At 42.7% G+C, this 144,179-nt stretch overlaps 1 protein-coding gene and 1 long non-coding RNA gene across 10 annotated transcripts; both read right to left on the bottom strand.

Annotated features, from left to right (window-relative positions):
• Positions 1–98,732: 98,732 nt before the first annotated feature.
• On the bottom strand, positions 98,733–103,242 carry LOC123614638 (uncharacterized). Its single transcript, XR_006722084.2, has 3 exons — positions 102,479–103,242; positions 100,089–100,139; positions 98,733–98,926 (listed from the first exon to the last, which is right to left on the bottom strand). It is a non-coding gene; the product is annotated as an uncharacterized LOC123614638 (long non-coding RNA).
• Positions 103,243–104,931: 1,689 nt separating this feature from the next.
• On the bottom strand, positions 104,932–138,899 carry KCNS3 (potassium voltage-gated channel modifier subfamily S member 3). 9 transcript variants are annotated; one of them, XM_074341699.1, is made up of 6 exons: positions 138,007–138,204; positions 134,204–134,773; positions 125,483–125,536; positions 123,501–123,614; positions 116,883–117,075; positions 104,932–106,936 (listed from the first exon to the last, which is right to left on the bottom strand). In XM_074341699.1, exon 6 carries the CDS (start codon positions 106,875–106,877, stop codon positions 105,402–105,404), a length of 1,476 nt encoding a protein of 491 aa, XP_074197800.1. In that variant the 5' UTR covers positions 106,878–106,936; positions 116,883–117,075; positions 123,501–123,614; positions 125,483–125,536; positions 134,204–134,773; positions 138,007–138,204; the 3' UTR covers positions 104,932–105,401. The 9 variants fall into 9 exon arrangements, with proteins under 9 accessions (XP_074197800.1, XP_010945659.1, XP_074197801.1 ...); XM_010947357.3 differs by lacking the exons at positions 134,204–134,773; positions 138,007–138,204 and adding an exon at positions 138,772–138,865; XM_074341700.1 differs by lacking the exon at positions 125,483–125,536.
• Positions 138,900–144,179: the final 5,280 nt, after the last annotated feature.

Below are 144,179 nucleotides of genomic sequence, written 5' to 3'. Positions count from 1 at the left end.
ATAACAGCAGCGCGGGCCAGAATTTGCATCCACATTTAGCTGGTGCCTTCCACAAGACCCACATTCTCAAAGTGTGGGCTGAGCACCATCTGCGCTAAGGTCACCTGGGAAGCTGGTAAACAATGAAAACTGCCAAAAGGATTGAAAGCAGAGTCTCAAAGAGGTATTTATACACCTGAGTTCATAACATTATTTGCAATAGCCAAAAAGTAGAAGTTACCCAGGTGTTCATGAACAAATGAATGGATAAACAAAATGTGACACACACACACACAGACACATGGTGGAATATTACTCAGCCTTGAATAGGAAGGCAATCCTGACATATGCTACAGCATGGGTTGGCCTTTAGGACACTATATTAGGTGAAAGAAGCCAGTCACAAAGAGACAAATATGTATGATTCCACTTGTAGGACACACCTAGAGTGGTCTCATAAAGACAGAAAGTAGAATGGTGGTCACCAGAAACTAGGGGGAGGGGAAAATGGGGATTAAGTGTTTAGTGGTGTTGACTTGAAAACATAGACTATTAGATATTTCTCCAGCAAAGATGGGTTTATTTAGGAGGAAAGAATTGCAATTGGGGGTCTGCAACCATTAAGAGCCATGTGTGAGTCCCTGAATAGTAAGGGAACATGAACCCTTTTTATAGAGGGGAAAAGGAAGTTGAGAGGGCTATAGTGAACAAAGAATCCATGGATTTTTATTGGTAGAGGAAAGAAGAAGAGGAAAGAAGAGGAGTCTTTCTTCTTCCTGTTGGGCTCTACTATGGTCACAGGGCTTGAGAGCTCTTCCTTCTGGTCTTCCAGCTCTATTTAATTGAGGTTTCTGTTTATTAATTTTTCACAATAGGTACAGTACTAAATTTTAGTTATGCAAGGTGAAAAGAGTTCTGAAGATGGATGGTAGTAATGATGGCATGACAATGTGAATGTACTTAACGCCACTGACCTGTATACTTTAAATGGTTAAGATGACCAATTTTATGTGATACGTATTTCACTACAGTTTTTAAAAATAATAATAATTTTAGACCAAAAAAAAAAAAGATGCATATACCTCAACTCACTCTGGGCTCCCCAAATCAGAGTTCCTGACGGTAGACGCAGGAACTGTTTTAAGAAGTTCTGCATGTGATTCTGATGCACACTTAAATGTGAGGACTTCTGTTCTGCAAGATGGCTCACACATCTGGTAAACAGGGAGACGCGTGACAGTGCATGGGATGGGCCACTCATGGGAAACTTTCACACAAATACACACACACACACACTATATATATATATATATATATAAGGGACCATTGTTTTCATGCTAACTGGAATCACATGATCCACTTTTCTTTCATCTGGACCAGGAAAACCTTTCAGCTCTCACACTCAGCAGTTCCCTGATATCTCCAGCATTTTCTGGCCACACACGCTGGCTGGTTCTCTCCTCATTCTGGAACAGGATCATTGCCTGAGGGTAATGTGGTCCAGTCTGCCTCTTTCTACTAATTAAAATCCCTTTGCCAAACAAGCATTAAGGAGAGAGAAGTCCATGACTTCTAAGAGCAGGGAAGCCCTGAAGTAATCTCCTCCAAGACGTCACCCACACAGCATGTCTCTGCTTCTCTTCACCCAGCCCGGCCCCTGGAATCTGCCAGCCCCACCTTCTCTGACACCTTTGTAATTCTGGATGCAGGATGGAGAATGGATTTGGGAGTGTAAGTAAGAGTAGATGTTAGGTGACCGGTAAAGACAGTGTACAGAGTCCCAGATGAGATTGTGGTGACTTGACTGAGGGTGTGGCTGAGGGAGAGAAAAAGAGGTAAGTGGATTTGAGATGTACTTAGAAGATAAAATAGTCAGAGTTATGTCGAAATTTAAAGAATGCATCGTCTGGCCATTTTTAGCAGAATTGAGGAAACCCATGGGGCTGGGATTCTAGAGCTCCTTCATTTAATGGGTTTAATTCCACAATGAAGAAGTAGCTATGGACTAGCCTGGAAGTCCGAGTTCTCGTTCCTGTTTCTCCACTGCTCTTCTGGGTGATGCCAACAAGTCAAGCTTCTTCTCTGTCCTAATGTCTTATCATCTCCAGCTATATATACACTGTACCATTTGGGCTTCCAGCCCATCTCAAAGGGAGGCCTTCAAACTTGGAGTTGCTATAGTGAAGTACGTCAGACAGAGAAAGACAAATACTATATGGTATAACTTCTATGTGAAATCTTAAAAATAATACAAATGAATCTATATATAAAATAGAAACACAGACTCACAGACATGGAAAACAAACTTACAGTTACCAAAGGGGATAGGAAGGGAGAAAGGGAGGGATGAATTAGGAATATGGGATTAACAGATGCAAACTACTATACATAAAATAGATAAGCAACAAGGATTTACTGTATAGCACAGGGAAATATATTCAATATCTTGTAATAACCTGTTTTGGAAAATAATCTGACAAAAAAACTGAGCTACTTTGCTGTACACCTAAAACTAATACAATATTGTAAATCAACTATATTTCAAAAAATAAAACAAAAATAAATTAAAAGGTTTGACTTGCAAGTATTTTGAGTTTGGAGAGAAATATCCTCAAGTCACCGTGCTTTGATATCTCCATTTTTATCACGTCTTTTATTCCCGGGCCATAAAGACCTCTAGTCTCATTTTACAGTTGGAAGAATTAAACGAGGTGAAACATGGAACACCAAAACAGTTCTGTAATAGCCCCAAGGATGTTTATAATAAAGGAGGGTTTCAAGTTAAAGCATGCAATAAATTTTATTGTTTCACATAATGACATAAAAGTGCTTTGGCACAAAATAAAACACAATGGTGTTCCCAAGCTTTGGGGGATTCGGCATTTCCTTCCCATCTTGCGTAATTGCAGTAATCCAGGCTCCCATCAATCACCATGGAAGATAGTGTCTCGGCCGTCATAATGTCTGACTGTGAATTCAGCACATCCGAGAGCCAGAGTCCCACCATTGTTTCAGGGAAGCTCTCACACAAAGAACAAAGCCTGCATCATTGTTACTAATAGGGATTCCTCTCTCTGGGAGGACGGAACATTTTGCTTCCTTCTGTGTCATGATAATGACAGCCACAATTATTGTTCTTAGAAATGGAAGGCCTAGAATAGGGACCAAAAAAAAAGGACAATGGAAAGCTAATACATCATTAACATGCCTTTAGGGAAGCTCCTTTGGCAAATACAAATGCATTATCCAGAAGTTTGAAGATAAGAATCAATTTAATTAATGTTAAATGGCTTTGCACATTGACAAAGCCAGGACTAAAGAAAATGGAAACCTGGCTCAGCAGAGGAAACAACCATTAAGGAGTGAAGACAGATCTCTGGAATGCTTAATTCTCTCCCCTTGTCAGTGAGCTTAGGGCTGGTTTCCAGTTCCACCATCCTTTAACAATTAAGTGTAAGCATAATGAGTGTGAAAAGCAGAGTTGGTTTTGAAAGACCTGAACTCAAATCTTGACTCTTCACTTCATTAATGGGCAAACTGAGCAGGCTTCTTGACATTTCTAAAGTCTCACTCTTTAATTTATGGACGATTTCCATAGTGGCCATTAAGGTATGATATTAGATTCTAAACATTTCTCTGAAATTTTTTCATGTATCACAGATATACCTGTGGTGCATCCTGGCTTATTTCATTATCTGCTCAGTCATCTGGTCCCATAGGACCTATCTGATTCGCATAGTGCCTGGGAGCGTGTGGTGCATGATTAGTGGATCCAACACAAAGGTAGCTTTCCAAGTTCGGCACCCAGTCATGGAGCTTGAAGGAAGTACAAGGCTCCACCTCTGGTCTCTGGGAGTTTTCAGTCACATTCTAGGGATGAGACATACACACCCATGGAAAGTTAAATGCCATACGGGGCCATCGTGCTTCATGCTCTGTGAATGGGACATATACTGGTGTTGGAAGAGATGAGAGGAAGAGATGAAGGAAGAGGAATCTTCCTAGAGAGGAGGGCTAGTCTTGAAACATGAGTAAAAGTCATGCTAGAGTTTTGAGAGATGTGTTTAATATTTCCAGCCCGGGAGCCCAGTGGATGGGAGGAGACCAATTATCCTAAATGAGTTCCATCACCATGGCATTGCTAAAACCATCCCAAGTCTCCTCCATTACCAATGAGAGACAGTGACACCTGAGCTGCTGGCTTGGTCTATTCTTAAGAAGGAGCTGTGGTCCTGGGCCCCGGCATGCCAACACCCCGAAATCACAGCCAAAGAACTGGTTGGAACTAGGTTGGCACCCCTCCTATATATTGATATCTGAGTCCTGGGACACCCTCAACAGCAAACCTAGGACTTCCAGGGCCAAGAAGTCAATTCAAGCCAACACAAGGAGCAGTTCTTAAGCACTTGTGTCTAGCAATAATTAACATGGTGGATAAAAAGATTAAGATGTGGCCTTTGCTCTTAAGGACTCATAGACCAGCAGTAGGAGTTGGACAAGTATACCTGGTACTACTCTATGAAGCCACACAAGTGAAGTGACAGCAGGGCTGTTGAAGTTTAATGAAGAAGGTAAGCAGATAAATAAGAGAGATCAGGAGAGGTTTCTTGCAGAAGCGGATATGGCATCCCTGTTACTGTTCCCTCATCTATGACTAGAGGTAACATTTGTACCTGTATCACAACATCATTGTAAGAATCGGATACATCACCCCGTGTTAAAAACTAAGGAGAGCTCCTGGCACATAGTAACTGCTCACTGACTGGTAGCCACGTGTTGTTATTAACCAAGAACAGCCATGGAGAATCGGTAGCATCTTTAGATAAAAATGAGATGTGCGAGAGTACAGTCTAGTATCAAAGCAAAGATAATGCCTGTTCTCATCCAGCTGCCTATCTAGTGACCAGGGAGAAAGGAATCAGATGGGAAGGCATCTGCAAGAGACAGGAAGGTCAAGGGTGTGCCCAGGAAGTGATAAGCATTCTGCTGGAAGTGAAACAGAAGCTTCACATAGAACAGTAGGAGACAAGGCATAGAAGCAGTTTGGGGAAGGCCTTGAATGCCGACCTGGAGAGTTTGCACAAATTTTTGGCCCCAGCTCATGCTTCCATTACAAATGAGAACCCAGCCATCTACATCGTCTTATTCTGGCAAGCCCTGCAGATGGACCCAGTTCTGAGTGTGGCATCACCACTCAGCTATTAGAATCATCACAGTCTTTAGAACATCAAAATTGCAAGTTTTCAGCAAAGCTCGGCAAAGTTATTGATTAGTGCTTCCTTTGTGCCTGTGTCTCCTGGGCTGGACAAACATTAGCTGCATTTATCTGAGCCCTCCTCTCAGCCTCACTCAGTAAGATAAGGATCAGGCTGACTGTGCAATTCAAATACCAGGAAAATGGTTGAAAATATATACTTTAGCCATAAGTAAAGAGATGCACCACACTTAGGGCCAAGTGCAAAACTCCTTTTCAGGTAAACCTTCCTTTGCTGGAGGAAAATAATAGACACAAGCTAAAGCAGCATCACCGAGCACTCAAGAGGTAATGAGCCATCAGGGCACAAAAGGGGAGGTCCAGTGTCTGTGCTCTCAATGGAAGACCTGGGGGTAGAGGGTTCCCAGAAAGCCAGGAAGGGAGCCAAGGATGGCTTCACAGAGATGGAATATGGATAGGTGCAGAAAGACCAGGGAGACAAGAAATCTTAACAATTTATTCCATCTATTTTTTTATTAATGAATATTGGGCACCTGCTATGAGCCAGGCATGGTGCTAGTTGTTATAACAATGAGCATGGTCAAGTCCCAGTCTTCATGGAGCTTACATGTAAGTATGAGAACAGGAAATAAATGAAAAGGAAAACAAATATATAATGTAATGTCACAGAAAAAGTACTATGAAGGAAAATCAAGTGAGGTTACGGGAGGGGAAGCATGCTGTTGATGGAGTGGTCCGGATGAGTATATTAATTTGCTGGGTGTGCCAGAACAAGGCATCAGAGGCTGGGAGCCTTAAACAACAGAAGCTCATTTTCTCACAGTTCTGCAGGCTAGAAGCCGAAGATCAAGGTGCTGCAGGGTTGGTTTCTTCTAAGTCCTCTCTCACTGACGTGTAGAGGGGCCCCTTTGTCACTGTGTTCTCACGTGGTCTTTTCTCTGTGTACTCCGATCCCTTGTGTCTGTCCAAATGTCTCCTTAAAAGGGCATCAGTCTGACCAAACTAAAACTTGCTCTAATAGCCTCATTTTAACTTATTTACCTGTTTAAAGGCCCTATCGCCAAAGCAGTCATATTCGGAGGTATTGGGGGTTAAGGCTTCAACATGTGAATTTCGGGGAACAAAATTTATCTCGTAACAGTGGGTCTTTTTAATGAAGGACATTTAAACAGAGACCTAGATGCCATGATGACTTAAGCCATGAGTATCCAGGGCAAGAGAGAATAGTAATGCAAAGCATGCTCACTGTTCTGGAGAAGCAGTAAATGAGGTGGGCATGGCTGGAGGAAGTGAGCAGAGAAAATAGTGGGAGATGACAGTGGAGAGGTAGCCAGGGACCAGCCAGATCACACAGGGGCTATAAGCCATGTTAAATAGGGATTTTGAGATTTGGAAAAGAAAGATTTGGAGGGTATTGAACAGGTCAGTGACATATTCTTCTTCATATCTTGAAATAACTGTTCTGGGCTCTATTTAATAGAATAATTCTATCTATTTTCTATTCTATCTATCTAATAGAATAGTAGCTCTAATAATAGAATAATTATCTGGGAAATTGACTGTAAGGAGCATGAGTAAAAGCAGGGAGACCAGTTAGGAAGCTATTATGATCATCTTGGAAGAAGAGGCTGGTGCCCTGGACCAGGGATTACAGGTAAGGATTTTTATCGTATCCATCTCCTGGTCCCCATGAAAAGGGTACAGTCCTCTGGGAGACAAGATAGAGTTGGAGGAGAGTTTACCATCTTTCCCTTTAAGGAGAGAAGTCCAATTCAGGGGCTGGCTGTAGACTCATCACGGGGTTAAAATGCATACCTTTTGCAAAGGACTTGGGTTCTGGAATCTTAAAGAAAACCACCCTCCATCAATTCTCCTAAGTTCCATCAACCCCATACAGTTAACGGTGAGTCAGACAAAAAGCATGAGCCAGCCTTCCTGCTGATTTATGGCAGTCGCTGATTTATGGAGATTAAAAAGCATAGCTGAATAAAAATTTCCACAGTCAACTCTCAATCAGCCACACTATTGGAGCAGAAAGGTTGTGGGTAATCCAAATACTTCATATTTGTTGCTATTGCATTAAATAGTCTTCCCCATCCATTCACCGTGTTATCGCTCCTGCCCTATTTTGTTTATCCAGTATATTAAAATTGTCGTTCAAGGCATAGGGAACCACAAACATCTCTTTCCAGTAAAGAATTCAAGCATTCAGAGCCTTTAGACACAATAATCAATGTAACTTATGGTTAAGTAGAACTTTCAAATTTTCAATATTTGTAACAACTATTTTTCCCATTTACTGCTCAGAACTTTTAGACAGACCCCTAATGTCCTGTCCTTTTATTTCTATGAATGGAATTCTTATCTAGAATAAAATTCTTTACCTTCTGGGGAAATGTGTGTCTCTTTGGTGAGTGCCACGTTTCTGGTCTGTGTGGAGTTAATATTTAAAACAATACCCATTTGTGGTTTTGTTCTCTTTCCTACTCTTGAGGCTCTGAAACCTTAATTCGTCTCATAGCTAGTTGAGCAAGCTTCTGGTTTTCGGGCTCTCCCTCTGATGGGATGTCCCAAGGTCTTAACTGGGAATAGGGTGGGGAAGGCAACTGGGAAGTAGCACGGTGCGCCCAGTCTCCAGCCTCCAAACTGCCTTCCCCGGTAATAAAGGTGATATTCACATCTCCACCCACCTGGCTCCTGTCACTTACTGACCCTGGACTAAGATCTTGAAATCTGGGATTGCCTGTCAGACAAAGCCAAGAAAGATAACTAAAATTTAATCAAAAATAATGTTAATATCCAGGAAAAAAAAATGTGTCCTTAAAAACTAAAAAAAATTAAAATTAAAGTTAAAACAATTAAATTGGGTCGTGAATGAAGATCTTTTGAATTAGACTAGAAGATGTTTAAATGTCTTAAGAGCCAAAGATGCAAAAATCTCCCCTGAGTAGGGATGAAGGTTTACTTGAGTGGCCAGAAGAATTAAGTCAAGAATACTTAATTAAAAAAAGAAAAAATGAGGGCTGTGTGACAGACTCCTTTAAATTTTGGAGGCTATGGTACAGATATAAATAAAGCCCAGGACTGGATATTGTCACTAATAAAAATCTGGGCAGTTTTGGGGCATTTGTTGTTCAGCCTTGACTACTGTTATCTCTCGAATTCGCTTAGGATGATATAATTATTTTATTAGTCGATAAGCATCTTTTAACCAAGATGACTTAGCATTAAGTATGCAAATGTATTTAAAAATGACATTTTTAACATTTTTATATTTAGGAAAGATTCTGTTACTTTAAAAAAAATTGGCTTATTTTCTTGCAGATGAGGCCTGCAATTTCAATTTAAAATGCACAATTGAATAATTAACTTAGACCTTTTAAAACTGAAATTTTTCCAAAGTTTATATTCACAGCATTGGAATATTTGAGAGAATTCAAATTCACCATAATTATAAGCTTAATTTATTAGATTTATAAGCTATTAATTACCTGGGAAGAGTTTAGTTGTAAGTCAGACAACTGGTGTACTTCCTGAAACCAGATATATTAAATCCATAAATACAACTTGAAATATAAAGGGAAATGAAGTTGTTATGACTCAAACTGGTTATTAAATATACTAACTATATAAATAGTATAATATTTGTAAATGAACTTAGAAGGTTAAAGAAAAACTGGGCTTTTGAATTTTTAACTATAAAAAATTAAGCACTGGTATCTGAAACAGGGTTACTGTTAAATATTCCATTTTGCACAGAGAAGTCAGCCTTGAGGACACAAAACTCACACTAACACATGCTATGAGAGGAAGAGAAGGAAGTGGATTTCTGACCTTCCCAGCCATTACCAGTAGGGCAGCATGATAAGGTGGTCAGAGCGTAAGGTCTGGGGTCGGATCCCATCTGTTGTGTGACCCTGTACAAATTCTTAAGTCTCTCTGAGTCTGAATCTTCATCTTTAAAATGAAGCCAAATAACAATACCTGTCTTACTGGATTGTTCTGAAGACAGTGAGACAATGGATATAGAAAAGAGCTTGCTAACTGTAAAATTATAAAATCACACACACACATACACACACCCCTAGCAGTTATTCCATAGGGAATTCTTATAAATTAAGATACTAGAGGAAGAACTGACCAAAATAACACTGCTGAGTGATGACATAATCGATGCTATTGATTTCATTTTATTTCATTTCATTTATACTGTGTATTATTTCAGATAGCCACCACTACATTTCAGTTTTCCTGCGAGACAAAGAGTACTCTGAATTTCAACCAGTGAAGGACCAGCGATCATGCTGTTTCAGTGGTTGTGGGCCCTTTTTTCTCAAAGTTTGTTCCACGGACTACTTGCATCTTAGACACCTGCTGTGCTCAGTGAAAATCCAGATTCCTGGATCCCACCTCAGACTCCTGGAGTCAGAATCTCAGATGGTGGAGTCCAGCGTCTTCATTCTAACAAGATGTCTGGGTAATTCTTAAGCATATTTTTGTTTGGGAACTGCTGCTTCATGTAATTAGGATAGATCATTAAAAATTAATTTATGACCCCACAAAAATATACATATCATGCATCCAGGATTGAATTGAAGAGGCTGAATCCATAGTGGCTTCCTCCTCACCCACAGTGAAGTTGCAGGCATTCTATAAGATCCACTGCAGCTACCCCTCAGCCTTCAGGGAACCCCTGCGGTTCAGCCTCCTGCCCTGCTGTCCAGACACGTCGGTTTTGTTCTCCATCCTCAGTCTGTATATCTATTGTTTATCTGCTTCGCTTCTCTGATCCTTATATTTATGATCAGGTGAACTTGAAAATGGCTCTGTTCCCAGCTGCTCCCTCTGCTGCCCTCTCCAGAGTGATTTTCATCCTTCCCTTGGCCTCACCATCTGCAGCCCAAGAGAAGACCTTCTATCAGACCTCTACATCTAGCCCAAGTCCCCAGAAGGACAGTAGCTCCCCACTTCCGCTGGAAGGGCATCTGCATAGAACGGTGTTTGTTGTAGCTCTGTCCTCTGAGAAGGGTTCTGATCCTCTAGCATGGCAGAGCCAGGCTCTGAAGCCCTGGTAGTTGAAGTCTGGTCTGCGGATCTGCAGCAATTGCATCACCAGGGCTTGTTAGAATGCAGAAACAGCAGGCTCCTCTCCAGATGTACAAAATCAGAGTCAGCATCCTAACAAGATCCCCAGATGATCCATGTACACATTAAAGCTTAAGAAACACTGCTTTGAAACACTTTTTCTTGGCATGTTAATAATGCATCTGAAGAGTCCATGCTGAGTCTTCCAGACACAGTCAAGATCTCAGATGAAATATTTCAGATATTAACATGCATTATAATTACATGGAGCTCTTGTCAAAAATATAGATTCCTGGAACCTCACCTTGGAGATCCTGACACAGTAGGTTTGGGATCTGAACTTTTACAACGACCACCAGGCACATCAATAATCCTCACGGCGAAGCAACACCGAACTAGGCAGCAAGGAACAAGGAATGATGTCCCAGGTCAGAGCTCCCTTCCCTGGTTCACAAAGGAACCCAGCCTGAAGACTCTAAATTTGTACCACATGCTAATGATAAGATGGCCAATCCAAGTCTTTGTCTAAGGGTCAAAGAATCTTCCATCAAGCATGTGAGTTATTTATGCAATTTCAAAATGAAGTTTTATTGTTTTAAACCCAGTAATTCTTTAAAGAATGGTTATATTTGTACCAGTGTACATGTTTCTGTATTTGATGTTATGTGTATTTGTCCAGAACTGTATTTATGTGATTGGTGTTTCTAAGTCTACAAATGCTAAGAAGCTGATAAGTATTCCATTTTCTCCTTTTGTTTACCTGCCTACTGTGTATGCACCAGCATATTAAGCTTTGTCTTGGGAAACAGACTCGTCTCTTTAGTAATACACTGATGGAGTGGGGGTTAAATTACTACTTCTAAAAAAATTATAGGACATAAAAAAATGCATGGTTCTCAATTGGGTCAAAAGAATTCCTCCTATAAATGTAAGATAAATTCAACCAAATATTGGGATTTTGTAAAGATGAATAATGAATATTCATTTGTCCTTATTAAATTTGGGGGGAAGAACAAGATAAACAACACGATGTGTTTACTTCTGGAGCAACTAAGTGTGACCATGCTCAGCTCTGCTTATTAATAGGCCAAGAAACAGCTGAAGTAGCTTAAGTCTTATTATAAAGGATGTATTTAAAGACTGCCTTTGCGAAAAATAATTACATTGAACAAAAAAAACATATGGACAGTACTTTTGAGTGGATGACAGGTAAATTATTTGTAACAGCTTTATTGAGATAAAATTCATATATCATAATATCATTTATTTTAAGGGTACAATTCAATAATCTTTAGATAAATTACTCAGTAGTGCAACCATCATCAAAATCCAATTTTAGAACATGCCCATCACTACAATAAAATCCCTTGTGCCCACTTAGAGTTCATACCTGTTCTCACTCTCAGACCTTGCTAGTACTAATCTAAACCAAATTAATTTAAAAATATCTTTGTTGGGAAAATATTGCTGTTTTCTCTTATGTTCCACTGGAACAGTCATCATGGAGGGAAATGTTAGAAGAAAAGCTAGAGGAGACCATTCTACCTACAAAAACACTCAGGATGGTTACGACCAGAATGCACTTGAGTATATGGAGAATTACAAGTATTTGGTAATCTATAAGTTTAATGGTTATATTTAAATCTAAAACAGAATCCCTAGGCTGGGAGCCAATCTCGGTAGAAATCACAATGCCTGAAAAGACAATTACTAATAATTTAAACCCAGATGGAGCACGGTCTTTGATAAGTTTACCTGGAAGGGCAACCCGGGCTCTGGTTTATAACCTGTTTCCAGGGGTTCTGAAAAACACTGAGAAGAATACAAAGTTTTTTTGAAACAAGAAAAGTATATTTTTGTTATGACTTTCTAAGTCTTCATCCATGGCTATGTCACTGGTTTACTTAGATACCTCTTTTCTTCAACATTCAGGAAGAGTGTATTGTGCATGTGGGACACGTGTATCTTTGGGGATCGGAGAGTAGACTGTGGTAGGCAGAATAATGATCCCCTGCCAAATGTGACCACGCCCTAACCCGTGAATATGTTATCTTACAAGGCATAAGGGAATTTGCAAATGGATTGCAAATCTTGAGGATGAGATTACCCTAGATCATCCAGGTGGGGTTAACCTAACCACATGAGTCCTTAAAAGCTGAGAATCTTTCCTGGCTGGAGCCAAAGAGAGGTAAGATTATAGACAAAGGGTCAGGGAGACTCAATGTGTGGATTCAGCCCATTGTTACTGGCTCTGAAGATTGAGGAAAGATCTCATGAGCCGTGGGGTATGGATGGCCTCTGAAAGCTAGAAAAGGCAAGAAAGCAGACCCTCTCACAGAGCCTCCAGAAAGGAACACAGTGCCATCAATATCTTGATTTTAGCTCGAGACCTGTCTCAGACTTATGAGCTACTAAATGATAAGATGATAAATTTGTGTTGTTTAAGCCATTAAGTTTGCGGTAATTTGTTATGGAAGCCACAGAAAACTAATACATCATATCAAGCAACTTAAAAACCCCTCTCCAAAACCTATTTCATTACCTATGAGATGGGGATAATGGTTCTGATAGAATTGCTGTAAGAATTTGGCATAAACTGCGAGGTGCTAAGCACTCTGCCTGATGCCTAATGACTGCTTAGAAATAGGCTCAAAACTGGATGCAGCAAAGAGCTTTAAAAAGGAAGCAGAGGAAGTACCTCTCCCCACAAGCCAGAAGGCTGGCACTTCAGTCCCGAGCCTGGGGCCAGCGAGATGTTTATGAGCTTAGGCAACTCTCTCCCTCTCTTTGGACTGCAATTTTTCCAAAGGAGGAATTTGAATTAGAAGATTAATTTCTAAGGGCACCTCCTGCTCTGACATGGATGAATAATGTAAATGAAAAGCCACAAAACTTTAGCATCCAAGTATGAAGAAATGAGAAATTATTATAACAAAGATTTAGTTTGAGGTTCAGAATTTTGAAAGCCCCTCTTAGGGCAAGGCTTGGGGTGGGTGGTTGCTTCCACAGCTGTTTGCCTTGGTCTAGAAGAAAAGAATGATTGAAGCTCTGCTGTATCTCCCTCTAGAAGGCTCCAGACCCCACAGCCCCCATGTGTACGTTCCGCTGAAATTAAGATCCCAGACAAAGCCCTGGTAAGGCGTTCACAAAAGCGTCCCTGGAGTTTCTTAAACATTCATCCGGGACACTTATAGCATAATAAAGAGATAAATGTCTTTTTCTAGTACTGTTTGGAAAGAGCTGTCAAATGTCAAAATACCTCTAACTACTTTCTGTGCAGAGCTCTAAGTGTAACAAGGAAAGAGTTACTGGGGAAAGCAGGGAGTAAATGAGAAGGAGTTTGGGGTTTTGAGCTGAAGGAAAAGTCGTGTCCATGGTGGGTTCCTGGAATGTTAACACTCAGTTTATCAAAGGACACAGGACTTTTTTCTTGCTGGATTGCATCACTCCGAAGCACAAAGCAATGATTAGGTTGTAGTGGAAATGACAGCTTCCTTCTAGGAGACCAGGCTGTGTTGGGACTTGATGGTGTTCCCAGGACAATGGGACATCTGAGTTAACTTTGGAAAATGTCCCAGGCTCTGGGTTGGGGTCCTCCTGCAGGGGGGAGGTGTCAGCAGAGTCTGGCCTTGGAGCCCCCTCTGTGAGGCCTGAACTGATCCTGGAAGCATCTCTGAGGCCTGACCTGTGACGAACAGGCTGTGGTTCCACAGAGCACGGGGAACTGCGCTTTTCCTTCTGTTGCTTTGCTGAATTCTCTCTTCTCTGCCTCCAGGGAGCCCTGGGCTGGGATAGTCTCAGCAGGGCTACTCTCAGGCTGCAAGGAAATGAAATTGTTTGATTAAGGGATTTTCTCTTTCCCTGGTTTGGAAATGCCTAACTTTTAGCTTTTTGCTTCTTGTCTTGGAAAAAACAAAACAAAAAAAATGTTTGGGGTTTTAAGAAAAAAAATCACATGGAAGCTGGGAGGAGAGAGGTGTTCTTATTCTTATGCACAATTCTTGGGTATATGAATCCATAAAATTATTTGATGGACAAGCTGACAAAATCAGTTCCATAAATTGTATACATTCCTTGGCCTGGCAATCCCATTTTTAGGAAATAATCGTAATTAGCATATTAAGTTATATGTAAAAAAGTATTCTTTGCAACTGGTTTATTCTAAAAAAAAGTGGCAATAATCTAAATGTCCATTGTCAGGGGACTGGTTAAATATATTTTAGCACTACTACATCAGTAAATAAAATATTAGTCAGGTCTTAAAAATATAAAATATCTATTATATACATTGCTAACAATATTAATATTTATATAAATGCTATATAGAGAGAGATTTGGAAAGATGCCTAGTTTATAATTTTAATTAAAAAGGCATATTAGGCAATAGGAGGTGTTATAATAAGCCTTTCTGTAAGGAATACTTTTATTTCTTCATTAATTAAAAAGAAAGCTACAAGGTAGCCTCCAAAATGTTGACAGAATTAGCAAAAAGTAATAATTACCTTGCAATTTCAATTAGCAAGAAATTATCGTAATAATAAATCAGTCAATCACATTATATCCTTCAGTTCTGGAAGCAGGTCCTGGTTTTAGGGCTGGAAAAGATTTGAAAGCAGTGGGTGGGAGAATGACAGAAGTAAAATTGTCCCCTGAGCAAGGTCTGGAGAACGGAGAAGTCCAGTAGTTCCCAAAGGAGAGGATGTAAGATGTAAAATGATGCGTTATAGCAACCTGCCTGGGGATGCAAAGGAAGGAGGCGGACAAGCTACCTACCACATTTACCTGCCCAGGGGATGTGAGATGCGGCAAGTCTTGAAAGCTCTCGGAGGCAAGGAATACCAGAAACCCATACTTTGCAAGTTGGATTGTTTTTATTCTTTTTTATATCTTCCAGGGGCCTTCCTTTTATTTCAATGTTTGTAATTTTGATGGATTAAAAATGGCCATAAATTCTTTGCCACTTCTCCCATCAAGGTGGGGATGGCGGGACAGGAGTCTAAGTCCCCTCCCAATTGGTACTGAGGTTGGCTATGACTTGCTTTGGCCAATGGATTATGAACAGACATGAGTCAAGAAGAAGCTAGATAGGTGCTTATCTCCTGGGGTTTGCTCTTGCGAAGTCTGCTTTGAGATAGCCATACTGTACGGAAAATGGTCTAGAAAGGCCATGCAGAGGAGGACTGAGGTGCCCAGCCGGCACCAACTCCCAGACATATGTGCTAGGTCATCTTGGACTATCTAGCCACTCCATTCATCGTCTAGAATCACAGGAGTAAACTCAGGAGAGACCAGCAGAAGAACCACAAAATCCTGAACAATAATAAATACTTTTTATTTTAGTCCTAAGTTTGAGGTATTTGGTTACACAGCCATAAATAATTGATCCAATAACCATTAATCCACTAAACCATTAAGAAAAAGCCATTAATAACAATAGTTATTAATGTTCTTTCTGTAAACTCCAGCAGTCTCAGCTGTGCTCTGGAGTAACAACACTGGTCATAAAAGCAGAGAGTAAAATGGTGAAACCTAGTGGGACTGAGGCCAGAACATTTGGTCATTAGCCACCACCTCCCAAACATGGAAAAAGAATCCTCTTCCAGAGCAACTTCCTGCTCAAATCTTGAGAGAATCTTTAAAGGGAATCATTACTTACAGGACCATTTTGCCTTGTAAGGAGTCGTATGACAAGCCTTTTTGATTTTTGAGAAGAAAAGAATAACCATTAATAGCAATAATAGCAAGAAAATTGGATAACATTCCTTGATCACTTGCGATGTAGCGGGACTGGAATAAATACTATTGTCACCCTCATTGTGCAAGTAGAAAAACAGAGAGGTTGAGCAACTTGCCCATGCTCACACAGCCAGAAATTTGCAGAGCCAAGATGCCAACTCAGATTTGTCTGATGAGCTAGCCCTTACTCGTAGCTGTTATTGAATGCTTTCTCTCAAATTTTATCCTAATTTCCTTTTATTTTCCTGGACAATCCACTCAGATGGGAAAAGAACCACTTCAGTTTCTGAGCCTCAGTTGTCTCACATGTGGAATTGGAGTGCTGATGGTGCCCATCCCATAGGGTTTTGATGAGGATTAAATGAGACAGTGAGTAAAGCCCTTAGACCCAGTGCCGGGCCTCCAGTGAGCAGCGGTAGCTGGTTGTAGTGAGAGGAAAGGCAGCGGAGATGGCAGTAGTGAAAGCTGCAGCAGCATTAGTTTCAAAAGTAATGAGAACTCGCTGGTCTAGTGACGTCAGTCCCTGAGGGAAGAGCCACGCGTCCATCCTTGACTTCGACTTAACTTTGTCATTTGGTCTCCACTGCAGTGTCCCTCATCTGTGATAGACACTTTGCTGGGCAATTCACCTGGACCCACAACTTCAGCTTCCAGGAATGAGGGGACAGACAGGCACGAAGAATTCCTCCCCATGACAATTAACAGAACTCTGGCTCTTGGCTGACCTGGGCCCTTGGCAGCAGCTGCAGGACCTAAAACTCAGTCATCCTGGTTGGCCGAGAAAGACAAGGAACCACGTGCAGAGTCAGTGGGCAGAAACTGGATTTGACTCTCACCAACTCACTTCCTGCCCCTTTTCCATTTCTATTATTCACATGAACAGCCAAATTAGAAGATAATAGGGGTTTGTTTCGGAGAGTACAGTGAGTGCATTGTCGCCGATCTTTCGTACACAGGAACACTCCTTCACAGGAGACTGAAGCCTGGCGTTTGCTAAGAGGCATATAAGGCTGCTATATGCCTGCTCTGGAGATAAAACCCATGCATTTCAAATGCCATCAGGTTTGCTTGTCATCAGATGATTCAGCTGTCATCACCAGGAAAGTTTTCAGTTGTCTAACACCTTTCCTTCCCTCAAATGTAGAAGGACTTTGGGAAACTGAAAGAATCTTTCTTTGTCCCAAAAAATACCACACTCCGTTTACTAGCCACCTACTGTTCTTCATTCTGGAAATGTAATGAGGGCCACTGTCAAGCTATTGGTGCCCAAATGTCTAATGGAGCCACCCTGACTTTGAAGATCTAAATAAAATCGGCTTTCACTCCTAGCCCTCATCCTGAGGAGGTTCAGGCTCTCTCCAAACACTGATGAATTCCCAGGACTAACATCCTCATGCTACCTCTTCATCCTTGTCCTTCTGAGCCTTCCTCCCACTGACTTCTTGTGTATCTCCTGCTCTCCTCCACTCCAGCTGCTCTCTTCTCTGGCCCACCGACTCAAAATGTAACATCAGCCCTTTTCCCTGATTCCTCCAAAATGGGACACATGAGATAGTTGTGTGTAGTAAAATTCTCTTAAACAGCTGGAAGAGAGTAAGAGGTGATACACTTAAGACAGAAAAATTAAACCTTCTTGTTCCCCCAAAATATTTCTGCCAAACCTCCTTTAGGGAATTTTTCCCTGATCATATTTATGTCTAATGCCTCCCTATCTCTTGCAAATTACAGTCATCTTTCTGGGGGGTCCACACCCAACTCAAAATTCTCTTCAGTTTTTTATGCAATAAAAGTCAAGTTTTCTCTTGGTCTCATCCCTCATCTACCTCTGTAACCCAGAGGGTTCAAATCAGGCCCACCTATTCAAGAGTGTTTTGAAACAAAAACATCTCTCCTATAGGGAACTCTAATGCAGGAAGTTCGGGTCCATACTTTCTCAGGGAAGCTGCTTTATGGATTGGAGGAGGCACTGAACTAGACAGGAGACCTAAGTTTGAATCCCGGCTCTGCTGTTTCCTAGTTTTTTGACTTTGAGAAAAGTAACTTCCTCCCTCTGAGCTTTTCTCTTCCTCTGAAAGATATGTCTCATGAATCCCTTCCAGGGCTCATACTAGGGCAAGTAAAAGATTGCATATGGAAATATTATTAGGATTGAGAAATGATTGCTATATGCCAGGCAGTTTGGGTAACACAGAGCTAATATTGGAAAACCTGACCCCTGCTCTTAGGAGCTCACACTTTAATTGAAGAGGACAAGAGATGAAGGCCATCTGTGAAGGACCAGGAGGCAAGAGGAGGGTGAAATCCTTACAGGCTGCGGGGGGAAGGGCACACTTCCTGGGAAGTTGGGCTGGGCTCAAGCTGAGCTTTGAAGGGTGTGATGAGGGAAACAGAACAGCAAGACCGTGTCAGGCAAGGAGGAAGATAGGAAGGTAAGGCCAAATTTCCATATGTCAGAAGATAAACTCAAGGTCTACGTAGAGTTCCTTAAAACAGACGTTCAATGTCTTTTTTGAGAATCTGAGGAAACCTCTGGATCCTGTACACAGAACATTTTGCACACAATTTCAGGAGGCTCTCCAACTCTCAGACTCCAGGAAAAATCTTTTATTTTTAGAGTTTTATTCTCCTATTTCCAGTCTTGAATCTCATTTTTTCCTCTTTGGAGTCAAAACGTTTCTATCTTAGCATGGGTCTATATTGATTTTTCCTGGAGTCTTTCTATGCATATGAGTCATTGGTTTTAGTTAGCACAAGAAATGAGATCCCTGTTTCTTGCCCATGTTCAAAAACAATTAAGAGGAAGAAAAAGGAGCCGTGTAGATGAGGATCAAAATGTCATCTTAATTTGTGTTAAAAATTATTTTGGGTGGTATGCCTTATAAATGTGCCAACAATAAACTTCCTGTCCCCAGGTTAGATCTTGGACCAGTACACCAGTGAGAAATATTGAGACTACAGAGCAAACATGCTTAATCGGGACCACAACCATGCATTGCTCAAGGGAAAGAGCAGGAGAGTGGAAGTTTGGTTAGAACTTTCAATACACAGATCAAGGAACATGTGCCAATCACTGTCTCTCCTTAACCACAGAATTTACTCAACTTCATTAAAGAGGAATAAGGCCTGGAGCAAGAGACCAGGGGCACTTGATGGAAATTCCTCCTCATTAGATAGGGGAGTGGGGAATAAATACACTCTAAAAAGGAACCATTTTTCTTCTATCAATTATTCAGTCATTCAAGAGATATGCTCTGACTTTCCAATACGTTCCTAACTACCATTCTAGGCTCCAGGGATAAAACGGTGAAGATGAGTCATGGTGTCTGCCCTCCTGGAGCTTTCTCTCTGAAGAATGAGACAGACATTAATCAATTAATTCTACCAATAATACATATTACTCAGTGTAATATGAGAGCAATAGTTGAAGGGTATGCGATGCTGCCAGAGTGTCTAACGGGTGGCCTAGCAGAGTTAAGTCAGCAAGGGTTTTCCCAAGTGACACTTAGCAGACAAGGATGTTCTAGGTCTTTGACTCCTCTTCTTCCTTACACCATGACTTGGAGTGGATTTGCGACCTAGTACATGCTTTAGCACGTCTCCAAGACACAACCATTGAGATTGGCTCCAACCCAAAGTAAATGACCATCTTAAATCTCAAAGACCATATCTGTCATGTCCACCCCTAAAGTGACCCGCATTTGTCAGATGGTGTGGGTGGCTTTCCTCAGCTCACCTCCCAGAGATGGTTTCCCAGCAACTGTGTAACACAGGAGTGGTGGGATTCTAGAGAGAACTGAGTTTTTCTTGTCCTGAATGCAACATCTTGGATCATGAACAAAGTCAGAAGGTAAACATATAGAAGTAAAAATGAGTTAATGATACTTGAAAATACAGTTTTAATCAATAAAACACTCACAAATGAGTATAATAAAGAGTTGCTGGCTAATGGGCTATCAGTAATTCTAAAGACCCATGTAACACCAAAAATTGGTTGAAAATGAGTTTATGCCAGTACATTAAGGAAATATAGAATTGTGACTCAATAAATGACATGGATAGGAAACAGAGAGTATGCATGGAAGTGGCAGTTTGGTTCTGAAATCAGAGCAGAGGTTAATTCTGAAAAAGGTGCTTCCAAGGACACAGAAAAGAGATCCAGCACAAAGCTTCTCCACACCTCCTCTGAATGCCAGCATCAAAGGTAAACAGAAAGCTGAGAACAAAGGAGAATTGCCTGATGTGGGCTGGGCAGGGCTGACTGTCCTGTATTACGAAGTCCAGACTCAGTGAGACAAAGACAAAGGCGCTGGGCAGGCTGGATGTAGGGGAAGTCAGGAGAGTCCATTACGATCCAGGCAGGATATTAGGACGTCATACTGGAGGTGATACCAGTTCACAGGGAAAATTCAAGAAGAAAGAGAATCAGCTGGAGATTTAAGATGAGCAAAAGAAGAACAGTAAAGTTTGGGAGTGAAGTTTCAGACACAAATGGTCCTGTGCAGTTTCATTTGACAATGTTTGTTTATGTCAGTGCTCCTTTCAGAAACCCCCAGGGCTCCTCTCCACATTCCTGCAAGTCCATCTGTAACACTTGTGCAAGAAAATCACGCTGGTTCTGGAGTCTAACAGATACCATCGGATAAGATTCTAGGAGAAGTCACTCACCTTGTCAAACAAGAAGACTGCAGATACAAACAGACTCTGCGACGCAACATAAAAGAAGATGCAGGAAAATGGAATTCATTGAAAGCATTTCATTAGCCACAACTGTAACCAAGCAGATAAGAACATCACTTTTCTATTATATATAAATAGAGAAACTATGAGCCAAATAGACATATGTGAGGTGGCAGAGGGCATGGTAGTGGGCAGGGAGGAGAAATGAAATCTTTTCATCCAAAACACAAAGAATTGACTGGAAGATGGTAATTTTATGCCTTCTTGGTCAATGAGCTATAGAAATCTGAATCACATGCCCTTTGCCACGATGTCTCTAAAGTGTTTAAAATCTCCGGTTTTATCCCCTACTGTCCCTATCTCTCACCGAAACATCCCGCTGTAAATGTTGTGTGTGCATGTGTGTGTGTGCGTGTGCATGTGTGTGTGTGTGTGTGCGTGTGTGTGTGTATCTTAGCTGATGAGTACTTAGCTCTGGGGCAAGTAAAGAGAATGTGGTTTATAGCATCTCAATACCATCAGATCAGCCATGATTCAGAAGTAACAACGGGGATAGATTCTATTGTTGAGATATAATGGGTTTTGAAAACACAATAACATTCAATGACTGAACAGCTGGGATATTTTATAACTGAGGAATAAAAATATCTATTACTTCGCTCTAAGAGACTCAGGAACTGTCTAAACTGCCATATATTCTTAGTATCATAACTCAAAACTATTCACTGACTCAAAGTTCCAAAGAACTCCAGGATATATATCACAGAAACAGAAACTACTTAAGTGCCAGTTGGCAGAGACCTCCTACATCAAACTCCCACAGTTCAGAAGGCGGAGTAATGAACTTATATGTGTAGACTTTGGGAAGTCCATAAAGTTTAGGATCTTTCCAAAATTCATAAAAGGAATGCAATACATTTTAGTGTCTGACAGTTGTACTTTCTTTGGGAGAGAAAAATGAATGAACAGAGAACATCAATTGTCTCCAGTTCTCATTAAACCATCTAAGTACTTCAAGACTTCCTTCAGCTTACTGCACCCAATTTATTCTTAAACTAAGACCATTTTCAATGAAATGGCTTTGTTTATATTTATTTTGAAATTAAAAGCTGTTTCTGCATGCTGACAAGGGCACGGTGAAACTAGCACTTTTGTACACTGAGGGCAGAGGTTTAGATCTGCACAGCCCAGTTTCTGGTCATGAAACTGTTATCTTTGTCCTCCCAATCCCTTAGATTTAGAGTCTTCTCTTGACTTGAATAGCCACCAGTTTGGGGATTGCACATGCAATGTTCCCAATAATTATATGATATAAGAGCCTCAAAATGCCATTTTAAGATCTGATTCTGCACTGGAAGTGAGAGGACTGGGGACCAGATACAAACAAACATGAAACTACCAGATTAAAAAAAAAAAAAAAAAAGATGGTCATAGAAGAAAAAGTGCGCAAAGTAAGACAAAAACACAACAACAACAAAAACCATCACAAACCTGCAAATGAACTGAAGAAATCGAATGGCATGAAGCCATCAAAATCACCTATTTGAAGATGAATTTATGCTAGGTGAAATTAAATTTAGGATAGTCCCCAAAATATTAAGACACATATATCTAGGATGCTTAAATTCATACACTAATGTCTTTGTTATCAAAAATTTGTCATTCTGTCTAGAAAGGAGAGGAAGAGAGAAGGAGTGAGGTAGGAGATGTGCAGAAAGAGGGAGAAAGAAGGAGAGAGAAGATGCCAGGGAGAAACACACCCCAGCCATGACTGTTTTCACCTTGATAGCAGGTGGTCACTCCCAATACTTATCCAGTTGGATGATTTTACACCTTGTTGGCCAGAGAGAATTCTGGGATAAAAACGTCTGAAATATATAAATCGTAAGAACAAGCATATGTTCTGAAATCATAGATACTGCATGTTATTGTTTCATTGCAAACACAGGGTTTTGCATTCAAGGGGAAAATCATTCCTTCAAGAAGCTCATGGCATTTTATAAAATCTCATTCCAGTCAACCCCTCTAGTAGACATAATAAATCATTGTTCAAAGACAGTATTCTCAGTGGGCAGGTAGAAACATGTTTAAAACTCTGGCAATAGCTACATACTTCTCTTTTCCTGATTTCTCCATCAAGGCCCTCTTTAAAATATGACTATTGAAAAAAATATATTTCTTCAGGAAGCCATGAAGCTTTTTTTAAAAAGGAGAAAGAAACAGGACCCTCTTTAGACTTGTGTTTTATTTATTTTCAGAAATCTTGGATATAGCACACTGTCAAACATCTAAACATACAAAATGAGGGTCAAAGTTTTAAAAACAAAAGTGACTGCGTCAGATAGGTCGTGTTTACACCCCCAGGTCCATTTTCCTTCCTCTTCATCCAGCTCTGTGCCCAGGATGCCAACCTCTAAGGCTACATCCCTGGGACCCTTTGCTTCTTGCTTCCTGTTAGGTTCAGCCATGAGGGAGGGCACCAGCAGGCGGCCAGGGGGTGAGGACAGAGGAAGGTGGAGGTATTTATTTCCCTGCTCCCTCCCTATTGGGCCACAGTTTGGGTGTGGCTGCCCTCCCTACAGCCACACAGCTCCTGTCGGGTGTCCCCATCTGTGGTTTTAGCTCTTGTGGCATTGAAGTAGCCTGCCTCTTTTTTTGCCTGGTCAGATTGAAGGAGGTAATGGCTTCCCACCCTTGCCAGTCCCTCTGGGTCACCATCCATTATTAGCATCCTTAACACTACTCCCTCTTCCAGACACTGCAGGAGCTGAGAGCTGATTCGTTCCAAGAGATCCCTGGAGACAATCAGGAGATGGCCTGAGCAGACAGGAGAGAGAGTGAACAAGTGTGGTCAGCCCCTCTTGGCTGAAGAACAGATGATACTTCCTTGGAGATGAGAAAGAGCAAACTTGAATTCGATTCAACCTTACACAGTTCACTTAGAGGTGAAACGTCAGGCATCCATGATTAGCGAAATAATTTAATTTAAATGTTCAACAAATCTAGTTACAATGGGATCTGTAGAGTCCTGAGTGAGTCCTTCTCAAGCTGTACGGTTGGTCTTAACAGCTTCCTTTTCAAACCCAGAAATGCTGCATTGTTATATCTAAAAATATCTAAAGCCAGGTGGATCTGGCCAACCATATATTTATTTAGTAGGTGCTTAGGTGAGGAGGGATACTGCCCAACCCACCTGGCAGAAAACAGCCTCTGAATACAGAAAGTTATACTTTCAGGAAAAAGAGAGAGAGAAAACACAGAAAATTTCAAAAATTTAGAGCAGAAGGAAGCCATAAACATCTCCTGTATGAAATTCCTTCACATACCATTTTCCTCAGAAAAGGAAACTGAGATTCCAAGGGAATTAGGAACTCAATCACTCTTACTAGGATCCCGGTCTCAGTATTCCCAGAATGCTCCTGTCCAGAAGGATAAATGGCCAGGATCACATCTAATTCTCTGGGCTCACCCCTGTGGATAGTTGTCAACTTTTCAGGCTCTTGCAAATATGGAAATCTTTGAGATACGGGAAGATGTCCAATGTGTCTTAAGTGTACACTGCCATGTGGGCTGATTGTTAACATTTCTTGAGAGATTAAAAGGATATGTGCTTTTTTCACCAAGAAAAATCACAAGTTTATTACAAAGTCATCAATAGACTTCCCTTTGGATTTCTGCACATGGAAAAATATCAGTATCTAAGCTCAAACTGGCCACTTCCTTGAGGCTAATTAATTGAGTTGCTTCCTTGTAAGCAGTTCAGCTGTGGACTAACGATTATACTGTGAATCAACATGACATGTAGCGGAACATGTTTTTTGTTTCATGGAAACAGTTTCCAAAATAGCCATTCAGATGGGAAGACATTCTCACTGGAATGTTTACAAATCAATTTCCCCACCATCACTTCACTGGACCTCCCTTGCCATCTGTGGCACCTTCATGCAGACTCCCTTGTCCTCAAGACTGGGAGAAGAAGGCATTTGCTCCACGTGATCTGACTGCACAGGGACCACTGGAGACAAAAGATAGACTAGGCTATTTGAGAAGGACATGATGACGCCTAACTGATAACATTTATGATGGAGATTCCTGGGTTTCCTCAAATGGGAAGAACAGTTTTAGAGGGAGATGCAGCTCTTCGTACTCACCAACTAAGTAGAAAGTCTGAAGTTTGTAAACACCAATAGCTGTGCTGCCAACAGTTGGCTACAAGGGCCAGGTGTCTATCAGGACCAGAATAGTGGGTAAGAGTAGTGACAGAACAAGTCGTACTGGTGGTCTAAAATTAAATATCCAGGTAGACCATTAAAACTGGATAAAGTCCAGGGATCCAGCTGAAGAATGCAGCTGAAGAATGCAGGGCAATGAGTTCACAGGAAGATCCAAAATGCAGAAATAAGCCCAAAGGAAAAGAGAAAGATCAATTCTAATATAGATAGCAAAAATCCCAAACCAAGAGTCCAAGATCTATTCTGTCTTGCTCAGGGGTTATGGTCAGGGATTGCTGAAAGCGTAAGCAGATCATGGGTAAATTTATAGAAAGATGGCAGCAGATAGAAGAAAATTGGTCATGGAAAGTTTCTAGACTTTGTGGTTTTTTAAATTTTTTTTTTTTCTGGCAAGAAAAGAGGGACACTAATGCCCTTTCTACTTTAGACCTTCTTTGGCTACTTCGATGGGTCTAAGATTATTCAAAAGTATTGGTTACTTAATTCCATAGATTAGGAAACGAAGACCAATGAGGTAAAGGGATTAATTTAGGGCCACCCAGCTAAGAAATGGCTCCCCCTGACCTAGAGCCAAGGTCTCCTAATAGCAGTGAGGCAGAAAGAGCACAAGATAAGAAGTTAAAGAAAAAAATTTGTCCTGATTCTGTTGCTGTCATCTCCCTGCCTTCTTCATCTATAAAATGGAGTTAATAACAAATATTTCATAGGATTATCATATGAATTAAATTACATAAAATAAGTGTATACGCTATCAAGCAACCTGATTATGTCTGTCCCATGGCCATACTTTTTCGGAAGACTTTAGTAAACAAAACTAAACAGTTTCAACCTGTCATGAAAACTTTCGGATGGCAGATTACATCAAGAACTCCCAAGTATGCTATCAGTTCCAAAACAATTCCTTTCCTTCCACTCAAAAGAGAACTACATCAACACATAAGAACGTGCTGACCACCTGTTATGTGTAGCCCCACCATGTGCTGCACAAACTCAAGGCATCTGACCCATAAATGTCATAAATGATATCCTTTTTATGAACACCCAAAATATGACTAATGCAGAATACAGGATAAAGACAATATAGCATTTCATCTCAATGAGAACTTTGGCCCCCAAAGTCTGTGAACATTTCTCAGAGCGCTGAGAATCAGCCTTTTCAGACATTCCCAGGCTTAGATTAGTGATTCCCACGAATGCTCATTAGGGAGATCTCCGACATGGCCAGTATATACAGCAGGGTATCTGTCAAGTTGCTAAAGGCTTAAACAAGGGATCTTAGCACTTCATAAATCTAAAGCTTAAAGGGTTCTGTTTTTTATATTTTGCTCACGCCACATCATCTCCACCATCGCTATTAATCACAGGTATCCTACTGAGATGAGCTTTCTTTAGTATGGGGGAGTTTACACATTTCCAGTCACCAGGGAGCGAAAAACAAAGAATGGTTTTGGTGTATACCCCAATTTATCTAGCAAGATGGCTTTGTTACCAGCTTAAGGATCCAAAGACTGGCTTGTCCAAATCCTCCAGCCTCTCCTCACGGCTTAGTAAAATTGAGTAATCTCAACAATAGGAACTTAAAAAAAAAGTTCTGAAGGTCAGAGAAATAATTGGATGCAATGTTCCGAAGAGGAAAAGATAGAAGCGATAGCAATTCTAAATTGAAATCACTTCTTAAAAAGGAGTGAAGCCAATTGCCCATTCTTTTATTCTCCTACCCTGGGTCCTAGGTTTGCAGGACACTTTTGGGGTCTGAGCATTTTTCCCCTCATGTGTTGAAGATGAAGGTGATATTTATGGCCCCCTGAACTGTGATTTGATGGCTGCTGGGCCCCCCCCCCCATATTTAGGCTGCTGATTCCCCAAGTGGAGCCACGAGGGGTCCATTGTACCTGTCATTGTCATTTGAATAAGAGGGACCGTGACTTCACCCCTCATCACAGTCCTGCCCCCGCGCCTTGCTCCTGTTTCATTGTCTTCTGCTAGGTTGTTTTAAGGCTCAGTCAGAAGGGTAGGACCTACTCAGTACTGGCTCAATTGCCTTTTCTTACCTCGGGAGACAGTTTGCTTCTAGCCGTACTACAACAGAAAACACCCACTGGTCAGGTCTTAGGAACCACTGTAAAACTAGCTCTAATTTATTGTACATTTTAAACCAAAATGGACTTGGAGTATAAGCTTAAGCATAAGGAGCGTAACTTTTAATTATCTTCCAAGGGGACATAATCCTAACAATACACTGTAGAAATGTTCCCCACACAGACTGGCAAGTTTTCCTTCTTCTCACCAACCCCCATCCTGTGAGACAATAACAAATGGAACTTTATAAAACCCTCTAAGCGGAAGAGAGACAGTGTCAGTTATCACTCCTGCCCGAACCAAAAACAAGACAACACCCTACCCCCCCACAAAAAATACACTGAATTAACAGCCCAATTCTTAGCCCTTTGCCATGGGCTTACGTACACCAGAGCAGGACTGTGAACACGCAAGCCTTGCAGAAAGGAGGCACTCAGGCAGTGACAAAGGGGCAGTGGACTGTGGCTGGAGGGAGGGCTTTCTCAGCTCTACCACGTGATAGAAATTTCTCAGCTGGAAGCAAAGCCAGAGGCCACAGGGCAGCTGCGGTGTCTCCGACTGTGCCCTGCACAAGGATGCCCACCTGAGGACAGGGGCTGAAATCAAGACCAGGAGGTGCTCACCTAAAGCCTAGAAAAGGTGTATTTTTTAATTCCCCCAAAGACCCATCCACTTGGCAAACCTTGTGCCCGCAAGGCCCCTGGGCTGTCCTCATGGAAGACCAGAGTGTACACCACCTGGCGGGTGAGAGGCTTCCACCATGAGTGCCCCTGCTCAGCTCAGCCACCTCCTCTGGCTAGTCTCTCCTGAGGAAGGAGGCGAGGAGGAGAAGGAACAGGAGGGGAGGGGAGCAGTGGGTGGGCAGAGGAGAATAGAGTGGGAAGCATTTTTGCTCAAAATTGATAGGAATCAGGTCCAGCTGCACGCAGCCCACCCTGGCTGGTTTCCTGGAATGTCTCGTTTTGACCTTGGCAAGCCAAACGTCAGTATTTTCTCCAACCGGAGGCTGAATGGGGTGCAGCTGCTCTGCCTGTCAGTGTCCAAGCCTGGCTGCATGGCTTGATGTCCCTTCCCCTGCTTTCTCTGCCCCAGTCCCACACAACATACACAACCCTGCTGCTTTCTGCCTGCGGCGCCAATGGGAGACTCAACTAAGCTCGTGGAAATGTTCTAGCAAGAGGGGGGCACCTAGAGATTGTCATTCTGAGTGAAGTAAGCCAGAAAGAGAAAGAAAAATACCATAAGATGTCACTCATAAGTGGAATCTAAAAAAAAAGAAAAGAAAAAGAAAAAAAGGACACTATGAACTCATCTAAAACAGAAACAGACTCAAAGACATAGTCAACAATCTTATGGTTACCGGGGAAAAGGAGTGGGAACGGATAAATTTGGGAGTTTAAGATTTATAAATGTTAGCCACTATATATAAAAATAGATTTTTAAAAAGTTTCTGCTGTATAGCACAGGGAACTATGCTCAATATCTTGTAATAACCTTTAATGAAAAAGAATATGAAAGCAAATATATGTATATGTATGCATGACTGGGACATTGTGCTGTACACCAGAAATTGACACATTGTGACTGATGGTACTTCAATTTAAAAAAAATCAAAAATTCTATTAAAAAAAAAAGAGGGAGAGCAAAATCCCTACTCTTCTGCATCTACAGGAGTTATTTGTAAACCTATCCTCACTTCTCTGTCTTTCAGGAGAGATATAAGATGTGAATATGGTGGTTGTCTGGTCCACGATGTCTTCCCTAATCTGTCATTGCCACCCTGATTCGCCAGCCTTGGGTATAAACATTGCCTACATTGCACTGATGCTCTGACAGCACTGAACCACTCCTCACTCAAGCTTCCTCACCATCAAGGGTCAACACTCGCATTTCCTCTAACACTGTCGTGACTTGCTCCCATTGCAACGCTCATCTCTACCACTGCATCGAGCACATCATATTATAATAATTGTGTGTGGCTAGTCACTCTACTGAAATTATGTCAGGTATTTAAGGAAAAGCACCATGTCTCATTCAACCTCTGAATTTTCAGGACTTAACGCAGTGCCTGGCACTGGTCAGTGCTCCATGAGTGCTACCTGAATAAATGACTAAATTGAATGAATGACAGTGGAAGTGGGATCAGTGAGCATAATTTAGTTTGGGGTGAATTTAGATGAGAATAAGTTTGTAGCCTCAAGGGAATTTTGAATCAAGAATTTCTTTCTCTTCTTTCTATCTTCCTTCCTTTCTTTCTTCCTTCCTTAATTTCTTTTCCTTTCTTTCCTATTCTTCTTTTCTTCCTTTCTGATTTTGTTTTAAGGAATGCTTAAACTGATTGATAGGCTGAATGAAAGAAGGTGAAGATAAAGGATACTGTTGACAACATGTGTGGATGGGGAACAAAAAGTTGAGGGATATCACACAGACTGTCTCATTTTTCTTGGTGAAAACAAAGGGAAAGGGTGCAGATGATGAGAAAAATTCTTCAAGTGGGACCATAAAATGATACGATATCTATGAATTGAGGGTCCCAGTGATAGAATTGCTCTAGTGTTCAGCAAGTTAGGAAAGCCTGGGTTTCTATAGACAAGGGAAATAAGACAAGAGGAAGCTGACAGGCTGGATGAAGTAGGAGAATCTGAAACTGGAGGTCACTGGAAAACAGAAGAGAGAGATTGTGAGAAAATGCAGATCAGAGGTCTTGGAGGATAGGGGACTGTGATCAGGTCTCTAACATGGCGTGGTTCCAAGGGATGCTGAGGAATGTGCGCTGACGGAAAAGAGGGAGGTGCAGCCACTAAGTGGAGGCGGTGGAAGAACTGTAAGGCCAAAGTGCAGGCTGTCCTTCACGCAGGTCCTGAAGTCACTCAAGATGACAGCAGGACTTGGAATGGAGAGGAAGCTATGATGCAGACAGTAGACCTAAAAAAGCTGTGTTTACCTATGAGTGAGGAAGTAATGGTCTCCAAGTAGATGTAAGAGGGAGTTAGAGTTTTCCAGTGTCCCTTCTCCAAAACCCTCCATTCTGGGGTCTTGTTCCCAGGAACCACACACAGGTTTCCTACCATTCATTCGCCAATGCACTTTGCAATTTGACTCCACAGTTCTCAACTCTTCCTTTGGCAGAGATTGTAGGCACCCACTTCTTTTACCCCCTTTAGAAGCTTCACCATCTATCACAGTCTTCAGAATAATGCTCCCCCAGGTCCGGCTGTGGAAGATCAAGTTCTCATACCATGCCAGGCCAGCCCAGACATGGTCTTGTGCAACTCAAGACCTCTGTTGAAACCCTGTATCCCAAGCATCCATGGAGCAAAGTGGGAGAAGAAGTGTGGGAACAAAGCAACGTGTTGTGAGGGATTGCTCTGTCCTAAGATAGTCTGATAAAGAGTTGGCAACGTGGGGAGATGTGATAAGCCGGGCCACGACAGTGAGAGTGGGACCCCAGACCAGTGACCACGTGATAGCCGTCCAAGACCCTTCACTTCATCGCAGGAAGAAACATAGCTCATTTTTTGGAGGCCAATCATTTGATTGAAAGATGGCACACTATGTTTTAAAAAGCATCCATTTTCAACTAAACTGATAACACTAGAATGCAGCATATTGCTGGGAAACTGTTCTCTAAGACACTCAGTGGTTTTAGTCCTAGGGGCTCCCTTCCTCATCTCTGCTATCTCTTTAATGTATAGATTCTCACTTAAGTTGGCCTGAATTTCTGTTTATAGCGGCCCCAGGCTTTTATAGATGGAACTAATACCTGGAAAGGAAATTACTTTCTCAAGATTACAGAGCAGGTGACTAGTCGAATCTGAACTGGGACCCTGATCTCCTAGCCACTAATTCAATCCTATTTTTACTTTAATGTGATGCCACTGGAGGGGAATAAAGGATTCAGTTCTGCAGAAGTGGATCTTCTCCCAAGTAATTTAACACGAAATGGTGTTTTCTGTTACTACCAGACATAAATACCATTCAGATAGTTCCTTCAGTTTATTACCTTTTTCCTTGTGAACTTACTCATGTCATTCTGTTCCAGGCCACATGCTGATATAGCAAAAGGCTTTGGTGCAAACTGAGATGTATTTTTACTCTAACCACAAGTTTACATACTGACAACAGCCAGATGGTCTCAATTTTCTGGGACAGATTTATGTCCAGTATTCAAACATCACATCCCTGTGTTTTTACATCTATTTCCATGTACTATATTCTGACCATGGTATTGACTTGTTAAAATAATTGCTAAGTGGGTTTAAGACTTTTCACATAAACCGATTCACAAATCAGTAAAATGATCCTTTGTTAGACAATGAGTTCTAATCTGTGATTTGGGAAAATAAAAATAACATCACATAGTCTTGTTTTCTCTACTACCTGCAAATTAAATTTAAGCCTGCCCTTTAGAGAGTAACGATTGTGTTTCCAAAATCTGATGAAGAAGAAAATGCTGTGAAGATGGAAGTTTCCGAAGGAACGGTGATATTAATGTACATCTCAGCTTCCGAGGTAGTTTCTTGGAGGCAAGAAGAACAGGGCAGGACCCAGTAAGAACTCATCTTAGTATCACTACTGTTCATCAAAATCAAGGATCCCACAGTAATTAAATCAGGTGCAACTACAGAAAACAGGAAAAAAAATAATATAAGAGTAGGTTATAAAAGAAAACAAACAGCATTTAATACAAAATAACAGTGGTTTAAACCACAAATAGTGATTTTTTTAAAATCAACTACAGAAATCAAGAACTGAGTGTTAAGTTCAAGAGCAGATTTGGAGGCAGGGAAATCAGTCAAAATGGAGAAGAGTTAAACAACACAGTTAACATAATTGACCTAATTGATAGAACTCTGTCCCCAGTACCTGGAGTATGCACATTTGTTGCAAATGTCAATAAAATATTTACCAAAATTGTACATCTGCTAAACCACAAGCAAGCACCAACAATTTCAAACATTAAAATCATTTAGTGTGTGTTTTCTCATCATAATTAGAAAATTTAGATGTAAATCAATAATAAAATATAGAGAGAAACCCCTAAATGTTTGAGATTAAGTGATATACTTCTAAATCACCCGTGAGTCAAAGAATAAATCACAAAAATTATAAAGTTATTTTGAATTGTATGGTAATAAAAACTACAAAATATAAAACCTCATAGGAGTGCCAAAATTTATAGTCTTAATTGTGTATATTGAAAAGGGCACAAAGCTAAAGTCAATGATGTATCCCTCTCCAAAAGTTAGAAAAATGGCAAACAATTAAACCTAAAGATAATGGAAGAGAAAAATAATAACAATAATAGCAGAATTAATAAAATATAAAACAAAAGGAGAATAGAACAAATAAAGCTGAAAGAAAGTTCTTTTAAAAGACTAATAAAATAGGTAAACCCTTGCTTGGCAAGACTGGTCAAGATAGAGAAGACACAAATTACTGATATGAGAATGAAAAAGAACACAGCATTATAATTTGTGCAGAAATTAAAAATGTAATAAAAATACATTTAAATAATTTTATACAAAAAAAAGAAAATTTAGAAGAAGTGGACAAATTTCTAGAAAAAACACAACTTACCATACTGATATAGGAAGAAATAGAAAATCTCAGTGATCCTTCATCTATTTAAAAGTTGGATCTATAATTAAAAACACTTCTAAAAAATATATTAAAACAAAATTTCACAAGTTTGCTCCGTTGGTGAATTTTTTCAAACAATTGAGGAAGTAATAGAAAAAAAAATTATACAAATCTTTTCAGAGGTTAGTGCAAGAGGGAACAACTCTCAGTTCAATTCATGAGGCCAACATAACATTGATACCAAAACAAGAAGGAAATTATGATAAAGGAAAACCAGGCTATCTCACTTAAAAACATAAAATAGGAAACTCTAAGCAAAGTATTAGCAATTGAAATCCAGCAATACACACACACACACATATGTGCACATATGCACATAGACGCAAAGTTATACTTATCGTAGGAATGCAAAATTGATATAATTTCCCAAAGTAAACCAAAGTTTGACAACTAATTCTGGGATAATTGATATCCATTCACACTATACACAAAATGCAACTCAGAGTGGATTATAGACCTAAATATGAGCGCTTAAAACTATAAAAACTCTTGGAGGTCAATGTAGGAGTAGGTCTTTGTAAAGCTGGCTGTTGATTTCTTTGATACAAAACTAAAATTTCAACTAAAAAGAGAAAAAATTGGTACATTGAACTACATCAAAATTTAAAACTTAAAAAAAAATTTTATTATTGAAGGATAATCAGTTTACAATGTTGTGTCGATTCCTGGTGTACAGCATAATGTTTCTGTCATACATATGCCCATATTCCTTATTATATTCTTTTTCATTATAGGTTACTACAAGATATCGAATGTGCTGTTCAGCAGAAACATGTTGTTTATCTACTTTATGTATAGTAGTTAGTATCTGAAAATCTTGAAAAATTTAAAACTTTTGTCCTGCAAACTATACCACCAAGAAAGTACAAAGAAAACCCACAAAATGGGAGAAGATTTTGGCAAATCACATATCTGATAAGGAATTTGTATCTTAAATATATAAACTATAAAACTCAATATTAAAGAGATAGCTGTTCCAATTTAAAAATAAGTGAAATTTCCAAATAAACATGTCTTCAAAGAAGATACATAAAGAGCCACAAAGCTCAGGAAAAAGGGTCAGTCATTAAAGAAAATGCACATCCAAACCACAGTGAAACACCACTTCGTAGCCAGTGTTGTGGGGTGTTAGTTTGCCGGGGCTACTGCAACGAAGTACCACACGCTGGGTGGCTTAGACAACAGAAATTCATTTTCTCACAATTCTAGAGGTCAGAAGTCTGAGATCAAGGTGTCGGCAGGGTTGGTTCCTTCTGAGACTGCTCTCCTTGACTGGTAGATGACCATCTCCTCTCTGTCTTCACCTGGTCTTCCCTTCGTATGTGTCTGTCCAAATGTCCTCTTCTTATAAGGACACCAGTCATATTGGATTAGGACCAACCCTTACTTATGACCTCATTTTTACTTAACTATCTCTTTAAAGACTCAGTCTCCAAATATAATCACATCCCAAGGTACTGAAAGTTAGGACTTCAATATACAAATTTGGGGGAAGACATAATTCAGCTCAAATAAGATGACTGGAATCAGAAAGACAGACAGTAAATACGTGTGGGGAAAATGTAGAGAAATTGGAATCCTCATACATTGCTTCTGGGAATGTAAAATGATGCAGCTGCTTTGAAAAACAATTTTGGCCTTTTCTTAAAAAGCTAAACATAGGTTTATTATAAAATCCAGCAATTCCACTCTTAGGTAACACCCAAGAGATTTAAAAACGGAAGACGACACAAAACTACCACATGAATGCATGATAGCATCACCATTCAAAGTAGTCAAAAGGTAGAAACAACCCAATTGTCCACCAACGGATGAGTAGATATGTAAAATGTAGGATCTCCATACAATTAATTATTATTTAGCAATAAAAAGGAATAAAGTAATGCTACATGCTACAATGTGGATGACCCTTGAAAACATTATGCTAAGTGAAAGAAGTTAATCATAAAAGATCACATATTGTAGATTCCATTTATATGAAATGTCCATAATTGTCAAATAAATCTCTTATGACAGTGTATTAGTGGTTGCTTGGGGACAGAGGACTTTGTTCGTATTCATCCAACTGTACTCCTTTGATGTGTGCACTTTTATATATTTTATGATTCAGTAAAAATGTTTATTAAAAGAAAATGCATAAATAAATAGAATATAACTATTGGTCTGAACAGAAAGAAAATTATGTATATGTACGTATGTAAGGTCCTATACATGGGAGCACACAGAGATGAATCAGACGCCATGACTCCTCTCAAGGAGATCACAATCTAATTAGAAGACTTAAAAACCAGACTGGGATAGCAGAATCTTAGCTGACAAGGCAGAAACCTTGCTGTGGGTATGAGAGTTCAACTGGAAAAATAAAACCCGGATGCAAGATTGCACTGATATCTTCCAGAAGCTCTTCTTTGTCAGCCGAGCACTTGAGACAACCAGTTTGCCCCACATCACCTCCGTAGGAGCATCCTGCCAGGTGGAGGTGGCCTTGGCTTACCCCAGACAGAAAGTCATGGCCTTTGAGGCTGAATTTGAGGCTGGTTCATGCAAAGCTCCAACAAATTCATGAGACTACATTCCTTCTAAGGAGGGCCATGGGAGCTTGGCAACTGCTGAAAAAATCTCAGAAGTCATGAAAGACTTTCAGGGTAATGAATCCGTATTTCAGAGGGGAAAGCTGAGGCCCAGGGAGGGAAAGAAACTTAGTGAGGGTCACAAGCCCATCACTGCTGCCACAGTACAGTTGTCTTCTCTTGGACACAGTTTCCATTTGGAATAAGCTGAAGTCATTACGAAGTTGAAGAACAATATAGCAATGTATTCAACTTATATCTGTGGTTAAAAGAAATAGGCTATTTGATGTTTTATGTTTCAATTTTCTGTGCACTAAAAAAAAGTGCAAAAGTACAGAGACTCTGCACTGTTGTATGCAGGCATATAATATATAGATTTACAGTCTGCAAGGAAAATACCAACATTCTTTGGCACAGAAAACCCCCCAAATTAAAACAGCATCCTCCCAATTTTGTTAGTCAATCAAGCAGAAATTGCAATATTTCTTAATTCATGTTTCTTCTCATTTCTTAGTCCAAGGCACTAGGGATACATTTATGGGAACTTGTACCATTCCATGTACTGTGCTCATAGCACTGGTAATGATTTCCAGGGACATGAAATTGTGTAAGTGAATTTGCACTCTGATGCTCCTGCGTCTGAAGGTTTTCCATGCTGGAATCAGTCCTGGCAAAATTTAGTACAGCCACATTAAGATTACATTTAAAGAAAACAATGTGCATGCCTTAATTAAAAAGCACATTGATGCTAAAAAATGTTTACCATTACCTGAACCTTCAGCAAGTCATAATTTTTGACGATAGTAACATCAAAGATCACTGATCACAGAGCACCATATCAAATAAAATGATAATGAAAAAGTTTGAACTATTGTGGGAATCACCAAACTGTGACAGAGACACAAAGTGAGCAACGGCTGTTGAAAACAATGGCGTCAATAGACTTGTTTGATGGCAGGGTTGCCATAAACGTTTAATTTGTAAAAAAATGCAATATATATGGTAGAGGTGACGGTTCTCAGACAAATGAAGATGGGTTCCATCTACTTCCTAAGACTTCGGCCTTCAGAGAAGTCTTCTCTTCTACCACATGGAGGAAAAAGGTGCCAATAAGTCTGCCCAACTGTGACAGGCAACCTCTGCCTCCTAGTATTCACACCCTGAGTGTGGGCTCGACCCGGTGAATCACTTCTAAGGAATTAATGCAGCAAAGGTAAAAGGATGTCACTTGCAAGATCAAGATACAGAAGGGCTGTGATTTCTTTCTTGAGCACATAGTCTCTCCCCTTCTCTCCCTTGCTCTCTTATCTCTCCGGCTCACTGTGTCTGGGGGGGGATCTAGCTGTTGAATTGTCAGCTACCTTCCGGAGAATCCCACATGGAAGGGAGTTGAGATCAATTCCCAGCCAACAGCCAGCGGGACACTGAGGCTCTCTCTTCCTCCTTTTTCTCCTCTGAGGTCTGGGGCACCCACACATTACCACTTGGTTTTTCTATGATTCATATCTGTGCTAGATTGAAGCTCTTTAAGGGAGGGTCCTAAACATGTACCCCTGCATGTCTCCCCACTAACATTTGCCAAAGTGTTGGGTGCATGGAGCCTCAAAAAATATTTTTTGAATAAATTAATGCCATTGAGTCTTATAACAAATACCCATGGTCAAGCTCAAATTCTTTCTTTCTCTTCCTTTGTTTTGTTTTCTTTTCTTCTCTTCCTTCCTTCCTTCCTTCCTTCCTTCCTGTCTTCCTCTCTCCCTTCCTTCCTTCCTGTCTTCCTCTCTCCCTCCCTTCCTTCTTTCTTCCTTCCTTCCTTTCTTTCTTTCTTTCTTTCTTTCTTTCTTTCTTTCTTTCTTTCTTTCTTTCTTTCTTTCTTTCTTTCTTTCTTTCTTTCTTTCTCTCTCTCTCTCTCTCTTTTTCTTTCTTTCTTTCTTTCTTTCTTTCTTTCTTTCTTTCTTTCTTTCTTTCTTTCTTTCTTTCTCTCTTTCTCTCTTTCTCTCTTTCTCTCTTTCTCTCTTTCTTTCTCTCTTTCCTTCCTGTCTTCCTGTCTTCCTCTCTTTCTTTCAGGAAACATTTTCTGAGTGCATACATGTACTCATCATTAGAAGAGAATTGGGAATAGAAAGATAAATTAGACATAATTTCTGCTCCCACACTATGTTAATTTTCAATGCTGTTGTAAAACTAATTACCAGTAGTAGTTTAAACAATACAAATTTACTTTAGAATTCTGTGGTGCAGAAGTCTGATATGGTCTTAGTGGGCTGAAGTCAAGGTTTTGACAGGGGAGCTTTCTAGAAGTTTCCTTGCCTTTTCCAGCTTCTAGAGGCTGCCTGCATTCCTTGGCTCCACCTTAAAAGCCAAGAATGGTAGGTTGGATCCTTTTCATGCTGCCATCTCTCTGGTTCTCTGACATCTGAAAAGGTTCTTCGCTTTCAGTGATGTATGTGAGTAGACTGGGCGCATTTAAATAATACAGGAAACTCTTCCCCTCTCTGGATCTTTAACCTTAATCACATCTGTAAGTCCCTTTTGCCACGTAAGGTAACATATTCACAGGCTCCAGGGAGGATGGCATGACGACCTTCAGGGGACATTACTCTGCCTTCCACATGCTCTCCTTGTCTGTCACTGCACCAAGTCAGCCAACGTGTGAGTGGGAGTCCCTTGTGCTCAGATGGTTCTGTCTTTGGCTAACAGGGGATGTGCTGGGGTCTGCAAATGGGCTTGACATTGGGGGAAGCAGAAGAAATACAGTTTAGCTTAAAATAAAAGCCATATAAAAGGCAGAGCTGAAGCTGGCTCTTCTTCTAATGAAAGCTGGAATTTCTTTGATTGGTCCAGGGCTACTGGGTTCCCACCTCCTAGGACTTCATTTTGCCTCCCTTGATAAGAGTGGAGATTTTATACCTCTTCTGTAGTACCACTTGTCCCTGCCACCATCACTCTTTCATTACATTTTAAAATCTTTTGATGGACAGTTTGAATGTTCTGTAAGAATCTGCTTGGAGGATAAAGCTCTGAGCTTCGGTAAGAGGCAGAGTCTTCAAGAAGAGTGTCCAGGGCATCTCCCAAACTGGGCCTGTGCTGGGTGGCCCTGGTGGGGTCTGGGGAGGGCGGCGCTTCTGCAGTGGGAGGGCCTTGTTCCAGCCCACCCCACCCCCACTTACACCACTGCGGATCAGTACCCGGAGCCCTCCCGACACCGAGTGGGACTGTCAGGCTTCCATTTCTTGTCCCCTGCTCTGACAGTGGTGTCGGCTGCCCCAGAAAAAAAGGGGGAGGGCACTTCCCATAGGTGATTTAGAAATCAAAATCCCATAGGTTGTTGTCAACTTTATATCCCAGAAAAGCTGCCCTCAGCCTTACTAATCCTTCCCATTATCTTAGCCCATTTGTTCACATCTGATCTCGTCCATCGTACATGAACTCATGCCTGTTCTTTCTGGACAAAATATCTGAAACACCTTTGTTCCAGAGTCAGTGTTCATTGTTCATACTGCTCTCCTCCCTTCCACTTCACCCCCACCCAAGTTCTACTCCACACGGTGCTTAGCTACTCATTAGACCTCAGTGTCTTTTTAATTAAAATTTAGTATAACAATGAGTATCTGTTGGATTTAGAATTGCAGAATGCCAGAACCTGAAAGCACCTTTGATGTCATCTCTTTTAATCCCCTCATGAAGAATGCTTCAGATATTTAATTCATTACCTCCCCAGTTTGAAAGACCTGATATTTTTAAGTTCACTAGGACTGCAGCATCCACACCTATGCCACCGCAGACTGCTCAGATGTTACAAAAACACTGCTACGTTGAGTTCTATACATTCAGTGAATTGACCCAACATCAGGCTCCAAGTGTCCAGACCTCCTGCACATGCTTAGACCATTTTGATTCAACCAGCCAAGAAAGAGCAACCTAGAGGGCCTTGCAGTAGGTTAGCGTTGCCTCTACTTCATAAATCTCTCTCTCTCATATTCAGTCGAAAGCTAGAAAGAGCCAGATTTCTGTATTCACAGTTTGGGTCTCACCTCTGCCGCCCACTAGCTGTATGATTTAGCACAGCTTCCTGTCTTGTAGGATGAGGTTAGAAATACTCATCTCCCACAGTTACTGTGATGGTTGAAGTAGATTGTGGACGGAAAGAGCAGTGACAGCACCGTCACACGATGAGTACCCTCTAAATGGCAGCCACCATCAATAATGGTCACTTTGCTTCTGTGGCGCTGTGGGTAATAAGGAAGCCTCAGGCCCCATATATCTATGAAAGGATGGGACAGGGCCTCCAAAAGAATATCGAGGACTCCAGATGTCACTTTCCAAAAGCCCAAAAGGACTTGAAGCAAGGCATAATCTGGCACCAACACTGTGCTAAGAAACAAGGCTGTCTGCCTCTTCTACCCTGCCCCACCTCCAAAGCAGAGATGCCTCCCGGGGTGGAGCAGTGGGATAAACATGAGACTCGGAGAGGATGGTGGAAGAGAGAGCAGAGAGGTCAATGAGGTCCAGAGAGGGTGAGACCAGAAGGAGCCAAATGGGCAGGACAAAGATCATGGGAGCCACGTGAGATGCGGGCTAGTATCCACTTGAATGAAAGCCACCTCCAGATTAAAGAGCTTTAAATACGCCCCAGTTAATGTTTCCGAAGATCCGTTGGCCCGTTAATATGTTCACATGGAGGCAAAGAAAGTGTGTGATAGCAACTCCCCAAGACAAAGCTATACAGCTGGTGGGCAGGGCTGTGATGTCCTGGGAGGACTCCACCTGTAAGAAAAAAATCATTTTTTGCTGACGATGATTTTCCACTCCATGGCTGGGCCAGAAAAACCGGAATTAACCAGATTAACTGCAAAATTGAAAAAGAAACAAAAAAATACTTTATTTTCTCAAGCCCTCATCTTTCTGAGTCTTACCTATGACCTTAGAAAAGGAACATAATCTCCAGGGGCCCTTCATTTTTGTGGGTAACAATGGAGAATCTGAGATAGGCGACCTCCTCCATCTCTGCGACAGTAGCACTAAGAACAGTCGTAATCATTACATTTCTTGGATGTCATGTGTTATCTTAAAGTCTTTCTACAGCCACATTTTCCATACTGAAGCACCGAGGGTCAAAGAGGGTAAGCTCACACGGTTGGAAAATGGCGAAACTGGGACTTAGAAAGAGATCTGTCTGACTCCAAAGCTCCTGGTCTTTTCCACCCCAGTGGTCCCTGTGTCCTATGGTTCTTTCACACCCAGGAAGCGGCTGACACAGAGGAAGGCTGGCCTCTTCCTGGAGTGAGGGCGGCACCGCTCAGGGAATACACCCTCTGTGCTTGACTCTCACTCAAGAGTCGAAGATTCATCTGAGCTGCTGGGTGCAATCAAGACATCCCGGGCCCCTGGGAAGTCACCAGCAGTGGCAGGAGAGACCTGTGACATCCAGTGCTTGTGGCTTCCTAGTTTAAACAGAGGCAGAATGATTCTTTAGGTGTCCCTGCCAGACCTCCCTTTTGCATCCAGATGATAGTTTCAAACGAGGGCACAAAGCTATGGCTTGTGAAGACCTCTCATAGCGAAACAAATGTGTGAATTTTTTTTTCTCTTAACAGAAATACCCTCTAAGTGAAAAGACCTGACATTGATGAGCTAAGTGACACTAGAGAATTTACACGTCCTCTAAGCTTCAGTTTTCTAATTTACAAATGGGAAGATGTCACATCACAGGTGGTTGTGAAAATCCACTGAGGATTGGGTCAATGCTGTGTTCAGATGCAATGGCCTTTGAGATGTTTTCCAAGTGTGTGCGTCAGAACAGGTGAGAGTTTCAGCCTAAAGAGTAAGTGAGCTTTGGTGCTTCTGTGGGCACTTTTTCCTGATACTCTCCCCAACCTCTTGTAGAATTACTCACTACTTTTTTAAGCTCCCATAGCATGGTTCCGAACTCATTTCTCTACTCAATACCCCTATTACTGCGAGCTCTGTATCCCTAGGACTTAGCCAGGCCCAGTGCCCGGCATTTGTTCATTCACTGATTTATTTATTCACCTCACAAGTATTTATTGAGTGCTCACCGCCTTCCCAGCTGCTTAGGAATGCAGACAACCTATGCACGTTCCTGCTTTCGCAGTGTTCCGTCTTGTAGGTGTGACATCACAGGTATTCAAAAAATGTTTGTGGGATGAATGACTGACTATATCAATTGTACTTGGGACTCTTGGGTGTATTATTATAGCTGCAGGGAGAGTGTGAGGTCGGGGTATGACCAGAGCTAAGGTGTTGGAAGCGTGGGGCATGTGTGTTCTTGCTCCGTGTCCTTTGTGCCCACAAGTCAATCTACCACTAGATTAGGAGCCCTGAGGCATGGGTTTCTGTCTGCGTCTCCTACAGCAAAGCAGTGTCCAGCCATGGGGAGTAAGAGGGCCACCAACCTCACATTTACCCTCCATAAGCCTAGGTCCTCAGTGTCCAGAACCAATGGACTCAGAAGAATCTCGCTTGAGGCCTGTCTGCTGCATTTCCAGACATTGGAGTTCATTGAGTGCATCATCCCCCACCTCAGTCCCATCAGCAGTGGCCTCGTTGGGGAGGCGAATCCCAGCACCTTGTCTAACTAGAACCTTCTCCAGCTTACCTCCACCCCAGATGTTTGCAAATAACGTTTTGAAAGCAAAACATTCAACAGTTGTTGCTATGCTCAGCAATCTGCAGCACACAGAGGAGCAACACCTCACCCACCCCTGGGCAGCTCAGGCTCCAGCCTCCTCCATCTTCTTCCCACCATCACTTCTCAGAGCCAGAAGACAGAGGTGAGGCCAGGCCTCACCCTTGCAAGCTGTGAGCAAAGCCATTCTGACTCTCCATTTAAGGAACAGTCCTACTTACCCCAAGGGTGGCTGTGAACATTAAGTCAGGTACCACTTCAAAGGGCCTGGCCAGTGATAGTTTTATGAGACTGTGAGGCTCCCCAAGCACTAGGACCCTGCCTCGTCATGTTGGTATCTCCAATGATTAGCACTAAGTAGCCATTTATAGAACTGAACAGGACTTTCTAGAGACCAGCCATGGGTGTGGGGCTCCCTTCACTCGTACAGGCACCCTGGCCAGAGAGCACAGCCCAGCCTGGCTAGCCCAGGGCCTCCCATATGCCTTCTTGGGCATCTCTTCTTTCAAGAGTTCCTCTCTGCTGAATCCACCCCCACACATTAAAAGCCACCAGGCAGTAGAGCACACGTAATCTTTCTCTACGATGCACAGGGAGTGGTCAGGGTGGGCCTCGGCTCTCCCTTGGCAACAGCCTTCCATTTGAATGACTCCTCTCTACTCTGTTCCTCAAATGCAGGAGGTTCTAGCTGTGCAGGGCCTTCCTGTGTCTCCCCGGCTTCCTGGTGGACTCATGCTGCCTGGCCTGGCCTGACCTGGGTGTCAGAGAACTGCTCAGCAGGTCACCCCTGCCCTAGGAGGGAATGGACACCCCTGTGGTGCCCTGCGAGACTTAGCAAGACAGTCTCCAGTCCACAACAGTCATTTCTCCTCTCCAGTCCGTGACATGTAATTGAAAGTCAATGAAACCATCCTCTTGCTCATTAATTAATCACAGAACATAAAGCAAACACAATTCTATCGAAGCATATTATTTCTGGATCCTTCCCTTGTGTTTAAATGAAATCTTGCCCTTGGAGAACAAAACTGTAAAGTTAAATGTCCAAATATTTCCTAGTAACAGCTCTCTTTCTTCAGAGAAAAGGAAGTCAAACTCCTGGAATGGACTTTCAATGCATATTTTGAACCTCAAATGCCTCATTGCACACACAGTAAATCTAAGACCCATTTTTTTAACAGCTTATCTTATAATTTATTATGCAAAGATTCTATCTTCAGTACAGCCTTTGTCTCATGTTACACTGTAGGAAGAGCAGTGAATGATTTCAGAGACAGATCTTAACCTCTGAGACATGTTGATCTGTGGGAGCATCTGTCCCGTGGCAAGAAAAATATTTCCCTCATTTTTCTGGGAAATAAGTTCCAGTGGACCTCCCCAGTTCCCATTTTGGCATCTTGTCCACACTCTCTTCAGCAAAATGTCAGATTGCAATGTAGACAAAGCCTCGCAGCCAGGCTCTCATGCAGCCAAGCCCCAGAGGACAGACCCTGAGCCACAGAGAAAGATAGCAGCCTCAGAGCCTCCCATGGGCAAGAGACAATCTCATCCCAGGCTGGACCACAGGTCTCCAGAAGCTCAGACTGATGCATCTCCAGCCAGACTCAGGGTCCAATGTGACACCTGGTGTATTTATCACCTGGGAAGGGAGGGAGTCTCAGAAAAGCTGACAACTTCAAGTTACACTCACATAGATACAAGTTTTTGAACCCAAATAAACTTTAATTTGGGGCCACTTAATGTCTTTCATCAACTCCCATTGTCTTAGTTTAACAAGTGGAATCATAAATTATGCAATCGACAGCAATTGCTCTTATTTGCAATTAGAATTCATTTGTCAGTGCTCTGCCCGTGAATAATTAATAGTAGGAGAACCGTGATGGAGCAAATGCACTTCAGTGGGGTGTACTGAATATTCAGGGAGTCTCCATTTGTGACGGCCATTTTGGGTTGAAATGGTCAGCCAGTAGATCACTCCAAATAGCATTCAACCCAGCAAGTCTACCGTGTTATGAGCTAGAAACAAGAACCCAGGTACAAATAATCCCAAGACTTGTTTGTGGCTGGAAGCAGGGTAAACAGAAGCATTATATTCTTGTAAATATCCACTGAACAAAACTCTCTATGTGATTCTGGGTCACTTCTGGAGACCTCTCTTTGAGATTACATTTTCCCCGTCAGTAAAGTGAGAATGTCAGGGTCTGTGGCTCTTAAGTTCCATTTTGGAGTTTAAATTTTTAAGGCGCTCTCAGAGTGTTTAAGCTGCCGTCCGGGAGTCCCAAAGGGATCTATAGGTAAGCATCCATTTCAACATAATTTTCTTTGGACAACCTAACATTTTATTTTTTGTGCTTAAAAACAGGTTCATCTCCTTCACCAGTACCTAAGAGATTCATGGCATACACACAAAAGGTTGAATTTTAGGTATAATAACATATATGTACATGTGCACTAAACATAACAATTAATCTTGATCCAAACAAAAAGAAAATACAAACATTAGCTTTTTGAACAGCAGTCCTGAGAAGGTCCTTTTCAACTGCCATCCCAGCCTCACAGCCTCCTCATCTCCAGACCAGGAACTCCTCCACAGCCTCCCTGTCAGGCTGAGAAGTCCATTCACAAACACCACTGTGTAAGCTCTGTCCAGCAGCCCTCTAAGGTAGGTACATCACTACCCTGATTCTTTAAGTGAAACTGAACCTTGTAGAGAGTAAATTACTTGCCCCAAATCATATGCCCAGAACGCAAGTCTCCTGACTTCAAATCCTTGCTGTATCCCTTTGCCGTGTTAGTCATCAGCCTTGAACACAGCATGAAATAAAGCTTTATCAACAAAATCAGAATCATGATTTATCACAGTAGAAAAATCAAACTCAATTTAGATGTCTTATAGTGGAGGAGGTGGTGAATGTTCCTCTTCATGGGAAAACAGCCCAAAATGATTCATTTACCAGGAAGAGGACAGAAATTCCCAAAGCCACCGTCAGGACTCCATCTGAAACAGAAACACACATCCTGAGAGCCTTGGGCCACCAGAACAGAAGGCGGTGCAATGGCTGAGTCATTATGTTCTATAGAAGCAAAAGAGATGCTTTGATTCTCCGCATTCCTGTGATGTCTTTGCAAAATAAAGTCTCAGTCAGAACTTTTAACTATGAGATAATGAATGTTAAACTTTCATTTCCTATTGGATTCATAGCCTGGGATATGGCTCCTGAGAACTGAGGGAACTTTTCTCTTCACAGAACATTCCAACTCCAAGCACAGGAGAGTTCAATTCAACAACCTAGTGGCCACCTAGTCCTAAACAGCAAGCGTGTGCCCAGCTCTGAACACAACACCTGAAAGATGATGAATAAGGCATAAACTCAGGCCAGTAAAGAGATAAACACACATCAAAGAATAATAATAATAATTGCAGTACGAGACAGAATTTGCAAGGCCATAACGCAGGAACACACCAAGGAGATGGAGAGATTCACTTTGAATGACAAAATATACCAAGGTTTCATGAAGGAGATGAATTTGAGACCTGGGAAATAACCCCTCCTCTCCTTCTCCATCACAAGGTGAGGCAGAAAAAGGGCACAAAGAGAGGAGGATAGAATAACATCCATGTTTTAAAAGAATGATGCATTGGGAAAGGCATGGCATGTTCCGGGATGATGGAAGGTTAGGGAGGGACGGGTGTTGCAACAGGTCTAAAGAGATCGACCAGGCTGTCATGAAGGACCTTGTACAGCACAAAAGGTGTATGAACAGTACCTCGTTGTCGACAAGGAACCAATTGACATTTTAAGTAGGAGAATCACAAAATCTAATTTTTTAGAAAAATCACTCCTGCGGCTGGGGCTTGGGTGAGGTGGGGTGGAGGTGGGTGGGGGGAGGGGCTGAAGAATCAGAAGCTTAGAGGCCAGTTAAGAGGCTGTGAAACCTGCTGACCCTGACACTCAGCAGTAGCAGGGAAACTGTAACAGAACTCATACTGAGTCCAGAGCTGCCTCCTAATAACTTTAATTAAGGTATTTCTCAGAAATCTCATTCAATTTCAGCAAAGGAGAAAGCTGATGTGTTATTGGGTTATCTGATACTCCTTAGAAATATCCTTAGTGCAGAAGAATCGAGCAATAAGTGAAGTAATTCTCAATCATGCATAAAGTACAGAATTAAGCCAGTCATCCAGAAAACTCAACCCCCAAATATTTTAACAATAATATGGCTATTTCACATGGAAAATGGATTTTAGTCTGAGGTACACATGGCAGGGCTTAATCCTCAAGAGGACCAATCCTGGGTCATCATTTTGTGGAAATAGCCTTAGTCATACCACTCAGCCATTGAAGAAGTTCCTGCCGGACCCACCTCAAAAAAAAAAAAAGAAAAAAAGAAAGAAAGAGAAAGGGAGGGGAAAAGGGGAAGGAGAAGGAAAAAGGGTAGAAAGAGCAAAAGAAGAGAAGGAAAGGAAAGAAAGAAACCTAGAGGGAGACACACATAAACAGAGAAAGAGACAGAGAGGAAAAACAGCCCAGGAGGTTAAAATAAGAACAGAAGTCATTGGAAGAGTCAGGTAGATGGCGAGGATTTGGGGAGGCGGAGGGAGGGAGGGAGGGCAAGGAATGGCCATCTGATCACGTAAAAGTAGTCAGTTCCTCACGCAGTCACCCAGCCCCCTCCCTGGTGCCTGAAGAAGGAAGAAATGATACAGCGAGGTGGTTTCCCGTGTTCCCTGCCCTCCTTGAGAGAAGGCAGGCACGGCACAGAGGTGGGGTCAGTGACAACATGCAAACAGGTAAGATATTGTTACTCCACTACGTGGAGTAAATTCTTCCATCCACCCTCCTTCCCATTCAGGCAGTGAGCGCTCTACTGAGACATGTATTGTGTTCCGGGCACAGTAGCAGTCCCTGGGAATAACAATGAGTGAATGAACAAATGAATGAAATCCCCTACCTTGGACACCCAGTATTTATCTTGCTTTGGCTCCTCTACCATCATCAACAGAAGTAGAAGAAATCTCTGAGAGATCAGAAGAGTCGGGATGATCTGACTGCTCTCCAGCTGCACGGCCTTACATAGGTAAGTAACCTGACACCTTAGAGTCTCCATTTCCACATCTGTGAAATAAAGATAAGAAAACTTTTCAGTTCACCTCACAAGGTCGTTGGGAAGACACAATGAGAGTATTATAAAGTCTTCTGTAATCTCTAAAGCACAAGCACATGCTACTCTCATAATGAAGGAAACATCTGGAAGTTTACTCTGTGACCGCTGAATGTAATTTAAGTTAGAGGCTTAATGTTTACCTTATGGTCTTTGAAGAAGGTGTCAGGTGATTAAATCAATGCTGTAAACAAGCTGAGGGAGGGGGAGTAAGCATCTAAGCCACTTAGCTGTCCCTAACCACAACTGGTGTGCTAAGCACGCATTTCATTTGGTTATTCACAGAAGCAAGGTCCTTCAGGACAATGCCATTCAAGTTGTTCTAGGTAGTTTGCATATTTGAAAGAAACGAAACTGAATTGCTTCAAAAAAAAATAGACCATAATTCAGATTTCTTCTATTTTAGGCTGCCTCGTTCACCCAAGGTTCCCCATCCCCAACCTCCATGAGGATGGATCAGTGACGTTTGACTGGCAGGACTTTGGAAATGAGGACAGGTGACCAGCAATGCACTGACTCTACAAAGAGAACGATTATGAGCACAGGGAGCTCAGTCAGGGATCCTGGAGGACAAACCCTTTGGTTGAGCAAGAACTGCACTTGGGAATAGGACAAGATGGCACGGGCCAGGTGACAGTATCCCCTCTAGGGATACAGAAAGGAGAAAAATTAAAAAACAAAACCCAGTCTCTGGGAGCTCATCACTGGAGTCTTCCTGTACGGAGAATGGGGACTTGCTGCCTCCCACCAAGGCCGTCTTCTAACAGCTCTGACCCCGACACCACGCTGAGGTGCCTGGCTGAAATCATAGACCCCAGGATGGAAGCAGGGCGACTGGAGGAGCTGCAGACCTTTCCACTGTGTCTCTTCCTGGACACACCAGCGAACTACACGTGAGTGGGATTTTATAGACTGTGAAGCACTTTCCCTACATTGTCTCTTTGATTCTCACCGCCAGCCTGTGAGGTAGGAATTATTAGCCCCGTTTTACAGAGGTGCAAACAGGAAGCCCAGAAAAATTAATCGGCTTGCCATAATTCACACAGTTGTTGCTAGAACCACACATTTTCCCCAGAGCCTGCCTTCATCAACTATGCTCTCCCTTACGAATTGTTAGCTCCCCTGTTTACTAGTCTCCACCCCCTAGCCTATGAATAGACTGAATTTTCTTCTATCTTTCTAACCTTTTTCAAATATTACTAAATTATTATTTGATATAAATTTCATGTAACATTTTTACATTTATTTATATCCAAATTTTTCTCTATAAAGGTTGAAGATGTCTTGCAACAAAGATGCCCAATACCATTAATATGGAATGAGGAAATTAGGATTGGAACAAATATGTAATCATAGGTAACTTGTTTAAATGGAGTGTGTTCTCTCTCTTTACATGTATATACATATGTACATTCACATATATATTTCAATATATGTATGTGTATATTATTTATATATATATATATATATATACATGCATCAGTGTCTAGTGTGTGTGTGTGTGAGAGAGAGAGAGAGTATACTCAGCAGGCGGATATGATTATATATATACAACTCTCTATATGATTTGATACTGAGTTTCCTGGGAGTCGAGGCAAAGATAAGCACAGTTAATTATATGCCTTTCACTGTGAGGATGGAGAAAGCAGATTACCACTTGGTGGGAACAAAATATTTCACAATAATAATCTACAAAATATTTTTCACATTGTGTTTCATATATATATCCTCCCCAGGGTCTCCTGTCGGGTAGTAAGAACCTCTGAATATTTGACAGTGGAACTTTGTTGCGTGTGCTCAAAGACAGATGTACCTTTGGAGAAATACTGACCTGCATCTAAGTGTTGAATTTTTATCCCCCTTTTCTCTCATGGAGATCCAAAATCTTTCAGCACTTCCTGGTCATATTATTCCTAGTGTCTCTGAAAATGTGGGTAAACAAGCACTCAAAATATCAGTATTGTGATGGAAATCAATTTAGTCAAGTTTAAATATTAGAAAGAAAAATCATCAATCAGAAGTTTCAATTTTAAAATGCCAATATATGAGTGAAAAAAATTTTTACATATATTTTGCTAACTGGGAAATGTATTTATTTATGGGAAATTAGGGATCATGCAGTCACTTCAAATTTTATTAAGTATCCATTTCTTTCAACAAATTCAGTTTTCTGCACATGAGCCACATGATCGCCTTTTAACATTACTTTCATGCAAATGTAGTGCAATACATCCAGGCAAGAGCCTTTATATGTAGTCAATTCAGGATCGGGTGGTTTAAATTCACTTCTACTGCAAAGGATGCTACTTGATTTGCTTAATAAAACCAGAAGCTTCCATTACAAATGGCAAGTATACACATGGGAGGATGGGCTGACCTTGGAATTTTTTTGAAGAGCCAAAAATGTTTTCAAGAAACAGATAATATTAGAATGTTAGCAGCATTTTTATTTAGTCAAGCACATTGATGTTCTTACTTTGGTAGAATTTGTTATAGAAAAAAAGTCCATTTTAATCCTGGATACAAACACATAAAAGAGTAAACTTGTATATGTGTCTCTTTTCTTCCCTGTTGCAGACATTTGAACTTTGGTTATAACTGAGAAGAGATGTCTCAGTTACCAGTGGTGAAGGGTTTCTAGAGACACTGTGTTCCCCAGTTTCCTCACAAATGGAGAGCCATTCTATGGGAGACAGTTTGGTGGGGTGGAAAGGGTCAAGAACCAAGAGTCAACCTTGGTTCCAGTGGAGTGAGCTGAGTACCCACTGACAGGTTTGAGACCTTAGTTTGCTATTCTTTAGAACATTAATAATAGTTCATCACCATGTTACTCTAAGTATTAACTAAAATAATGAGTATAAAGTATGTGGAACAGTTCCTAACACAAAGTAGACATTTAACAAATGTGGGTTCTTTCCCTTTTCTGTTTATCTTTGGGGATAGTTTAAGGATCAAATAGTCATTCAACAAATGTTTATTAATTGTTTGGTCTCTGTACATACTGTTCCAGGGTTTGGAGCTGTAGCAGTAAATAAGATTGAATTCCTGTAGAAGTACCACATAAATATGAGTTGTGTTATTACTGGGATTTCTAGAGCAACAAATGCTATGTGATTCTACCTGTCTCATGATCCAGAGGAAGGCAAAAATGGAATTGGGGAATGGCCTTATGGAAGTGAAAAAAATAATCACATGGAAGTTATTATGGGGAACTCCCCCCCTAGAATTCTCCTACAATAGGGTAACTGCTGAAATTGCCAGGCATGCTAAGTAAATCAGGAAATTTTTTAAAAAATATCACACATAAATATTCTGTCTCTGCTTAGGATATAGAAAGTCACATGCCAGTGTTGATCTCAGCCTAACAAACAAGACAGAGAAGCTACAATACCTTTGTTTTTTCAAATATGTGAATCAACTATTCAAAGAAACCTAACTGAAATGAACTCCAAGAAAGGACAAGCTCACTATAAGAGAGAAGAAATTCTCAACAGTTTGCATTCCTGGCAGAGTAATAAGGGAAAAAATAGTTGGGGATAAAGAGAATCACCTGAAATTTTAACAAAAATTTCAGGCTGTATATGGACTAGTATGACAGATTAATATTCTGAGAAACCCCAGGCACAGAGTCAGACTGAATTCATCTGCCAAATCTTGCCAAAGGGTCTTTGTGCTCGGAGATAGAATGCCAAAGTCTTAGAGCAGGTCAAAAGCACCGAGAAAGATCGCCCATGAGGGGCACAGTGCCTCCTACAGGGACGAAGTAGCCACCCTCCAGAGGCAAGAAGTAGGACAAGAGAACTAAAAGAAATTCACTGGAGGCCCCACAGGTACTCAGGCACCAAATAGTTGAGGAGATAAAAGACATCTGCAGAAAAACATGGCATTCCAAAGCTTCCTAGAGGGGAGTAAAGTTGCCCGAGGAACCGTGAACAGGCCAGCAGGGGAAAAAAGTTTTTCTAAGCCACAAAAATTACAGGGACTAAACTAAAGAACAGAGAGAATTCCCTAGCAACCTGTAAATCTTACAGCCAGACTATAAAGTAGAGCCAGTTTTCACACAGTTTGGAAAGCTGTAAAGTCAGTTGTAATCCGTAAAAAAATCTCCAGAATCACGTCGCGTCCAGGGCATAAACCTTGCTGAAGAGAAAGTCCCAAGCCATCCTCAGAACAACTCAAGCCCGCAATGAGCGAACGGAATCGAACCAAAGCCACTGCACAGCCCAGCTGAGGTCAGCGACAGATCAGACTGACTTAAGCCCTCATTCCAAAAGTCTGACAGAAGGAGGAGTGCATTCTTTTCTGAGAGTAAATGTTGCTTGCATTAGTTTGTTTTTGATAACAAAGGTCTGCTATGTGACCAAAAATTGTAAGATACATCATGAATCAAGAAAATGTGACCTGTGGACAACAGAGGAAAGAGCCAATGAAAGCAGAACCAGAAATAGCCCAGATTCTGAAACATTATTGGGTCTTCAAAATATCTAGGATAAAAATGCCAGAGGATCTAGTTGAAAATGTATGCAGGATGCTTCATGGGTGAATGAGTACACAGGTGTGGCCGAGATGGTGGAGTAGGAAGACATGGAGTTCGCCTCTTCCCATGGACACACCATACTTACTGAAATGGTCATTTTGAAATGCATAAAAAAACCAAAAACTAGGCTGTGTAACAGGAACTAACATAGTGTAGACCGATTATACTTCAAAAACAAACAAACATACAAATAAACTCATATTTAAAAAAGAGCAAATTTGTGGTTGCCAGAGGCAGAGGTTAGGGGAGGAGAAAGTGGACGAAGGCTGTCAAAAGCTACTACAAACTACTAATAATAAGATAAATAAGTACTAGGGATATAATATACAACATGATAAATAAACAATATTGCTTTTGTTAAATATGAAAGTTTCTAAGACTAAATCCTGAGTTCTCATCACACACACAAAATGACTAATTGTTTAATTTTGTTTCTATCTGAGATGATGGATATCCATGAAAATGACTGTGATAGATCATTTCATGATGTATATAAGTCAAATCACTATGCTGAAGCTATTACCATTACTACTGCATTCCTACTACTTTATATAATATAATATTTACTGTATGTCAGCTACATTTCAATTTTTAAGAGTTGAGTGATTATAAAAGAAAAATAGAAACTATTTTTAGTCCAAATGGAAATACTAAAAATAAGAATTCCAATATGAGTAATGAAGAATTTAATATAAGGTCTTAAAATCAAAATGGACATGGCTGAAGAAAGGACCAGTGAACCTGAAGATAGATCAATATAAAGTAACCAAAATAAGACTAAAAAGCAAGACATTTTTAAAAGAACAGAGCATTTGAAATCTGTAGGACAGTATGAAAAGTTCTAATAAACATGGAGTTCCAGAAGCTGAAGACAGAATAGTATACAAAAATATTTTAGAATAAAATGGCCAACAACTTTTCAAAATTGATGAAGGTGTGATTAATGATTAGGAGCTCACCATCTTGTAAAAGGGACTTGAGGACTATAAAGAAAATGAGAGTTAGATTGGTCTGGAATACAGAGTTTGTAGGGTATTGAAATTGCCAGAGCTAAAGGTGAATAGGTCATTTGGGGACTAGATGAGAAATCTTGTGTATGTTAAACTAAGGCATTAATATTTAATTTGATAGGCAGTGAAGAGTCATTGAAATGCTTGAATAATGGCAGTTTAAGATTAATTTGACAATGTATGGAGCCTAGATCAAAGTAGCGAGATAGTAACTGGGTAGATATATTAGAGATCTATGTAGCTATGTTAGCTCTCAAGGTCACTTGAGAGCTAAAGAGACTCAGAAATGGAAAATTATCAGTAGAAGTGGAACATTGCAATGGAGTGAATAAAATTCAGGGCAGGAACTTGACAGGACTTAGTATACTTAGTTAAGTGTAGAGATGGAAGAACTGCTCCCAGTGTTAGGCTTGGGTAACTGTGCAAACAGGAGAGAATGTAAGAAAAGGGGTAGACTTGGAGTGGAATGCCATTGATTAGAAATGTTGGTCTTCCTCTTCTGTTTACTCACCGGGGTATAGGCATGATTGCCCCTCATCCAATTTCAGTCTGCAGCACCAAAAAAATCAACTCTGAGTTGTGAGTAGAGTTCAGTCTTATTTTACATCCCTCACTTCAGCCCACCAGGATTCTGGTGTCTCACCTGTGGCATATTCCAACCAACAGAGGTTCACATTTGCTTTTACACCCACCTTTCACCTCTGATTAATTTTTCCCTGCTTGCAGCTGAATACAAATGTGGCAGAGTCTAGCTAGCTATTCATCAAACTAGTTTTCCTTCCTTCCATGCTCACAGCTGGACCACACCTCCTGGCCTCCCTTGACTTTAGGTGTGTTTATATGACCAGGTGTAGCCATTGAAAAGTGAACGAAAAAGTGATGAATCATACTGCCAAGCCTGACCTATTATACTGTACAACACTCCACTCTCATTTTCTCCTCTGCCAGTTGGATGTCAGCATCCAAGGTGACCTTGGACAATACATATTGAAGATACCAGAGCCTCCATAAGCCTGAATGACCACATGGAGCAGAGCCTTCCCTCCCCTGCCCACCTCTCTGCCACTGTCACCACTAGACTTTACATAAGCTAGAAATAAACTTCTGCCGAGTTCCTCTATTGAGATTTCAGGGTTTATCACCTAGAAAACTAATGTTGCAACTCAGCTGACAATGGACTCTATCCCACTTGCAATACAATCCAGGTTTTTGGCCAACAGCAGCTATGAAATTGCCTTTTACTTAGAAATTGTAAAGTTGACTAACATACACAAAAAAACCCTCTGTAGTTTATCAGATAAAGAACTCAAGTCCACAAGTTAATCTGCAGAGCTTCAATCTGAAAATTCTTCTTAGCTTGAATTCTAGACTGAGACTAGTGCCCTGGGGACCTACATGGAGGCAGAGAACAGGCAAACCACGGAGGCCAGGACAGCCAACTGGATGTTTAGAAACAACATTTTGACTAGACCTTGTACACAGCCTGCCCTCTTACAGTTTGTTTTCTCATTTTATTGGTTTATTTGCTCCATGTTTGGCTACCAAAGGGGAAATAAACCACAAAGTACCAGAAGAGGGTTATGACAGAAACTGTAATTGAGACCTGAATGCTCAGCTGAAAAGAGACTGAAAAGAATACAGTGGCCCCTGTCCTTTTCTTTTCCCTTTTCTCAATCAAGAAGAACTTTGCCAGCACACCTAAAGCCCCCTCATGCTTCCTTCCCATCTCATTCTCCTAAAGGGTTTTCACTTTCCCGATTTCTCACAGCATAAATTCATTTTGCCTGCTTCTGAGCTTTACGTAAATGGAAGCATTCAGGATGTATTCTTCTGTCTCTGGCTTCTTTCGTTCAACAGTATGTTTATATGATTCATCCATAATGTTCCACATGACTTGTTTATGCCACAGTTTGTTGGTTTTTATTGTTTTATAGTGTTTCATCAAATGATTAAGCCAAATTTATATATCCATTGTATAGTCAATGGAACATTTGGATAGTTTCCAGTTTGGGGATATCACAAATAGTGCTGCTATAAACATTCTTCTGTATATCTCTTGGTGAACATATGTAAGCATTTCCATTAGCAGTCTACCTAGGAGCAGAATTTTTGGATCATACCCCATGCTTTTGTTCAGCTTTCATAGAAATGATTGAACAGTTTTCCAAAGTGGTTAAACCAATCCTGTGATCTTTGTCATCAATGCCCTGCAAATGGCCAGAGTACCATTAAAATGATGAATTTATTAGAGGCCTATTGAATCTGAGACCCTTGTAGAACAGCCAAGGGGAGTTAAGAATAACTGTTGGCTCCAAGGGTGTGCGGCTCAGGAGAAAGATCTAGGTTGGATGCAGTCATCAGCTAGGGGTAACAGACGGAGTCACGGGGCCAGATGGAATCCCCCAAAGAGCATGTGAGGCAGAGAAATCAAGAGAACCAGGAATGGGATCTGGTGCTCAGAGGAAGGCAGGGGAAGAAGAAGAGCAGGGGGAGGCTAAGAAGTACCTTCCTCGCCAACAGCAAGCAGGAGTCAAGTGGGAGAACTGAGTTCACTCTGCGCTCTTTGGAAACTGACAGGGTATTTAAGGAGATTGATTATTCTACACTGCCTGAAATTTACTTTGAACAAAACTTTTTCCAGACTGTGCACTCTGGCTTCATTACTAATTCCTCTCTCTCTCTCTCTCTTTTTTTTTTTTTTCTTACATTCTGTATGGGAAAAGGCTATCCACAGAACAGAAATTGCTTCTGGCCCTTTTCCTTTTGAAAACAATTCAAACACCTCATTAGATCATAGTTGACTTTAGGCTGTGTTCCCCAAAACAGCTGGACTTACTCCAATGGGTTTAGCATCTTTATGACACAGATAGCTCTTAAGCCTATGCTAAACCAATATTCTATGCTGGTTCCCTTCTAACCTTGGTGGATCTCTCTATAACATTGCTGATAGAACCCATTAGTTCAGACACTTAAATGCTACAAATTCTTCAACCCCAGAAGGAGGGGTGGCTGCTACCCTTGAGATTGCTGTCTTCATGGAAGGCTGCAATAAGAAGAGAAAGGAGAAAAAACTGTGTATAATTCCTGGGGTTGCCTCCTAGGCACCACGATGAAACTTAAGCCTTTTGAGAATTCAAAGATTAATTAAATCAGGTTCCCTCCCACAAGGGACTGACAATTTAATGAAAGAGAGGGCAAACACAAAATTAGCTCTACTACAGCGTGGGATGAAATAAACACTAAAACAGAAGCGCAAGAGCATGTGGAAGAAATACACACAAGAGAATGCCTCCCTCCCTAACTCTGACTGAGTGACAAGACAAGCCTCCATAGAAAGTAAAATGAACTTGGAAAGTGAGGGGAACTCTACCAACAGGGCACGAGAAAATGGCAAGATGTCAAAGTCCTTACCCGATATATATCAAAAAGACCCGTGCTTTGTGTGGTCAGAACGATGGTTCTTAAAGCATAGCTCCCAGACAAGTAGCATCAAAATCACTTGGAAATTTGTCAAAAATGCAGAATTTCAAGGCCCCATCCCAGACTCACTGAATCGGAAACACTGGGCATGAGGCCCAGAAACATGTTTTTTAACAAGGCTTCCAGGTGATTCTGAAGTACATTTGGGCTTGAGAACCAGTGGGATAGAGGGTAATGCGCATGGAATGAGATGATGTGAGAAAGGGAATGGAAGGGTGCGCTGGGCCTGGATCTCGCTGAGCTTAGGACGCAAGCTCTAAGGGGTTGGGATTTTATTCTGTGTGCGATGGGGAGACACTGTAGTATTTTGATCAGGGGAATGATATGATCAAAATTGTGCTTTAGAAGGAAAACTTTGACAGCAGGTAGATGGTGCAGTGACAAAAGGAGTAATTGGGTGTAGGGAGAAATAATACTTACAAGCCTATAATTGAAAATCCTTGTGGGAGAGAATTCATACTTCACCCCAAGGAGGCGAACACAAAGTCATCATTATCTTTAAGAAAGAATTACTCTAAAGGAATACATGTTCACAGTTCGGCTCTACCATAGAAAATCCTGGAATACCATGCTTTTATTTATACTAGAAAGAAAAGAAACTAACATTCTAGAATTTACTCAGTATCAAGTATGACTTGAAGTGTCTTATATGTTTTACTTCATACAATGTACACATCAAACTCGGTCTGAAACTGTTAGAAACTGCCCGACATCACAAAGACAGGAAATGACAGAGGGAGACCTCAAGGATCTAAGAATCGAGTGAGACGTAAAAGCAACAAACTCAGGACTTGTTTTTTCTTACATCATAAAACTGACATTAAGCCTGGCTTTAGTCTGTGCTCGTTTGAATGCAGCCCATCCCTATGGTGGTACAGAGACGTGGAGAAATAAATCCAGTCCTTATGTATAATTTTCTCAGACCCCTTCCACTCATCTTCCACCCAATTTCACACGCCCTCATGAAAAATAATTATGAACACTCTCTACTCATTAAGCAAGCTACGTAAGCAGTTTCTTCAGCCTGTTCTCATCTTGAACTTTAACACACTGAGTTCCCACATTGACATTGCTGACAGTTCTTTTAATTTTTCAGTCAACTGGTGGTATCTTAATGACAGAGATGGATGGAAACTCAGGGATCATGTGGTCCAATCTCATCCCCCCATTTTACATATATAGAAACTAGAGTACAGAGAGGGCAAGAAATTACCCAGGGCATTCACAGAACTAAAACCAGATTTCCTTGTTCAAAGTTCTTCCTATGTCACCATATTCTGTTTTGTGAAATCTTCCTGCATCATTTCTCAGCTTCCAAAACAGTGACTGACACATAGTAGACATTTAATAAATATTTTCTGATTGAATGAATGAAGCCCTCGTCAATCAATCCCCCTCAGTATTCTCCAGCCAACTACCTCAACCATCCTCAACTTTCCTCTTTCCGTTGCCTTCAGAGCTTAATGGTCCCTCCTCCTTGTAGCTCACAAAGAGACAATTATATTACTTGCTCTTTAACTGATGTTACACTGAAAAGGACACCATTTCATTCTTCAAATTAAAAAATAACTCACGCACTTACTTCTATATTAAAAAATCTATCTCAGCTCTTAATAATCATGGGGAACGTGCAAGGATTTCTATTATTTTTTTAAAGGAAAGCAATTTTATTATTTACAAGTGCCTATAGCAAAATGTGACGTGCTTTTACAAGCAAGAGCTCTAGCATTAGGAGTGTACCTTGAGAAATACTACATTTATCAACTTTATTACTTGTGGATGATGTTTGTAAAGGGCTTAAAAACTAAGTTTCCTTTAGGGAGAGTCCACATCTGTGTTGCAGCAGCTTGAACACTTGTTTACACAGCTACATTATTTGACCTATCAACACTTACTGCATCAACCCATTTACTGGAATGTTCAGAAACATATTCTCATTTATCCTGTTTCCTAGGGAAACCAAAGTAAGTCTTTCTCCTGAAAGTGGGTTTGGATATTTCAGAGCGATCAGAATCTAATAAACAGTGAGATTTTCCTTCTGTGATTCAGGACTTTGTGGGGCCTCCACATCCTCATTCTGTATATCCTTTGGCTTCTTCCTTCTTCGTTCCCTTATTTCATTCAGTCAAGCAGTATTTCTGAGCAGTTATTATTTGCCAGACCCAGGGCTAGAGACTTGCAGAGCCAGCTGAGCTTCCTCCATCCTTTCCACCCACACACACACCGATTCAGTTCCAGATGGAGGGACTGTTGATCTAGAACATGGGGGAAGCCACTACCCTGACTGCATCCCCAACTGAAACCAATTGGAAGGCAGAATGGTGGGATGCCCACTAGTTGAAGCACAGTGAGCGTCAACCAGTTTAGGTCAGAAGTTTAGATCAGCTCAGCACGCGTTCCTGAGGACCTACTATGGCCAGATCACAGGCTACATCCTGGAGACTAGACTTTTCCTCAAGGGCTTAGTGAGGGGTACAGATGAGAAGTAGATGAACCTTTGAGATTAACACGAGAGAGGCTCTGAGGGCCCAGAGTAGAGGCCCCTAATCTAGACTGGAGAAGTCTGGAGTCTGGGAGTCTTCTAGTGTGGGAGGTCAGAGATGTCTTCCTAGAGGAAGTGACAGGGATGAGCAGGAGTCAGCTAGGTGAAAAGAGAGACATTTAGACAGCGCAAACTGTATGAGCAAAGACCCAGAATCAATCAAGGTAATTCCACTTGCCCTTGGAAAGTGATGACAATGGGAGCCATTGTAGTAAGAGACCATCACAGGTGTTACCAGCAAGGGAGACTTTGTTGCCATCATAGACCTGTTCTGTGACCGCAGGTGGTGGGAGAAAGGAACCCTCTCCAAGGGCGCCAACTGTACTCAGGCCATTTTTTACCTCTTGAATTGCACACAGTTTCTACCACAGCAGGGGCTCATTTCTTATTTTATGGAGACTTTCTCAATGCGTTGTCTGAGCCCCACATGCTTCAACACCCACATGGGCTACTTTGTTTAAAAAAAAAGTCAGTTTCCACTGACAATTGTGTATACTGGCTGAATCAAAACCTCCAGGGGTGGGTGCAAGAATATGAATTTTTCAACAAGCATCCAGATGAGCGTTTACACACAAGAGCTTGGGAATCACTTTCAGCAAGGTCAGAGCATGGATTCTCAGTCTTAGGTGAAGGTTAAAATCACCTGGGGAGCTATTAAAATAAAGCAATGCCCAGGTGCCACCCCCAGATTTTCTGACTTACATGGCCTTGGGTTGGGGAAGCCACTAGCATTTTTCAAATCTCCACAGATGATTCTAATGTTTGGCTAGAGTCACTCAGATGAACATCTTGAGAGTGAAAATAGAGACACAACATATCAAAATTTGGGTACTTTACATAATCCAAAGTCACAAAGATTTTCCCCAAGAAGTATTGTAATTTTAGGCTTATCGTCAATTTAAAGTCAATTTTTACTAAAAGCAGTGCTTTCAGGGAAATGTATGGCATTAAAAGCATGTGTTAGAAAAGGACAAAGGTTTCAAATCAGTGATCTAAGATTTTACCTAAAGAAACTAGAAAATAAAGCAATACAAAATCCAAACAAGCTGAAGAAAGGAAATAAGAGCAGAAATTAGTGACATTGAGAACAGATAAATAGGTAAAAACAATGAAACCAATAGCCAGTGGTTTGATGAAACCAATGAAATTGATGGACTTCTAGCCAGACAGAGAGAAAAAGAAGGCAAAAATTTCATTTAGAAATGAAAGAGGAAACATTATTACAGACTTTACAAACATTAGTGATAAACGTAACAAGAGAATAATGCTACAAATAACTCTAAGCCTACAATTTCAACAGTTTTTATAATGTGGACAAATTCCCTGAAAGATACAAATTAACAAAGCTCAATCAAAAAGAAAAAAGAGAGCAAGAAAACCTAATTAATACTTTATTTCTTAAAGAAATTGAATTAATGATTTTTTTTTTTAAAGGAAAGGAAAAAACCTCCTGGCTCAGGTGGCTTCACTTGTGAATTCTAAATATTTAGGAAGAAATAATACCAATTCTGCACAAACTCTTCCAGGATTTTTAAAGGGAACAATATCCAACACATTTTATTAGCCAAGCATTAACCTGATAAACAAAACCAGACAAAGATATTACAAGAAAATGAGACTATAGACAAATATCCCTCATGAACATAAAGATCATCAACAAATTTCCAGCAAACCTAATCTAAAAATACATAAAAATGATAATATATCATAATCAACTAGAACTTACACCAGGTATTCAGCCTGCCTGAGCTTTCAGTCGGACTACAGAGGAAAAAGCATATCACCATCTCGATAGATGCAGAAAAGCCTTTGACTAAATTCAACATCCATTCATGATACAAATTCTCAGGAAAGCAGGAATCGAACAGAAGCTCTTCAATCTGATAAAGCCATCCACAAAAACTTTACAAATAACAGCACAGAACACGGAAAAGCTGAATCCTTTCCCCTTAAGACTAGGAACAAGCCAAGGATATATGCATTCATTAATCCTATTGATCACCACACTTGAGGTCCTAATTCATACAATAAGGCAAGAAAAGATAAACAAATTTGGAAAAGAAGGAACAAAAATGTTTCTAATCGTAAACAACATGATTATCTCTATAGAAAATCCCAACAAATCCAAAAAGAAACTGCTACAACTAGTCAGGTCACAGGTTATAAAGGCAAAATACAAAATCAGTTGTATTTCTGTATACCAGCAATGAACAATTAGAAACTGGTTTTAAAAGTACCATATTCATTAGCACCAAAATCATGAAATTTTTAGTTATAAAGTTAACAATATATGCTCAAGATCCATATGCTGAAAACTTCAAAACATAGACAAAACCAAGGACATCTAATTAAATGGAGCAATATACCACACATGTAGGTTGTCAATAATAAAATGCCAGTCTCAGGATGTCAGTCTCCCAGAATTGATCTATATATTCAATGCAATTCCGATCAAAAGCCAACAGAAATTTTTATAGACATCAACCTTCTGACTGTAAACTGTATATAGAAAAGAAAGGGAAACAAAATTATCAAACATTATTGTTTTTAAAAGTGTTGAAGTTCTCACAATACCTGACTTCCAGACTTATTATAAAGCCACAGTAATCAAGACAGTGAGGTATTTGGCATAAATATAGACATGTAGGTAAATGAAACAAAATAAATGGTCCAGCATGAAGTCAATATATATGATCAACTGATTTTCAACAAAGGCATAAGGCTATTCAATGAAAAAAGAACTGTCTTTTCGTCAAATGCCACTTTGGAACAACTGGCTATGGGCATGCAAAAACAAACAAACAAACAAAAAAACCAAGATACCCACTATTCCTACCTCACAACATATACAAAATAAATAAATAAATAAATAAATAAACAAACTTTAAATGCACCATAAGCCTAAAATTACAAAACTTCTAGGGGAAAATATTTGTGACTTTGGATTATGCAAAGAGTTATTAGGTACATGCTGGTTCTAAAACTGGCCTTTGCACACAGAGGGCGAGGAGAGACTGGGGAAAGAGGCAGACCACCCCAGATTGATATAGGTGGTGGGTTTAGTAAGCATGGGTCCCTAGATACTAAGCTTGTCTTTGGCAGCTGCAAGACGGGTAGATCGCTGCACCCACCCACCAGAATCTTAAAAGCTTACAGAGATGACTTAAGAAGGTTCAGTCACATATACCATTCAGATGGTGTCAACAACACATTACTCTCTCAAGGCTGCATCCTTAAAACAGCTCCTAGTATAGGAATGGTGGGTGCAATGTACTATTTTGGGTCAATCAGCAGTCACGTTCTCTCAATGACTTCCTCCAACAATACACCATCAAAATCACAATGCATAAAAGAAAAATTGATGACTTGGACTTCATAAAAATTAAGAATTTATGTTCTTCAAAAGACACTTTTGATAGAATGAAAAAACAAGTCACACCAAGATTGAGAAAAAAACTTGCAAGTTACATTTCTGACAAAAAGACATTTCATCCAAAACATATTTAAAGACTATCCAATCTGAAAAATTAAAAAATGAGAAGCCCAATAAAACAACTAGGGATTGATGAAGTGTGATCCATCTATACAATGAAATACTACTCAGCAATGAAAATTAACTAGTTACACACAGAACAACATGCATGAATCTTGAATGCATTCTGCTGAATATAAAACATTAAGACCCAAAAGCCTGCCTACCTATGATTCTATTTATATGACATTCTTGAAAAAGCGTAACTATAGGAACAGAAAACAGATCAGTGGTTACCAGGATCTGGGGGTTTGGCTGATTGACTACAAAGAGGCACAGGAAAGTTTGGGGGATGATGAAATTGTTCTGTATCTTTTCGTGGTGGCAGTTACACTAATGTATACATTCATCAAATTCACTATGTATTTTTCAAAAAGTAGATTGTACTGTGTATATATTATACCCTGATTTTTTAATGGAATGAAAACTATAAATCAACTATGTATTACCACGGGGAAATGCTTGTGTTACAAAGAAGGTGAAAGAAGAGACCGTATGGTTTGTTCTCAACTACTGAAAAGCACTCAGGCACAGATGAAGGGATGAAAACCTTAGTTTGAACAATTATCTTTGTGTGCAGGAACACAGGTAATTTTAAACTTCCTCTAATTCACCTTTTATGATATAACTTTATAATGATAGAAGCACACTTATTTAAAGGAAAACTGTAAAGTCATGCATAAATGTGAGGACCTTTCTAAACGTCATGTATGTGTCCTGTAGCTCCTGGTGTCTGATCCATCTGTGTGCCCCATGGCTTCTGCGTGGCATACAGCATAAAGCAGGTGTGTATAAAAGCAGTGAACACAGACAGCCTCACCCAGGGATACCCATCATTTGAACATGCCTTCAATGGGCTTAAAGTGATGCTCTTCCCTTTTTGTTCTATTCCTGACCTTCAGTGATCTTCCCTCTGCTGACTGGACACACACTAGTCTTCATTTTAACTGCTGATGGAGTCCGGCTGTCTCATGGTTGTGACCATAAGCCCGGAGCAGCAGATGGAAAAGTGTGGTGTCTTCTTTTACAGCTCATTAAATCATGGAAAGCTGGCCCAGACTTCCTATCCTACCAGCAGATGTTACTTGAGCACGAATTTGCATTTCTTCCTCTGGGATTAGTATTTAATAGTATATTTGGGGGGGAGGAAGTAATTAGGTTTATTTATTTACTTATTTTTATTATTTTTTTAATGGAAGTACTGGGGATTGAACCCAGGACTTGTGCATGCTAATCATGCACTCTACCACTGATCTATACCCTCCCCCTCTTAATAGTATATTTTAAAATCTGACCTTGACATGATCCACACATATCTGTTAAATGGAACTGAAAGAGAACTCGTTTATTCTTATCACCACCAGCCAGGTTCAGGTTGTAAACTTCTGGATAAGTCTATGTATTTCCCCTGGTGCAACACCCACCTGGGGCATTCTTGCTCAGCTCCATTTCTTTGTTACTCACCTCCAGCAAATATGAATTGGGCATCTGCTGTTGGAAGAATTGGTACTTGGTCCTAAAGAAGCTATAGGATGAGCCAAAGAGGTGCTGGCCATAGGGAACTCACAGTCTAGTCGGTATGTAGACACACACACACACACACACACACACACACACACACAAAATCAGCATCAAAATCTGACACACAGATGGGAGCAATGGATGAACAAGTACAAGAGAAGAACTAAGGGGTATCGATCCCAGCTGGACACTCAGAGGAAGAAACCAAGTAAATGAGGTAGGTTAAGGCAGGGGAGCATGGATTTAAAAGAGACTTTATGCCAAGCTAACAAGTTCTGCATTATCTTTTGACTTTAGAAAGGCACTGAAGTTCTTCTTCAGGCTCATGAGAAAAGCTGTAATTTTGTAACATGATTCCAGCAGCCTGGACTAAATGGGTTGGGTGAACAGCAGAAATGAAAATTTCAATAGAACGATCAGGGGATGAAGTTGCAGAAATGTCTCAGAAAGTAAAATCATACATAAAATAATACATGAAGTCCTGCTGTGCAATAGTAAAAGTGAGAAAAAATGCTGCCATTTGCTGGGAATTGCACAGACGCCATGACAACTAGAGGTGAGGAAAAAAATGCAAAAAATGCGTAGGACATAGGCCTGCTGGGTATCTGGAGGCTGATCATAAAGGAATTTAAATGTCATAAATAGGCATTTGAAGTATTCAGTGCATTAACAGGGAGCCATTAGAGGCTTTAGAGCTGGGATGGGCATCGGGCATAACCAGAACTAAACTTGAGGAAGGTTCACTTCTGAGCAGATGCAAGATAAACAGGAACATGACTGTGAACTTCCCACAGTCTGGTAGGTACTGGCATAGCCCTGGGGAGGGTGCTTCCCCATCTGTATTTTCAGTCTAGCCTGAAGACTTTCTGCTTTCTGTAGCTGCCCATAAATTATGCCTAACTGGTGGAGGCAGCCCTCGTCCCACATGCACACAGTCTGGCTCTGTGTAGGAGGGTGGGGGATTTTTTTAAGAATCATCAGGCTGATCAGATCTCAGGGGCCCAAGAAAGACCAAACCGGATCCATTCTTTCTCTCCCGAGTGCTGAGTCTGCCTGATACAGACTCCTGTGTTTAAGGAATGCAAGTTTTTTACCAGCAAGTAACCCAAATAAATACCACTTGAGGAGTATAGTAAATGGGATCCAGGCAGTCTTTACTCCCTGTAGTCTTTGGGGGGTTGCTTATGAATGCAACTTCTCTAAATCACAGCAGACATTCAGTTATCAGCAAAGATTCTGAGTACTTATTCTGGGATGTATTTCTTCCAATGCAGGATTTGAAGATATGTAAGAAAACGTGTGTTGAATCCATCTGGAAAAAAAGAATCCCCTCCCAATTTATGTTTCCTAAATTTGAGTTTTTACATGTCAGGTTTTTTTTTTAAGTGACAAAAGATATGTAAGATCTGTACACTGTTAAGTACAAAACATTGCTGAAGGAAAAATGACCTAAATAAGTGGAGACATATACCATGTTCCTGGGTCAGAAGACTCAATATTGTTAAGATGTTAATTCTTCGCAGATTGATCTATAGATTAAATACAATCCTAATCAAAATATCAAACAGGTCTTTGTTGAAATTGACAAGATGATTCTAATTGTATAGAATAATATAAAGATTATATTACTTTGAAAAGAGGAACAAAATTGTGGCTCTTACACTACCTGATTTCAAGACTAATTATAAGGCAACTGTTAATAAGATCATGTGATATTGACATAAATATAGACAAAAAGATCAACAGAGCAGAATGGAAGGTACAAAACCAGAGCCACACATAATAGAGACAAAGTTAAATAAGATACAGTTTCTGCCCCCAAGAAGTTCAGAATCTACATGGAGATTCTGAGCACATTAAATATTACAATTCAGTGTAATAAATGCTACCAGAACCCAGACACAGGGTGTCTAACCCACTTGAGGGTATCTTGAAAGTTTCTCTACAGGAGATGATGTCTGGGCTGAATCCTGAAAGATTAAAGAGCTTGCAAAATGAAGAAGTAAGAGAGGGGCATTCTGGGCAGGAATATACAGGAAGGAGCAGAGGCACAAATGGGCACAAGACAGTCTGGTACCTACGTGTTATTCCCCACCTGCTGAGGGTGTAGAGAGATCAGAGGCAGTAGAGGAAAACCAGCAGCCACATCACGAAAGGCTTATGCACTAAGACAAGGGGAATGGAAGTTTATTCCATAGATAATCAAAAGCCACTGAAAACTTTTACATGTCTGTGCTATGGTTATATTTGGGTTTTGATGTGTGGCTTTTCACTGGCTTACTTTTACTGGCAAGACCAGCTAGGATGCTACTGAAGTATCCTAGGAAAGACATATTGGAAACTTAACCTAAGGCAGAGTCAATACGGTAGAGAGGATGAAGCAGATTGTAGAAATCGTCATTGTCATTTGTGATGATTTGATAACTGATTAGATGTGAGGCTGAGAAGCATTGTGGGAGAAGGAGGGAATATTTCTCCCCTCTGCTTTTCTCAGGTGTAACTTAAAGTCTCTGACTTTACTTAAAAGTAAAAACCAAAGCCTTCTTTCAATAGATGATCTTACACAAGACCAGAAGCTGGTAGGAAACATTAAGGCAGGGCATCATGCCATACAAATCCAATCACAACATCCCACATCATGTCCAGCTGATAATTGTTTTGTCTGCCAGGAGTCTTTAGGATCTTTCCACCAAATGCCTAGCAGAGCGTTTACCCACTTAAGGTATAGAATGTGTGATTCTAGAATTGTGCTTGGCCTCAGTGGGGTTAAAATGAAAGCGCTCTTGGCCAGTGAGGAGACACTGGTATACCCCAGTCCAAGCTTCCAGTTTTCCCTTTCCAAGTAAAGCTGTGAGGTCCTTGCTGGTCTGCAAATGATTTATCTGCCTTGAATCCTGCCAAACTTTGGCTCAGCTCAATCCAGACACTGGACTATAAATGGCTGAAGAAATAACAGGAAAGGAGCAGAGTTGAAAGGCCACAGGGCAACTGTTTTTCTTTAGCTCTGTCTGAACTGAATAACCAGTCAACTGGGGGTCAGCCCAGCCATGTCAACCCCACCTTCTATTACTCAGTGAAACAATTCATGTGACCTAAGGTCAGAGCAGTCACTGGGTCTGGCAAAGTTCTCAAGAGCATAAAGCCCCACCGTATATATTTCCTAGACCCACCAATAATGCTGTTTATGCCTTGTTAAGCCACAAGGAACATTCCACTGTGCAAAGTCAGCATATTTTTTTTTAGGAAGAAAAAAAGAAAAAGAAAAACCTAGTGATCTCTCATTTGTCTGATTCCATTCTGACAGAGATCTTTATTACTTACCAATGCCTACATGTTCTCCCAAATTTCCAAAGTCCTTGCAGTTGGAGAAGGCCATGTACCTAGTTTCAGCCAATTGGCATTGAGCAGAAGTGATGTGTGTCATTTTCAAGCTAAAGCATTTAAGGAATCGTGCACAGCCCTCCAGCTCACTCCTTCTCTGCCAGCTGACCTAGAAGCCATGTTTCCCACATGGTACAGCCGCATGATGCAAGAAATGAGATCTTTAAGTCACTGTTTAAAAGGAAACTGTCCCAGAGAGCTGCCAGACTCATGAGTGAGAAATGAACCTGTATGTATCAAGCCACAGAGATTTGGGGGCTTGTTTATTACTGCACTAAAACCTAGATTGGTCTAAAAGATAATCAGCAAGAAATCAAGGCATGGACTCAGACCTTGAGTTGTCACAAAATGGCTTCAATTGCTGAATCAAGGTAGAGTGAAACTCTAGCAAGAATCCAAGCCCAATCAAAGCAGGACTCAGCCCAGCTGGCCTGAGTCCAGAGCCTCTGATCACCCCACTTCACTGCCACCTTGGGGCTTGGCTACTCCCACATCTTCAGACAAGTATGAGCTGGGGATTGGGCTGAGTAGTCTGTAGGACAGGTAGCCTGGTGGAATTAGGCCAGATGGAGAAACCCACATCACCTCAAGTTGCAAATGAAGCTAAGCATTGTGTCCTTTACCAGAGTTGCACAGCCAGCACTCTGTGTGCCAGGTACTGTCCAATGGGGGATGGAACAATGGCTAAGATAGATCCCTCCCTATTTTGTGCTGAGCTTACATTCCAGACCCAGCATGGCAGAAACTGCACTGCACCGAAAGCTGTGGTCACAGCTTTATCCTAACTGTGACCTTGGACAAGACCCCTCCCTTACCTGTGTTTCATTTCTTTGACTTTAAAATGAATTATTTGAGCTTCATAATGTCTAAAACACTTTATAAATTAGACTATTTCTGAAAGGACTATTTGAGGGTGTAAGAAGAAATGGCAAGCCTCCTGGACCAAGAGGGTCTGCTCTAAAAAGAGTATGTAGAAAAGTCTGAATACATATATCAGAAAGCTTCCAAAGACCCACACAAGCAATTCACCAGTGAAGACATACAAATGGCCAATAGGCACATGGGAAAAATGCTCACTATCACTAATTATCAGAGAAATGCAAATTAAAACTACAATGAGGTATCACCTCACACTAGTCAGAATGGCCATCATCCAAAAGTCCACAAACCATAAATGCTGGAGAGGCTGTGGAGAAAAGGGAACCCTCCTACACTGCTGGTGGGAATGCAGTTTGGTGCAGCCATTATAGAAAACAGTATGGAGATTCCTCAAAAGACTGAAAATAGACTTACCCTATGATTCAGCAATCCCACTCCTGGGCATACATCCAGAGGGAACTCTAATTCGAAAATATACATGCACCCAGTGTTCATAGCAGCACTATTTACAATAGCCAACACATGGAAACAACCTAAATGTCCATTGACAGATGACTGGATAAAGAAGTTGTGGTATATTTATACAATGGGATACTATTTGGCCATAAAAAGGAGTAAAATAACGTGATTTGCAGCAACATGGATGGGCCTGGAGATTTTCATTCTAAATGAAGTAAGCCAGAAAGAGAAAGAAAAATACCATATGATGTCACTTATATGTGGAATCTAATAAAAAAAAAAAAGACACAAATGAACTTATTTACAGAACAGAAACAGACTCACAGACATAGAAAATATACATGGCTACCAGGTGGGGAAAGGGGTGGGAAGTGATAAATTGGGAATTCAAGATTTGCAGATACTAACTACTATATATAAAATAGATAAACAACTAGTTTCTTCTGTAGAGCACAGGGAACTATATTCAATATCTTATAGTAACCTATAATGAAAAAGAATATGAGAATGAATATATGTATGTATATGTATGACTGAAACATTATGTCGTACACCAAAAATGGACACAACAGTGTAAACTGACTATACTTCAATTAAAAATAAATTTTAAAAATTAGAAAAAGAAAGCTCTGAAAACCTTGATCATATTTCTTTGTCCAGTTTCCTGAAGCCCAATAACACCACTGGCTTTTTAAATGAGTTATATATTCAAAATATTCTCCTCCTTTTTCTCTTCGGATAGATATAGAAAGTTCCCTCGGTATGCTAGGTAACTTTAAAAACAGTCATTCCTAAAACATACTCAAAGGAAGGCACCTTGAGAAAGTGTGAGCTATTCTCTTATTACATCAGATAATTGGCTTCAGATAATGCTTATCTGGGCTGAATAAAAATTATGTCCTTAAGAGTTTCCATACCTATCGACTACTAAGCTTGTCTTCAGAGATTTTTAACTGAAAAATGCATTGCCTCTGTAAACTATTATGCTAGTATTGATTTTTTTTTCTGTCTATATAAAAGTTCCCTATTTCCTGTCACTTGCTGATCAAGCTGGTCTTCTTTATATACCTAACGTCAGCTTAGTTCAAAGCCCTCGCATTGAATTTTGTTTATGTTCCTCAAAAGGAACATTTTGCCTTTTATTAAAGAATAGTGCCTATGAAAAATATAGTAAGGACGGCTTCTTATAAATGATCTACTACTGAAATTCAATTCACATTCTGCCTGGTACTTTATCTCTCCTTAAAATCATTGTACAGAGCAGGATGGTGAAAAGAATACAGGTTTTGTTGTCCAACAAAACCTAATTTTTATTTCTCAGTTCAGAAATTCATTGACTATGAACCTCAGCATGATACTTCAGCTCTCTCAGCCTCAGGAGACGCGGCATGCCAGTATCTCGCACAGGTTTATAAAAATGATGTGTCTACCGTACATTCGGTGTTCAAAATGGTATCTATTATTACAGAATCTTACTACTGAAAGCATCTCAGAGCTCACTTGGTCTGGCTTCTCATCTTACAGGGGTGGAAACAGGACCCGAGAGGAAAAGGGGCTTGCCTGCCTCTCTTGATGGTTTTGAAATCCCTTACATCTGCCGCCACCACTTCACTGCCCCTGATTTCACCAAAGTCATCCTGATTTAGCAGTTCCAGTGGAGATACTTTCACTGATATTTTACTGGTCCTCCCTGCTGCTTTTGCTGGTTCAGAATATCTAAAATTGTTCTGCCCTCTGGGCTTCCAGTATCTCTCACTCCCCTGGAAGGTTAAATCTGTCTCATGAGATTTTGTCTCCCTAACTTTTGGTGCCCCCCAGGGTTTTGTCTTCGGTCACTGTCTTTCTCACTCCGTAAAGTCACTCTCCCTCTTTCACTACCTCCCGTGATAATGTCTCCCAAATTTGAACCTCCATCCCAGAGCTCTTCCCCCAAGCTCTAGACAATCATCTCCAACTGGCTGCTCAGCATCTCTCCCCATTTATCCTTAGCCACTTCGCTTTCCACGGCACTGGAAGTTAATCCTTCAAACCACACCCCCACCCCCACCCTGCAACGAAGTCTGTGTGTGGACTCTTTTTCAGTTGATGGCACTACCATCCACTCAGACACTTGATCAAAATCTTAGGAGTCATTTGTTTTAATGCTCTTTCTGTCACTGTCCATACCACACCCTGCTCTTGTACTAAATACTCCTGAAATCCATTCCCTTTTGTTCATCAATACCACTACCGCTCTAATTAAGGTCTTCGTCATCTTCCTCTGGAATTACTTCTGACATCTGCTTCCCTCTCTAGCCTGGGTGTCACCATGCTCGACTCATCTTTCCTACCTCTCTTCCTCTCCTTCACCCTGTCTGCAGCCACCCTTCCCAACCACGCCTACACTTGCAGGAAATACAGAATGATGGGTTTCCTTCATTACAGAACTATAGAAAGTCTATCCCCACCAACCCCATCTTACTCCCTGTGCTACTTCCATGGTGTCTTATACATCTCATTTACTATACTGATCATATTGCTTTATAATCATTTATTTCTATGCTTTTCTCAACCAAAATATTAACTCCTTGAAGACAAGATCTGTATCTTACTCATCTCTATTAGTCAGAGAACATAATATAGTTGCTGCAGTTATAACTAAACCCTGACATCTCAGTAGCTTGACAACGTTAAAGTTCATTCTTGATCACTCACAGTCCGATGCAGATGCAGATGTTTCTACGCAGTTATCCTGGGTGCCTCTCCTCCACATGGTGATTCAGGCACCCAGACTTTGTGATCTAGCAGTGGAGCTGACTCCGTGGGCCTTGGAGTCCTTTCCCGGATCTTCTGCTTTTAGCTGGAGATGCTAAAAGGGGGAGAGAAAGTAACATCACACAAGATATTTTAGGAGCCAAGCCTGGAAGTGGCTTCCATTAATTGTGCTCAAATCCATTAGCCAGAATTTAGTCATGTGGTCTCACCTGACTGCAAGTGAGCTAAAAAATACCTGTAGGCCCAGGAGGAAAAGGAAATGGCTCCATAAGCACCCAAAAGTTCTAAGCCAGTCCCCATCCCTGAATTTCCAGCATTTATAACAGTGCTGGGCATAACACTGTGGGTTCTCAAGAAAATAGTTTCTTGTAAGGAAATAACTGTTGTATCACTTTTAGGCAAGAATTTATTCCACAGTACACCAGCAACTGAATGGAAGATGGAGATTGAGTGAGTGACTAATGGAGTGATGCCTTCAGCTTGGGAGAAGGGAAGCTACCAGAGTCAGTGGCAGGTACAAAAGCAGAGAATGGCGGATGAACTGTCTTGGGGAGGGGCTTCCAGAAGCCATGCGCTGGGTTCTGCGATAGATGGGGCAGGTTGGGGCTCCTGCAAGAGGCATCTGCTCTACTTTTGTTGCCATTTCAGGCAACAACTCGGCTGCCTGATGAAGAACTTTCAAAATCCTTCCCTCATTTATCTTTCTATTTACATTTTTCATTTCCAGCGGCTTAAAGAAGAAAAGTAAAGAGGCTGACATTCCACTTATAATGACCCCACATTTTTTCCCTGTGTGTTTCAGTTCCCTGGGAAAATCTTTAAAGTTTATGTCAGAACTCAAGTAACTTTCTTATTTTTTAACTTAAACCATTCCCCCCAAAATCTCTTGATCTTAACCTTAAATGGCACTCTTTAAACAAAACATAAATTCAGGGCTCAAGTAGCTTAACAAGGGTCCCTTTAAAGGAATAGTATTTAATAGTAAGAGCTATTAAATAATCAATCCAAAGTTCAGAATGTTATTAATAGAAGATGATGTGGGATGGATCAAAAACACATCACACTCTTGGGATATGAAACAACCCATTTTAAACACTTCCATAGAAATACTTATGTCCTGTTCTCAGTTAGAAATTGGATCAAAGTGTTCCATTTGGTCTGATCCACAGTTGAAGAAAATTATGACTTTAATCTATTTGTAACTTGATGATGTAATATAATGAAATATCCAGTCAAATAACCTCCATTACATAGTTTGAAGAAGCAGAGAAACTGATTACAATGCCCTCATTTTGTGGAAATACAGATTTTTTAAACTATGGGGTAGAGAATCTTTCTCTTAGTTTTACAAAGGACTTTCTAGTCAAGTTAGTCTATCTACAAATCCCTAACCACATCCACACACTGTTTCAGCCTCAGAAGGCAGACTCTCATCTTTAACTACTTCTCAACTGCCTTTTAATTTCAGCAGAAGTGTATGGAACAGAACAGAGGACCAAACTATTTACTTTCAGTTCTCCAGTTGGCCCCATGTAACAAGCTGGGAGTAAATTTCCCATGACACCTGTGGTCCGCCCTGTTACCAGAAGCCAATACCTAAATAGTCATTTGTACACTCTTCATTAATTCATTGGTTTCTTCAGTAGATTCTGAGTGCTGATTATATGCAGGGTACTGAGCTAGCATCCCTGAAGAATGTAATAAAGTAGAAAACATACATTAAGGAGTTTATTATCTGATGATAAGGACAAAAGACATAGACACAAGTAATTTAAATTCAAAACTATTTACTGGACACCAGTTCATGCCAAATATTGTGCTAAGCCCTCAGGAGTAAAGATAGATGAGAGTGAGGCAGACTGACATCAGCAATAATAACCATGTGAATAAAACTGTTGTGAATGAAAGCACGAGAGAAGTATATATATGATGATAATGGTAGAGGTAATAATAAATTATAATAAAAATAATAAATAAGTAACACATTAAGTTACTATGTGATTCCAGGAAACCTTCTTAGACCTTTATCCTTATTTTAATTTTATAAGATAATATTATTGTTTTTATCCCCATGATAGAATCAAGGGATTTGAAGCACAGAGAGATTAAGTAACTTGTCCAAGGTCACACAGTATTAAGTGGTGGAGACATGAGTCAAACTTGGCATTCCAACTCCAGAACAACATCCCAGATGAGGAAACAATTACTTCAGCTTGGGATGTGACTGGGAATGGAATCAGAGAATTGTCCATGGGAGAAAGAATTTGCTCATTCTTGAAGATGAGTGTAGAAAGATGGAGAAAGAAGAAAAATGGACTTCTTAGGGAGGAGAATGAGTACATATAAAGGCACAGAGGCATGAAAGAGTGTGTCACATTCAGGAACTGGCTGCTTCAGGTGCCTGGAGCGCAGAGATAGGATACAGGCAGGGGACAACACAGAAAGATGGCATGGAAGAGGTAGGCAGGGTTCCAAGCCGCTGTCTGCCACATTTAGGAGCACAAATTATCTTGCAAGTGATGGGAAGCTGTGCCCATTATGGGGCCCAGAAAGGAGTTCAATCAAAAGCTCTGGCCTCCACTCCAAGCCAGACCCTCCCTTTCTTGTTTCTGCCCAGCTGCTGACAACGTTCGTTTTAGTACTTGGCCAGTTCCCTTCTCTCTGTCCGTGTGAATCAACACTTACTCTTTAAGGCTTTGCTGGAAACAAGTCGCAATAGTAAATACCTGCCCCTGTCAAGCAAGCTGAGAGTTTTTACTTTAAATCAAAATTCATCAGGGTTTAGCATAACTAAGACAGGTACACATGGAACAAAAAAACTTTATAAAGCACCTCTCAAGTGTAATAAATTCAGGATCTAAAGAAATCGACAGACCTTCCCTTGGAAGGAATAGTATCCCATGGCTGTAAGTCCTTTGAAAACAATCCCAGGTTCGGAAAGTGAATGGAGATAAGCCAGCCAAAGTTAATGTCCCAAATGCACCTGTGCAAATAGCCCCCGCGCTGCTGCTTCTGTCAGGAACGTCTCATCTGTCTGGGGTCACTGCCCAATCTTCAAAGTCCAAGAAATGGAATTGCTCCACTGGTCTTACTGTGCATGGACCTGGGGTGTCTGACCTTGGAGACTCCAAGCAGGCTTTGAGTGCCTTCAGATTGTGGTTTCTACATTCCTGGGAGGCTGCCACTCCATCGATCACCAGGCATTTCCGCATCAGTCAGTGAGGCACTTGCTCTTCAATCTCTAGCAAAAGAAAAGGGAAGGAGTGGTGCTGCCCTGCGGTGGGCGAGGACGTGGGGCGAGGGCGCTGCTTGACTGGGTGCAGTAGTCTGCGAAGGCAGTAAGACGGTGCTTTGTTGCAAAGAATTTTTAAACAATAGTAAATCCAAGTGCTATCATATACTGGGGATTTCAAACAGCGGCAGTGATGAAGCAGGGCTCCTCATCAGGGCAGACACTCCCACCGCACCCCTGCTCCTTGCTTTGTCACTGGTGCTTTCAGTTGATTGGCTGGATATCACGTGGCATGTGGCTGCTGCCTTTGCCACTTTGGCTGGCATCACACGTGGCCTTGGCCAGAGATCATCAGGGCATCCAGGAGGACATCCCTGTTCTCACCTCTTGCTGAGAAATCTTCCTCCTAACTTCCTGAGAGAGAACCAGTGTTGTTTCCTGGGTACAGAAGACCACTTCCCTGGGGAGGACAGAAGCACCATCCTGAGCATCACATGGGCAGATGGCGGGCAGCTGTGTGGATGTGTGTTTGCCTGAGGGTCCAGCCTGATAACAGGGCACGGGTGATCCATATCATCAGAGAGGGTTTTAAACAAGGGATTGACATAATCACATTTGTGTTTCACAGAAATTATTCTGATGGTTGGTGGTAGAGGATAAATTAGTCAAGAGTCAATTGGGAGGTGACAAAAAAAGATGAAGGTATTTGGTTGGATGGAGAGAAAACTTCACATGAAATATCTCACAGTGCTTTTCATCTCTGAGCCTATTAAAGCTGTGAACAACAGGGGCCAGTCTGTAAGATATGCCTTGTGGAGGTCAGCCTGCAAAAAGGATTCCTAAAGTAATTCCACTCTTCGCTTGTTATTTTTTCTCCCCGTCTCCACAACTTTGTATAGCCTTCTCTCAAGAGCTTCTCATCTGCAAATAGAGAAATCTAGAAAAAAAATCTTTCTTTTCATCCCCTTTTTAATTTCTTTCTCCTCTTCCTGCCTTCCCTCTCTGTTCCCTCCAAAAATTTTTTAGTGTGAAAGATAACTTTTGGGGAACAGAAGATATCAAGGTAAACTAAATTACTTAAGACTTGCATTTATTTGTACTTCAATCAAACTTCCCCCTCAGCTAAAAACACTCTGTGTTCATATTACATACACAGAATACAGTCACTTTATTTCAGCTGGAGTTACTCAAGTATCAAATAATTCCTAATTTTTCGTGCTGAACTATAAACATAAAGCCATCATAGTATCTTAATAACAGAAAGCAAAAGATTATTTCCATTCATCACTTACATTGTTAAGCCTAAATTAAAAATATATGGATGCAAACTTTTCTCATGCATCAATGTATTCACTATTCACAAATGGTAACTAGAATCACCGCTATTTGCAGATGAAGGAATTGAGGTTCCGAGTTCAGGTCACTGGACTAGAAAAGTGACCGCATTGGGCTAGGAACCTAGGTCTTCTGAAGGCAGATTGTAAGCTCCAAGGACTCAGAGAGCTTTACAATGTAGTTTCCTACGTCCTTCAGCCAGCCTCGATTCACACGCCACAAAATCATTCATGAAGTTCCAACCGTGTGACTGTGGGAACAGCAGAGGCTTTCAGTGGACACTCTGCCCCAAAAAGGGAGGAGGACCCTGATCAGGAATCTGAGATATGACATTTACCCACTGTCATCCTTTTAAGCATCCTTTAGGCCTCTGTCTCAATAGGACCAAAGACCTTTGCAAATAAAAGTTTTCCTATCAATAAGCCTTGTTCAAACTTGACGGAAGTATTCCTGGGAGAAACAGAAAAATGACCGATGTTCCTACTGGCTACTCCTCAGAGGATTTACAGATAAATAGGCCTACTGACTCCAACAGCCAGATGCAGCCCAGGCCTACTACTGTCCATTCTTTTATTCAACACTCTGAAAAGCTTGGATAGTGTTCACAGGGAACAAGACATGCTGCATTCAGAAGCTCACTTCAGGGCATGCCGAAGAGAAAACAGACAGCTTCAAATATTTAGAGCTGAGCGGGGACACAAAACTTGCGAGAAATTTGTCAAGGGTAACATCATTTGTCTGTGGCAAGCAGCAGCCAACTGAGAACAGGAAGACATTTTTCAATTAACCGGTCAGACAATACGTACCTTAGCATTAATCACTCAAAAACAAAGCCTCTTTGCCTGAAGAACCAGGTGGATTTAGAGTCTATTTGGAGCCAAAGTTACTGTATCTCAATGCAACCACATCCCACTGCGTGAAAATGTCCCTGCAGCCAATGGCTTCACCCACCTGGCCACTCAGCTGGTGATATCGGGGACCCACGGCTTGTGGGTTCAGAAGAGCAAGGACTTCAGTCGCTCTCTGGTAGAAAAAGATGCTGGCGTACAGAAAAGAGAAGGTGAGGGGAAGGGAGAGTTGGGAAAAGAGAGTAAATACTTTGATTCTAAGGAAGCCTCATTTGGCGGACATCAATCAATAATTGATGAACGGAGGCAAAGGAGAGACAGAAATTCAGCTCGAAATATATCCAAATACCAACATTGTGCTCCCTCTGAGCTCAATTCCCAGGGCAAAGAAAAATCCCCCAAGCCATCATCCACTTCCTCCCTAATTTCAATTCAGGATCATCGTTAAAAAGACAAATATTACGTAAACTCCTTGTAAGGAGGCCAAGCCAAAATAAACATCTCCGTGACGGATGTGGCAAGTTTTCCACGGTGCATCAAGCTGAGCCGAGGACTGGTTTATGGACAGAACTAGTCTGTGGTTACTTTCATCTCCTTCCTGTCAAATCTCGTCTCTGATTCCTGCTTCAGGAACAGGCCTCAGCACTCTAAAGGAGCCAGTACTTCTGGGGCTTAGTAAGAATTCGAATAATGAGGGAGAAAGTTTGTTGTTATGAACTTCACTTCACTTTTGTCATTCCAGGACCTCAACATAAGGTTCTGTATTTTATCTGATCAGCATAGGACTGTTCAAAGTGAAATAGAAAGAAAGCAAGAGGAGGGGCCAGAGCATCCTTGGCCCTGTTGCCCTGCCCTGAGTCTCACTACTCAAAATCAGCCTCTTTTCATTCTTAGTTCTCTCTTGTTTTTGATACCATACTTGACTGAATAACATGCTTATCCGGCTACTTCCTGATTGTCGATTTTAAACATCATCTATTGACTTATCACTGTGGAGAATGAAAAGTTTGTCTTAAACCAGCACCATATACCCACGTGCACGCACACACGCACACTCACACGCACCCTCTCCCCGTGATCATAATATGTTTATTACATTTTCCGCCAAATTAATGTTCAGTATTGACACAGCTATGACCGTGGGAATGTGACTCACAGCTGAGGCATAAAGTTCACCCTGAGTCTATTTCCTTTTTCACAGAATTTATTTTTCCCAGAAAAAAAAAAAAAGAATTGTTTCAGCTTTTTAATATCCCAGTTTTTTTATGTACCTATTATACAATTTTTATCATGTATGCCAACCATGAGGTGATAATTCTCTCCATCACAAATGCATTATTAGATGGTCTATCAGCGTGTGCACGCACGCACACAGCCACACACACACACACCCTTTGGAGGTATTCATCCCGGATGCCTCTCTCTCCTGCTTCATCTTGGTGGCTGCTTTTCTGCCTGCTGCCTGAGTTTCCCTACATCAACGTTTTGGAAATAGCCTTCACCTCTCTTGCTATAGAGTCCTGTTTCCTGAATCTTTCCGTCTCCATGGTTCTTTCTGTCTCCATGGTTTACTCCCTCATTTTAGCAGGTGTATCTGTAGCTTCTTAATAAAAGATGCATGGGAAATGAAAGTATCAGACCTTTCACGGTGAAAAATATCTTTATTTTTGCCCTCATACTGAATAGTTTTTTTTTGTGGCTGGATATAGAGTTCTGGACTGGAAGTCATATTTTCTCAAAATGTCACCATTATTACCACATAATCTTCTGGTTTCCCATTACTATCGAAGACGCGGTTTTCCATTCTTGTTCTCTTTTATGTGAATTGCTTTCTTCTTTTTCTGAAACTTTGAGAGGTTTCCCTTCATCCACAATGTTCCGAGACAATGATTTGCCTTAATATGGGTCTTTTTAAATTCATAAGGCTTTGAAAATATAAATTTAAGTAAAAAATAATACCTGTTCCCAAGGATCTCTTTGGTTTACAGAGTCACAACCTCAATTTCCTCATCTATAAGGTGGCCTTATCTATAGTCTTGGCCTTATCTGTTCTCAAGAATTTTTGAAAGAACTACAGAAAATGATAAACTACAGAAACTACAATTTCCTCATCTATAAGGTGGCCTTATCTATAGTCTTGGCCTTATCTGTTCTCAAGAACTTTTGAAAGAACTACTGAGCCTTTGTAAATTGTAAGGGCTAGGGAGGTGGGAGAGGTACGTAGCTCAGCACCCTCTGAGGCCTGACTTGTACCATCGGATCTTTCTGGGTACCACTGGCAGGCCAGGGCTGGGCTGATGTGGTTGACTCCAGGATCTAGCTCAGTTGCTCATCTCAGTGAACTGAGATGACTCAGGGAGCTGCTGAAGCATTTTCAAATGCACATCCATCTCCAAATCCAATCTGAACTGGGCACCTGATTCTTTTGTTATCTTTCAGTTTGGAACATGCTAGGAATGGCAATTACGAAATTTTAAAAGATTCATTGGCACCATTAGAATGAAATTCATCTTCAGAATAAAGAAGACTTGCTTGCTTGTGCATACAAATAAAACCTTCACAAAAGCCTGGGAGGACTCCCATTTTCCTCCTTGGCAGAGTTTCTGTCCTCTAGAAATAAAAATAATTCTGAGAGGTAGCAGGCTTTGCAACTTTATTCTTCTTCGTTGGAAATAAGCCGAGCACTGTGGAGGGAAAAGATGGGGGAAATGCCGTATTGAGAATTCACAGTGCTTGTCTAAATAATTAACATTTACTCAGTGCCTACTATGTATTAGATGTTTTCTCTGTTGTGTCATTAAATGCAGACAATAATTCTGTGAAAAGTATTGCCTGCCATCCCTGCTTTATAGAAAAGAAGACTAAAATATGGAGAGGTGATTTGTTTATCCAAGAAAACACTGGTGAGACAGTGTTCACAGTCTGGTGTGACTCCAAACCTGTGCTCTTTTTTTTTTTTTTTTTTTTTTGGTTATAGTTCATTTTATTTATTTTTTTAACATTTTTTATTGATTTATAATCATTTTACAATGTTGTGTCAAATTCCAGTGTTCAGCACAATTTTTCAGTCATTCATGGACATATACACACTCATTGGCACATTTTTTTCTCTGTGAGTTATCATAACATTTTGTGTATATTTCCCTGTGCTTTACAGTGTAATCTTGTTTATCTATTCTACAATTTTGAAATCCCAGTCTTTCCCTTCCCACCCTCCTCCCCTCTGGTAACCACAAGTCTGTATTCTCTGTCTGTGAGTCTATTTCTGTCCTGTATTTACGCTTTGTTTTTGTTTGTTTGTGTTTGTTTTTGTTTTTTAGATTCCACATATGAGTGATCTCATATGGTATTTTTCTTTCTCTTTCTGGCTTACTTCACTTAGAATGACATTCTCCAGGAGCATCCATGTTGCGCAAATGGCATTATGTTGTCAGTTTTTATGGCTGAGTAGTATTCCATTGTATAAATATACCACCTCTTCTTTATCCAGTCACCTGTTGATGGACATTTAGGCTGTTTCCATGTTTTGGCTATTGTAAATAGTGCTGCTATGAACACTGGGGTGCAGATGTCATCCTGAAGTAGATTTCCTTCTGGATACAAGCCCAGGAGTGGGATTCCTGGGTCATATGGTAAGTCTATTCCTAGTCTTTTGAGGAATCTCCACACTGTTTTCCATAGTGGCTGCACCAAACTGCATTCCCACCAGCAGTGTAGGAGGGTTCCCCTTTCTCCACAGCCTCTCCAGCATTTGTCATTTGTGGATTTTTGAATGACGGCCATTCTGACTGGTGTGAGGTGATACCTCATTGTAGTTTTGATTTGCATTTCTCTGATAATTAGTGATATTGAGCATTTTTTCATGTGCTTTTTGATCATTTGTATGCCTTCCTTGGAGAATTGCTTGTTTAGGTCTTCTGCCCATTTTTGGATTGGGTTGTTTATTTTTTTCTTATTGAGTCGTATGAGCTGCTTATATATTCTGGAGATCAAGCCTTTGTCGGTTTCACTTGCAAAAATTTTCTCCCATTCTGTAGGTTTTCTTCTTGTTTTACTTCTGGTTTCCTTTGCTGTGCAGAAGCTTGTAAGTTTCATTAGGTCCCATTTGTTTATTCTTGCTTTTATTTCTTCTAGGAGAAAATTTTTGAAATGTATGTCAGATAATGTTTTGCCTGTGCAAACCTGTGCTCTTTTCAAAACACAAATGGAACCTTCCCTTGAAAAGGAAGGAGGGAGGTCCTTGGCATCCCCCACCCTGGTGTGACAGTCATGAGGCTCTAGTGTCAGAAGGTGGTAAGGCTGGGTTTGCTCTGAGGTCTCCCGTGTAGGACACTCTTAATTGGCAAATGAGGCTTCTTTCCAAATGACTTGGATGCTGGGGAAATATTCTAGACCTTGAATGGGAACAATGGACAGATGCTGCCATTTTCAGAACAGAAATGAGATGCCCCTTCTGATATAGGGCACCCCATTATTTTTCCCCATACATGTGGGCAGAGCCAGGCCTCAGTAGGGTGGCAGAGTTGGCCAAACTGGTCTTCCCCTACCTGGTAACATGCTTACTACAAAAAATCTATGGACTTGGGAGACAGACAGATTCAAACTCCAGCTCCACTATGTATTAGCCTTGTGACCTCCAGGAAGGCACTTAACTTCTCTGAGCCTTAATATCATTACTGGGGTTATTAAGTGATGTATCAGCCTCAGCATGGTATCCAGTTCATGCTGGTGCTCAAAGTAGGAGGCCCCATGGAGATGCTCCCTGACACAGAAAGTAAGGACCCATGACAGGGCTGTGCTTGCCCTGCCTTGGTGTTGACCCCAGGAAGCTGGCAGCAGAGTGAACACAGATTTAGGGGAGCTGCATCGTTAAAACATTCCCCATACACCCATTAATTCACCCTCTTTCCACAGGATTACGGGATTAATGTTTTGGTGAGGTATTCCTGAAGCCCAAAGCCCAGCTCTGACAAAACAATTAAGAAAAGCAAATAAAATCAGCTAATCTCTATTTTACTATAAAGTATAAATTAGAAAAGACAAAGAATGTTCGAAACACCCAAGTCATCTTAAGGACACTCTGATTCATTTGTCAACTTTACCACCTTTTAAAAACAAGAGCCCTGCATTTTTGAGCAAGTCATTTGGAAGAAAGAACTGATTCCTCATCTTAAGCAATTCATAGCCCTTCTCTCTGTAGGACTGAAAATGTCACATAACGAGACAGCTGCATGTCGTCTTAATAGTTCAAGGTGTTTGAATATACAATACAAATAACCAGTGACTGGGAGAGGACGGTAAATCTCTCACACACATGAGATGAGACTTTAAAATAATGAAACTGTTTCCAAGGACATCCTTCAGTGACTTGATTTGAACATTAGATAGTGGCGTGGTCTGGGCAGGCAAGCTGTCCTCAGTTTTTCTCCTACCAGAGTGTGCTGTTCCTCAGAGTCTCAGCAAGGACATGGCTGATGACCGTCTCCACCCTCCACTCTCTCTCATGACCACCTGCCTGCAAGGTCAGCCCTATCCGCTTCTGCAGGATGCACCGGACCCAAGGACGAGGCACTCGAGCAGCTCTGATTCTTTACTGCTGGTCCAGTCCTGACCTCATGCCCCACATGAGGTGATGAGAAATCTGCTTCCTTGTTGGAGTTCTAACTTTTTATTCTGATGTAATTTTACACTTGTAAAAACAGTACAGAATAGGACCCTTCACCCAGCTTGCCCTAATGTTAACACCTTACATAACCATAGCAAAATCATAAAATTATAAACCCAGAAAATTAACATTGGTGCAATGCTGTTAGCTAAGCTATAACCGGTATGTCACGATTGTAAATAATGCTGGAATGAAGAAACTGGTGCATGTGTATTTTCATACTGTTGAGATAGGTCGTCAGGGTAGATTCCAAGAAGCAGGATTGCTGTGTCGAAAGGTAAATGCATTTATAGTTCTGACAAGCGTTACCAAATTCCTCTCCAGATGAGTTGTACCAGTTGGCATTCCCACCAGCAGTGTAGAGCAGAAAGTCTTTCCCATAGACTTACCAGCACATTGTTTAATTAACCTTTTTAATCTTTGCAAATCTGATAGCTGAGAAATGGTATCTTGTGATGCTTTAATATACATTTCTCTAATTATGAGTGAGTTTGAACATTTTTCATATGTTTGAGGTTCATCTGCTTTATCCGTCCATTTAGCAGGGTGTGGGTAGAGGTCTCAGATCCTCTGGTCCAGAGCTGGACACTGGCAGTCACAGCTTTCTGCTGGCTCTCATCTCAGTGCCCTGGGAATGTCCCACTCTGCTAAAAGGTACTACAAACTGTCCTCTCCCCAAGAAACTGAACCTATGGAAACAATATGGGCTTGGGGTCAGTTGACTCTGGTACTACTTTCATGATATAAGTTTGGGGGCAGATTACTTCACCTCTTCTAGGCACAGAGCCAGCCTGGGGTTCTCTTGGCCAAGGGTGTTTGTTTGGGTCCTTTGGTCTTTTTCACATGGATTAGAGGGACTCAGAGACAATTTACCCCACTCCCAACCACATGGAAGATTCACCTCCGCCCAGGTTGTCCACACACCCTGTCCTCACAGGAAAAGTCAGGTCTCGGCTGCTGGTCAGCCTTGAGCACAGACACAGACAGAGCCCTGCTGGATCTGGCCCTGTCAAGGGAACTGGTGTCCTGTTCTCATCACTCCTCTCTAGTTCCTCTGTTTATGCTTCTAAAATAAACAGGACTTTGTCAAAAATGAACAAACAAAACTCTGTGCCTCTCTGGGTCTCAGTTCCCTTATTTTTAAAATGGGGATGGATGGAATCTGTCTATTTCACATGGCTGTCACAAGATTAAATGAGCCACTGAGTACAAACTTCTCCCCAAGTTTAACAAGTGAGAGACCATTGGTAAATGTTAGTTCTCCTCAGTTCTCTCCTCCCTCCCACATGAGCCAGGGAATAGTGCTTTATTAACAGTAACGTCCCTTGCCTTCAGACACCTGAGAGACGGGTGTCCATTGAAGAGGCTTGAACCCAGTTGTTGCGTCTTTGACCGCGAATCAGAAAAATAAGATGGTTCTTGGATACTAGAATGCAGGTGCTGTATCATCAAATTAGGAAGATGCCCGAGGTGGGTAGGAAATACAGGCAGCAAATGAAAGTACAGGATACTCAGTTAAATTTAAATTTTATACCATAGGTACGAATGATATTCATGTAGGATGCTTTCCTAACTTTAGAAATCTCACATCAGTCTAAGTACATTCCTAAAATATGGTTATTTGATGAGAAGAGCATTGCCAGGTAAAATACAGGAAACTCAAATTTGAATTTTTACAAAAGACTCAGGAGGACCCTGAAAGGCCTGGGGCGTTGCCCGCTCCTGTGACTGACAAGTGGAAGCATTAGCTCCAACAGAGAGCACATGAAGGTGTTTCCCAGAAGAAAGACGATCTTTGCCACCAGAGGAATTGGAGAAAGGAAATGTGCATAAAGAAGCAAAAATTATATGGCTCAATAAACTTGTTAATCAGGCAAACCTCCAAAACCAAAAGAGATTCTCTCTGTTGCTGATGCAAGATTTGCAGAAGGAAGGAATCAGAACAGGGATGTGGTTGGTGACTGACGAGTTGCCAATAATTGTCTAGATAAACCAGTTAGTACTAGTATGAGCCAGGGAGAATAGTGAAATGATGAAAGTTTACCACCCTTTCTCAGTCTACCTGACATAAGGATGAAATCCACATGGGAAAAATTTCCATAAATTATTAAGCACCAAGAGAAAACAAAGCGATCTCAGAGTTCCACCAAAGACACTAACTGGAACTGAAAATGTATGACTGTCATGTAGACGGAGGGGACGAAGTCAGATTTAAAGCACCAGGTAACAAAATATTCACACCCCTCTCTAAACCCCTCCTGAGGATAGCCCCACTCCCACAAGCACGTGGCCTTAAAACGTCAGCTTCTCTAAAGCCGCTATCTCCTAATCGCATAATCACGTCCTAGGGAGATTTTTCTGAATGGAAGAATTCGATAATTATTAAATGTCGATGCTTGAAATTACTTGCTTTAGTGCAAACAACATTTCTGGCGACCAGTCAGCCCTGAAATTAAACAAATAGCTTAAAATGATGGTGAGAAATGGGGGCCAGGAAGCTAATAAAGGGATTGTCTTAGATCTCGAAGGAAACGTTAATTGAAATTCATGGTGGCTCTTCTGATGGGTGCATCGCACAAAGAGAGGAAGTGTGGTGCAGAGGGCAGGAGGCAAGGACCCAGCAAAATGCAGGAACTCCCGGGTTCATCCCTGGTCTGCATCCTAAATCCTTCCAAGTCTTCCATGGCCTCTCTGCTAATTAGAACAGGTTTTCTTTAATAACATTCAAGGCACATGATCTCAAATACCAGGCCAACGGTAAGGAAATGTTCCTCAAGCTAGCTGCTTATAAAAACATAACATAGGAAGTATTATATAATTTTAAGAAATATTAGTTTGCTTATTAGGTGTAATATGGGAAAAATTGTGTGAAATAATATTTCCCATTTCCTCAGGAAAGCATTACTCAAGGAAACTTTTTTCCAGTTTAAAGCTTGAATTCCTACATAAAGAACAAAATTGCCTTCCTCTTGTTTGTGCTTTTCTACAGGCCCCATTTTACTTTTCCCGGGTCCTAGAGCAAGATGGCAAGTTAGGAAGGAAACCATAAACTATCTGCTCTCTAGATCTAAGAGGAAACCAGGGAAAATGAAACACAGCAAAACTCAAACGAAGGAAGCGCTGACCGAAGACCAAAGACAAGAGGCTTTGGAATCAACATTTAACTTTAATGAATCCTGGGGAGCCCCACACAGCCCAGCCTCCGCATGGAGTCACGTGCAAAGGAAGCATAATCGCATCAAAGAAAATGGTGTAGGTCTTTAAAGGGGGGCACCAATGCACGGGTTTTATACATCCCAGCACCCAAAAAGTTTCCTAGAAAAACCTTCAGGCACTGATTCCTCTCTCCCTCCCCCATGCACACGGGCCCCACACCACTATGCTCTCCTCTCCTGGTCCCTTTTTCTTTCATATTCGAGTGACAGATCACCCTGGCAGGACCCATGCTCTTTCCTGGGCCCACAGTTCCCAACCATCTGTAACATTCTTCCCACGTGGCAGCAGTGAGGAGACCCAGCAATTCCAGTGCAGGTCATCCTCGTAACCGATGATCCCGCCAAGGGCAGGGGCTCTGCCTGTCCCTCATCTGCTGTGTGCTCTCCTCTGGCTCGGACGGTTTTCCTTGGGAGACACCCTTAGGGAGCAGCTCCCACGTGCACTGATGCTCCTGTTCTGTTCCTTCAGAAGTAAACAATGGGAAAGAAGTTGGGAGGCAAAATTTCTGAGAAAAAATTCACAAAGGAACACTTAAAAATGTGGCAGTTGGTGGGGTGAGGGTTAAACCACCCAGGTGAAACAATATAGAATGTCCTGGTAGAACAGAAACTCCTTTTGGCCACCTGGATGGAGAATGGCTTGGCAGAGAGCAGAAAAACCTGCCATGTCCTTGCTCTCTAGATGGAAGAAAGGCAGGGGTGAGCCCAGGAGATGGGACTCTATTCCAGAAAGGATGTGGTTGGTTTGTACACCCATGTTCTTAGCAGCATTATCCACAGAGCCAAAGGCTGGAAGCAATCCAAGCATCAATCAACAGATGAATGGACAAACAAAATGTGCTATGTCCAAATAATGAAATATTATTCACCCTTAAAGAGGAAGGAAATCCTGTTACGTGCTACAACACACACGAAACTTGAAGATATATTAAATGAAATAAGCCAGTCACAAAAGCAAAAATGCTGTAAAATTCCACTGATGTGAAGTCCATAGAGTGGTCAAGTTCACAGAAACAGGAAGTAGAAAAAAGGCTGCCAAGGGGCTGGCAGAGGAGAGGGAGAGGGTGTCATCCAGTGGGTAAAGAGTGTCAAGTTTGCCAGATGAAAAGAATTCTGGAGGTTGGTTGTACAACAATGTGAAAAGTACTTAACACTACTGATGGGCACTGAGAAATGGGTAAGATGGTCAATTTTATGTTCTCTGTGTTTTGCCACAATTATATATTTTTTTAATTTAATTAAAAAGAAAATGACAGAGTTGGAAAGACCAAAAGAATATGACAGTATGAAGACGAGGTATTAGATGGACAGAAGGTGGAGGTAGACAGACAAATGATGAGGCTGATGTCAAAGAGCAGGGGAGTATCAGCAAAGTCACGGGCCCCAAGATGAGGGGGCGGGTACCCAGTGCTGTGCTGCAGCCCCACCCGCCTGCCCAGCCGCTGAGAAGAAGCCTCTGCTCCTCTGGAGGGCTGATGTGACTGCACTCTGGATCACACACGCTGGCCCTGCTGACCAGCGCCTCAGCAGAAATCCACACGGTCCCAGCCTGGGAGCTGTCGCCCTGCCTAGCAAGCCTGGCACTTGGGACTGTAACATGGCCTCAGACAAGGTCCCACGTGCTGCAACTCCTTAGTTCTCTTGGCAGCCTGGGAGTGGGCTCCAACCTGTCATGTGACCAGAGGGTGGCCCTTCCACTTGGCCAATTCCCAAAGAGAAAGACCTGAGTGAAAATAAAAAAGAAAGACACTCTGAACAGTAGGCCACATGAGACTCCATGTCACCTCCGCAGGCAACTGAGGGCAGCTGACCTGAGGGCAGGTGCACACAGGGACCTCACTCCAAGGCCACTGCAAGTCTGGGCTGTGAGTCAGTCTAACAGATCAACCTTGTGATAACAGGACCTCACTGTACAACTGAAAACTGCCAGCAGATTCTTTTTGTTCCTAAATTTTACTAGCCTGTTGCAGAAATGTTGAATATCCCATTTTTATATCCTCACTTCCTGGTTTCTATCTATTCTTACTGCCCTCACTATCTCTTGGTCCATTCTCCATGTAGCTGCCAAAGAAAGCTCTCTAGAACAAAGGCTGCAGAAGGTTATCCTCTTCTTAATGCTGCCCCCAAAGACTACCCACTGGACAGGGGATAAAATACAGGCTTTCAGCCCAGGTCACAGTGCCCTCTGTGGCCTGCTGCCGCTCCCTTGACCTTCCTTGGTAGCCTCAGTTTCTCATTCTCAACCCAATATGCGCCCTTTGCTCCAGCGTTGCCTTTGACCCAAGTTTTCTCAGCCCAGAACACTCTCCCATCTCCACCAATGCCCAAGCATCCTAGCCCAGTTAGCACCTGCCCATTTAGCTGAAGTGCAGCCTTTCCTGTGAAATGCATTAGGTTTCCTCCAATTGCTCCCACACTTCCTAACGCCTATCGTGCCCAAAGCATTTAACCAAAGACTTGAACACAAAGTGGCAAAAGTGATCTTCATCATCAGCCAAAGTTCTGATTCTTTGGAACAGACAAGAATCATGGGAGTCATTTTGATTCTTAAGAATGCTTTCAGTTGAGATTGTAAAAGAGGAGGGAAACAATGCTTTTTAAAGAACCACATGACCATTCGGAGTCCAAAAACCCAGCAGCTGGAGTCAGTCAGCAAGGGCCCCAGGAAGGCGTCCTTGGCGTCCCTGCCGCTGCCCTGGTCCTGCCTCCCACGACTTGGTGTTCTGTTTTTCCTGCGGATCAATGAATCTCCCTAGTGTTTTTTTAATGAATCCCCTCTTTGGCTTAAGTTATCTGGAAACTGTTTTTGTTGTTTGCAACCAGAAGAGTCTTAATTGACATTGAGTGTTTCTATGTCAAGTCCACTTTGGCTACTGAGGCTAAGGAAGTGAGAGAGCTGGGGAAAAGAAGCAAGCAAGAAAGAAGCTCTTGTCCCAAGAATGTCAAGTTCCAGTTCCTGAGAAGTTTCATATCATGTGACATCCCTTTGTGAGCCTCAGTTTCCCCGTCTTTAAAATGCTCAGTGATTTACAAGATGCCTTCCAATTCTGACAGCCGATGAATTTCTGAGAGCCCAGAATGAGCCAATGTGCATATTTGTCTAAAGTCCCTGTACTGTTCGTTCCGCCAATAGTCTGCGACACCAGCAAAGCTTAGTGCCAACCCCAAGGTCCTGCCAGACACACAGTGCAGTGAAGCAGTCCAGACGCGTTCATTTGTTTATTTGTAAACCCAAATGTCTGGGCTTCCTTGAGGCATGCCTCTGCCTCTTGACCCATGAAATAAGACACAAATCAAACTGCAAAGACCTTGAAGAATAACATTAAGCCTTAGTGAAGGCTTCTGAGGGAAATTAGAGGACTGTTACTCCAGTAAAACAGCAGAGTTTCTTTAAAATCTTTTTTGATCATATTCTTCTTTCCCCAGATTTGATAGCACAGCACAATTCCCGCACCCCTTTCTCTCCATGCGGCTCTCTTACTGCCAAATGCCCCCCCGTTTCTTCCTTCATGTGGTGCCCCCCATCACCCTGCACTCCAGTCACCCCCTTCAAATCCTTGCATATGACCAGGGTTTTCCCCAGTATGCCCAATGTCCTTTTATCATCTACTTGTTGCTCTGATGTTCTTGCAAGATGAGGCTTCCTAAAATGCTGGCAAATAGATTGCACCTTCATTCAATAAATATCCACAGACCTGGGAGAAAGTGGTACCCTAGGGAAAAATTCAAGATGTGTTTCACACTGAGACTCCAGCTCCATGTGACAATTCAGTTCTAAAGTTTAATTATAAAAATAATGAATTCATTTAAAAATCCTAGGCCCGTTGGCAGTTAAAAGTGGCCTCAGTTCAACCAGGCTGCACGTGACCTCACACAGAGGTCCGCCAGGGCCAAGGAGGAAGGAGGGCGCCACCACTCCCCGAGGCACTGGCGCTGTCCCTGGGCCTTCCTTGGCCGCTGGGGGCTCGGCACGGCTGAGCCTCTCTGGACAGGGATCTGAGGGCACTGCTGACAGGGTGACCTCCACCTCCCGGCTCGTGCCGTCTGACAGGGACTCAGTGCCCAGGGAGGAATCATGGGAAACCTGCCTCCTGTGGTGGCAAAGCAGTTTCCTCGAGGGGGATTCAAGTTAAATCATTTTACTAAGTCCCTTGATCTGTGGAAGAAGCAGGGCTCCCATAGTTGAACAGTCAGGTTAACCCCCCCAGAGAGGAGAATTGAGTTCTTTCAAGCCAAACTGATAGACTTTTTGTAAAGTGACCCACAGCTCTCTGTTCTTGGCAGTGTTATAAGCCACCATCATCTCATGCCTCTTAATCAACATCCCCACGTCCATGCTTTCTCCTCTCTTCTCCATTCTCCACACTTGAAGACAAAATTTTAAAATGATCATGTCACTCCTCTGCTTAAACCCTTAAACAACTTCTTGTGTGCTCGTAGGATAAAGACCAGAACCCCTCAGATGATCCACCGAGCCCTACGTGGTCCCTGCCCCATCCAGCCTCGCTCATGCTCCACTGTTCCCTGTGGCAGCCACTCCAGACTTGTCTCTGTTCCTTCAAAGCACTGGCTTCCTCTCCCCAGGGCCTTTGTACGTGCCATTCCCTCTGCTGAGAACCTGTCCTCTATCCTTTAGTGAGTTAGTACGTATTATTTCTTCAATATCAATTTAAACCTCACTTCCTATGGGGAAGATTCTTATTTTATGTTTCCAAACCAATATTTATCACAAATGCAGTGCTCCATTTCTTTTTCCAGTTCTTTGATTAAGTCAGTCATTCCTACTAGAGTCATGAAGGCAGAGGCCAAGAATTTGTGTTTTCTTACTTTTGTTTTCCCACTGACTAGCACAAGACTTGAGGAATAGGGGAATTAGGAAGAAGGGAAAGAAGAGAAGGAAGGAAGAAAGGAAGGAGGGAAGGAAGGAAGGAGGGAAGGAGGGCCTGACTTGAGCAGCTCTGGGAGGTGACTTCCAGGCCCCTGGCTGGGATAACTGGGGGATGGTGCTGCCACTCCCTGGAACAGACAGACAGAGGGTCATCATCTTAGGAAGATGACAAGTTTAGTTTGGGACCTGGTGGTAGATCCCAGTGTTGTTCCACAAGAGGTTTCTCTGTCGATCTGAGGCCCCAGGGAATGAGGAAGTGCTAAAATATAAATGACTACGTTTACCTCACGAGTAGATGGGGTCATGTAGGGAAGAGCATGCATGGATAGGGAAGCACTGGGCCAAAGGAAGCCACCTTGCATGGAACCCACCCTTAAGTACTAGACAGAGAGTGAACAAGCCCTAAAGAGGACAGAGAAAGAACATTCAGAAATTTCAAAAAACCCAGAGAGTAGGGTCAAAGACACCAAGGATAGTCTCCAGAAAGAGGGAGGAATCAAAGCTGTCCCGTGTGGTGAGAGGCCAGTACCATGGGGACTCGGAGTGTGCAGTGGAGTGACTCTGGTAAGGGCAGTGCCAGGAGAGTGACCGAGGAGAGTGACCGGGGAGAGGACCCAGACTGCGGGGATCATGCAGACAGGAAGGGCTGCTGATTTGTAGGCAATTCCTTTTAAAAAATTTTTTTTCTTGTTTTTTTTGAAGTGTAGTTGATTTACAATGTCAGTTTCAGATGTACAGTGAAGCAATTTAGTTATACATATACATACATACATATATTATTTTTCAGTTTCTTTTCCATTACGGTGCATTACAAGAAATTGAGTACAGTTCCCTGTACCGTACAGTAGGTCCTTGCTGTTTATCTATTTTATATATAGTAATGTGTACCTGTTAATCCCAATCTCCTAATCTATCCCTCCCCTACCCTTTTCCCCAATAACCACAGTTTTGTTTTCTATGTTGCAGGCAATTCATTAGAAGCTTGGCTCAGAAGAGGAAAACTTAGGTGACACGAACAAGGGGGCAAAAGAGAATGGAAAAGATTTGGGCATTTTTATTGGCAATGTTGGAATGAACCAGCAAGACAAAGATGGGGCGCCAGTGACAGAAAGGGGATGACAGGTGGACGGAAACCTTGAAGGACTGGCACTGAAGGACAAGCCGCTATTACTACCATTGCCAGGTACAGTGTCTCACACCCAGCCGGTGATCAGTAAGTACTGAGTAAGTGAATGAATGAATGAATCATGAACAAATAAACAAATGGACAGGCAGAGGTGAAGAGAAGGGCTTTGAGAAAGACTGACCTTCCTAGACTGAAAAGAAGGCAGAATGGGTGCAGAAAGGAGTAAGTGTCTCTGGGTTATAACTAGTGCTGCAGCAAAAGCCTTCCCACAGTAGCTATTCGGAGACGGAGATGAGAGATTGAAGCACTTGTCACACAGGGATCCTGCATGAGACCCACCCCCCGGCCCAGTGTTTCCAGGCAGCTGTCCCTCGGCTGATGGGGATACCGCCAAGTGCACCAGAAGACACAGTGGTCTGGGAAAAGCTGGCCGGTGGAGTTAGAAAGACTTAGTTTTTAATCCTGTTTAAAAGCTAATACCCATTTGACCTTGGAAAAATCCTCCAACGTCTCTGTACCTGAGTTTGTTCTTTGTAGAATGGTGCCAAAAATTATTCTTTACTCAAGGGATTTCACGAGAGCAAGTGTAACGTGTCTCGCACGGCGCCTGCCAAAGAAGTGCTCAAAAGTCGAAGATGATGTTGTTATGGTTGCTTGTGTTGTTGACGTTGTTGTTTTGCAGCCAAGAAGCAAGCCATCTAAATATTTTATTTAGCAGAAACCAGAACAGCCCTTATAAAGCGATCGCCCTGCATAAGCTTGCACTCTGTCCCATCAGCAAATTGACAAGCCAGCCAGTGACTCGCAGAAACCACCAACTGTGAATAAAGTAGCCCAATGCCTGATACACAGTCAAGAGAAGTGACGGGCTCAAGTCCAGGGTCCACACCAAAGGCAGACGAGCGGGCGAAGCAGACACTTGCACAAATGAAACAACTAGACAAGACAGTCAGTCGGTGTGGATGGGGGCTGCCAGCTGACGCAGTGTGTCCCACCCTCCCAGATGACATGAGACTACGAACCTGTCCACTGCCTTCCCTGGTAATGCGTGTTTTCTCAAAGTTGACTCTAGGCTTGTGTTTATGTATTTTTTTTCCTCACTGTGGCCCTGAAAGCTGGATGGGAGTAACAAAGAGCAGAGGCCACCTTCATTCCTGTGGATGGAGCACGGAGGTTGGAGCAGCCTTGCAAGAGCCCGTGTTCCTCTCTAGCCCAGATTTCACGGTTCAGGATTCTTTCAGGGGAGGAGGGCGATAGGCCCCTGGATCTTCATGAGGCCTCTGAAAACCTTAGAAGGAGGGGATATCAGACTACACAGGGATCAACTCCCCTAAACTCCTTCTACTCCTGGTTTTTAGCTTTGACTAATCCCCTGTGAGAAAGGGACTAGGGATAGAGACGGGAAGACTAAGGGGTGAGAGGGTAAGAAGGAGCTGGAAAGGAAGACAGGCTGTGCCCAGAGCCAGCCCCACCCTCCGCCTTCCTACGCAAGCCCACCTGCAGGAAGGGCTATGAGGCCCGGATACGCTGTGCACTCTCCGTGAGGGGCTAGACTCAGAGGTGTGCTTGTTGGCCCCAAAGCATTCATTCATTTGTTCACAAAATCATTCAACTGTTTTCATTTAGTCATTAGAGGAATAGCCACTGAGGGCCTATCATCCACGTTTCATAACCTACAGTCTAGTGGAAAGACACACATATACACATTTCATATTACAATGGGAGAAAATACAGCAGGATATAGATGATGGATGGATGGATGGATGGATGGACAGATGTATAGGACAGATGTATAGACAGGAGGGAAGGGGATAAACTTCATGTAGAAGCATTAAGTTTAGCTATTTTGTTTTTAAGGGAGGAGGAGGTGTTCTTGAATTGATTTGTAAAGAATGAGCAGGAATGAGATGGTGAAAGGGTAGGAAAAAAGACTTTCCAGAGAGATGGTGCAATATAAGCAAAACCATGAAAAACCAGTAGCGTGTGTGTGTGTGTGTATGTGCGTGTGCAAGTGTGTGTGTGTGTGTGTGTGTGTGTGTAGAAACACCACTTGTGGTCAAGCTGGTTAGTAAAGTCTAGGGGCAGAGGAGGGGAGAGGAAGCAGAGCTGGCAGACCTGGGTGGGTTCACAGAGGTCGTGGGAGCTGAGCTATGGAGTCAGAACTTCACCCTTGGATGTGAGCACAATCGAGGGACTGAGAGCAGTACTGACAGGATCAGAGGAAGTGTAGTCAAGGCAGGCTTGGGTAACTAAAGAAAATTGCCCAAAGAAGGGAGATCATGTGCCTGTGTCTTGATGGCAAAGGTAAGAGGAATCAACAGCTATTCAAAGAATCTGAGAAATGTGTGGCCACATCACCAATTTCCCCCAATACACAGAAAATTGAACTCAGTTTTCTTAACTCTCCATGGTGGGTGGAGATAAGCAAAGGTCTTGCCATTTTCCACGATGATATTGACCAAAATTCTGATCTCTACATCTGCAGGTAGTAAGTGTTCCTACCCTATAGAAAAGGGGAGAGAAAGTCAATAAACAACGAGAAGGTTCAGAGAGGTTGCCTGGGGCACATAACCAGTAAACGACTGAGCCGTGATTGGAACACAGGTCTGACCCCAAGTCCAAAGCCCTGTATGACTAGCCTCAGCTGTGTCACCACATAAAATGTTCTTTTTGTCCCTCTCCAATTTCTTCTACTTAGTGAAATCTCTCCTCTTTCATGAAGACGTCTCTACTCCCCCCCGACAGCCCAAAATGACTTCTCCCTCTGAGGCGCCCGCCCTTTATGTTTGTAGTCAAAATTATTCAATCCCCGTATATTACTCTGATAATGTTTCATGTCTGTTATTTGTACCCGCACATTGAAAGTCTAGATTCTTAGGAGCACAGGGACCTATTGGGAGACAATTCATGCTCACAAATGAGAAGAAACACAAGGGACCCAAGAATTGCTTTTGTTCTGATCTACTTTTTCAAGGATGTTTGCAGAGCAAACAGACTCAGAAGATGGAGAGAGTGTCTCCAGACATTGCCCTCCAGAACACAGGGCAGATTTGCTTACTGTCCAGTATAATGCAGGTAATGTCACCCTCTGGGGCAAAGGATAGACATGCTTACCTCCTGGTGTAAAACATTTGAGTTCCCTCAGCTCCAGTGTCCTCTTCAGGCCCACTTTGCATCACTCCTTGGAGACGAGCTCAGAAACAGGTGTAAATGCTGCTGCTCTGGTTACTGTCATGGCTGTGACTAATGACCTGCCCTTTGTTTCTGACCCAGGAATCATGGTCCTCTGCCAGCATCCATGAATCTATGGCGGGCCAACTTGTTACCAGGGAAGCAGGGCAAAAGTCCAGATTCTTCACAGCTCTTGACAGGCTTGTATCTAACAATTCTCCAGTCTTCTCCCCAGTAACCAAGAAAGTCCTTATTATCCAGCAGGGCCTCAACAAAAACAGCCATGACAAGATAAAAAGCAGTCAGTTTTCAGCATTCAGATTTGGAAGTCACCCTACTAGTAAATGTTAAAAACTCAGCCTCTTCGGATAGAAACTACTATGTACAGAATAGAGGAACAACAAAGTCCTGCTGTAAGCACAGGGAACAACATTTAAGAGCTTTTAATGATCTGTAGTGAAAAAGAATATATACATATAACCGAATCACTTTGCTGTACACTAGACACTAATACAACATTGTAAATCAAATATACTTCAACTTTAAAAAGTGTTAAAACTCTCAGCCTCTTGACATAGCCAAAATCTATTCAATTAAATTTCTAAATAGCCATTAGTCATGTGACTTGAATTAGTATTGAGCCAGTATATTGTAGCAGTTGACAGCATGAATTCTGAGGTCAAACCAGCTGTCTTGGTTCAAATCCTCACTCCCTAACAACCAGCTGGGTGACTCTGGGCAAGTTTTAGAACTCCTCTGTTCTTCAGTTTTCTTAATGATAAAATGTGGGTAGCAGCAGCATCTTATGTGATGGGGTCGTTGTAAGGATTAAATGAGTGAATTTATACAAAGCGCTTAAACCAATGCCAAGTTCACGTATAATGTTGTTATTGTACAGCTGCCATTCCAAATGCAGCAGCACGTTCCAATGGCACCAGATTTACTTTAAAAACTCCAGCTTTGTTGGATCTGCTGACTGCAGGTGATTTCCTGAGAAGGACTCAAACATTTAACCATCAGAAATGAAGGATGCTTGTCCCAGGACAAGTCCATGCAACACTGTTGTAGAAGTCTGGTGCTCAGGGAAGGATGGAAACCTTTGCCAAAATGTTTATGGACCATGGTGACTATTGTCATCACTCAAATACCATGTTCACGGGGCAGTTATTTTGGGCCCGTGTTGTTTTTAGAATCCCTCATTGTTTGACAGGTCAGTACTGGATTCATAAATGTCAGCAAGTCTGTAGCTGCTCAAGGAAGTGCCCACAGTTCGGGGTCTCCTGCCTCAGGATGCATACGACCATCAGAAGAAGATGGAAAGGTCTGTACCAGCAATCGTCAGGGATGGAAGAGGCTGCTCAGAGCAGCAATGGCATTTGATATCATTCTGATGAACCCACACGAGTTTATGGGGCAAAGGATGTGGTGAAGAGCAAGGAGACAGTAAATCTAAATCATCTCACTCACAGTCCACACTCTTCAGATTTATTAAATGCATATCAAGGCATCAGTTCATCTTATGTAATGAAAGCTTAGCCAAGAGTGCAATATTGGTGAATGAAAAGAAGAGGAAAGGAATGTTTATTGAGCACCTACTAAGTGTCTTGAATGTGCATTATCTCAATTTTGTGAAGTGGCTGTTATTTGCCCCCTTGGAAGAGGTGAGAAGACAGAGGCTTCAGAGAGGTTGAGGAACCTGGCCATGGTCACACAGCAGTAAGTGATAAAGTAAGCCCAGACCTTGAACCAAGGTCTGGACTCCAAAGCCTGTGCTCTTTTCCTGCTCTGCGTCAGGCACCACAGCCCCAGATGCCCATCCCACTACAGCATGACTTCCTGTAAGCAGGAGCTGTGTCCTCACCAGTATACCAGAATACAGAGATATTGATTTATTGATTTATTTATTAAATATAAATATATATATTTATCACAGTGGAACCTATAATAAATTCATATTGAACAAATGAAGTCAGGCAAAATCAAAATAAATAGTCTGGGTCGTAAAGGCACTCAGTCAGAAGAACAGCTCCGGGGTCTTTCCTGTCAACCTGGGACACTGCCACAAATAGCCACACACTCTACAAAGCCCCTGAGCCACCAAGTACCGCTGGGGCCGGCTGGTTACACAAGGGGACTGTTACACTGGAACTCCCAGGAATATGCCGGAAGGGTGGTTCATTTAAAATTCTATTATACATCATGCATTATCTTAGCCTTGACTGCAGGCTCCCAGTGGTGGTGGATAACTCTTGCTAGGAAGCCTGGAGTGAAGTGTGATCAGGCCTGAATCAGTCAGCTGAGCTCATGGGTTGCAACAGCTGGAGATGTCCAGGTTTCTCCCTGCAGGGCTTTCAGTGGATTGGGCTGGTCCCTGGCCGGTTGGGGCTTGGGGTATTTCTAAGAGGCCAGCTAGGGTCGGTTCACATTGAAAATGGTCTGAAATGAGGAGACAAACAGACTGCGGGTATGAGGACAAACCAAAGTGAGGAACAGAGAAATCATTTGCCAAGATCCAAGGACAGATGGTGAACAAAAGTCAAAGCTTCAGAAGCCAGATCACACCCAGATCCACTGGAAGCTAGAAGGGATGAGTGAAGAGGGTCTGAGTCTATTGCTGTGAAAAGAGGGCCTGGGTCTTTCCCTATGATCCAGCAATCCCACACCTGGGCATATATCACAAGGGAACTCTAATTCAAAAAGATACATGCACCCCCATGTTAATAGCAGCACTATAGACAATATCCAAGACATGGAAACAACCTAAATGTCCATCAACAGATGACTGGATAAAGAAGTTGTGTATTTTTACAATGGAATACTACTCGGCCATAAAAAAGAATAAAATAATGCCATTTGCAGCAACATGGATGGACCTAGAGATCATCATTCTAAGTGAAGTAAAGGCAGAAAGAGAAACAAAAATACCATATGATATCATTTGTATGTGGAATCTTAAAAAAAGAAAGGGCACAAATGAACTTATTTACAAAATAGAAACAGAGTCACAGATACAGAAAACAAACTTACGATTACCAGGGGGGAAAGGGGAGGAGTTTGAGATTTGCAGATACTAATTACTATGTATAAAATAGGATGTAGACAACAAGATCCTACTGTATAGCACAGGGAACTATATTCAATATCTTGTAATAGCCTAAAATGAAAAAGAATATGAAAACAAATGCATATATGTATAACTGAATCACTCTGCTGCATACCAGAAATTAACACAACATTGTAAACTAATTATACTTCAATTTAAAAAAAAGGAAAAAAAAAAGAGGGCCTGGGTCAATGGCTGTGAGCTTGCAGCTCATCTCTGTGGGCTCAGCAGTTAGGTTGGGCTGAGGCAAAAGGTAGAGCAAACCTGAACCCCTCTTGCTCTCATCCTAACCTGGAAAGGATTCAAACGTCCTGGCCTTTGCAGATCCCACCCCCTCCTCCAGCATTGCCGTGGAATAAATCTGAGATGCCTCTGAAAGCTTTCTCTTGCCGGGCAGGGGGAGAGGTGAAGATGAGCACTGGGAGTGTGCTGACCTCCCACCACCCATATTTTCTACAACACCAAGGACTGTACACCATGACTCTCCCCTTGCTTCTGGAAACTGTTAGGGTTGAGCGTGGGAAGAATGGGCCAAGTGTCTGACCCTGGGCCTGCCATTCCATTCAGGCCACGATGAGAACTGCACGTGCTGGAGTCATCACCATCCATGGAGAGAACCCCTTACAGCAATAGATCTGCTGACAGAATTTATGAATCCATCATTAGCTCCTCAGAAACAACGAGGCTATTTCTTGCCAGCAGTTGGGGATGAAGGATGTGCTGTGCATGCTGACAAACATCTTTTACAGTTTATAAATACCATAGCACGTGCTCCCTGCTCCAACGGGAATATATCCGGTTTGCCTGCTGCAGACAAGGCACAATTTCATCAGATAATTGCTACTGGAAAAAGAGCTGTGCGTGTGCTTCGTGCATCTGGCCTTACAGCATCATGGAACTTTTTAATAAAATGTATACTCATGTTGGTAGCTGGCAGGATTCATTTGGAAAGAAAGCCGTGTTAAAATAAAGCTACACAAAATTTCAGGAACTATATTCATTGATTTGATGTTTTTTAATGACCCAATAAAGCCCATCATAGATACACATGTAGTTGCTTCTTCTCTTTCTTTTCTGAGAAAAGGGCCTCGTGACAGCTTCTTACTATGCAGTGTTTGTAGAACATACATGAAGCATTTTTACATCCTCACAACTGTGATCTTGTTCCGTTTTCATGCATTGAGACACCGAGGCTGAGCGAGCGTCCCAATCAAAAAGAAACAGATCTGGAATGTAAACAAAAGGTATTCTCGCTCCAGGTCCAGTGCTCTTTCCCGTCTTCAAATACACTGCATCTCAGTGACATTTCCTGTTCTCCAAAAGCCCTTACAATCCACTTAAAAGTTGCTCCATCATTAAATGTGATTCTTCTGTTTTAGATTTATATTTCTTAATTTGAAATTAGCTTCAGGTGTCTTTTCACACAATAATTCTTCATCAATTTCTACTGACACCTGTAAATGTCTTGCATTCAAATTGTGTTTGATTTCATTCATGTACTATAACCAGACAGAAAATATCAGGTCCTGCCTGGGTCCCACTTGAGATAAGTCAAAAGAAGCCTTGCACTACAATAACATGGAAGATCACTCCTGGAGTGCCTACTCTATGCCAGGCACTGCACAAGATACTTTATATTGATTGGCCAATTAAGTCCTTACACTATCTCTATGTACAGATGAGAAGCCCTGGACTCAGAGAGGTTAAAGAGCTTGTCTATGATTGCAGACCAAGCTAGGATTCAAACTCAAGCTTGTCTGACACCAAAACCCATGTTCTTATCCAACGTTCCTTTCTCCTAACCAGTAAGATGCCCTATATTAGCATACCATTAAAACAAAGGCTTCTTAACAATGGTATAACTTTTGGTGTAGTAGGCTGAATGTTGGCCCCTGAAGACCCAGATCCTCATGCCTGGAACTTGGAAATGTTACCTTATGGGGCAAAGGAACTTTACAGCCATGATTAAATTAAAGATCTTGACATGGGACAATTACCCTGGATTATCTGAGTAGATCCTAAGTGTAATCACAAATCCTTATAAGAAGGAGGCCAAGAGATGTGTGACACAGAAGAGAAGGCAACATGACCACACTGGCAGAGATTGGAGTGATGAGTCACAAGCTAAGGAATGCAGGCAGCCATTGGAAGCTGGAAGAGGCACAGAACGGATTCCCACTCCATGTCCAGAGCCTCCAGAAGGAACCAGCCCAGCTAACACCTTAATTTTAGCCCCTCAGACTCGGTTCAAACTTCTGGCCTCCAGAATGATGAGACAATGAGCTTCTGTTGCTTTAAGCCACTAAGTTTGTGGTAACTTGTCACAGCAGCCACCGGAAATTAATACTCTTGGGAAAGTTATTTCAGTTCTCTAACTACAACACCTACCTTCATTTGGGTGTTTGTTGAATAAATACTTTATCTTCTTCTCTTACCTTCCTGGAAAAAAAAACCAAGTAAAATTTTCAAAACTGGGATTCTTTTTAGCAGGAGAAAAGAGCTCAGGATGGAAACTGAAGGGCTCGAAGAACACAGACATTCCTTATTCAGGGGCAGTTGTGGCTGGTTCCACCTTCAGGGAATGTGAAACAAGGACAAAGGAACTTTGAACTGCTGTCAGCAGCATTTAGGTTAAATGTAAGCTGTACGGTGTGTTCTCTCAGCCTCTGGAGTTTTTTTTTTTTTAACTGAGAAAATAGTTAGGTATATCAGATAATTTGAAAGTCTAAGCAGAAACCATTTCAATTACTTCTTGAGGCTCCCTGCTTTCCTGTGAATCTTTAGTGCATGATTTGTAGACGTTCCTACCTGAATCAGGTGGTCAGAGATGCCAGGAAACTGGAAAGTAATGGCTAAGCAATGCCTTCTAAGACTGGATAGTTGATCGTATTGAGAAATTATTATTGCATTTTAGTTTTACGAGTGGCATTGCAATTGGATTTAGAAAAAAAGATTATTCTTTAAAAGATACTTACTGAAATATTTATGGATTCCATGATACACCTGGTACTTGCTTCAAAATAAACGGGAGAGGAAAGGAAGTGAGTTGGGGAGGAGATGAAATAAGTTTTTTATGAGATGGTAATTGTTGAGGCTGGGTGGTGGCACATGTAGGTACGTGACACTATTATTGCAACTTTGCATGTGTTTGCAATTTTGTACGTGTTTGCAATTTTTCACAATAAAGAGTAGGTAAGAAGGAAGGAAGGAGGGAGGGAGGGAGCTTAGGGATGAGGCTAGGGAGCCGAGGGGAGGGAAGAAGGAATTATGATTGTGTCCCCGTCTGAATTTGGTCCCTATGTTGCTTCATGACCTTGGGTGAGTCACTCATTTTCCTTCTCTTTAAACTGGGAAGATGGGCCAGGTGACCTCTCCTGTCCCTCTGAGCTGTCACATTCCATGGCTTTGGGCAGTGCTTTGCCTTTCTGGTTGCCTTCTCTTGCTCAGCTCACCCTCTTCTCTCTCCTGGGTACCTAACACTTTGGCGTTCTTCCTGGGAAGGGCAAAGTAAGAGACGCTGAAAATGATGAAAGTTAAGCCACGGAGTGATTTTCAAGCAAATCAAAACAAGGTACCCATTGATGTTCAAAAGCCCTTTCACTTACATCACCCTCTAGTGTTCTGGGGGCCTTCACCCCTTGTCGCCACACAAAGGGAAATAAAGGAGTCTCTCGCAGATGTTTTTTAATAGCCTAAGTTTTAAGGCAAGCCATAACTTGTGCACCAACCACAAGAAATAAAACCTCATTAGTTAGGGCTCGATTGATAGAGAATATGGGAAAAATTAGGCAGCAGGTTAAAATCAATTTTATGCAAATTTATAATGTAAATAAAGTTAAATGGGAACTAGCCAGTTTTTAAAAAGAAAGTCAATTACGTAAGTATCAGAGGTAGAAAGGAATCTGGTGGTTATTACACACACCTCCAACCTGAGAAAACAAGCTCAGAGAGGGGCTGCCTGGTCTCCTGGTCACACAGCTAATTAGCCCCAGTGCTGATACCAAGTCCCCAGGCTTCCCGCTGCCCCACTTCTTCCTTAAACTAGACATACAGATGGGACTAGTCACAAGTTCTCAAGAACTTGAGAAATACCTTTTTGCTAACATGAGGCAAACTCCTAACCTTAAATTGAACCATACGGAACCTGCTGTCATTCTAGGTCAAAAATGATAGAATAATGGCAATTTCATATGGCACGAATCACCCTTTTCTGGATGTTTGGAAAAGCTTCTCCAATAACATCAATCAACCTCTGTAAAATAGAGCAGGGGTCTCAGAGCATGGAAATCCCAAGGCAATGGCCCACCAAGACCTTATAGACAGAGACAATACCAAATGTCCACCAAACGCTAAGTTAAATATCAATCAACACACAAGGATGAGTTCAGGCTTGCACAAAAGCAACTATGACCAAATATTTCTGGCAACAAAACAAAACACACAATCAAAAGCAAGAAGAGCAAGCAAAGTCACAAAGTCTACCTCTATGGGCATCGCTAGACCCTCACAGGGAAAAAGTGGGATCAGCGCATCTAAAGGCAGAAGATCCTTTAACTAAAGATGGGTGGTTGGCAGAGGTGGGGGAAGACAGAAGCCCCAAAGGCAGGGATTAGCAGTGCCTGTGACTGGGACCTGTTCAGGGTCAGTGAGGTTTTTTTTCCCAAAGGCCAAAATGAACTCACTGGAATCTGAGACAATGCTCCCCGACAGCTCAGGTGTCACCTCCTCCAGGAAGCCTTCCCTCACTCACATACACATTCATAAGTCAGTAGACTTACCTATTTCCCATCAGCCTAATGGTCCCTGAGAGCAAGGACCATGTCTCATTCTTATATTCCCAGTTCCTGTTCTGAGCACACATCCCAGTAAGCACACAGGCAATGCTGACTGGAGACACAGGAAGCTGAAACTCCCTCCCTCCAGAGGAGAATGACTAGGAGGGAGGAAATCAAACGTGGTGGGTCCCTGGGTGCTTCAGTAGCCTTCCAAAAAGCCATGAAGAACTGCTGCTGAAGATAAAACAAATCCGAGGAGATGGAGGAAGAGGTCACAGGGTAGGACAAGAAATTTGAAATAATTAAATGACAAAACTCTGGTCCCACCCAAATGAGCCCAGCTGCCTGGGACTGGTCACTCAGAAACGGGCAGCGCCACTTGGGTCAGGTTGCCTGGCTTGCGTCTCTCCCTTGGTGCTCACGCCACTGCCAGCATCCCTGAGCAGCAGGCGTTCAGCACTGACTCAGCTCTTCCTGCGAGAAGGACCTCACTGTCTCAACACATGGGAGTGAATGACAAGTGACCTGCGTGCATCGCGGGAAAGCCGAGAGAGGCAGAAACACAAGAAGGCATTGCAGCTCTTTGTCACTAGAGGCTCAATGATGCAGCATGAATTCCAACTAAAAAGTATGGCAGAGACTGAGCCGAGGTTTGAGGGAGAGATTTCCAGCTGGCCAAGCCCAGAGGGAAGGCACCCCCACCACTGGCAAGCTACCTCCAGGAATTAACACGTGATATACAATTCCTTTAGGGCTCCAACCAGAAGAGAAAAAGGATCCTAAAAGAAGGATCTTCTTGAGTACCCGCCAGTGAAGAGACATCCCTGGATTCTTGTAGAAACCCAGGTTTCCCACTGCGTCCATCACTCAGGGTCAGGGGAAGACCCTTGGAGCCTGCTCCAGCTTCAGGGCACTCTAGAAAACTCTGCTCTGTCAACAAATGCGTCTGCTTTCTGAGTCGGGAGAGGAAAGGTACGTAAGCCAGCGTTTCCCCTTTCGTCTCAAGTACTGGAAAAATCAACATCTGACAGTTTGTTGCTCCTCAGATGAGCACTGTCCTCACGTATCCTTAAATCCACTGCTGAGCCCAGCAGAGCAGGGGGCAGTGGGAGGCAATGTTCCAGACACTGGCTCTGAATCTGGCTCTCCAGATTCTAAGCCCAACTCTTGTTACTCACTGTGTGAACTGAAGCCACTTTTCCTGTGAACTTCAGTGTCCTCATCTTAAAATGGACACAGTCATAAAGCCTTGCTGCTAGGGATGAGGTAAGGAATAAATGAGATGGTATAGATGACGTCCTTACACAGTAGCTTATTATTATTGATACATCGTTATTATTACAATCACTATTACTGTTACTGTTACTATTACTACATCAGCAGTCTTCAGTGACTTTATTACCAATCGGGAAATCTTCAATAAAACTGGATTCCAAATTCTATTGCTGTGCTTCAAAATTATGCTCATGCCAACATCAAAGGCATTTGAGGGGAAAGAAATATTTTTTTAAAGGGCAGGGGATGCTCCCAGATTGAAACGTGACTATAAACCCTGTTCAGTTATATCCATCTCAGGAATTAGAGAACAATTAAAAAGAGTGATGAGTCAAAAAGTTACCTTCATCAGCCAACCCACAGAGAACGTCCTTCTTTCAACAAAATGCATCTACAAACATAAAAAAATCGGATAATAAATCCTTGTGACTCTTCCATTCAGAAGATCTCCCAGAAAGAAGCCAGTCTGACAGCACAAGTTAAGAGTCGCTGTGTATCTCCAAAATTCAGATTTTTAGCTAAATTCTCTCTGCATGGGGTAGAATTGCTGTTTTACTGCCCTGGAATGAGTATGTACGCCTCTTCTTTCTTTATGAGGGTTTTCTACGGAAGAGGAGGACATGACTGCCTCTAAGGCTATTTTTAAATGTTGGCTCATTTCATAGCTGCTGGCGTGGCTTTGCTCAGTGATTCAAGTTTCACTCCTGTGGCCATAATGAGTCACATCTGTGTGTTTGTACAACATTTCTCTTTCTTCCATTCACTGAAAGTACCTCTGCCTGTGAGCCTGTAGGTTTACCCTGTTCTGCGTAATTTTCAGGTGATGGGATTTTATCTCAGCAGCAGAAATTATAAAACACAAGATATACGCTGGAAACCTATCTGTAAAGGCACATGTTTCATGCACACATGCTGATATGAGTATGTCCTAAACATGTGGGTGCGTAATCGGTTTACACTGGACAGTGTGGTTTAATCATGAACGTGATCTTCCTCCCTGCCAACCACCACCGAGTGTCCTGAGCAAAAGAACCAGCCCCTTGTGGATGTATATCCAAAATTCAGTAACATCCAGAAAGGACTCTTGATGCTCCGAAAAGAGCACCTCCCTCCCAAGCCAATCGTGAACATACCGAAATGTTCTTCCTTGACATAAAAACATACAACCAAGACATTCTCTGTACTGAATTAGGCAGTTTATTAGGCTCCTAAATTCCATGTCTAGAGCATGAACATGGATTTACATGCATTGTCTCACTTTTGGATCTTACATGCATGTAGTCTTCAGTCAGCTGGGCCTTTGATTCTACTTGTCAGTAATTTACAATTAGCTCAATGTGAGTAAATGATAAACACAGAATGATACAGAAGCCACAGCAAGTCCCATCCAATACCATTTACCTTTTTTTTTTTTTCCAAAATCGTATTACAACTCTCTCTTGTAAAAAATAAATTTCAGAACAAGGCATTTAATTCGCCTCACTGAGAAAAATAAAGACATTTCTATCATTTCAGAGCAATGAAATGTCCGACTATGGCTGAAAAGTACACCCTGAGAATTAAATGATTTTAACGAACCCATTGAGGTTTATAAAGCTGTGTTAACCTAACATCGGGAAGGGGCACAAGATACAGGCACAAACGTCCCTGCTCATTTTGCTGTGCAGTTCTCCAAGGATGCCGTGTTACAAACATCCTCGTTGTCTTCAATGCTTGAAGCATCCGTGGAATCGGGATCGCTCACCACGATTCCCACAGAAGAGAGACTGGTGATGAAGGCGTGCATCCGCTGGGCATAGATGTCCCTAATGTTAAAGTAAGGGAGCTCATGACACTTCTCTGGTGGGTCCTCACTACACTGGTCCACATCAATGTCCTTTTGCTTCTGGTAGTACTTGGAAAACTTGTTGAAGATAATGGTGATCGGAAGGGCCACCACCAAGATGCCACAGATGATGCACGAGCTGGCAATAAGCTTCCCGGCCAAGGTGACAGGGTGGGTGTCTCCATAGCCAACGGTCGTCATGCTGATGGTGGCCCACCACCAGCAGACGGGGATGCTGGTGAGGCTGGACGAGTGGTCGTCTTTCTCTACAGAGTAGATAAGCACAGAAAAGATGGAGATGCCCACCGACAGGAAGAGGAGCAGCAGCCCAACTTCGTGGTAGCTGTGCCTCAGTGTGGCCCCGAGGGACCGAAGTCCCACCGAGTGCCGGGCAAGCTTGAGAATTCGGAAAATTCTCATAAGCCTGAGGATCTGGACCACCTTGCCCATGTTCTCAATGTCCTCGCTCTCTTCCTCCTTGGTGTCCACCGCCAGGGTGGCATAAAAGGGGATAATGGAGACGAAGTCGATGATGTTCAGAGGATTTTTCCAGAACTTCTTTTGACAGGGAGCAGCAACCAGCCGGACGGCAAGCTCTCCGGTGAACCAGGCGATGCACGCGATCTCCACGCCTTCCAGCACGGGGTCGTCCACCTCCCCGTCCTCGTTCTGGAACTCCGACATGCTGTGGACACACATGGCCACGATGGAGGCCAGCACCACGCTCAAGGAGGAGATGGCGATGAGCTTGGCCGACAGGCAGTAGGCCGGGTTTTCCATTCGAATCCAGATCTTCTTCCGGAGCTGACCGAATCGCAGCTTGTCAAACTTCTCCAGCTCCTTCTCGAACAGGGTCGACTCTTCAAAGGAGGAGTCGGTGCTCGCATCGTTGCTCTTCTGGTCCCAGTCCTTCTCGTGGCTTTCCTCCTTGCGCTCCTGGTAGCGACTGCTGCAGCAGGAGTCAAGGAAGAGCTCGTTGAGGCCCCAGTACTCGATCTCCTGGCAGAAGGAGAACACGCACAGCTCCTCCATGACGTGCAGCTTCCCCGTGTAATAAAAGTTCAGCACGTATCTGAACAGGGACGGGTTCCGGTCAAAATAGTACTCTTTGTCCGCCACACTGTAGTCATCACACAGCTCCAGGATAGCCTCCTCCGAGTGGCAGGTGAGCAGCTTCCCGAGCCTGGTGTGAGGGAAACGCAGGAGGGTGCTCTGGTCGACGGACTGCTTAAAGCCCCCCACGTTTAGGTTGACAAGTTCCTCGTCTTGTCCGTGGCGATGGAAAAACTCACCAAACACCATGGTGGATACAGGAGGCCGAGAGCTGGCTGGGAAGGGAGACGAGGAAGTTCACGCTGCGCCTGGAAGGAACACAAGACGGCATTAGCGCTGTCCCCTCTGCCCTGCCAAGCTTATTTTTAATCTGCCCTTTCCAGGAGGATGAATTACATTAAAAGCAAAATGGGAAATGGAATAACAAAAAGAGGACATGATCACATTTGGACTAGAAGAAAATCAACACAAATAGGTTTTGGGGTTTTGTTTTTTGTGTTTTCCTTATTCTAAAAAAAATTTGGGTTTATATATCCTTTTTTAAAAAAGATACTGTCATAATTTTTATGAACCCCAATTCCTATTTCTCTATTTTTTAAGCATCCAAAATTATCTCCTACCTTCCCAAAAGCAATGCGTTTGGGATACTTACACAATACAAGCATCTCCAGTCTCAAGCACGAGGCCTACCCATTTGGAAATGATAGGCTCACTGCTGCCTCGCTTGTAGCTCATCTCTCCTTGTCCCCAGGGCTTGGTCCCACACCCTCAGGAGCAGCTCTCTCCTCTGCTGTGCACCTTGACCACAACCTACACATACTAGGGGCTCAGCTCAGCTCTTAGAAAAGATGTAGGTTTCCCCTTATGCACCAATGTTTCACTCCTTGTAGAGAAAGCCCTGTTCCCTACTTTCAGATGTGGACAATCGAGAGGATATAATTATCTCCCTGTCCTTAAGTACCCTTTATCTTGAAGATATAGTTACACTCCATGGATGGGGTTTCAGGTACATCCACAAGGGAAGAAACTGACTTAGGGAAACCTCTTTAAGTTAATTGCACTATCAGTTTCCTGACACAACCACGCTCCTCTGCCACCTCCTCCCTCCCTTCACAGTCTCCCACATACTCCCAATCTATGATACCCAAGACATAGTGGTCCAGCACATACAGGCCGTTTTAGTCCTAATACTAACTGAGATGTACGCGAACCATTTCTCAGAGAGAAAATAATAGATTTTTGACCATCATCAATACAATGATGCTTCCTCAGGGCCAATGATGCAGGTAGAAGAAAGGTGAGACTGTCACATACAGAATTCCAACTGAGACCTACCAGATGCTTTGTACATATTATGTCATTGAATCCTTCCAACACTGTAAGGTAAGTGTATAGGAAAACGGATACTCAGAGCGGTTGAGTTCAAGGTCAAGACAGAAGTAAATGGTAGAGCCACAATTAAAACCCCAAGTTGGAGTAATCCCAAAGCCCATGCTATTTCCACTACGCACGTTCCACCTTCTCCCAATCCCTTCCTACTCTTTTCCTTATTATAATCCAATAACCCAACGTGGCAACTGCTATAATAGAAGTTGAGTCATGCGTCTTTGGGATCGTTGAGAAAAGAGCAATGATCTCTGTCTGGAGAAGCTTCATAGACGAGGTTGCATTCAGGTCAAATGTTACAGGTTTAAGCAGAGGTGACCAGAGAGGGAAAAGGACATCCCAACAGAGGGCATCAAAAGGTAGGCAGAAGTCAGGCAGTAAAGAGACCTGAGCATCCGTCTAAAGAGTCTGGACTTTATCCTGGAGGTAAGACCACTAAATCATCTCAATCAATAAGTGAATGTGGATGTATCTGGGACTGTAATTTAGAAAGACCCCACTGACAGCAGGAAAGAAGACTGAGGGGGGGAATGGCTGGGCCAACGAGGGAAGGCTTCAGTAGAGCAGGTGAGATGGCCCAAACTCATGCAGAGGTGGTGTGTATAAAGAGGAAGTGACAAACTCAAGAAGTTTATAAAGTAGAATTGACAGTACTTGGTGATTGATTGGAAAGAAAAGATTTTAAAAAGTGGAAAGTCAAAGCAAGGATATGTTTTCTACTCTGCCTAAGTGGGTGACATCATTAGAGGGAGCAAATTGTTCACATGGGCACTTCTTGCCTTTATGTTTATGGAAAGTCAAGGCTATCGGCAAGACAAGAGATTCCACCTCTGAAAAGGACACATCAGAGGATGCAGCCTTAAAATACAGTCCTCTGCTATCCACCTTAGGAGGACACCCACAGTCATAAAGAATGCATGGCCATTTGCTCTGGACACAGCAGCACTGACTATGTTCCCATGAAACCAGAGACCATGGCCTGGCATGGCAAAACACTTAATAGATTTGCTGACCTCTTTAAAAGAAGTGATTTTTTTTTTCTGCCTCTGCTTTCTATTTTTAGTTAAATATCTTCTCTGAAGGGCCTAAATCAGAACTCATGGCATCGTCCAAATATTTATGGAACATCAGATCTATGAAAGCAGGCTTATGCTCATGGCAAACAGAGTAGTAAAATGCTCCAAGGAACTAGTTTTAGCTAAGCTAGCGTTAAGACTTTAATGGACATTATCTTCTGGCGGATTAGGTTTGATCTCCTTGGCCATCCTGGAAACCCACAGTGCGAGAAAGCCACTGTCTGCCTTCGTGATCCTGTCTGCCTAGGTCAGTCTTGTAATCAGAGAGCGTGCCGTCCAGTTCTCAACTGTTCCACAGTCACTTCTCCAAAGGACACTGTTATCAACCGTAATATCAGTCTTCTTGCTCTGCCCTCCTTGCTTTTTAGTCACTCCATGCCAGTGAAAGAGAGCCCATTCTGAGGTCCATCCATTCCACAAAATCTAATCATAAAAGCAACACACATCATTAAACCAGGGGTCTCTTGTTGAGGGGCTTTCAGAAGAGAGAAAAAGGAAAGCATTTCTGGATCAGATCAAATGCTTCAGCTCAGGGGACGAGACGGGGCTCTGTGTCAGGGCAGCCAGAGTACAGTGTGGGTGTCTTTGGCTGGGTCCAGCCTGTCGCAGCCTACGGAGGTCAGGGAAGAAGGAGATCCCACCTTGACAAACTGCAGTAAAGTCCCCTCACATGTAGATAGTCCCGGGGAATTGCAAACAGTCCTCCTACCATTTGTTCCTCACCAGTACCTTGGGATTTTGCAGAGGAAGCAGGATCAGAGGAGATGAGTGGGCATCACCCAGCTGTTAAGGGTCAGAGCAGAAGCCCAAGCCTAGGCTCCTTATGGCAACCCCGCTGCTCTACAGCGTGCTGGTTCGCACGCGCACAGTGGCATAAGACAAGCAGATACTGAGCACCATTATTTTTACGAGATTCCTATAGTCAAACTAGTATTTACTTAACAATCATCATTAACTCCTATTCAGAAAATACTTAATTGGATCAAAGGTATATCTGTCTATATATTTAATATATATTATATATAATATATATTATATATGAAGTTACATACAAATGTACACATAAAGGGACATATATACATACACACCCACACATAGTGTGAACCATATATATAGAACTATACACACATTAAATAAAAATATGGGTCAATTTCTCCATAAATGAGAAAAACCTCTCTATTATGCCTAAAAATATAAAAAATATAACCAAAAAATGTTATTATATAGAAGTAAAAATTCTGATATGGAAAAACATGCCATAAGCAACATTAAAACGAGAATGCAGGAAAAAATACTTGCCACTTATATCACAGACAGGTGGTTAATATACCTAACATATGAAAAGCTTTAGCTAGAAAAGAAAAAAAGAAAAACAATATAGAAAAATGGACCAGATACAAAGAGACAGTTCACAGAACAAAATGCAAATGGGTCTTAAAACAAGAAAAAAATGCTCTATCTTTTTCATAAGATAAATGCACATTAAACCTATGGTGCAGTATCATATCTCATATTAAAATAAAAAAAATCCAAAAATTGGACCACATACTCTATTACCGAGTATGTGGGCAAGTAGGCACTTTTGTAAACTGTGGGTGGGAATGTAAAATGAAGGGAACTTGTGAAGAGAAACTTGGAAAAGTCTAACAAAGCCGCCCACAAAATAGGAGAATATATTTGCAAATCACATATCTGATAGAGGTCTAGTATCCAGAAGAGATTAAAACACACTTAACCACTGAGCAATAAAAAGACAAATGGGCAAAGGATTTTTATGGACGTTTCTCCAAAGATATACAAATGGCAAAAAGTACATGAAAACATGCTCAGCATCATTAGTCATTAGGAAAATGCAATTCAAAATCACGATGAGATACCACTTCATACCACTAGGATGGTTATAATCAAAAAGCAGTAATAAGTTGGGGAGGGTATACCTTAGTGGTAGTTTGTGCTGAGCAGGCAAGAGGTTCTGGGCTCAATCCCCAGTACCTCCAGTAAATAAATAAATACATAAACAAACAAACAAACCTAATTACTTCCCCCAAAAATATATTTTTGAAAAAGTAATAATAATAATAATAGTATTGCATTATAATACAATAAGTAGTCGTGAGGATGTGGAGAAATTGAAACCCTCAAGCGTTAGGGGTACTAATATAAAATGGTGAAGCCATTTTGGAAAACAGTGTAGGTTCATTTTGCAAAAACTTAAACATAGCGTTACCATTATGATCCAGCAGTTCCACTCCTAGGTATGTTCCCAAGAGAACTGAAAACATGTTCAAACAAAAACATGTACACTAATGTTCACAGCACCATTATTCATAATAGTCAAAAAGGAGGAACAACCCAAATGTCCATCAACTGATGAATTCATAAACAAAATGGTGTACCTACACGATGGAGTGTAGGTACATTTGGCTATAAAAAGGAACAAAGTACTTATCCATGCTGTAATGTGGATTAACTTCGAAAACATCAGGCTAATGAAAGAAGCTGGACTGAAAAAGGGCCACATGTTGTACAATTACATTTATATGAAATGTCCAGAGTAGGCAAACCTGTAGACACAAGTGGATTGGTGGTTCTGGGGGCTGGGAAGAGGGGAGAATGGGATATGACTGCTCATGGGAATGTGTTTCTTTGTGGGGGTGATAAAAATATTCTAAAATTACATGGCTTTACAACCTTACAAATATACTGAGGACCAGTGGGTTATATGTTTTAAAGGGTAAACTTTAAGTGAAGTATATCTCAATAAAACTGTTATTTTTAAAAGGATCCCAGCTAAGGAAGAAGGAATGATAGAACTAAAACCTTGCCATCTTGCAACGCATAATGGAGTCATGGATCTAGGCAATGATCAGACATGGCTGGGAAAACCCAGATAAAAAGCTGATGGGGAACTTCGTAACTGGTAGATCAGAGGAACAAGACCGGAACCCACTGATCAAGCCTGGTGTAACAAACAGAGATAAGACAGAATGTGCCTTCTGATGGAAACATACACACAAGTCTGAAGTATTCCGGCCAAAAAAAGAATCAGACCTGAACTTGATCTAGCCTCTAGATCTACAAGTTGAAATCAAATAAGGATTTCAGAGGAACATGTTCAAAGACGCTGTAGGGATGTAATCAGCAAAATCAAGACTGTCAGAAATTCTACAGGACAGACGACAGGGATCAAATAAATGACATATCACATAGATCCAGGGTGTGGCTTTGTATGGCTACCGAGTCTAGCTAGCCAAATGCTTTTAAAAATATATGTGAAAATCAGGGACACTTGAACACTAAAATAAATACTTGATAATATAAAATAATTACCAATTTTTCAGCGTGCTAATGGTATTGTAATTATGCTCTCAAAAAGAACCTTTCTCTTTTGGAAATCTATAGTAATATTTTATGGATAAAATTATACCACATTTAGGCTTCATTTCAAAATAATCTATTGGTAGGGAGTGGGGGGGGGACAAGAAGGAGTCATACAGATGGCTATGCATTGATAATTATGACAATCGTTGCAGCTGAGTGATGGTTACAGAGGAGTTTAAAGCACTATTCTCTCTATTATCGTAGATGTTAAAATTCTCCATCAAAAATGTTTTAAGAAGGCTTTACTAAGCACCTTTTTGGGCCTTGCACGGTGGTAAATGCTTCCATATACATTATTGAGCGTCCTTTAATTCCCAGCAGTTCATGCAGTACCTGGACACTAGTCAGTCATGAGTAAGGATCACTCAATGAACAAGTCATTTCACTCAATTCTCCAGCAATGTAAGTGGTAGATCTTACACCCCATGTTGCGAACCTGAGGCTCAGGGTTTGACCAACATCAGCCAGCTTTTTTTAGGGTGGACTCTTTCCACTATGCCTCATACATGAGTACTTAATTTATTTTTTTTAAGTGGGAGGAAGGAGAGACTTCGACTTTTAATTTTACATATTTTATCAGTCATCTTCATTAAAGAACGCTAATGCTTTGGTAGGAGATTCGGTACTAGCAGGCCGAGGACACACATGGTCTCAAATCAGGCACATAAGTGGATACAAAACACATCTGGCCACAAGGTAGAAAAATCAACTGCTACATTCATTCTCTTCCTCAAGAAGAGCTTAGGTTTATCCTACCAATCCTCCTACCTTCTATCAACCAAATCACCCATGGTCAGAACACCATATACTGTATTTGGCCACCTTGTACCTCTTGGTGTTTGTAAGATTGAAAAGAAAGAAAAAGGTGTCAAAAATCCAAGCTATTCTCTGGGAGCTTAAATGAAAAACCACATTGATCCACTTATATCCAAGTGGCACCCATAAAGCCTCTTCAAAGCGATTAACCTCTTACCTCTCTCTGCTTCCTGCTCTCAAACTCACTTTAAAAATGCTCTCAAAACTGTGTGTTTTCAATGAGAACCTACTGTATAGTCCAAGGAACTATATTAAATTTCTTGTAATAAGCTATAAGGGAACGAATATGAAAATATATGAATACATATCTATGTATATGTATAGTTGAATCACTTTGCTATGGACCTGAAATTAACATTGTTAATCAAATACACTTCAAAAAAAAATAAATAAATAAAAAACAATTTAAAAAATTTTTGAAGGATTAAATGGGTTAAGATGTGAAAAGCATTTTGTATAGGGTCTAGTAAGCCTCGATAAAATCTGAAATTAATTTAAAAATAAGTTTTCCTCAACTTGAAATGGGATTACTGTATTATATTTGCAACAGTACATAAACTAGATACAAAATATTTTACAGTTTATGGTTCTACCAGGTTTCCAACTTATAAAATACAGCAGTGGCTCCACTAGTAATTGGAAAATAAATTTCCAGTACCTTAGAAAAAGAGAAAATAAATTTCCTTCTAACCTTTTTTCTGTATTTCTCCAAAATTGTCCATAAATGCAAAGTTGAAATATAAGTAACCGTTTCAAAAAAAAAAAAACCTGTGTTTTCAAGGCTGAATATATACAACCACATACATGCATGAGTGGTTTTAATAATGCATTTAGTTGCTCAGAAAAGTAACAAAAGTGTAACAAATACAAGCCACTTGTACTTGCTTTTTGGGGGCAGAATGACTTTAAAATCAATTCCATAAAAGTGAACAAAAACCTAGATTCCCTTTTCCTTCCCATTTGTCCAAAATCTACATTAGCTCAATCATCGAAGAAAACAAAGTGCATTCTTCTGCATTAATATTCCTATCTTTTTGGAACTTTCTTCTTAAAAAGATGCATTTCATTCTATTAAGTTTAAAAGAAAAATCACGTATGCTTTTAAAAAGGGTGGGAGGGTGTAGGTCATGCTAAATTCTATTTCTGGCCATGCCATGTGAGAATACTCCAAATGAAACTAAACAAGTGTAAACAGAATTGAAAATTTAAATTCAGTCCACACCCAGTATCAAGCATCCTCTCATCAGGCACCTCCCCTGGTGATGATCTTCTGTTACATAAGGCAGGCTCCCCGTGCACTGGTGTGGGTAACAGGTAAGGGAAAGAACATCAGAAGTCACTGACGGGCCACTGAGGAGCAGAGAGTACAATGAAATGTCAGTATCATTGCACAGTCCATTGTGACTGTGGATTTAGAATGGAGAAGCTGATGGTCCTTGATTCAGGCCTCCGTAAGTCAGAGTGTTTTTACCGCAGCTAAAATAGTGCGATCCTGAGAAATAGCTGTTTCTGAGACAACTAGGAGGACATGCCCAGTGCAGAACACATGAGACTTCACAGAGTCTTCTGGAAGCAAGTCTTGGTTTCCTGGGCTCAGCATTTCCTGAGCATCCGGAGGCTACTGCATGGAGCCATTTCCGGCAGAAGCCTTCTAAATGGTCCAGCCCAGCCCAGTGAGGAAGCCTGGATATAATGTGTGAGTCCCACTGGCCAAGCAGACAGCAAGAAAACTCCCTCCTGGTCTGTTTCATGGCTGAGGTGTCCCAACAGCATTAAGCACAGCTGACACGGCACGGGGCCAATTACCAGGGTCTCAGGTCGCCCCATTTCAGAGCATTCCTAACCTAAACCCAACTTTTAAAGGTTGAACTAAAAGAAACGAACTCACCAGGTCCCTAGCTATACTGAACTATCAGAAGCAACTAAAGAAAAGAGGGGAAAGTTAGGACTCTGAAAACTCGTGTTTGAGCTGCCACTTCCCAGCTATGAGACCTTGGGTGGGCAGAGTCTTGATCTATAACAGATGATACACACACCTTGATGACACGATAGCAAATGCAAAAGTCTTTTAAAAACACAAAGTGTAAAACCTTGTTCGCCAAATAAGAGATTATGATAACAGTACCTCTACCCTCTCCTTCCTACCCCTACTTTCTCCCTTCCCTCTCTTGCCCACTCCACTTAGGACAGTCATATCAGAGTTGTGTTCATCCCCTCTGCATCTCTACTTAGTGTGGCCACCCCCACCTCTGGAAACTCCAGGGATCCCTGTAATTCATGCAGCTCCTCTCCAAGCATCTCCTGAGAGATGCTCAGGCAGCTGAGTGACTTCATGAGCCAAATAGCCAGGAATCTGTCCTATTTGTTTAAAAAAAAAAAAAAAGCAAAGAACCACATATGAAAGATTTTCAATCAGAAACAGGAAGAAAATGTGGGCTTTGCCACAAGAGGGGAGCCTTAACTCCTCACGTCTCTGACTGAGTCATGTGACATGGAGGAACCCACATACAAACAGCTGTCACAAGGATGCTCTTGTGTTCAGAAGAGGGAGTTTTGGAGAATCTGAATCCACCTATGACAAATAGTTCACCCCCACCCCCACCCCCACTTCCCAGCCCTGCTCACCTTCTCCCACAGCCCTTCAGTTATTTGAGTCCCCCCCAATATGAGATTATAGCATTTTCACAGTTCTCTTTACTCCCTACAAATCCAACCATTGCCATCGCTAGACTCTAAGCTCTCCCATGGAGGGGACCATGTCCTGTCATCGCCACAGCCCCCACCCCTTATGCTAATTGCTACCCACAGTCCAGTGAAATATACTCACTTTTATCTGGAAAAATTAATGAAAACTATCATTGATTTTGTCAAAGAGCTAGCAGAAGGATCTAGCTCAGACATGGTGAAATAAAATGCCTTCCATGGCCAAACACATTAAGTTACACAAATTAAGTGGGCTGGCTGGGGACTATGGTGAACTATCCCCGCTTGTCTCAGAGGCAGAGGCTTCTCAGAACCAGAGTCCTTTGTGGGAACAGAGGGCCAGTATAGGTGTACCTTACCATGTTCCAGGAAAACTCATAAATCATTGCTTTTATGTGGGATATCTCAACTTTAATTAGAACTGACCCAAAAGTTTTCAACGCTATGTGAAAAATGTGTCTCTGGGCCAGTTAGTTCCAGTAAGTCCTCAATTAGTCACCCAAGTGAGATTCTTACCAGCCCCAGCTCCACAGCACCCATGTTAAGCCAGACTTACTCAGACGGGCGCAAATGACATCTTGTCGCAGTAACAGGAGTGTCCCTTCCTCAAGACTGAACTACAAACAACAAAAGGGGAGCTGGGCAACATGGACCCACAGGATCTCCCAAAGTTGACCTGCCATGTCCCCCAGTATGACTCCAACCTAACCCTTTCAGGCTGGCTCTCTCCCCTTCTCCCTAAATCATCTGGCTCAACTGTCCAGTGGCTTTGACAATCAGAAGGTCCTCCCGAAGTCTGGGCTTTATTTCTGTCACTGCACTGCAAGGTTCATTCTCCCCTTCCTTCGGTAAGTAATGGTGTCAGAGAAAACATCAGGGAGGCAATGCTTACCCTTGTGGTGTCGACGTCACACTCTCTGCCCTCATCCTGCCCAGCGGACTGTCCATCGTCATCCTAGAAGCTCCGCCCTTCTTCCCTCGCTGCAGAGTGTGGTGCAGAGAGGCATCTAGTGGTCCAAAAAGAAGAGAAGACTCCTATTCTCTGGTTGTACCGGCCGAAGCAATCACTGGGAAATCACTCTCGCCTGCAAAAGGAGTCATCAGACAAGTTGTAAGTCCAAGCAGAAAACATGTCTATGAAGTTTAGTCTGAGACACAATGCTGGGCATGTTACTGGTTAGACACATATCTCAGAGCATCACCTAACTCTCAGGGAATGGGTGGTCCCTCCCGCCATGGAACCATCACTCCCACTGGACACAGTGGGTAGGGAGACATCACCAAGCCCCAGGACTTGATTCACAACCACTCTCAGATCTGGACCACAGTGGACTCTTGGGGCATCTGCCCTGACCCCAAGGCCAACAAAACATCCGAAGACAAAAGGAGGCACTAGAACTAGCATTCATCTCCCACACAGTTACTTCTAGGAGCATTATTTCCTTAGCTAATTCATCAAGGATACACTTATAAACCTATAATGAATCCCTTTAATCCATATTAGAGACCAAGTTCTGAGTGTGACTGCCCTAATGGAATTAGTACTGCTGCTCTAATTGGAGATCAATAGGTTTCAAAGGCTGGCCAAATTCAATTTTATTTCATTTGTCCATTGTCATGTTTCACAGATGAGAAATGACTACACGTGCTAGATCAGAGTCCTCTCTCTAGTTTATGTGGGTGCATGAGTGTATGGTGTTTGGGTAGGGGGAGGAGGCACTTAAGTTTGTCCCAAAATGAATAAAAAGACAAGTTTCAATTTTTTCTCTCTGAACAAATTAAAGAAAGCAAAAGAAACTTCACTTCCCAATGAGGTAAGCCTTGCCCCATGTCGGTGCATTCCCATAGATTTATACTAACATCTAAGCAACCATCCATTGATTGTCATGTTTTCTAATCAATGCTAGGCCCAAAAGAGGGGAAGATGAAAAAGAAAAGATTGATTCCGAGCTTCAGAAAGAAGTGCCTCCAGCTACGTCAGTCATTCAGCAAGCTTTCATTATAGCAGAGGCTCTGCCCGGCATTACCCGAGGCACAGGGATTACAAACAAGATGCAGTGTCTGCCCTCTCCCCAGCCCCGGGAGCTCACAGCCCCCAAACCAAGTAACAAACAGCTCAAAGTGTCCTACCAACATCAGGGGGGCAATGGAGAGGGAGCCAAGCAGGAACAGTCTCCGAGCTGGTCCCAGCAATGTCCATAGCAATCCTTCAGTGAATTTCCACCTCTAATAGAGATGATGATGAAGAAGGATCCAGAAGAAATGCAGCTCTACCCAAAGTGAACTTCTGAGGTGGGACTCTTGGTAGAAGAGGTAGAGAAATCTCAACAGGGATAAATAAAATCAATTCAGGAGCTAATATCTTCCTCCTACAGCTCCTCCTTCCTTCTCCCCCTCCTCCTCCTCCATGGCCACCCAGCAGCACCTCACTGGGTCAGCCTCTGACATCTGTGTTCCACTTGAAATGCAGAAACTTTGTTGTGTCTTTTTGAAAGGATCTAGCACACATATATAAGCTTCCATTCCCCACCAGACGCCTTTCCAAATGTAGCACATTTTAAAGAAGGTAAGATTAATCTGGCTTGGAGATAATCAATTAACTGCAAACAGCTTTGATATGACTATATTAACCACTGAAGAAAAAATTAACAAAGTTCTTGGGTTACTCAGCACTTCTAAGAAACCCCAGGCACTGCTGGGCACTGGTACATCACCCAGAAGGACAGGGCTGGCCCAGGGACAGACTGTGAGGTTAGCCAAGCAGATCTTCTTCTATAGAAACCAGTGCCCAGTGGGCATCAATGCCTGATGAATAAATTACATCCCAGGTTGTCCCTTTCAGAAAGAGATTTCCCCAAAACTCAGAACTCTTGTGCCTTGACTCACTTTCCATCACCATGATTTCTGTCCAAAAAAACTGGATTTCTGGAAAACAGGTAAAGCCAGTCCATACCTCTCTATGTGAATTTATATCAATTCACACCCTCTGCTTAGGGCATTCAAACTCGAAGTGTGACCTCTCCATGTAAAATGATAACTAGCATCTTCTGAGTCCCTGCAACATGCCTGGAACCTTCCCGAGTGTTTCACGCACATCACCTCTCTCCTCAACCACCATAGGGTAAGTGCTGAAGTCCCCATTGTACAGACGGGACACTGAGGCTCAGAGAAACTGTTCACCCAAAGTTCCACGCCTAACGAGTCCCAGAGACAGGATTCACACTCAGGTAGGTCTGCCTGATTTCAATTAGTGTAAAAAATCAAGATCCACTTTTCATTGTTGGGGAAAGTTAAGGAAGGGTGGGGAGAGGTGGCAGGACGTGGCCCAAAGCAGCAGGTTTGGGGGGAAGAAAACTGTGTACACCCAACACAGTCTCCCCTTCCTGCTGAACAACCCCACCAAATGGTCCTCCTGTTTCTCTGTCTTCCTATCAATGTGCAACTGTTCAAAAAAAAAAAAAAAAGACAGGATCATTTGTGATTTAGCACTTCAGCAGGTTTCTGACTTTGCTGAGTGATTCAGCAGGATCCTGGCAAAACACATCAAGCTCACTCAAGCACTGCCGGCCTCTGCAGGATTCCTCTCTTCACAGTACAGAGGGAGACCCTCTGCGGCATCATCCTCCGATGCCCCTCCAGCCTGGCTGAATTTCCCGGCGGGCTGACTACAGCATTCAGAAATGTACATGATGACTGTCTCCAACACTGAGAGGGGAAAGGCGAGGATTAAGTGGCAAATTGGACTCTTTTCATCATCCAGAGACCTGACATCCAATCTTGGAACAAAACGAGGAAACTCAAATGGGCAAGCAGACAGTACACAGGAGTGAAGTCGGCCCACGTCCTTCTCCCAGGACTCAGAATCACAGGAATAAGGTTTGCTCTCCCAAAAGTCAAACTGTAAAATCAGTGCCTGAGCTCAAAGCAGACGTGGCAAGTGAGCAGACTCCAAGTGACACGGCAGCCTAGCTCTGTGTCCTCTGTACTTGCAGGGAACGCTGAGAGGACCTGTCACCGCCCTGCTCACATTCTTCTGAAATGTTGTCACCTCAGTGCCACCCACCAGACCGAGAAGCCTCCAGTTAGGGAGAGTGTCATAATATCAATCTTCAAATTAATTATCCCTGCTACACAATGATGCTCAACATGTTTTTATTGAACCAATTCCTCTTCCTCAAGCCAATAGGACTAAAGAGTAAATTAATTAAAAGAATCATTACGGGTCAGGAAAGGCAGTGGGTCAGCAATGGAAGCAGAGGAGGAACGTGTAAAAGGCCAAAGTTGGTTGCCAAGACCCATCCCAGCACTTTCTAAAGGAGAAGGCGCAGCATCTCAACACTGATAAGATACATCTTGAGTGGAGTTCTAGGTGTCCAGACCTCAGAGTTTCAGGTATCATCATTTACCCAGAAATCTCCCCTGGTTCTGAGGCCAGGCTCCTGGAGGCATCTGCTGGTGATTCCTGTTCCCAGGCTCCTGACCAGCAGGGGAGCATACAAGCTACGTGGCTGACACAAGCATCCACTCTGTCCAGTTCTACTTACTCATGGAAATTAATAAGACAAAGGCAGTTTATTTACTCATCATCCTCTGAGTTTCTCTTTCAGTCAGCCTCCCAGAGTTTGATCAGCTCTGGGACCCCGGGAAGTGAGTTTCTGAAGTGGCAAGGCTGACCCTGACCTGTGACAAGGTCATCCTGGAGCACCCTCTTGGCAGCAGGCCAGCTTCCCTGGAGACATCCTGACCACGCACGCTTCTACAGCAGGGATTCTCAGCCTCAGCACTATTGACATTTTGAGGCCAGATAATTCCTTTTTGTGGGGGCTGCCTTATGCTCTGTAGGATGCCTAGCTGCACCCCGCCGCCCGCCTCTACTCACTGGATGTCAGCAGTGCACCTCCTCCAGGCCCCCAATGGTGTGACAACCAAAATGTCTCCAGAGAGTGCCAAACGTCCCCTCGAGAGCAAAGATCATCCCCAGTTGTGAACCACCGCTCAACAAGTAGACTAGAAAAACCTCAGACACCTGCTGGGGAGCCGGAAGTTCAGGAAGCTCAGATCTAATACTGACACTTCCTCTGCTGACAGAGGCTGGGGAGAGTCCCCCAGAGCTCTCGTTCTTTCTGAATTCACTCTTGGCACTTCCGGTGTCAGACAAGCAAACCTTGGCAAGTGAGGAAAGATAAAAGCAAGGCTAACCTTTTGCTGAAACTCAAAGTGTGCTTCACACAACTTGAGTCTGGAGTAAAAGTCAGTGATTTTTCTCTGAGAGTCTGTCTTCTAGTTGCTACCATTTTCAGTGCCAGAATAACACACAGGGTCTGGGCACTAATACAGTTTCAAAGATGTGGCCTACTTTCCAGGATGGGGTTGGGGAGGCGGTGCTCCTGCTGGCCACACCCACTCCAGACCAAACTGCCCCATCTTATGGAAACTAATTGATGTCCCAGGAAAAATGCAAATAGACAGATAGATGGATAGATAGATAGATAGACAGATAGATAGATAGATATGATAGAGATATACATATATCAGTTTTGTAGTCTTGCCGCAATCATCATCCACAGATCAATTTTCCATAAAATCTAAGAGTAATGAAATAATAGGAATAATAACCAAAGGTGAAATTGGACGCTATCTCTACCTTGCTTAAGTAACGAGAATTGTGGTCTAGAGTTTTGCTTAAATAAAATTAAAATACCACAATCAGGCCACCATAATTGAATTTAGCATGCTGGGGAAATTGTAATTGTATTTAAATCCTGTAATCCAAAGCAGTCACAGTAATCCAACACTGTCTAGTTGACTCAGAAAGTAGATTACAAAGAGTATCTCCAAACAACTTCGTTTTTTTCCAAATTATCAAATTTCAAGAAGTACCTTAATATGAAAAAAATTCTTGAATTAACACTGATTCTTTTTTCTTTATTTTGCTGTGTCCCAAGAAGAAAATGAAAACTTCCCAGGGTCTAACATATTCAGGAATTAAAAATAAATTGATAGAGGTTCTGGTCTTCGGAGAGAAAACCAGTAAGTGCTTTCTAAAGCAAGGCCCCTAAATGATATTTGAAAGGTTAATATAAATTCTGTTTCTCTTAGCCACCCAGAATGCGTGAATGCAATACCATCCCCAGAAGTCCCAAGGGCTGGAAGCACTGGTAACCAAACACCACTCTCCTATCCCCGGGTTCTGTGTTCCTAGACAACCTCCCCTGGGGAACAGTGGGAGGCAGCAGGCTGCTGCTGAGTCACCTCCAAAGACAATCCGCAGAAAGGAAGGCAAGGAAAAGCCCAGTGGAAGGGTGTGCATCTCATAAGAAGCAAAGCCGCACAGCCACTGACCACTAGCATAGTCCTCCCCACAGGTAGACAGGGCTCTGGGACTGCCACCATTCCACTGGTTCCAGGAAGGAATTCCCTGGCTCCCTCCACCCTGCAGGAGCCTCCCAGCTTCGTGGCTGACCAAAAGCAGAGCTCAGGCTGCAGCCAGGAAACAGGCAAATCAGCCCACCTGGGTGATTTAGACCCTGGGCTTGGTCTCTCTCCATGTTTTCAACAGCTGATGCATCAAACATCTACACTAACACAGCGATAAAACGAGCAACTGCAAGCAAGCAGTTCTGCGGGTGCAGAGGGAAAAACCTAATCTGCAATGGTAGCAGTGGTGTCAGTAGGTTAAAAGAAACCTTCTGGAGGACTCCGGCAATGTGTGTCACAAAATCCCACAATTTCGCATTTTGGAATGTATCCTGAGTAAATAAATCAGACACGTGTCCTAGGATGAAGATACAGGGATGTTCACTGCATCATTAATAATTCATAAGAGTAAAAAGTCGAAAGCAACCTAGAGGTCCATCAATAGGAGAATGGTTAAACAGATTAGGATTAGCCATGCAATAATACTCTGTAGCCATTAAAAACTCTGAAATCATAGCTCTGCAGACTGAGGCCCCGCTCTAAGTGTTTGCACTCCCGAACCTGTTTAATCCTCACAACACTCCTACAAATAGTATTTTTACTGGATTCATTTTACAGATGGAGAAACTGGCAAATAGAGAAGTTAACTAACTCCCCAGGGTCAACAGCTATTAAGTGAGTTTCATGGTATGAATTCAAACAATAACGCTCTAAAGCCATTATCTGATCCACTGCCTGTAGGTTCATGAAAAGAAAGTCACAATATGTTCAGTTTTTTTAAAAAAAGAAAATAATTATAATACAATAATGTCATGATCTGATCTTGATGAAATATATCTGAGTTTATAAAGTGAAAAAATTCTATAAGAATGCGCACCAACACGTTAAAAGCATTCTCTCTGGATGATGGAATTTGGAATGATTTTTGCCTTCTGCTCGGTAGCTCTCAACATTGTGTGAGTTTCTTTACAAGTATTATGAAACACTTATGAAAATAGTTATTCCTACTTGAGAAAATAAAAGGTCATAAGCAGCCTTGGTCAGTGTTTGGGGAGGGAGGAGGGGGCGTGGGGTAGACACGAAGTGAACTTACAGATCTGGGAGAGAGAGAAACCTCCGCCGACGTGCTCTGGTGTCATTTGCAGGAATCATAAGCTGCTTCTGCTGTTCATTCACATCTGCTTAGGGGCAGGCACCATCCTGGAAACTACAGAGGACAAAACACAAGATGGCTCTTGCCCTCAGAGCTTACAGAAGCTTAGAAGAGCTTGGAGGAGGGTAAACAAGTATGTAAATGACTGCAACCCAAGGCAGAAGGTGCCGGGGACCAGAAGGAGAGGTGTCAAGAAGGTGGCACAGTTCAGAGGAGGTAAAGGGTCCCCCCAGGATAGGGAAGTAGGGACAACTACATGAACTGGGCTAACAGAGCTGAGCCATGAGGGTCAGGTCAGATACGAACAAGTAAAGGAAGCAGGTAAGATAAGAAGGCTGGTCTCCAAGGAGAGGAAAGAACACGTGTAAAGACGTGGAGGCAAAAAAGGCTTGTGGTAGGTACAGAGAGCAGAAAATATGAGTTTGGCCAGGAGACAGCCCTACGACCTGGGCATATTTAAATAGATTCTTTCTTCTTTGTATATAAAGAACTCTGCCTGTACCATCCACACCTTTGTGAGCAAGAATGACCCAGGTGAGAGATGTCTGTGCAGACGGAAAATGAAGTGCAGGTGGCCATACAGAGAATCTGCTGAAACAGAGCGACCCTACCCTACATCTCCTGAACTATTTAGCCGCAAGGAGCCAGTCCAAGAAATGAAAAAATCAAAAACAAACAAACAAACTCTTGGGAGTTATCACTGTTCCTAGAACGTGTGGAAAACTAGAGGCTGCCCCTGGGTAGGGCATGGCACCAGGAACTGCAGTCGTCTGAAATGGCTAGATCATCTCTAAAGAGCTAATAAAGAAGAACATATATTGCTAGATCATAAACTGGTTTGACTACGTGGATAACTGTATTTCTGTACAATTGGATTCTTTTATATCCTGTGGCTTTTTTTTTAACATTGAAAAACTCTCTTCTGAAAAGTGGTCCATAGGCTTCCTCAGACTGCCAAAGGGGCCTGAGGCACAAAAAAAGTTAAGAATGCCTTATCTGGAGATCCTGTTAAACGGCAAGTCATTTCCTGTGACTCCTGTGCGCAACCCTGCAGTGGCTTCCGTCTCAGAATAAATTCTTCCCTCCTCTTGGACTTACCTGATTTCATCTCCCACTTCTCTCATTTTCTTTCATTCTCATCTGGCATATTGGTCTCTGTAACAGTCCTTAATCATGTTAAGTAAGGCAATTCGTGCCTCAGGGCCTTTGCACTGGCTGATCTGTATGCCTAGAACCCTGTATCCCCAGGTGACTGCATGAATTCTTCCTCACTTCCTTCATGATAAGCTTCTCAATGATGCCTTCCTGGGTTACCCTAACAAAGTCATCCCCCGATTAAACTCCTATCCACCTTCGTTACTTTATTTTTTTCTCTTTAGTATTTTTTAATCCCTAAATTACACTTAGAGACATAGAATTTATTTTTTATCTTATTTATAGTTTATTTCCCCACTTGGACATGAGCTCCACGAAGGCAGGCATTTTTGTCTTACACATCACTGTATCCCCAGTGCCTTGAACCTTATGTGACACACATGAGATTCTTAAAACTGTCTGTTGAATTGATTGGTGAATCAGTTCATTGGTTGACATTTATCACATAGCTTGGCTACTGACTGCTTCCATTCCATGCTGAATTTTAAAGTCTGTCTTGCCCACTGAATTACTGGGAGAAAAGAAAATTCACAGCAAAGATGCTTTTGAAATTGTGATCACCACAGAAGAATAGCAGCTTATTTATCAGCCACCGCAGAAAGGAGATACATTTTTTCCTTAATGAAAAGAGTTTTACATGAAAGATAAGGTAAGTAAGTTCTAACACACATACAATAAGTTCCTGGATCAAGCTATATCATAACAAATACAAAAAAGGTAAATGGAAAAATTGTCATATGGCATAAAACCAACAAAATCACACTAACCCAGAATGCACTAGAAGCAATGCTGGTTGATAAGATCATCACAACAGATTCCACCTGGAAAATGATAAAAAAAAAAAATGGACAGGTTACAAACACAGGAGCAAATACAAGAAATAAATCACCACGTGGGCACTGCTGGACATAACCTGTCACTGTTAAAAATACAGAATTACCCATTTGCAAGCACTGCTGCTTACGGATTAAAATAGCAAAAATGCATTTAACGCTGGTAAAATCTGAAGTTCACTGTCTTCACGGACATATAAAGCCTGGGAGCATGTTGTTTTAATAAGAACGATCTTTTTCTTGTAGGATAATCTGCCAAACAACCAAAGCTGAGACTGGACTCCTTGTAGTTATAAAAAAATCAAGGACAAATAAAGAAAGCGCTATGTGATACCACATTCGTCCTTATATAGATATGCTCCAGCCACTCACATATTAACAAACAACACACAATAAAATCTCCCAAGCCCAAATTCCTCTTTGCAGCAGCTTCTTGAAAGCACTTTTTACACTTCTTTGTTCTCCGACAATACTTGCCCTAATCTCACACTAAGCGTTTTAGCTAAAGGCACCTCCAGGGGACCAAACTCAAAGGACACTTCCCGTCTGTGTATGACTTACTTGTCCAAGGCATGTGTCACTGCTGACCTCCCAGACCCTGTGGTTCATTGGCTTGTTCTTTGTATCCTGTGACGCTCTACCTCCTCTTTCCAAACTTTAAATCTGAGGTCACCAAATAAAATACCTGCAGGGACTAGACAGGTGCCCAGACTGAGAACAGAGGTCACCTGGCCGCTGTGACAAGCTAGAATGCACCGGCCCTGGCAAGAAGGGACTGCTGTCCCTTATCTGTGGGCATCCGGTGGCCAGACTGCCCACGCTGTGGAGAACACCCACAAATCTTACTTTTATGGGAATTTTCCCAACTTTGTAAGCGTTACCGGTTTTGTCGTTAATGTTTTAGTACTGAAGGCCAAATCAAACAAATCTGTAGCCAGCATACAATCTGCAGAACTCAAATTCATGTCACGTCCCCTGCCCGTGGGTTCCCCCCGCTGCTCTTCTCCTTGAGAATTTCACTTAACTACAGAGTCCGGGTGCGTATTTCCAGCCCAGATCTCCCTCCTGCACTGCCGACTCATGGAACTGCCCACTGGAGATGTCCATTTGAATGTCCTAATAGGACCCTGAAATAATCACGTCCACACCCTCCTTTCCTACTCTGTTCCCAAACATCTCTCAAATCCCTCTCCTCCCCCTCTCTCTCCTGCCTCGGCTTTCATTCAGACACTCAGTATTTTTCCATGATTTACTCTAATAGGTTTCTGATTCTCCTCCCTGTCTTAGACCCATCCCCATTCTCCACCCCTCAAATTCATTCTTCCTGCTGAGCTAAAGCTACCTTCTAAAATGCACAATCTTACAGCACTCTGATGGCTCCCTTGGCCTTCAGGATAAACTCTAAATCCCAGCTGGTTGAGTCTGAATCCCAGCTTCGCAACTCATTAGCTGTGTGACCTTGGGCCAGTTATTTAAATTCTCTGAGCCTCAGTTTCCTCATGGGTGAAACACGGATACAAAATGTCACATACCACCTTGGGCAGTTATGGGAACTAAAAATGAGATAAGACAAATAAAGCCCCCTGTGCTTAGCACCTAGCTAACGCTCCATTAGATGTTAGCTGTCAATAACACTGTCATTCCTCATCCATTATCCTCGCCTGCCACAACCCAACTCCAACTCTAGAACTGTAAAGAATTATTTGAAATTCCCCCAAAGCACCCCCCAAATTCTCACTCATTTGCTCAGAATGCCCTTCAAGACTCATATTCTCTATCATAGTCTCCAGAACCAAGCCCTGACCCCCGACCTCCCTTATCCCTATGTAACTTGCTGACATGCAGTGGAACAATTTCCTCGAAGCCTCCGCCATGACACTGTCAACCTTCCAAAGGCAGGGCCTGTTTTTTCTTAATCTTTGCATCCTTAATGCCCAGCAAGAAACATTCTATAAGCCCCAGATCTACCTAGAGAGGTGGGCATTATCATAATCACCACTTATGGGTGAGGAGACTGAGGTTCAGAATGGTTACATACACATGGGTGACGGCAAGCCCAGAGCCCCAGCCCAGCTCTCCCAGGGAGACCCACGTGGTCACACTGCTCCCGCTGGTGCTGGTTTGCTGTCTGACCTTACGCACCAGGCTCGTGTACTTACAGCAGACTTTCCTTCTGTCCTATATATCTCTAAATGAGTGGGAAAAGTATATAGGACTTTTTCTCATCTCATGCTCTTCCTATGGTGACGTCCTTAAGATTTACCATCCCACCAAGACAATATTCAAAAAGGGAGGGATAATTACCCAAAGGAAATTAGGGAGCTGCAGGAAGAGGAAACAGATGTGTGGCCAAAAATTCCATCCGACCTTCCCAGAGAGTTCTCCATTCCTGAACTTAAAATAGAAATATAAAGAATGTAGAAGTCTAAGGAACTTCAGGCATCAAGGAACAGGTCAAATTACCTATCTGGGTGATAGAGGCCCCTCTTTAATGCCCCCAAATCACACTAGTAGACAAGTCAGTGACATCATCTTGCCTCCACTTCTTACTAACATCCCTTCCCTCTCCACAGACAGCCAGAGAGACTTTTCTAAACTACAAGTCAGAACGTGTCTATACCTTCCATAAACCTTCAGTGGCTCCCCAGTGTGTTCGGGATAGAGTTCAAAACTCCTCCACTGATGTCAAAGCAAGAACTTCCCCGCCTGCCTCTCTGGCCTCTGTGTCCACCAGCATACTTCAATCCCCTCTGCTTCAGCCTGGTCGAATTATTTGCCATTCCCAACCTCACAGTACATTCTCTTTCCTAAGTCTCATTGAAGATGTCCCCTCTGTTCCTTTCTTTTCCAGGTAATCCCAGTTTTGTCTTCAAGAAATCAGCTCCAACGTCACCTGTTCCAGGACACTCTCCTTTGATGTACCACACTCCTGCACATGTGCACGCCCACACACACGTCTAAGGCTGAAAGGCACCTCCCTCTGTGCCAGCAGAACCCTATTTCTTAGCAATATCACCGAGACATGGTGATATCAGCACCTGGCACACAGCAGACAAGATGTCTGGTGGAAGGATGACTAACTGAATGTTCTGCTTAAGGGTATAAGGCTAGGATTTCCTGGTCAGAATAGAGCGGAGAAGGCTGCTTGGAAGGTGCTTTCACATCTTACAGCCTTTCCTGGAGGCTCCCGGACCCGGGATGAGAATGTCTGGCAGAGCCACGGTTTCTCTGTACCTAGTCTGAGCACCTGACACATTACAGTCTTCCCAAAGAAGGTGTAGAAAAGCATTTATTGCTGCTAGAAGTCACAGATTTTGCCAAGTCATAAATCCTCAGCATGTTTACAACAAAACTCTGAGACAGCCAAGTGTCTGTTGCTGTAGTAAGTTGCCACAGTGACTATCTCATGGGGTGAAAGAAAACTTTCCTGTAACATTTTAAATATGATGGTTTATATAACATCTAATCCCTTATTTGGAAGGGAGGAAAAAATGTTCTTATGCTTCACAAACATCCACATTCAGCTCCTAGAAGCTACCCTAGGAGGATTTTTTTTTAATGCTTTGCCCAGCACTATCCACTATGACGAATTCCATATTTTATCATTATGGAAATAAATTATAAAATAATGAGATCCCGGGCGATTCAAGTCAGAAAGTTTTCAATTTGACTTTTGAAAAATTAATTCTCACTCCTCTCATTTGTCCAATCCGTGTCCTAAGTGTGCTCACCTCTCTGTGAGCGTTCAAGTTCTCCGTACAAGGAAGAGCCAGGTGGGATGGAGCTGGAAGGAAGGAAAGCAGAGACTGGGAAGAGCCCCCAAGCTCTCCAAAGAAAGCAGCAGTGACACGTGACAGCAGGGCCAGCCCCAGGACAGCTTTAGGTCTGGTCTCTGGACAGCTGCGGGCTTTCCTCCTGAGATGCTGAAAGGAAGTCCTCCCTCCACAGTAACTAAGAATGCACACTTGAAAATAAAAAATAAACAAACTTCGTATAGCCTGGAGTAAAACATGGCTCTCTTTACCTGATTTTCACACTCAAACTCCATGTCTCTGAGTTTCCTACTCAGAGCTTAGCATGGGAAATTCAAAATAGTAGTTACAGCACTAGACCAATTGGATAACTTCTGAAGAAGTTCACAATAGAATGGTGCAAATAGGGTTTTTGTTGTGGCTGTTTGTTACATAAACTCAAAAAAAAATGATATGGTATTTTTTAAGGAGTCATCTAATTCTTTTATTTGAAATCGTAGATCAGCAATACATGGAATTGCTCACATTCAAATTCAGATAATATTAGATGAAAAGAGGCTAAAACATATAACATAACCAAAAATTAACTTTTGTTCTATAGCAGTAGTTCTCAAAGTGTGGTCAGGGGACCTCTATGGCTCCTAAGATCTGTTAAAGGGTCCATTAGGTAAAACCATTTTCATAATAAATCAAGATGCTATTTTCCTATTTCCCTCTCATTCTCTCACAACTGTCCAGTGGAGTTTTCGAGAGGATATATGATGTTTGAGAACATAACAGACTAAATGGAGCAGCAAATCTATGAATCCCATTGTGTTCTGTTAAACCAGACAATAAACAAATTTGTAAAAGTGTAAAACAATGCCACTCATAATTTTGTTGTTTAAAAAAGTTATTTTTTATAAATATGTGCCATTTATGTTAACATGTTACAGGATTATTGTTATTTTAAACAAATAATTAAATGATTTGAAATGCATCTATTTTAATTTCCAATATACATATTAACAGATATAACACACATGACAAAAACATTTGGGGGGTTATCAATAATTTTTTAAGCATATAAAGATCCTCAGACCAAAACACTTGAAAATGCTGTTTCAGAGCATTGGAATCTCAATTTCTTTTTTCCTTCTCAGTTTTTTTTATTGTGGCAAAATACACCCGACCTAAAATTTACCATCGCAACCATTTTTAAGTGTACAGTTCAGTGGTATTGAATGCATTCATGATGCTGTGCAACCACCATCCATCCCCAGAACTCCTTTCATCGTGTAAAACTAGAAACTCTCTACCCAATATGGTACTTTTTTCGTGGTTTTGTCTACTTCATCCAATCAGCTAAGCAGCCCACAAATGAGCACCCTTCCTCCCCTAGGGTGTGTGTCTGTGCAGACGGGTGTGTGGAACAGAGCCCTGTCCCTGAGGGGAGAGAACTCCACCTGCTCCCTTCTACACCACACCATCCTGGACATCCACTGTGCAAAGCATCTACTGCCCTACTTCTTATGACTTAACTCTGCATCCGCGGGGCATTCTGAAACCTAACCCCAATGTCTAATAGTGCTTACCTGGGACTTGCTGACACTAACTTACAAATGAAAGGTTGTAAAACAGAGCTTGCTGGTGTGTTCTTAACTGTTGACATGGCTGACAGCAGCGACCGTTACGAAAGCAACTGGCAGCAGACCCAGCAGAGTTTAGGGCCACGTTACATAACTGTGCATCCTACTGTGTACTGTATACTCTCTACTTCAAAGTCCCCTATAAAAGACATGAGATGAGAAGGCAGAATGTGCTGCAGCTTCGGCATTTTAAGTCTGGAGGAGCTGGAAGAAGAGAATTCAGGGTTCATCACCAAAAAGAGGCACCACGCTGACATTTGATTTCTAATTAGATCAAGAAGCCTGGAGAAACTGCTTAAAGGTGAAGCTCTCAGGCACCATGTGAACTTTCATGAGATTCCTATTTTTGCATATCTGGGGAGCCTACACGGTAGGATTTGTGATCTAAGGAGATGATGAGAAGGTTGGGGATATTGATAGCTTTTTACATTTTGGCAAAAATAGAAAGATTGATGGATAGACGGGTGGGTGGATAGATAGATAGATAGATAGATAGATAGATAGATAGATAGACAGACAGACAGACAGATAAACACTGTCATATAATGACACTTTTCGGGCAGGGAAGACAAGCTTCACCAAGAAAGCTCAACCCTGAAACAGCCCAGGGGCTAAATCTTGGCCAGGCAATATATGATTACCAGGGGGAGGAGGGCAGGCAGGGGTCCTCTGTCAGTGGACTCTAGAGGGCACCACACTTAGAAAACTGGGATCTTAAAAACCCACAAGAAAAATACTGCCTAAAAGATATGACCTTCTTATTGACCTCAAAGACAAAAATACCCTTGCCAGAACCCAAGTGTCTCCTCTCAATCCAAATCTACAAACTGGGGTCCTTAACCACGGAGTTCTCCCATCTCTTTAGCCAATTAAATTGTTTACCTTGGGTGAATCGTAGGAAATGATTTTAGGTTCACCTTGACAGGTCAATCAGGGCTTAGGAAAGCCAAACCAGTTCATGGAAGAATGAAAGTCAAAAAAGGTAAGCACCTTCAAGCCCCAAATGTCAGTCTGCTGGCATTCTTTTATCTCAAACCACCAATTATGTACCAGGATATAGGTCAGCATTACTGACAGAAGTCTTCAAGAGGCTGATGCCTCTTAACCATTCTTTGGCGTAATTTTCAACTCTTCAGCCCTGTTGATGCTCTCATTCCCCACGACTACAAATTGGTACTGGGTACTCCACCACTTCTTCAAGGCCCCATCAGGCCCTCTGGGATTCTCCTTATTGCTCTTCAGGCCAGCATATTCTGCTAAACATGGGTTCCCAGATGACAGACCATATGTCACTCTCTTGCATCTTTCTACAAGATACCCGTGGGTACAGAGTCTCATGTGATGGAAAAGACCAGGTAAAGAAGGATTCCACTGAGACACAGCAAGCTGGCTTCTAGCTATGCCTGAAGCACTGCATCGGCCTCGCCCCCATACATCTTGGAGACGCTTGGCATCTCCCCTCCACCACGCTTATCACTGATGTCTCTCCATTTAAGCCAATTCGAAAGCAGCTCATTGGTGATCATCAAAGACCAAATGCTTAGAATCTCACCACAAATGTTCCCACATACCCACTCATAGTTCTCCTAATCCAATTTATAAAAAAGATCCAAATTAACACATATAAATGACGCTACTGAAGGAGAATATTCGTAGAAAGATTATCTATTTTTTTTTAAATCAGAAAATCACTAGGCTGTGGGGCAAAAAAAAAAAAAAAAAAAAAATAAGGAAGAAGTGATACGCTTAAACATACCCAGTAATGGGAGACAAAGCCAGACAAATGTCTCATCTTTTGGAAGGGCTGGTACCATATAACTCCACATATGGAGATAGGTGTGTGTTGGCTTATTGAGGAGCTGGACTCAGCTCCCTGATCTCAGCCACAGTCACCTTCCACATAGACAGAATAACCGTACCCACCTCCCCTGCACCCGCCCTGTATCTCTGTTCCCTCCATAATCAACCTAAATATGCAGAGTTTCCACCTTGTCACCTCCCAGTCACTCTCACTCAGTCCAAGCTGGCTAGAGGTCCCACCTCTCCAACACGCCTCTAACTAGGCTCCCAATGGCCATGCTGGAATCTCTCTCATCTTTTCTTCTCTAATCTAGTCTTTGCAGCCTTCACAGGTGATCTTCTAGAAATATAAATTGGCTCCTGACGCTCCCCAGCCACAAAGCCATTAACTCCTTCCCATAGCCCTTGGGATAAACTCAAATACTGAACCTGGTCCGAAGCGCCCCGCATGACCTGTCTGACCCCTGTCCTCCTCGCCCCACCTCCTGCCAGCCTGTCCTCCTCAGCCTGTTCTCCTGGAGTTTGCCCAACACTCCATGTTCATTCCTGCCCTAGAAGCCTCTCACTCCTTCTGAAGCCTGGAAATCTCTATCTCTGAACTTTCAAGTGATAAACTCCTCTCTATCCCTCAAAATGAAAAGTCTTTTCTTCAGAAAGGTCTTCCCAGCTCTTCTGTCCAAACTGGCGCCCTCCCCACCCTTCTGTCCTTCCCTCGTGAAGTTCTTTAGAACACTTGCCACTACTCAAATGTTCGCATCTATTGTTTAATGTCTGCCTCCTCCCCCAACTCCTAGCACAGTACCCAACATTGGGTAAGTACCCAAACACATGTTGAATAAATGCCTGTACGTATTTGTAAATGTAAAGAGGCCATATATGTCCGAAAAAGTTAATCATTAAGTCAGCACTGGTGAGCATCTGCTGGGTGCCCAGTTGAGCTCAGTTGATCTGCACAGGAAGATCAGCAGGATGCTTCGATCCCTGGGGACTTCAGCAAGCACACTGAAGCCAGCTGCTGTCAACATTAACCTCCTATCTGTAACATGACCGGCTAAAAGCAGGTCTTGGGCCTTTATCATCCAACATTTGGGTAATTAAAGACAATTTTACAGGGTATCTGCTCCAAGCGAACCATGGTACAAGATTCTGTAGGATTCCCTACCCTTGCCCACAAAGAAAAATACTACAACTAAGCTAGGAACTATTTATAGCTTAGCAAGAAGGGTTTACGTTTATAAGGGATAGGTGTACGTGTGTTGCAAAGTTGCAAAAGTGATCTAGAGAAATGATTTTTAAAAAATGGGATGGAAATTCTTCTACATCTGCTCCCACATTCGACTGCACATTCTAAACATTGTGACTGTGTTCATCCTACTTGGTATTTCTCTCTGAGTTTCACATATCAGGTCCCTGAGTGCAAAAATAAGGCAACAGCATAAAGTACTTTCTCCTCCTCCCTTGCCCTTACTAAGCACCTTGACTTAGAGCAGTCACCAAAAGCCAGCTGCAGGACGAAATTCAAACTCCACCACCTCCAAAGATGCTCCGCTTCCACTGCTCTCCTTGTGAGATCTGAAGATGATGGACTCGGTGTCAGAAGACCCCTGGCCAAGACCAAGTCCAAGGCTCCCTTTGCCTTATTTTCTTCATCTGCAGCTTGGGCTTCCTAACCCCCGCTCTGCCTGCCGCTTGCCACACTCATATTTAGCATCTTGTATTGTCCTCTCTTGGGCTGGTTAATCTTGAGTTTCCAGGCCTGCTGTAAATTCAAGTTCAGAGAACATGTCTTAGATTCTGCCCGCCCTTGGTGTCTGCAGTACGGGGCACAGGGCAACCACACAATAATGTCTTTTGAGTTGGTTTGCCGGTTGGCTTTTTTGATGGATTCGACTCAGAGTGCAGCCTTCTGTGACTTTTCCGGGTTTCTCATTGATAATCAACATGTTTTCCGGAAGCAACCACAGTTTACCTAGCCCATGATCTTTGTGGTCTGTCTCCCTTTTTCCCAATCCATTGGGCAGAATTCCATCATAACGAAGAAAATTCTGGCAAAAGCAGAAAGAACATTTTTCTAGTATAGTTTTCAAGGTTCTTTTTAAGGTGAGATGGGGGGCCAAAGAGTCAATTGGAACTGCAGGCCACCTCGCCCTGTCACTGTCCAACAAGCCCAGTCTGAGGGCTACGAAGCACAGGGCACAGCGTCAGGGCTCTAGGGATAAACAAAAAACAGAATCTCACAGTGACTCCCACAGTGACTCCACACCCAGACTGTCAACGATAGAATCCTGAATCCTGTCGTCCTTGTTACATGACTTTGCATACAATACTCATTACTTTCTTTTTCTTCAACTACAATAGGGAAATTCATGGAAGCAGAGATCAGAGTAATATAGCAATAAGCCAAGGAATGCCTGGAGCCACCAAAAGTTAAAATGGGCAAAGACAAATTGCCCACAGAGCGTTTGGAGGGAGTGTAGCCCTGTGGTGATTCTAGCCTCCGGAACTGTGAGATGATAAATTTCTGTTGTTTTAAGCCAAAAATAAAATAAAATAAAATAGGGTAATAAAAGAGCTTACCTCCTAAGATTGTCATCAGGATGAAATGAGTTAATACAAGGAGAGCTTCCAGCATCGTACCCAGTACAGGGTAACAACAAATATCAGATGTCTAGATCCATGCAGCCAAATAGACTGCGACTCAGAGAAGCAAAGTGGCTTACGTTAACTCAAGGAAACATAAGCAGGTAGAAATCGGGCTGAAGCCCAGGTCCCCAGTCCTAGTCTGTTCTCTATGATGTCTCCTTGTTTTTTCACCCTGGCAGATCTCCCTTCCTGACACCTGAGAAGAAGGGACAACAAGCACACCCACCTGCCTCCCTGGGCAGCTGTCCCCGCCCACCTGCCAGAGACCCTCAAGCCCCGCCCCGTCTCATTGTCTCCCCTCCAAGGCAGAAGGCCCTGCAGGGCTCCCACAGAAGCCCTGCAATGAAGGGAAGCCTGGCTTCCTAATGGGATTGTTCTGAAGATTAAATGAGATAATGCCTGGCAAAGTGCCGAGCAGAGTAGCTGGCATACAGTATGCAGCCAACAAATGTTATCTATTAAAAAAGGAAGAAGAGGAGGAGGAAAACCCTGTGGTGCCTGCTCTCTGAGCTGACACACATCCCAGCCCCAAATGCCAGACACGAGGCAGATGGAGATCTCTGGTGCAACAGAGGGAAGCAGAGGCTGAAGGATTACAGTGAAGGGCAACATTCACTGAAGACAGAAGAGGGGGCTGGAAAACCCACTCATCCCCTCCTTTCCTAAAGAAACAATACTAAGGAAGAAGAAAAAAACTCAGCTGGTGTTTTGCTGGCAAACTCCAGCATCAGAGCATTTGATTTTTAATATTTTAACATTTCTGAACAGGACAAAGACTGCTTCCAACCTTCCAATTTGTTCTCATGCACTTGACCAGCAAAACCTTAGCTTTGCCGCATTCATTAATGGCTTTCTTTATTCTGGCTGATTTTCCAGATAATAATGGCTCAGACACAAGATTGAGTCAAAACAGATCCTGCAAGTCTCCTTAGAACATTCACAACATGCTCTGGATTCAGAGTTCTTGAGAACCTCAGTATCATCCCCTCCCTACCCCAATATTGACAAGTCCTGGTTCTGAAATGACTGACCATACTAGAACAGGAGAAGGAAGGAATCCAGTGAGAAAAAATTGACTGGGAGCAGAAGCTTGTGCTGTGTACAGAGGCCTGTCCCAGCGACGGTGAGCTGGCTGTAAACACCTACTAAATGAATCAATGTCCCCAAGCAGTTTCACAACCCAGGTGAAGCGTGAGACCCACCCAGTACACCAAGTGCAATCACAGAATCAGTGCCACCCTCTGTCATCTGAGACATGTGAGGAGAGAGGCACCAGGGCATACGCCTTTAGCCAGGGGGCAGGTGCTCAGGAAAATGCGTGCTTCCTGTTTACCTGGGCAGGAATTTGCAAGCAGTCCAGAAAGGGGAGCAACTAGGGATAACTTGCACAGTTCGAAGTGAATGCTAATGCAAATCACTTAAGCAAATACATGAAAAGGGACGGGAGGTTTCTGTTCTGGTTTTCCTCAGCTGCCACACTCTGGGAGGGTGAAATGAAAGACAAAAACCAAGAGTCGGGCGGAACCGCAAGTCTACTCTCCTGGAGGACGATGAGAAACAGCCCCACCCCCCACACGCCCCAGCATCAAACCAGGGCCCCGGGTCACTCCGGCGGCTGGAGGCTGTTCTTTGCTGCCCTCCATCCCTGTCATGGGCTGCCTGAGTTAGACTACTGGCCCAGTGTCTCCGCCGAGATGCTAGAGACACCAATGGCGCAAACGGTGCTCCTTTCCCAAAAAAAGACGACAGGAGACAGAGAAGGGGAAGCAGGGGGGCTGGGGGGGGCAGGGGGACGGAGGGTCAAAATGATCCCTGCAATGCGAAAAGCGCCCAGCCCGGCTTGCCGCGGCCCCTGCCGGCAGGTCTGGCTCGCTCGCCAGCCGATTCACCTCAAAAAGTCGGGCAGCCACCCAGAGGGACCCGCGAATGGGAAGTTCCCAACCCCGGGGCACCCACTCCCATCACTACTACTGATCCAAACGCAGAGTCTGCGGGCGACTCCACACGGGCCCTGCAAGCCCCAAGCACTTCCCACCCGGAGCGCGCCTGCAGTTCCTGGGCGCAGCGCCGCACCGGAGCAAGGGCCCTGGGTGCGCTCTTGCCTTGCACCGCGGTAGGGCAAAGGGGAGGGGGAGTGACAAAGAAGAAGGCGGAGCAGGCGGTCTGGGAAGCACTTACATTCGTTAGGAAAGCGCCTCCTCTCGAGAAAGAGAAGGAACGGCTTCCCGGCTAAGGAAACGCCCCAGGGATGCCCCTCCGCGAAGTGCCGCCTTTCCCCGGCCTCTCGATTCTCCCGCCTCCAGACCGTCCTCCACCCCACGTCTAAGACTGGATTCTAGACACCCTCCCTGCGGCTTTCCAAGGGACCTAGACACTGTCTCCGCTGCCAGCAGCTCAAGCAACAGGCGGATCCTTAGGGCTTCAGCGACGACGGGCGCGGGGGACCAGAGGATGGGGAGCGCCGGAGACTAGGCGCCCAGCAGGATGCAGAGTCTCCTGCGGGTGTAGATCTGCAGGGTCGTATACCCGTGAGCTGGGCCGCAGAGGGACTGGGCAGCAAAAGGTGGGGAAAGTTATGGGGTCGCATGGAGAAGTCTCCGGGAGCGCGCGGGGAGGTGGGGGCACAAGCAGGTACCTGCAGGAGTCCGGGCGCTTCTAGCTGACTCCGCTCTGCGACGCCGCCCGCCCGCGCTGCAGGGATCTGGCGTCTCCGCGCGGCCCCGCGCCCGCCGCGGCGGCGGCGAGGAGAGCGGAGTGGCCCGCGTCGGTCCGTGGGTCGGTCCCTCCCGGCAGGAGCGCAGGGGCCGGGAGCCGCCGGCGGGGCGGGGCGGGGCGGGGAGGGGCTGGGCGGGACTGGCCGCTCGGCCGCCGCCCCGTTGGTCCCAGCTCCGCCCGCCACCTCGCTTCGGGCTTGCAGTCGATGCTCCCGGGGCCGAGGGCGCGGCGCTTCGCCGCGGGGAGTTGCTGGGGCTCTGGTCGCGCGACACGAGGACTGATGGATGAACAGAGAGGCGGCCCCGCGGGGCGCGCGCCCCTGTCCAGGCCCAAGTGCAGAGTCACCCCCGGAGCGGCGCGTCGGGTCCAAGTAGGACCCGGAGCACTCCCTGCGCCTCCCACCTGCGCACCCTCGGCGGCTGGGAGCACCTTGACCGTGTGCGAGACAGTCGACCTCCTCCGCGACCTGGAGGAGGCAACACCCTCTTGAAAGTCGCGGCTCAGGCGACACTGTGAATTTACCGGGATTGTCTTAGGAAGTATCGAGCCCCCAAGTTGTTTTCAAACAAAGTGCGAAGGAGGAAACAGCCCCTGGTCCTGCCTGTTTACCACCAGCCCCGCTGCCTTAAGACTCCTTGCACAGTGCAGAGCAAGATTGGTTTACATTCTCCGTTCCTCGACTTACCAAGTCAGAAGAGGTGACATAGACTGAGCGGAAGGAGGACGAGTCGGGCCCCCTTGCCGAAGACTGGAAGAGGGGGTCAGAAGGAGATGACTTGGGCCGAGGTTGAGGAACAAACCACAAACTCAGCGGGGGCAGCGTGTGGTCCAGAAGGCGTCGGCCGCCCCTCTGCAGTGAGCGAGAACGCTCAGTGAATCGCCCGAGGAGAAATGGGACGCTCGGGGACCCACCCCCGCGCTCCCCCTCCCGCCCCCGAATTGCAGATTTTTAAGTTGTGCAGACTTGCAGTAATTCCTCGGAGCCAGCTGCTCCAAGCTGTAGGCGCCCAGTGTTCCTTGGGTTCCCGCCCCATATCACGCAATCTGCCAGCTGCCCCCAGCCCAGTACCTGCCGATCGCTCGCCTCAGACAAGAAGGACCACACATAGTTAAGTTCCAGGCCTTGAGCCATGCACACGGGAGGGGATGTGGGTAAAGGGACGCACGGAAAAGGGGAAAAGACTCTCTTACATCGAGGCACCCGATGGTGTCTGGGTTTTCTCATTGTTTTTGTTTGATGGAAACCCACAGTGGGAGTTAGAGATAAGGGAGCAATGCTTACAGTATCTGGTAGGCTTTTAGAAGGAGCTGAAACCTGCACCTTACAGGGAGGTCTGGTTGGAGGAGTGGGCAGTTGCGATCAGGGATGGCATAGGAGAACAGAAAACACAACATCTTCTTCCAGCACGTTCATTTGGCTCATGGACGGCTAGGTGGGGATGCAGATGGCTGGAGAACAGGTGTTTGGAGCCCCTCTGACCCTGGTCCCATGCTTCTTTGTTTCCATAAGCCTGCCCCCTCTCTTGTGGAAGAGGATCTAAAGCATTTGTCTACACTGCTGTTAGCAAGCGCCTGATAAAGGTAAATTTTCATACATCATTCTTCATCTTTAGCATAAAATCTAAGATTATTCTAAAAGTGTTTACATCGCAGCAACACCTGAGAATACTCCCAGATCTGTCCCAGCAGTTGGTAGTGTACAGCACGATACTCCAGTCATATAGGAACATACATATATTCGTTTTCATATTGTTTTTCACCATGGGTCACTACAAGATATTGAATATAATTCCCTGTGCTACACAGTATAAACCTGTTGTTTATCTATTTTATGTATATTACTATGTGCAAATCTAGAACTCCTAATTTATGCCTTCTCATCCCCTTCCCCCCAACCCCGCCCCGATACCCATAGGTTTGTTACTTAATCATTTTTAAGTCACCAAGTTTATCCAAAAAGTCTGGCATTGTTTACTTGAGAATGAACTATGTTTCGAATCCCTAAGCACTGCAGAAGGCATCTGCAGTGCACAAGAGTCAGGAACGAGGTCCTTCTCGTGGGGTCTGGATGGCACATGTGAACTGGAGAGAAGGCACATATGGGGGTCAGAAAGGGCCCCCACTTGGAATCTGTGAAGTCTGGGGACAGAAAAGACAGGCCTCCACTCTGGGCATATTTGGGGGAGAGGATGGAGGGGGCACAAATGTGAGAGACAGACAGACTGGTGTTCTCATACTGCTGTATGTACCCTGTGGGGAGCCCTGGGAGCAAGTCACTTAGCTTTTCAGCCCTGGTTTCTTCATCTGTTAAGAAAATTTTCTCTTTCAGAGGGTGATCATGTGGAGCAAATGAAATAATAAACAGGAAAGTGCTTCGTGGACCATAAAATGTATGTCTGTTCCCTGAAAGCTTACCAAGGTTAAGCCAAGCCAAGTGGTGAATGCACTCCTACACACACATGCACGCGCACACACACACATACACACACACACATGGCCACACTCTCACCTCTGTGTCTAGAACCCTCTCCTCTGACCTCAGTCTCCATCACCACAGTGCATGCTGGGATCTCTCTGACTGCCACCTTCCTCCCACCCCATCAAAATGTCTTTACACCCCATGTTACGACACCCCATGATACGACACCCCATATTTCTTTCACTAACCACGCCCATAGGAAAGCATCTGGACAAGCCATGCATTAGCCTGTGAGGGGTTAAGCACCAGCTGCCAATAGTCCTCTCCCCTCCATGGTTTCAGAGAGGACTCCCAGACTCAGTGGAGGCATCTCAAGCAAAGGTGGGACCCGTGCAATCTGTCTTCGTGGCCTCCATATCAGCTAATCTTTTATTCAAACATTTATTTTAACTTTTTAAATTTGTTTTATTATTTTTTAACAGAGGGACTTGGGATTGAACCCAGGACCTCGTGCCTGCTAAGCATGTGCTCCACCACTGAGCTATATCCACCCCCGCCTAAAAATTTATTTTAATTTTTTAACATATCCCATAGGACCCCATCCAAATCTTCTCCACTCTAAACCCTGGAATGTCTCCATCCCAACGCAATCTCTGGGTGTCATCCTTAGCAGATGACCTGGTCACCTAATGACTGAGAAGAGAGAGGCCATGAAGGTGTGGTCCCTCAACTTCCATCTTGTCCACCTTGAAGTCTGTCTGAGGCTTCATGCATCTTCTCTTTTTCTCCTGCTTTGAGGAAGGATGCTTAAGCCCAAGTACTTTGGAGTATCAAAATAATGCTGACTGAGAGATCCAAGAGGACAGAGAAAGAGGGCTTTAAACACACAGGTTTCAGAGTTGTGTCCAGGCTCGCCCACTTACCACCTGTGCTGCCTTGAGCATGTGGCTCGACTTTCACTCATTAACTCCTTCAACTTGCACTTGAAGGTCTGCCGAGTGCCAAGTGTACTAAGCACGGCTACAGTTTAACCATATGAAACAGGGTAATAATAATGCTCACTTAAAAGTGTATGATGAGGCTTTAGTGCCCCACCAAGCACAAGAGGGAGTAATAAACATGAATTATCTTCCACTTTCCTCCCTGTCCCTCAGTACCCATGCTCCTATTCTGTATATAAAGGGGAATTTCTCATAAACAGAATAAATTCCTAGTTGGATAATGAGAAGCATCAGTATAAATCCCACATAAACTTCAAAGCACACCCTTCCGTTCTCACAATAAATTACTAGGTTATGAGTGACCAATTGAGCTGCATTCTCGTCATGTGTAAACCATCCCAGGACAGAGTTTCCAAGTCCTGCCAAATGATGACAGGCAGGATCCCTTAGGTGAGGAGCCTGGCAACACGTCTTCCAAATCTGCTCTTCTTAACAATCAAAAGAGCTATGTTTCTATTCCCTTACTCCCCTAGTCAACAAATGTTTTCTGAACATTGACCTCATACCTGGTTCAGTGCAAAGACCCAGGATTATTGAACGTGAATTTCAAGGACTCAGATTCAGAGCTGCAAATTTTTTTTTATGTTCTTTATTTCTTGCTCATTGACTTCACCCTTAAGAATGCACATCTGCATGGCCACAGAAAATAATCCTGGTAATTCCAGAAAAATCTGGTGATTCCTAGAGTAAAATTCTGTCAACTCAGTCTCCTCCCCTGCCTTCTTTCCCTGATCCTCTGAGGCCTCTGTGGTCCGTGGAGGGTTGTGTATCATCCCAGCAGTGGGAATAAGGGGAGTAAAGTCTCCACAGCGGGGCCTCCACTGGGAAGGACTTCCCACTGCTTGACGTTCATCTGTCACCTTCATCACTCACCCCTGGTCTCCATGTTTTCGCTGGACCCTCAGTTGTTGTTGAATGCATTCTGCTCCCTCATGGATGTGGCCCTAGTGCTTTGGGGCCATCACCCCACTTACAACACTTCTGCAGTATCTCTGCAGGGTTCAGAAACTCCCAGTCCATTTTCCTGCACTGCAGGGGCTGGAAGGCACCCTGGAAGGTACACGTAGTCCCACGTGCTGGGACAGCTCACTCAGCTGCCACTAATCTTTGGCTTGAGCACCTTGCTGGGAGCACATATCTCTATGTGGTTTGCAAAAATGGATACTGGTATCCTTTGATCTCAGATCCTTCCAAACTCACCTGGGAAACCCATCTTCCTCCCATTCTTAGGGTTTTTATCAACGCTCTCAGATCTAAGTCCCAAAGGTCTTTTTATCATCTGATAGCTTTGCTCTCTCAACTCTGTGCAGGTAAACTGGTACCTTATCTACGCTCTTTCCCAGTCTATTGTCTGTGCCAGAACCTCGGCTCCTGAGCTTCTGTAATGAATCTCTTTCCCTGGAAATCATCGTTATGGGCTTTGAGAGCCTATTTTGCAAGTCAAAAGTGAAACTCTGACATTTCTTTCTCTCTGCATTCCTGTAACAACAATGCTAATCCTAGCCTCTGACTAAATAGGGGAAAGACTGTGTACACAAAATGTGGAAGGGAGAAGCACTCTGATTAATATGTTAAAATATTATCTCACTACAGATACATAACCATACATGGTCCTTGCCACTGAAAATCTCACGGTCAATGGAAAATTTTCACCAAATGGCAAGTTAGGCCAATTGACCGGATTCAATACAAACTCCAAAGATGGGCTCTGATTAGCAAAATTGGTTTGTAAAGTAACCCATAGATTCACCTCTAGCCCTAACATCTGTGGGCCAAGACAGGAGCACAGATCAACGTCCCCAGACACTCTTGCCTTCCCATTCTGGTTCCTTCCAACAGCATAAGGGAACCTCACTCTCAGCCAAATAAACACACTAACCCACTCATCCAACACATCTACAAGGCCTGCTTTCAGAATAATTTTCTCAGATGTCTTCTTATCCAGAGACCACGTTTAGGTTAACGTCTTGGCTAGGTGGTCCTGTGGACCATAAGGGAGTGTAAACACGAATCCCAAACCTGACTGTCAGAGTGGAAACAAATCATTTCACCCAAAATCCAAACCAAATCAGACAAGCTTTCTTGTCAGCTCCATTTGCCAACAGGTGGACTTTCTTTTTTCTTTCTAGCCTTTTCCTACATATTTGTCCTTTTATGAGTCCAGACTTTGTGCAAGGGTGATAGTTAATTTCTGCAATCATTGGATTTACAAGGTTGATTAGAGCAAAAGGTGGGTGGGTCTTGGAGAATGCCAGGGTGATTATCTTTGCTCAAAAAAAGAGAGTAATTGGGGGGGGTGGTCATAGCTCAGTGGTAGAGTGGGGTTCAATCCCCAGTACATCTAGTAAAAAAAGAAATAAAAATTATTGGAAAAAAAAAGGAAAAGGAAAGAGAGCAATTTAACAACATAAGGATGGAGACATATGTTTGGACATCAGCCACTGTGTCCCAGGGCTCTGTGTTTTAGCAGGTGACACACGTGTGGGGGAGGCAGTGTAGCTGGTTTGTCAGGGTGGTGGTGGCGGTGGCTGGGGCAGCAGTTATGATGTAGTTGCTGTGTTTCCATTTTTCGCTTCCTAGACACCCAGAGTGCCCTTGATTCTTGCCCACTCCCAGTGTAATCTTCTGGGCTCTCAGGAAGTCTGTGAGCTCCCAGGAAATTACTCTTTGATT

Source organism: Camelus bactrianus, chromosome 15 (genome assembly GCF_048773025.1).
Source record: "Camelus bactrianus isolate YW-2024 breed Bactrian camel chromosome 15, ASM4877302v1, whole genome shotgun sequence".
In the NCBI taxonomy this organism is placed as follows: Eukaryota; Metazoa; Chordata; class Mammalia; order Artiodactyla; family Camelidae; genus Camelus; species Camelus bactrianus.
Note: the sequence above shows the minus strand (reverse complement) of the source record. Positions and strands in the feature narration are given on the sequence as shown.

Coding starts and splice junctions, on each gene's coding strand:
- KCNS3 (XM_010947360.3), bottom strand. CDS start 106,877: ATGGTGTTTGGTGAGTTTTTCCATCGCCACGGACAAGACGAGGAACTT.